We start from the raw sequence: 134,589 nt of genomic DNA, 5'->3' as shown, positions 1-134,589 counted from the left end.
TCACCCACTTGCATTTTTTATTTATTTATCTTTTTTAGATAAAGTCAAAAGAATAACTTGACTTGGGCCATGACTGTCGATATTATTAGTTTCTTACCTCTTTGAAAGGATTCAGTGCAGCAGTGTTCAAAATATGATAGGTATCTCTTGCAATTGTTCAAGGTTCATGGATGTAATTCAAGACTATAAAACAACTGCACAACTTTTTAGTGTACTACATTCATTGAATTATTCATATGAGAAATTTATAAGATTACGTCATCTTTATCTATCTTATGAAGTGAAAATGCCTCTACAATTCTTCAGAGTGGCAATTTAATTAGAAGATTTATTGGACAATAAAATTTAAATGTTTTTATTAATTTACATTTATACTTTAAATTTTAAATAATAAAATCATAATTTTTCAATTTGTCACAAATTGAAAAAGTTGATGTAATCTTTAAAGTTTAATATAAAAAAAATGTATAGTTCCTCAACTTAAATTTTATATTAAAAGTAAATATTTTATATTATCATATATAATAATAAATATTTACTATAAATGAATTCCTATTATATAAAATATAACACATAAATATTATGTATTAAAATATTTATATTTAATATTAGAAATTATGTGCAATTTTTTTATACATGAAAAAGTTTACTTTACTTCGTATTAATTTTTTTATGTTTTAAATTTCCACTGATATATGATATGTATGTAAAAATAGAAATGAGAGATAAAAATATTAAGATTAACATAAAAGAAGAATATTGACAAAATGAAAAAATATATTTTAAAGAATATTTTATTAGTCAAATAAAATTTTAGAGATTATTTTATAATTTACAGTGAATTTTTAAAATTTTATTTTGGCTGTAATCATTACAATTTTAAATTTTAAATATAAATATAAATTAATGCAAAATACTTGAAATTTTCATTATTTGAAAATTTTAATTAATGGCATCTTGAATCCTTGATGAAGAAGCAACCATATGAGTTGAATTTGTCCATTCCATGTCTAAGCTGATCCTCTCGTCTCCCCTCTCATGCGCTTGATTGACGACGATGTCATGACAATGCTTAGCTAAGTGCTTATACCATCGTTTGATCTTTTGGCTTCCATATCCATTAATAGCCAACGGAAATGCTTGGAAACTTATTTAATAAACTCGAAATTTCTAAAGGAAAACAGTGGTGAGGGCTAAATTTCTAACATTTCCATTATGGGAATACTTGAAGAATAGTGTTAAACCAAAGTATAGTCTTTTAGGACAAAAATTGAAGTTTGAACATTGAATTATAGGGTTCAAAATGTTTTCTTTTTAATTATTTTATATGCTATTAGAAAATAATTTTTTTAAAAATATTTATTATTAAATAAAAATAATTAATTTTATTTTTAATTTAATATCATTTTTAAAAACAGAAGGATAGTTGTAATAATAATATCTTAAATTTAAGTGTTTATTTATATTTATGTCATTAAATTTACATAAAATTTAACTCAATTTAAAAATTAATTCAAAAGGGAAAAGTGTTTGTGTTTGTAACCTATATAAAGTGCACATTGCCCCTTTTCATAATCGAGGTGAAATTCAATATACTTTCTCACATTCAAAAATTTAATGGTGCATAATATATTTACCACATCGATCATGAAAAAGAGATAAGTGCTATAGACCTTAATTAAATCTGATCCAAATTTACCGATTATATATTTAAAAACATGTTATTATATTTTTATTTAAATTAAAAATAAAATTTAATATTTTTACTCTATTGTATATTTCAAGAATAAATTTAATATTTTAGCTTTATATATATAATTTAAAGGGTAAAAGCTCATATTTAATTTAAATTTAATTATAATTTTAATTTAATTTAATTAGAATATATAATTGTTTTCCCATAAGAAAACCTTGATGAGGTTGAAAGCTTCCATTTTAGAAGAAAGCTTCCATTCTAAATGTTTTACTTGCATTGATTTAGGAATTTTTAAAAAAATATATTATTGTGATTGAAAATATTTCCACCGCTACTTTTTTTTTCCAAGTTGTTCTTTTATGGGAAGTCTTTGTTTTTCTCAAAATTATACAAATTTTTAATTTTTTTGAAAAAAAAATATGGAATTTTGTCAAAATTACACATTTGTCGCTGTCGTTTGAACTAACCGGCCACAGTTTTGAGTCGGATCTAAAGTTTGTTTGATTTTATTTTTCCGCTCAATATTAATTATTTTAATATTATTAACTTTTTTAATAATTAAATTTAATTAAAATTAAAATAATTTTATATTTATTTTATATAAATAATAATGTTATGAGATTTAGAGAAAATAGAATTTACAGAAAAAATTTACTCATAGAAAAGATTTTTTTCTTCTTTTTATTTTCTTCTCTTTGCTTGTTAGTGACGTCTCACGACCCTTTTGCTACAGTGACATTTCCATATAAGATAGATCCGTATGTATAGAAGTGTAAGTCTTTTCAGTTACGTCAGTCGGCCATTTAATTTTCTTCAGTGTACATACGAAAAGGGTTGTGAAAGAAATGGGTCAGTCTGTTTCTCATCATATCCCGTCATTGGACTGGTTTTCTTCTTTTCAGTTTTAGACTCACGTGCAGTCTGACCTGCCATGCACTCCTAAATCTGAGTTTGAATTATCGAGCAGGTCTACTTATAAACATTTTAAACTTTAAGACTGGTGGGCTCTAACTCAATAAAAAAGATAGTAATAAATTCTAACTGTTATCAAATAATATGAATTAATATTAAATAATTATATATCTAGTATATATAGTAATTATGAATTAAGATTGAATCTACATGTAAAATTAAAACAATATGTATAATTAAATTAATATGATTAGAAATTGGGGGTAATTGATTTGAGATGTCAGGAGTTTGAAATTTTCCTATAAAGAATGTATAATTTACACGACGTCGTTTTGCATTAATCAACTTTTTTAAATGCATGGAAAGTTTTCGTGCACGACGTTATTTTGAATTTATGAGCTGACAAGACAACACATTTTAGATTTAATGCTTATGAAAATTTTTAAAAATAATATTTTTGTGAGATTTATAAAAGTCGATTAGCATGTGCATGGAAAATAGAATATGAAATTGACACTTGTAACTCTTGATGGATTTTGAGAAAATTTTCAATTTGAAATTTATATAATACATATTATTTTATAAATAGTTGTAAAAAGACAGTAGAGTAAAAATATATTTTAAAAATAAATAAATATAATAGACTTGAAAGCTACAATTCATAAATGAAGTTACGTATGACCATCAATAGTGTGGCGGTGGAGAGAATCAAATCCCTCACCTTTGCCCATTTAGCCTTTATTGTTAGGTCTTCCAACCGATAATTAATTGCCTTTATGCGATACTTCCCCCATCTATTTAAGAATTATGCTTACGTTTTTTCTAATAAATAATTTGCACTTTTTGAATTTCTTTTAATTACTACTTATTAATTTAAAAATTATTAATATTATATTCATAATATCCAGTAATATAATACCTTTTTTTCTAATAATTACAATATTTAATCATACCTAATTTTAAGAAATGCAATCTAATTTTAATAAAATTTAATATATTTAAAAAATATATAATAAAAAATTATATTTCTATAAAAAAAATAAAATGTAAAAATTATAAAATAGAGGATATATACATAAAAATAATTATAAGCATTACGCGTCTCTCTCTATACATAAAATGCAGCCCGAACTTCCAGGTTGGCCTTTTATTTTTATTTTTACTTTATTTTCCGGAAACCAGGTTCATGTTTTCAGTACATAGTTGACTTTCATTTATTATTTAAAAAAAAAAAAGAAAAGAAAGAGAGAAAAGTTCATTAAGATACTTGTAAGAGTTGCCGACTGACAGCCAACCCCTTCCTTCCAGCGACACAAAATTAAAAAAATTTTATTTCAAAATTTTCACCTGCTAAGTAAAAGAAAATAAAAAGAGTAAAATAATAGTATTGTGATCATTTTATAAAATTAAAATTTCTTTTTTTTTATTACTAAAAACATATTTTTCCTTTTAATTTTTTCATGATATGTCATTTTTTGAAATTAAAATAATTTTATCAAAATTGAAGAAAAATTTAATAAATTAGGTTAAACCTAATTTATAATCAGCATGCCACCAAAAACGCCAAACTTATGAGAAAAATATGAAAGAATACAAGATATCATATAAAGAATTAGAAGCACTCCACATATCGTGAATAATTAGACTGAATTAAAATATAATTAGACTGAATTAAAATATAATTAGACTGAATTAAAATAAAAAATTAAAAGTTAAAAACTATCGTCTTAAAATTTTATTTATATTAATTAAAGTATTGACTAAAGTACCATCATTAATTTTGAATTAAACGATTGGTTGGTGATTGAAAAAGTGAATACCTTTAAGAGATGATGATCAACAAGAAGACTGACCACAAATATTAAGTGATGAGAGTATCAACCGATACCAATAAAAAACATAACTCAATAGGATAATAGAAATATTCACCGATCAAATTTTTTGCAAATTAGAAAAAGTGCGCATACCATTCTATTAAAAGTTTAAACGTTAGTAGAGACGCTATTTTAATCCTATATAGTCCAGTTTCCACGTTGGATGCCCACTTTGAGGCGGCACATTTGACACTTTTTGAAAGTATATTATAAATCTCTCCTCTCTCCAAGACTCGAACCCGTGATCTAGCTCTGATACCATAAGGGCGCATACCATTCTACTAAAAATTTAAACGGTTAGTGGCGCTACTTTCATTCTATACCGACTGAACCCGTTTTAGCCAAGGTTTTAGGTATCATAGGGTATAATAGGCAGTGACTGCAACATAATTCAATATCTTTGAAAATGAACCTTTTCTATGTAAATCAGCAAGCACAGTTAAATCAGATGAATTAATATTAGAGTCCTCAGAAATTAAAAAAGTAATAAATAAAAATGAATTAATATTAGAAGATTTTGTTAGAGCAATAGATGAATGGGAAATCCCTAAAGTAGATAAGGAACAGATTTATAAAATTCCAAAGTTAAATATTTTTAAAACAGATTATGTTATAAAAACAGAGAAAAGATATTTTCAGTTAAGTAAACCCTTTGAAAAAATAACTCTATTATCACCAAAAACATTAAATCATCATAGAAGTAAGAAGTATAAGTATATTCATATAGGATTGATACAAGTAGGAATAAAACCTCTAACTAGGCAAGGATTAAATACTAGTATATGCAAGATTTTTAAATTTCCAAGATTCCTTACTAGGATCCATAGAAACTAGTTTAAGTAAAAGATCAATATCTTTTGAAGTATATCCAGATATGACAATATCATTGAATGATCTAAATATTTTAGATAGTATAGTTTTAGAAGTTAAAACCCATAACTATAAAATGAAACAGGGATCTATTCCAATAGTATTAATACATAAAATCCATTATAAAGCTATGAATTCAGCTTTCGGAACCAAATATAAATTACAACCAAAGAGAGGGGAAATAAGGTTTTTACAAACAGATTTAACTAAAACAAATACAGTAATTCCTAAAACAATTCAATGGAATGATATAACCTTACCAGATGAATGGGTATTAGAAGGAATAGTACCCCCTCCAGAACAAGAAAAAATAAAGCTAAATATAAGTTTAAGTAAGATAGAACAGTTTGAAGATGGTAAAGTTTCATTAAAATTTAATAGAAGCGTAAGTAGTAGGTATACAGGATCATCATCCTCTGTAATAACAGAAGACATAGGAAGAGTGTCAAATATACCTTCAGTAATATATGCTACATATAAAGAAGACGAACCTAAACCTATAATTCAAACTATAATAAAACCTAGATTTTCTACATCTGATATTCCAGATAGGAACCTTAAAATGAAAGAAGTAGATTACAGTTATTCAGTTCTCCAAGCAGTATATAATCCCGTAGAAAACTATTTAAATCAACAAGTTGAAATAGCACATTCATCACCGGAGTCACCATCAGCATTTGCCATAACAGAAAATCTAAACAATATAAATAGAGAATTAAATGTTCTTAGTAAAGAAAAAATTGAGAAAAAATTTCTAAAAGAAATAACTAAGACAAAGAATTTAAGAAAATTAAATAAAATTGTTAAAGAAAATAATTTTGAAAAACTAAAAGAGGAATACCTTGAATATGTTAGTAAAATAGAAAAAATAAAATTTTTTGAGTGGTTTGAATTAAGAAAAATAAAAAGCATAAATTCGATAACTATAAGAGATAAAAGACTAGAATGGATAGTAAATGATAAAGTAATACAGAGTGATTTTTCACCTAAAACAATTAGTAAAATAATGCATGGAGAGAATGAAATAATTTGTGCACCATACAAGATAGCTAAAGAAAATGATTCAGATAAAAAGATCATAGAACAGAATAATTTTAGTAATGCAAGCCTAATATGTATAGGTACCCAGTTAAAAAAGATATAAAAAATTTTGAAGGAAAAAGATGTGGAGATAGAAGAGAAAAAATAAATAAAACCATATATTTTTAAACCATATCAGATATCTAGTTCAAGTCAAAAGGAATTAAAAACTAATAAAAATGAATTTTTACAAAGTCTAAAAGACCAGTTAAGTAAAATAGAAGCTTCAGAATCTAGTAAAAATATAATTCCAGAAACTCCTCAATCTAGGAATATAAATGTATTAGATGAAGAGTCAGAATCCGAAACTGAGCAAAGTCAGCCAGATTTAGAAGATATAAAGCAATTTGAAATAAACCCTATATCACATAGAGAAATAGTATAGGGCACCAGATCTAAGATTAATAGAGAAACCAAATACTACTTCTCAGTTTAAGTATAATGCTTCGACAGTCTATGAATGGAATATAGATGGATTGTCTGAGTATAATATTTTAAGTTTATTACAACAAATGACCATGGCGGCTAATGCATATAAAACCCAGTCTTTTGCTTCAGACAGAGCAATTGCTGAAATAATTATAGCAGGATTTACAGGACAATTAAAAGGATGGTGGGATTACCATCTGACAGATATACAACAATTAGAGATATTAAACTCAGTTCAAGTAGATAGTGATGGAGAACCCATATATAATGAATTAGGAGAAACTATCCAAGATGCAGTATCAACCTTAATTTTAACAATTTCATTACATTTTATAGGAGACCCTTCTCTCTTAAAAGATAAAAATGCATAACTATTAAGTAACCTAAAAATATAAAAAATTAAGTGATTTTTAGTTTTATAAAACTACGTTTTTAACTAGGTTAATGTTAAGGGAAGATTCAAACCAAGATTTTTGGAAAGAAAAATTCTTAGCAGGACTCCCTTATTTCCTAGGAGAAAAGGTCAGGAATAATATAAAACAACAATTTGGTAATCCAATACCGTATAAAAAATTGACATATGGTCAACTGGTAAGTATAATTCAGAAATAAGGATTATAAATATGCCAGGACCTAAAGTTGTAAGGAACTTTAAAATATGAAATGCATAGAACTAAGCAAGAATTAGGATCTTTTTGTAAATAGTTTGACTATGGAATAGCACAAGATAAAAATTGTAATGGACAGTGTTCTAAAACTAAACCACGAAAATATTATAAAAAAGATAGGTATTATAAAAAGAGACATATAGCAAAACCCAGTAAGGAGGAGTATTATAAAAAGAAACCTTATAAAAAATATAGAAAGAAAACTCTAGAAAATAGAAACCAAAATAAAAAATCATTTAAAGATTTAACATGTTATAATTGTGGATAAAAAGGTCATACATCTAAATTTTGCAAACTTAATAAGAAATTAAATGAATTAAAATTAGATGAAAAAATAATAAATAAAATTCAGGAATTATACATAAGTTCAGAAAATTCAGAATCAGATATAACTGAAAGTGAAGATCAAATAGATGAACTAAGAACTAGCTCATCAGAGCAGTCAATAAATGTCTTAACTAGAGAACAAGACTCATTATTAGAATTAATAAACAACATAGAAGACAATAGTACTAAAGAAAGAATTCTTAAAAAATTAATTAAGAGTTTTGATGAAACAGAAGAAGTAAAAAATAACATTTCTAAAATAGAAAAACAAACTTATGACTTAACTAAGATATTAAGTAAAAATAAAAAACCTAAAGAAAATGTAACTATAGGAGAACTGCAAAGGGAAATCAAGATAATAAAAATTGAGGTAAAAGAATTAAAGCAGCAAATTCAAGAAGATTCAAGAAGAATAAAAATATTAGAGAACCAATTAGTTTCAGAATCATCATCTGAAGAATCAGAAGAAGAAGAAGAGCCTAGTAAAATAAACCAATTAAAAGATGAAGAAATAGATAATAATTTTATATTATTATTACAAGAAATAACTTCCAGAAAATATTTAGTAAAATTAACGATCAAACTATCACAAAATTTTAAAGTAGATACTATAGCATTACTTGATACAGGAGCAGAGTTAAATTATATAAAATCAAGTTTAGTACCTAGGAGATTTTGGCAAGAGACTAAAGAGAAATTAAAAACAGCAAATAAAACTAGTTTAAATATTCTAGAAAAAATAGAGGCACTAATAATAAATCAGGATTTAGAAGTGAAGACTGTATCTCTATTATCACAGCAAATAAGTCATATGATAATATTAGGAATTCCATTTATAAACTTAATAACACCTTACACAGTAAGAGAAAATTGTATAGAAATTAAAATAAAAAGATTAAGTTAGACTTTACAGAAAATGCTAAAACAAAAAACTTAAATCTAATAAGAGCACATTCCATTAGGACAATGGAAATAAATTCAATAATAAAATCTAAAAAAGAGGATATAAAAGATTTAAAAAATAATGTACATTTAAATAGGATTAAAAACCATTTGAAAAATGAAATTATAAAAAATAAAATAGAAAATCTAAGAAACGGTATGGAAAAGGAATTATGTGCAGATCATCCTAATGCTTTTTGGGACAGAAAACAACATATAGTAGACCTGCCATATGAAGAAGGATTTGATGAAAAAACAATCTCAACCAAAGCCAGACCAATCCAAATGGCACCAGAATTATTAGAGCACTGTAAAAAAGAGATTAAAGAATTAGAAGATAAAAAATTAATTAGTAAATCAAGAAGCCCTTTGTCATGTGCAGCTTTTTATGTTAATAAAAGTGCAGAAATAGAAAGAGGTACCCCAAGATTAGTCATAAATTATAAACCATTAAACATAGCATTAAAGTAGATTAGGTACCCTATTCCTAATAAAAAAGACCTTTTAAATAGGTTATATAATGCGAATATCTTCAGTAAATTTGATATGAAGTCAGGATATTGGCAGATTCAAATTCACCCTAAAGATAGATATAAAACGGCATTCACAATTCCATTTGGACATTATGAGTGGAATGTAATGCCTTTTGGCTTAAAAAATGCACATTCAGAATTTCAGAGAATAATGAATGATATTTTTAATCCTTATTCAAAATTTGTATTGTTTATATCGATAATGTGTTAATTTTTAGTCAAAGTATTGAAAAACATTTTAAACATTTAAAAACGTTTTGTATGATAATAAGAAAGAATGGGTTAGCTCTAAGTAAAACTAAAATGAACCTATTCCAGACTAGAATTAGATTTTTAGGACATTATATAGAGCAAGGTATAATACAACCCATTGAAAGAACAATGATATTTGGAGAAAAATTTCCAGATGAGATAACTAATAAAGTCCAGTTACAAATATTTTTAAGATGCTTAAACTATGTTATAGACTTTTATCCAAATTTAAATAGAATGATAAAATCTCTCACAATAGATTAAAGAAAAATGCAAAGCCCTGGACAGAAGAATATACAAATATTATAAGACACATAAAAATACTAATAAAAGAGATTCCATGTTTATATCTTTCTAATCCAGAAGCTTTTAAAATAGTAGAAACTGATCGAACATAATTTAGCCACATTTTTACTATATTTATTATTGCTTATTTATACATTTTTTAGTTTAAATTATGGTTTTTATCTTGTTTTTATAGAAAAGGAAGAAAATGGAAAGTTGGAGAAAAAGTGAAGAAAAAGCTGGAAAAGTGATTGGGTCAAAGTGACTTGCCCAAGTCACTCGCAGGAATTGGCCAAATCATTCGCAGAGTCAGAGACAAAAACCGGACTGAATCGATTGGGGCAGATTGGGCAAGTGACTTGCCCAAGTCACTCGCAGAAACTGCCCAAGTCACTCTGACAGCAGAAAATACAGCAGAAGCGGGAAAAGTGCAGAAAGTCAGATTTTAAATTAGAGAAGTCCAAATCCATCTCAAACACTACCAGATCAGTCCCAAGAGCCACGCCCTTCACTTAGAGAGTTTCATTCTCAATCAAACACAAAATCCAAGGAGGAATCAAAGACTACAAAGAAGACCAAATCAACCTAGGATTTGATAACCCTAATCAAATTAGAATTGGGAAAACTCCAGCTATAAAAGAGCAGCATCCATCTCATCTAATCATCTCTTCTTCAGCAATTTCGGCAGAAAATTCAGCAACTTCTTTTCTTTTCTTTTCTTCTTTTCTTTTGTGATTTAGTCCACCATGAGTGGCTAAATTCCATCTTTTCTAGTTGAAGTTGGAAAATTCAGATTTGTGATGAATTGGGAGACTTAAATCTCCATTGTTAAACTTCTATTTATTTTCAATATTTATGCAATTTGATCTTTCTATAATTGTTGCTTTGCCTTTAGAATCAATTTAGGCCTATTGCTTTTAATTGCTTGAGTAACAATTGTTTGAATAATTTAGGTCCGTAATTGCTTAGATTATTTAAACACACATTTAATCAAGTTGCATAATCTAAACTTGACCACGCGGTTGGCAAGGTTAGAATTAGGTTTCTCTAAGTCTTAATGCAGTTAACAGTTGTTCGATGCTACAATGCCCCAAGGACGTTCCTTGGCAACTTGTTAACTAGTGTTTGATTAGCGAACGTTTCCTAATCAAACTAGAACTAAGGAGGAATTTGGATTGTGAGAAGCGTCTTCCACATCCTAAACTAATTTATTGAAATAAATAGGAGTGTTAAAGAATCAATGATCAATTCTAAACAATCTGAAATAGATCCATACTTCAACTAGAATCCTTCTCCCATTGAAATTCTTATCTTTTTAAACTATTGCTTTCTCTTGCTATTTAGTATTAATTCATTATCATCAAATCAAAACCCCCCATCTTTTTATTTATTTGTTATTTACTTGTCCAAAGTCATTATTAGGAAAATCCGTAGTGTCAAGTCTCTGTGGTTCGACCCTATTGCCACTATCTACAAGTTAATTGTTGATTGTCTAATAGGTTTATTTTTGACGGCTTCGACAACCGCTTATCAAAAATTGGCGCCGTTGCCGGGGATTTGATCTAACTAACGTATTTTCCTTTTATGATCAGGGCTGATCGTAAAGAAGCTCTTCTTTACGATCCTGAAATTGAACGCACTACCAAGACCTTACAAGCATGGCTACGGTAAGTATGTCTTTTCTTTCTTCTCAAATTTCTGAACTAACCTCTCTTGTGGATAGTTATGTCATAGGTCGAGCTCAACACTTTCAGCCACCAAGGCCATGTAAGATCTGTGGATATGTGGGACACCCAACTGATCAATGTCCCACACTTTATCAATATGACCAGCAAGTACATGCCTTTGGAGGATTCAATAGCCAACCAAGACATGATCCCTACCTTGATACCTACAATCCATGTTGGAGGGACCACCCGAATTATGACTATGCAAGGGCTAACTACTACCAAAACTATCAAGCCCAAGCAACACCTCAGAACTCCCTTATGGAACTTGAAGAACAGGTAAGGAAATTAGAAATTTCTGGGAAAATTCTCCAACAACAAGTGGATCAAGCGGTCAACTCAGTGGACGCACACATATTAAGAAAAGAGGAAGAGCTTCAAGATCTATGGGACGATGATGAAAGTTCCCAAGAAACAGAACAAGCCGCTGAACCTACTGTCCAAAAATCAGCAACTAATCCGGAGTCTACCATCCGATCTGCCACTGCACCATCAAACAGGACTGCTGTTGCACCTGCTGAATTTTCTGCACCAGCAGATTTTACTGCACCAGCAAATTTTTTTGCGCCAGCAGATCCACCCGCTGCCACGCCCACCACTGCAGAAATTGAACCAGAAACCCGAGTCCAGGTTACAGCAGAATTTTCTGCACCATCAGATTTTGCTGCTGCACCTGCTGCAAAATTTTCTGCACCAGCAAATTCACCCACTACCACGCCTGCTACTGCAGAAAATCCAACAAAGGCAGAACCCCCTGTTGCACATGAAGAAGCTGAAATTCAAGCTGGAAATCTGGCTGTCCAAGCTGCTGAAAACAGAGACAGCAATAGCTGTCCACATCCTGCATTCCCTGCTGCTGTCCAAAAATCACAGCCTGCTGAAACACACACTGCTGAACCAGAATTTGCTGTACCAAAATCTGCTGCACCAGAATCAGCAGAACCAGCCCTTGCAAATACAGCTGCAGAAATTGCCCAAACAGCCGATAGAATGGCAGAATACAATATGCAAGCTGTTGTAACCAAACCAGCCCAAAAACCAGAAATTTTTACCAAAAAAATTCCAGAACCAGCCCCCAAACAGGACCAGCAGCCAACTAAGGCAGGACGCGGCATGCCCACACCACTTCAGCAAGCAGGAAATAGGATGCCCAGACCAGTTGGGCAAACAGCTCCTGAACAGCCAGCAAAAAAGCAACAAGTGGGGCAAATGGCTTCATCCTTGAGCAAACTTGAGTCACAAGGAAAGCTACCTTCCCAAACTAAGATAAATCCAAGGAAAAAGGCCAGTGCCATCACATTGAGGAGTGAAAAAGAGTTGCAAGACAGCAAGGCTGAAAAATTGCAAAAACAGGCCATGGAAGAAAAACTGCCAGAAAGCGACTGGGGCAAATCAGACAGTCGATCTGCCCAAATCATCAGCGGTGATCTGCCCAAATCGCCAGGAAAGGCAGATGTTGATCTGCCCAAAACAACCATCCAGGCAGAATCCAGCTCCAAGCAGACCAAGGCAGACCAGCAACCAGTGGAGAAATTTAAGGTACCTCCTCCCTTTCCCAAGAGATTTGCAAGATCACAAAAAGAAAAAGAAGAGAAAGAAATACTTGCAACCTTTCACAAAGTAGAGATCAACATACCTTTGCTTGATGTTGTCAAACAAATACCAAGGGACACCAGCCAGGAAGATGAGGAAAACAGGAAAAATTTGAAAGAAACGGAAGAGACAGCATGCTGCACAGACTGGTCCAGAAGTGATTTGCCCAAATCACCCAGGCAATCTGCCCAAATCAACCAGCAGACAGAAATAACAGAAGGTGATTTGCCCAAATCACCCAAGCAATCTGCCCAAATCAACCAGCAGACAGAAATAACAGAAGGTGATTTGCCCAAATCACCCAGGCAATCCGCCCAAATCAACCAGCAGACAGGAATAACAGAAGGTGATCAGCCCAAATCATCAGTGCAAGCAGAGTTCAATTTGCCCAAATCACCAATGCAGACAGACACGATAGGCAGTCGATCTGCCCAAATCATCAGCGATGATCTGCCCAAATCAATCAGCAGACAGCAGGCAGAGTCCCAGATAGCAGCTGCACCAGATCTGAAGCCCTTGCCCAGCCACCTCAAATATGCCTACTTGGAAGTTGAAAATACACTTCCAGTAATTATTTCCAACCAACTCAGCAAGGAGGAAGAAGAAAAGCTCCTTGATATGTTAAGGAAACACAAGAAAGCAATTGGGTGGACCTTGGAGGACATAAAAGGCACCTCAAGACCATTCGGTGGAGGCTCAAGACAGGATGCAGCACATGGAAAGCATGTTGCAGCTGCTGGTTCAACACTTTCTGCCCAAAGACCATGACAGCCAGTGATTTGGCCGAGTGATTTGCCCAAATCACTTGCCCAAATCACCCACATCCCAGGCAGTCCCTTTCCTTCTCCTTAATAATTTTTTTTTTTCTTTCTTTCTCATATTTATGTTTAAACATTGAGGACAATGTTTGGGATAGGTGTGGGGGTATTTACCTTTAGGTTATTTTTGCATTGTTTACATAATCTTTTTTTGCTTTCTTTTTTGTTTCTTTTTGCATCTTTTTGCCCCATAAACACACACCAAAAAAAATTTTTCACACATTTTTCACTTTTTGTACACACACACACAGAATTTTGACTTAGCTTTTGCCCTACTCAACATAGATGACTAAGTTAAAAAAGCCTCTTATCTCATGACCCCATTGATTTACCACCCCTTTAAGCCTAAATTGAATCAATTATAGTATGCTACCTTCACTTTGGAAGTTCTTTTCTTGAATTGAATCCTTAAATTTGCTGTGGTCAAGGGAAATAAAAATATAAATACATGCAAATAAAAAGTTAGTGTAACTCCCTATAAGTTGATTTGCCCAAACTATCATGAAAATAAAAGAAAAAGAAAAAGAAAAACCAGCACAAAAGCACAAATCAAATCTGTTTCAATGGTCAAATAAGCTATGAACAGAGCTAGTAGCCACTTGAACAAGTGACTAACTGAGTAACCGGGGGTGGGTATCACCAATATGCACCTTCGCGTAAAAAGGTTAGTGACTTTTTCAGGCAAGAATAAAAAGTGCTGCTGAATAAAATAAAATAAAACACTCAAAGAAGGGCAAGTCACTCTTAGAGGTTGCATTGAGCTCATACAAAGAGAATAAGCATGATTGAACCAAAAACCTTTCTCTTGGCCATGGTAGGTGAAGGGAAACAAGGAAAAGGGAGAACAACTTGGGTGCATGTATTCTATACTGTGATACTTCAATTTGGGAGTCTAGGGGGGGCTGATTAAGTGGCACTTAGGCTCAAAAGAAAAAGGAGCTTGATTGACTAAGATGTTTGTTGCTTGAGGACAAGCAAAAAGCTAGGTGTGGGGGTATTTGATCGAACATAATTTAGCCACATTTTTACTATATTTATTATTGCTTATTTATACATTTTTTAGTTTAAATTATGGTTTTTATCTTGTTTTTATAGAAAAGGAAGAAAATGGAAAGTTGGAGAAAAAGTGAAGAAAAAGCTGGAAAAGTGATTGGGTCAAAGTGACTTGCCCAAGTCACTCGCAGGAATTGGCCAAATCATTCGCAGAGTCAGAGACAAAAACCGGACTGAATCGATTGGGGCAGATTGGGCAAGTGACTTGCCCAAGTCACTCGCAGAAACTGCCCAAGTCACTCTGACAGCAGAAAATACAGCAGAAGCGGGAAAAGTGCAGAAAGTCAGATTTTAAATTAGAGAAGTCCAAATCCATCTCAAACACTACCAGATCAGTCCCAAGAGCCACGCCCTTCACTTAGAGAGTTTCATTCTCAATCAAACACAAAATCCAAGGAGGAATCAAAGACTACAAAGAAGACCAAATCAACCTAGGATTTGATAACCCTAATCAAATTAGAATTGGGAAAACTCCAGCTATAAAAGAGCAGCATTGTAATACCCCGTCTGTTCAGGCACCGGAATTCCTACCGTTCGGTGGAATCTCAGATGCCGGACCTTTGTTGAGGGGTATAGTAAGGGTAAAGGAAGGTTTTCTAAAAGGTTTTATGGTTTTAAAAGAGTTGATGGTTTTAAGGGTTTAAAGGAAAGGAGTTGAGTTTTTAAAGAAAAAGGCCAAGGAGGGAAAACAGAGGTTCGGCCGCCGAAGGATAAGTTCGGCCGCCGAACATGGGAAGGTTTCGGGGAGCACTTGTGGCCTCCGAAAGCCAAGCTCAAGCAAACCAAGGTTCGGCCGCCGAAGGTAAAGTTCGGCCGCCGAACATGCATGAGTTTGGGAGGCTCATTCGGCTGCCGAAAGTGGTTGACCAAGCCTTCTATAAAAGCCCCCTAGGTCGGTTTAAAAGGTAGGTTTTCTTCCTCTTCCCACCCAAGGTGAGCTCCTGCCCTCCTTGAAATGATTTCATGGTTTTCCAAGTTCTTTCATGGATTTTTAATGAGTTTTAACTTGGTGTTAAGGTTTTGAGCAAAAGAGTGAGTTTTTGGAGACTTGGAGCTTGTGGTGCTTGAGTTCTCCATCCTTGCAAGCTAGGATCACACCAACCCTCGATCTTCAAGAGGTAAGGGCTGATCCTTATGTTTTAAAGAGTTTTAAGTAGGTTTTATGGAGGGAAAAAGGGTAGAAGTGCATGGTTGAGCATGGTAGGGTTTATGGACCCTTTATGCCTTTTGAGCCAAGTGAATGGCTTTTGGGGTTTTGAGCTTTCTCTAAGCCCCTAAGTGTTGAGAGGAGTGTTGTGAGGCTTGTATGAAAGGTTGGAGAGGAGTTGCATGGTTGAGATCCATGTTTGGGTTTAGTTGAGCTTTGAGGTGTTTATGTGCATATGCATGTTATGTGTTGAGCTTGCTATGTTTGTTGGGGTTTTAAGTTAGTTTTGGACCCCTTTGTGCATGTACTTGGTTATATGCTTGGTTATGAGAAGTGTGTTGCTTGTGGGAGAGTTTGGGGGGAAGTTTGCATGAAGCAGGACAAGTTTCTGTCCGCTGGGCAAAGTCAGGTTCGGCCGCCGAAAGGAGCTTCGGCCGCCGAACCCTGTGAGGAGGTGGCTTCGGCTGCCAAACCCTGCCCCCGAGAGTTTTGAGGTTCGGCTCTGTTTGGGGGATTCGGCCGCCGAAGGTGCCGCCGAAGGTTAGAGACTTTCGTCTCTGGAGTGAGTTTTGGCCCCCGAACCTTGCACCCGAAAGGGTTCGGCCGCCGAAGATGGAGTTTCGGCCGCCGAAGGTGGGTGAGTTTCGTCTCTGGAGAGGACTTTCGGCCGCCGAACCTGCCGCCGAAAGTGCCTGCCCAGCCTTTGCTTGGGTGTTTTTATGCATGCTTTTGTGATGCTTTAGAGGGGTTCTGGGGAGATGTTCTAGAGTTATATTAGAGTTGTTTGGCACCTCATCTGAGTCCATCTGTGTAGGATCGGATCTGAGGAACCAAGGTGTCCTGCAGTCAGTAGTTGCCCCAGAGTCAGGAGTGTCAGCCAGAGGTGAGTAGAACTAACTTTGCATGTTTTTAAAGTAAATGTATAAAGGGTAATGATAGTATGAGCATGAGACACGCATCACGATTGCCATGAGATATAATAGGATGTATAGCATTAGTTTCACGAAGATGATACATTGCATTATTTGATGTTATTGCTATGGATGGATGTTGAATGATCCGTTAGCCCTCATAGTGATATGATATGACAGTATGAGCTTTGATATGATATAGCATGCGCATGAGACTGGGTGTGGCAGTGTTGCCCCTGGTCAGATAGTTACTGGGTGTGGCAGTTTTGCCCCTGGTATAGTTGGACAAGTAAAAGTAGACTGGGTGTGGCAGTGTTGCCCCTGGTCCAGTTGGTCATAAGATATGATATTTTAAGAGGAGACCGGGTGTGGCAGTATTGCCCCTGGCACATTTGGACATACTAGAATAGGAAGCCCAGAAGAGCTCCTTGGAGAGCCGGGCTTAGGAATGAGGGCCTTCGGTGACAATATCATCCTTGTTGTGAAATGATTGTGTTGTGATGCATTTCATTAAAGCATGATTGAGTGAATGGTTTTTATATGGTTTCTACTCACTGGGCTCTAGTAGCTCACCCCTTTCCCTCACTCCCCAGCTTTGCAGGACCAGAGTTAGTCAGAGTAAAGGAAGTCAGAGCCAGCTATGGGAGGTCAGAGTGGCTATGGTTGATCATAGCTGTGTATAATAGATGTATAGTGTGGACATGATGTACATAAAGAATAGTTTTGTATGGTAATGTAATAATAGAGTTTATGTCATGAAATGAGTTAAAGGTTAGAGTTGTGCTTGGCCTTAGTGGTTGGTTAAATCCCTTGTTAATGTTTGAGTAATGGTTGTGATAAGTAAGCTTAATGAATGATGAGATGTTGGAGTAGCCTTTGAGGACTCCATTGTGCATGCACAGGTACAGTTACAGGTACCAGTAGAAAAGAAACAGTTCAGTGTTCTCAGGGTAAGCCTGGGAAGTTAAAAAGTTAGAAAGAAAAGAAAAAGTTTTCAGTTTTCATGAATGTTAATCATGTTTGGGATTTGACCAGGTAATAGAATGAGTGTTTGGCTTACTACGGGTCCCGGCGGCCTTAAGCCGATCTGGATCCTAGTGCCGGTGGCGGTTCGGAAAACCGGGCTGTTACAGTTGGTATCAGAGCATAGGGCCTCAAGAGTACGGTGTTTTGAGCGAAAGTGCTCAGATATCGGAAGGAGGTTGTGATAAATGGTATAGAAAGGCAAGCACATTAAGAAAGATCAAGGGTCTAATCATGTCCACTAGGATAGGATAAGGAGTCCTGTTTTGTTTAATGATGTGTAATGCCATGTTGTATGCATGTGCATTGATGTATGTTATGTATGGGTGGGTTCATGTGTTCTCACATGGATCGTTTGATGCTGTTGTTCGATGTGTTGCGTGTTGTTCTCAGGGAGCAGAATGCGAGGTGCTCGTCGATCAGTGAGATTGACTAGAGTCTCACCTGAGAATGAGGGCATGGATGCCCGTCCGCCTGCATTGCCAAGAGCAATGTCTGGAGAGATGAGCAGAGAGGGTGCATCGAGGGAGCCAAGTAGGGCTATGGATGCAAGTATAGAAAGAGTAGAAAGGGCAGTTCCGGATAGAATGTCAGTGGATGCGATGGAGGACCAGAGGAGGGTTAGTAATCTAGGCATGGATATGTCAGGAGAGGATGTGGGAGAGTCTCAAGGAGGCGTTCAGGCCTCGGGTTTTGCTTACCCACCCCAGTACCAGCCTCATCCACAGAGTTCAGGGTATCCGATGGGAGTTACGTCGGAGTACTCTGGTTTTCACCCATATCCTAGTTTCATGCCCTATCCACCTGTCTATCCACCATACCCACCTTATCCTATGTATCCACCCCCGCCTTTCTATCCAAATCCAGCAAACCCTATCCCGGGGAATGCTGTACCTCCTCCACCACCAGCAGAACCAGCTGTTCCAGAAAGTCAAGTGCCTAAACCTAGCTCAGTTGAGGGAAGCAAGGTAAAGATGACGGATTATCTCAAGTTGGATGCCCCTAAGTTTGAAACAAGAGATGACCCGTTTGAGTACCTCAAAATGGTAAAGATGATAACAGATGAGCTAGGAGCTGATGAGAGTAGAGCCATTCAGATGGCAGGGTTCACGTTGAGGTGTAAGAAAGCTCGGGAATGGTTTAACCATTATGTGGGACCGAGGTCAGACAAGATGTCATGGGAACAGTTTGCCAATGAGTTCGCAGGTTGGGCGTTTCCAGACAGCTCAAGGGAGCTGAAAGTAATAGAGTTCGAACAGTTAAGGCAGACGGAGGATATGAGTGTGGAAAAGTATACAGACCGGTTTTTAGATCTGCTGCAGTATGTTGGACAAGCATATGATACAGATCAAAAGAAAGCGAAGAGGTATACCATGAGGCTCCATCCCAGGTATTCCTCCCTGATCATAGCAGCAGAAAAGGAAAGCTTTCACACGATTGTGGACGCAGCACGGAAGATGGAGGCAAGTGCCATCATCGAAGGTTCAGTTAAGCTGCAGGTGGCACCGTCCTCGAGTCTTCGAATCTCAGGTTCAGAGGGTGTTGATCCCGTTTCTTTGAGTGAGGCCTTTGCAAAGAGCAAAAAGAAGTACAGAGGTCTCCGAAAACCGAAGAGGAGCAAGTTGTGGAATCAGATGCAGTCTGGTCTGGGAATAGGTGATGGTTCGGGCTCTGGTTCAGTTAGCTCCAGATGTGTTAGGTGCGGTAGGCTGCACAGAGGAGTTTGTCTGGTCGGGACAACCGCATGCTTTAGGTGCGGGCAGGAGGGGCACATGGCTCGTGAATGTCCCACTGCGACCTTGCTAGCGCAGTCCCAGCAGGCAGTTTCAGGCAGAGCAGCTCCACCAGCCGTTCCATCTATGAGGCAGGGCAGTGGTCGAGGTGGAGGAAGGGGGATAGCTCCTTCTTCAGTAGGTTCCCGAGGAGAAGGTCCATCAGCGCCAGCGCGGATCTTCGCCATGACCCAGCAGGAGGCTCACACATCAGACCCGAGGGGATCAGGTAATCTCACTCTGGTGCGTTATGATGTGTATGTTTTGTGACCCCTGATGTTTCTCTTTCCTTTGTTTTAGATGAGAGCCATAGTGTGTATGGGCTTGATAGCTTCTGGGTTAGAGTGTCCTCTTTGGGTTAGTGAACCCAAGTGTGATCCATCTGTGGTAGAGTCAGTCTGCCAGTCTAGTTCAGAGTTCAGAGGTTGTGGAGAACAGATACCTTCCACCCACTTTGAGGTCCTTGACTAGAGTGTCTGGACGCCAGATGAGGGATGGATATGGTTTTTCTCCTTGTGGTACTACCTTGCAGAGTAGAGCAGGTAGTTATATATAGAGAGTGGATGGATCAGAGGTAGTCTAGAGTAAAGTCAGTATCAGGGATACCTAGAGGTTTGTTATCAGCCCTATAGGCTCGTGTGTTGTTCTGGAAAGGTTGTCAGGGGGTTTCAGCTCGAGAGAGAGAGGGAGTGTGGTGCGGGTCAGGTTAGGGAATCAGCCTCAGAGCCCGTGTTTAGAAAAGGGTTTTATATGTTTCTCCAGACGCAGTTCCAGGTTGACCAGCTGTTAGGGAAATAAAGGTTTAAAGAAAAGGAAAGATTGGAAAAGGACCAACCTCTATTCCCCCACAGTATGGTATCAGCAAGGTAAAGCAAGCTAAGGTTTGAGTTGGTAGACAAGGATGGTAGCTGACCTAGTACCTCACCATGGAAATATCCAGTAATGTGATGGGAAAAGCAGGCTAGATCCTTGAGACCCTGTGTCGACTGCAGACAGTTGAACAGAGTCACTACCTAGAGCGAGTGTCTGTACCTCGAAATCGACGATCTATCTGGTCAACAGGCAGGAGCCGATTGGTTGTTAAGATAGATCTGAGATTAGGTATGACCAGTTGAAGAACCAGCAAAGAGAAGGCGCTATAGCCAGCGTTCAGAATCTGCCGTGAGTAGGCGGGTTCGCTGCGAAGCCGCCTGGGTTAGTCAACGCCCTTGTATCACATGAGGATTAGATGTAAGGAGCTGTGAGCCAGTTTTAGTACGCTCCAGGACGCAGAGAAGTATGCTCAGTAGCTGAGGCAGAATCGTTCAGTCAAAAAATGCGACGTGGACGCCTAGTTCGAAAGAAGAGTTCCAAGTTATGAAGCTAGTTCCAAGGAAAGCAAAAGGAAAAAAGAGAGTTAAAGATCGCTATCAGAATGTGCAGCGGAAGCTGTTATGGTTCAGAGAATAAGAAGTAGTAAAGATAAATGTTCAAAGAAAGGGCAATAGCTAAAAGATAATGTGTTAAGAGAAGGATATAAGGGAATTGCTAAGAGATGCGATGACCCTGAGTTATAAGGAGAGTGACCTCTCAACTCTGAGTATAGTCTTAGAGTAGAAAGAAGAAGTTTAGTAGGATAAAGCAGAAGGAAAGTAAAGGTTAGGCTAAGAGAGGGAAGAGAAGGATCCGAGTGCGCAGCAGAAGCTTGTGGAGTTTAAGAGAGGGTTGCGGGATGCTGAAGATGTTTTCAAGGAAAGGGTGATTCTTTATGGTAAGGCCCAACTGGATTTCTATGTTCCTGTGTTATGGACGTTTGTGTCAGATTCGAGGCAGGTTCTTGGGGAACCTGAGGTGGTGATTGCAGGAAATCTCACCCATATATAGTTAATGCGGATCATTGACACACAGGTCAAAGGGTGAAGGAACAAAAGAGGTTCAATGATAGTCCAGTAAAATCACCTCAGTGTGGAAAGTGTGTCTTGGACCGAGAGATCGAGCTTCAGCAGTCCCTGTATCTCTCTTTGGAGAGCGGTTTTAGGCTCCGCTTGTGTGCTGTTGTTTCTTTACATGTTCCTTTGGCATGTGTTTATATGTTCGTGCATGGTTACCCGAGGAACATTCGGGGACGAATGTTCTTAAGGGGGGGAGAATGTAATACCCCGTCTGTTCAGGCACCGGAATTCCTACCGTTCGGTGGAATCTCAGATGCCGGACCTTTGTTGAGGGGTATAGTAAGGGTAAAGGAAGGTTTTCTAAAAGGTTTTATGGTTTTAAAAGAGTTGATGGTTTTAAGGGTTTAAAGGAAAGGAGTTGAGTTTTTAAAGAAAAAGGCCAAGGAGGGAAAACAGAGGTTCGGCCGCCGAAGGATAAGTTCGGCCGCCGAACATGGGAAGGTTTCGGGGAGCACTTGTGGCCTCCGAAAGCCAAGCTCAAGCAAACCAAGGTTCGGCCGCCGAAGGTAAAGTTCGGCCGCCGAACATGCATGAGTTTGGGAGGCTCATTCGGCTGCCGAAAGTGGTTGACCAAGCCTTCTATAAAAGCCCCCTAGGTCGGTTTAAGAGGTAGGTTTTCTTCCTCTTCCCACCCAAGGTGAGCTCCTGCCCTCCTTGAAATGATTTCATGGTTTTCCAAGTTCTTTCATGGATTTTTAATGAGTTTTAACTTGGTGTTAAGGTTTTGAGCAAAAGAGTGAGTTTTTGGAGACTTGGAGCTTGTGGTGCTTGAGTTCTCCATCCTTGCAAGCTAGGATCACACCAACCCTCGATCTTCAAGAGGTAAGGGCTGATCCTTATGTTTTAAAGAGTTTTAAGTAGGTTTTATGGAGGGAAAAAGGGTAGAAGTGCATGGTTGAGCATGGTAGGGTTTATGGACCCTTTATGCCTTTTGAGCCAAGTGAATGGCTTTTGGGGTTTTGAGCTTTCTCTAAGCCCCTAAGTGTTGAGAGGAGTGTTGTGAGGCTTGTATGAAAGGTTGGAGAGGAGTTGCATGGTTGAGATCCATGTTTGGGTTTAGTTGAGCTTTGAGGTGTTTATGTGCATATGCATGTTATGTGTTGAGCTTGCTATGTTTGTTGGGGTTTTAAGTTAGTTTTGGACCCCTTTGTGCATGTACTTGGTTATATGCTTGGTTATGAGAAGTGTGTTGCTTGTGGGAGAGTTTGGGGGGAAGTTTGCATGAAGCAGGACAAGTTTCTGTCCGCTGGGCAAAGTCAGGTTCGGCCGCCGAAAGGAGCTTCGGCCGCCGAACCCTGTGAGGAGGTGGCTTCGGCTGCCAAACCCTGCCCCCGAGAGTTTTGAGGTTCGGCTCTGTTTGGGGGATTCGGCCGCCGAAGGTGCCGCCGAAGGTTAGAGACTTTCGTCTCTGGAGTGAGTTTTGGCCCCCGAACCTTGCACCCGAAAGGGTTCGGCCGCCGAAGATGGAGTTTCGGCCGCCGAAGGTGGGTGAGTTTCGTCTCTGGAGAGGACTTTCGGCCGCCGAACTTGCCGCCGAAAGTGCCTGCCCAGCCTTTGCTTGGGTGTTTTTATGCATGCTTTTGTGATGCTTTAGAGGGGTTCTGGGGAGATGTTCTAGAGTTATATTAGAGTTGTTTGGCACCTCATCTGAGTCCATCTGTGTAGGATCGGATCTGAGGAACCAAGGTGTCCTGCAGTCAGTAGTTGCCCCAGAGTCAGGAGTGTCAGCCAGAGGTGAGTAGAACTAACTTTGCATGTTTTTAAAGTAAATGTATAAAGGGTAATGATAGTATGAGCATGAGACACGCATCACGATTGCCATGAGATATAATAGGATGTATAGCATTAGTTTCACGAAGATGATACATTGCATTATTTGATGTTATTGCTATGGATGGATGTTGAATGATCCGTTAGCCCTCATAGTGATATGATATGACAGTATGAGCTTTGATATGATATAGCATGCGCATGAGACTGGGTGTGGCAGTGTTGCCCCTGGTCAGATAGTTACTGGGTGTGGCAGTTTTGCCCCTGGTATAGTTGGACAAGTAAAAGTAGACTGGGTGTGGCAGTGTTGCCCCTGGTCCAGTTGGTCATAAGATATGATATTTTAAGAGGAGACCGGGTGTGGCAGTATTGCCCCTGGCACATTTGGACATACTAGAATAGGAAGCCCAGAAGAGCTCCTTGGAGAGCCGGGCTTAGGAATGAGGGCCTTCGGTGACAATATCATCCTTGTTGTGAAATGATTGTGTTGTGATGCATTTCATTAAAGCATGATTGAGTGAATGGTTTTTATATGGTTTCTACTCACTGGGCTCTAGTAGCTCACCCCTTTCCCTCACTCCCCAGCTTTGCAGGACCAGAGTTAGTCAGAGTAAAGGAAGTCAGAGCCAGCTATGGGAGGTCAGAGTGGCTATGGTTGATCATAGCTGTGTATAATAGATGTATAGTGTGGACATGATGTACATAAAGAATAGTTTTGTATGGTAATGTAATAATAGAGTTTATGTCATGAAATGAGTTAAAGGTTAGAGTTGTGCTTGGCCTTAGTGGTTGGTTAAATCCCTTGTTAATGTTTGAGTAATGGTTGTGATAAGTAAGCTTAATGAATGATGAGATGTTGGAGTAGCCTTTGAGGACTCCATTGTGCATGCACAGGTACAGTTACAGGTACCAGTAGAAAAGAAACAGTTCAGTGTTCTCAGGGTAAGCCTGGGAAGTTAAAAAGTTAGAAAGAAAAGAAAAAGTTTTCAGTTTTCATGAATGTTAATCATGTTTGGGATTTGACCAGGTAATAGAATGAGTGTTTGGCTTACTACGGGTCCCGGCGGCCTTAAGCCGATCTGGATCCTAGTGCCGGTGGCGGTTCGGAAAACCGGGCTGTTACAAGCATCCATCTCATCTAATCATCTCTTCTTCAGCAATTTCGGCAGAAAATTCAGCAACTTCTTTTCTTTTCTTTTCTTCTTTTCTTTTGTGATTTAGTCCACCATGAGTGGCTAAATTCCATCTTTTCTAGTTGAAGTTGGAAAATTCAGATTTGTGATGAATTGGGAGACTTAAATCTCCATTGTTAAACTTCTATTTATTTTCAATATTTATGCAATTTGATCTTTCTATAATTGTTGCTTTGCCTTTAGAATCAATTTAGGCCTATTGCTTTTAATTGCTTGAGTAACAATTGTTTGAATAATTTAGGTCCGTAATTGCTTAGATTATTTAAACACACATTTAATCAAGTTGCATAATCTAAACTTGACCACGCGGTTGGCAAGGTTAGAATTAGGTTTCTCTAAGTCTTAATGCAGTTAACAGTTGTTCGATGCTACAATGCCCCAAGGACGTTCCTTGGCAACTTGTTAACTAGTGTTTGATTAGCGAACGTTTCCTAATCAAACTAGAACTAAGGAGGAATTTGGATTGTGAGAAGCGTCTTCCACATCCTAAACTAATTTATTGAAATAAATAGGAGTGTTAAAGAATCAATGATCAATTCTAAACAATCTGAAATAGATCCATACTTCAACTAGAATCCTTCTCCCATTGAAATTCTTATCTTTTTAAACTATTGCTTTCTCTTGCTATTTAGTATTAATTCATTATCATCAAATCAAAACCCCCCATCTTTTTATTTATTTGTTATTTACTTGTCCAAAGTCATTATTAGGAAAATCCGTAGTGTCAAGTCTCTGTGGTTCGACCCTATTGCCACTATCTACAAGTTAATTGTTGATTGTCTAATAGGTTTATTTTTGACGGCTTCGACAACCGCTTATCAAAAATTAAATTTTTGATATGCGGTTGTCGAAGCCGTCAAAAATAAACCTATTATCAATCAACAAATAAATTTGTAGATAGTGGCAATAGGGTCGAACCACAGGGACTTGACACTACGGATTTTCCTAATAATGACTTTGGACAAGTAAATAACAAATAAATAAAAAGATGGGGGGTTTTGATTTGATGATAATGAATTAATACTAAATAGCAAGAGAAAGCAATAGTTTAAAAAGATAAGAATTTCAATGGGAGAAGGATTCTAGTTGAAGTATGGATCTATTTCAGATTGTTTAGAATTGATCATTGATTCTTTAACACTCCTATTTATTTCAATAAATTAGTTTAGGATGTGGAAGACGCTTCTCACAATCCAAATTCCTCCTTAGTTCTAGTTTGATTAGGAAACGTTCGCTAATCAAACACTAGTTAACAAGTTGCCAAGGAACGTCCTTGGGGCATTGTAGCATCGAACAACTGTTAACTGCATTAAGACTTAGAGAAACCTAATTCTAACCTTGCCAACCGCGTGGTCAAGTTTAGATTATGCAACTTGATTAAATGTGTGTTTAAATAATCTAAGCAATTACGGACCTAAATTATTCAAACAATTGTTACTCAAGCAATTAAAAGCAATAGGCCTAAATTGATTCTAAAGGCAAAGCAACAATTATAGAAAGATCAAATTGCATAAATATTGAAAATAAATAGAAGTTTAACAATGGAGATTTAAGTCTCCCAATTCATCACAAATCTGAATTTTCCAACTTCAACTAGAAAAGATGGAATTTAGCCACTCATGGTGGACTAAATCACAAAAGAAAAGAAGAAAAGAAAAGAAGAGAAGTTGCTGAATTTTCTGCAGAAATTGCTGAAGAAGAGATGATCTTTGCTGGTTTGGAGGCTGCTCTTTTTATAGCTGAAGAATTCCATCCTTCTAGGGTTTTGAAATCCCTTTTTGATTTGGCTTGTGATTCCTCTTTTGATGTTGAATTTAATTGCAATTGGAATTCCTTAGGTGAGAAACTCTTTCTTGGCTCTTGGAATTGTGTTGGTAGTGATTGAGTTGGATTTGGACTTCTGAAAATACGAAATTCGGTTTCCTGCTGTTTTCCCGCCTCTGCTGTCAATTTCTGCTGTCAAGGTGATTTGGGCAGTTTCTGCGAGTGACTTGGGCAAGTCACTTGCCCAATCTGCCCCAATCGATTCAGTCCGGTTTTTGTCTCTGACTCTGCGAATGATTTGGCCAGTTCCTGCGAGTGACTTGGGCAAGTCACTTTGACCCAATCACTTTTCCAGCTTTTTCTTCACTTTTTCTCCAACTTTTCAATTTCTTCCTTTTCTGTAAGAACATAACAAAAACACAAATTAAGCTAAAAAAAAATGTGTAAATAAACAGTAATAAATATAATAAAAATGTGGCTAAATTATGCTTGATCAAATACCCCCACACCTAGCTTTTTGCTTGTCCTCAAGCAACAAATAACTTAGTAAATCAAGCCCCTTTTTCTTTTGAGCCTAAGTACCACTTAATCAGCCCTCCCTAGACTCCTAAATTGAAGTATCACAGTATAGAATACATGCACCCAAGTTGTTCTCCCTTTTCCTTGTTTCCCTTCACCTACCATGGCCAAGAGAAAGGTTTTTGGTTCAATCATGCTTATTCTCTTTGTATGAGCTCAATGCAACCTCTAAGAGTGATTTGCCCTTATTTGAGTATTTTATTTTATTTTATTCAGCAGCACTTTTCATTTTTTGCCTGAAAAAGTCACCAACCTTTTTACGCGAAGGTGCATATTGGTGATACCCACCCCCGGTTACTCAGTTAGTCACTTGTTCAAGTGGCTACTAGCTCTGTTCATAGTCTAGACCATTGAAACTTATTTCTGCCTGAAAAAGTCACTAACCTTTTTACGCGATTGTGTACATGGGTGATACACCCCCGGTTACTCAGTCAGTCACTTCTCCAAGTGGCTATTAGGCTCAATTCATAGTCTTAGACCAGTGGAACAGGTTTAATTTGTGCTTTTGTGCTGGTCTTTTTTCTTTTCTTTTCATGTCAGTTTGGGCAAATCAGTTTTTAGAGAGTTACACTAACTTTTTATTTGCATGTATTTATATTTTTATTTCCCTTGACCACAGCAAATTTAAGGATTCAATTCAAGAAAAGAACTTCCAAAGTGAAGGTAACACACTATAATTGATTCAATTTAGGCTTAAAGGGGTGGTAAATCAATGGGGTCATGAGATAGGAAGCTCTTTTAACTTAGTCATCTATGCTGAGTAGAGCAAAAGCTAAAACAAAATTCTGTGAGTGTGTGCTGAAAGTGAAAAAAATGTGTGCAAAAGAAAAATGTGTGAAAAGAAAAAAATTTTGGTGTGTGTCATAGGGCAAAAAGATGCAAAAAGAAACAAAAAGAAAGCAAAAGATAATGTAATCAATGCAAAAATAACCTAACAGTACCCCCACACCTATCCCAAACATTGTCCTCAATGTTTAAACATAAATATGAGAAAAAAAAAAAAAAATTATTAAGGAGAAGGAAAGGGACTGCCTGGGATGTGGGTGATTTGGGCAAGTGATTTGGGCAAATCACTCGGCCAAATCACTGGCTGTCATGGTCTTTGGGCAGAAAGTGTTGAACCAGCAGCTGCAACATGCTTTCCATGTGCTGCATCCTGTCTTGAGCCTCCACCGAATGGTCTTGAGGTGCCTTTTATGTCCTCCAAGGTCCACCCAATTGTTTCTTTGTGCTTCCTCAACACATCAAGGAGCTTTTCCTCTTCTTCTTGGCTGAGCTGGTTAGAAATAATTATTGGCAGTGTATTTTCAGCCCCCAAGGCATATTTGAGGTGATCTGGCAGGGGCTTCAGATCTGGTGCACTTTCTGTCTTTGTCTCAGCCTGCTGTCTGCTGGTTGATTGGGGCAGATTTCCTGTTGATTTGGGCAAATCATCCGGTGATCTGGGCAGATCTCCTTCTGTCATTTCTGTCTGCTCACTGATTTGGGCAGATTGCCTGGGTGATTTGGGCAAATCACCTTCTGTCATTTCTGTCTGCTGGTTGATTTGGGCAGATTGCCTGGGTGATTTGGGCAAGTCACCCGCAAAATCTGCCCACATCACTATCTGGTTTGTCTCTGAGCAGTTTCTGTCCATCTCTTCATATTTGCACAAATCAGCATGGAGTGTTTCCTCTAGATCAAAATCAAAGATTTCTTGGCTCAAGTCATCAATGACATCAAGGCCATAAACAGGAGAAACATCATTGGGGAATTTCATGGCATCATAAACATTGAATTTGATAATCTCCCCTTCAAACTCCATGGTTAATGTGCCATCATGCACATCAATTTTGGTTCTTGCTGTGCTCAAGAATGGCCTTCCAAGTAGGATGTCAGAGGTGGTATTGCTCTTGTCTTCCTCCATGTCAATGACGTAAAAATCAGCTGGGAAGACTAGTTGATCCACTTGCACCAACACATCTTCAAGTACTCCCTTGGGATAGACAACCGATCGGTCAGCCAATTGAATTACAATGCTGGTGCCTTTGAGTGTACCTGCATTCAATAGATTAAATATAGAGAGAGGCATGACATTGATTGAAGCTCCAAGGTCACACATGGCTTTCTTTATCCCCACGTTGCCTATCTTGCATGAAACAGCGAACATCCCTCTATCCTTGCATTTGACTGGAATTTTTGTTTGAATAACAGCTGAGACACACTCCCCCACACTCACCTTTTCACGTTCAGCAAGTTTTCTTCGGTTGGTGCATAGCTCTTTGAGGAACTTAGCATACCTTGGAATTTGCTTTATAGCATCAAGTAGGGGAATGTTGATTTCCACCTTGCGAAAGGTCTCAAGTATTTCTTTCTCCTCTTTTTCTTTTTGAGATCTTGCAAATCTTTTGGGGAAGGGAGGAGGTACCTTGAATTTCTCTGCTGGTTGCTGTTTCTGCCCTTGATTGGGTTCTGCCTGATCTGGTGATTTGGGCAAATCGTTTGGTGATTTGGGCAAATCACTTTCTGTCAAGTATGTCTTCTCTGGCGATTGGGGCAGATTACCGCAGATGACTTGGGCAGATCGATCGCAGAAACTGCCCTGATCACTTTCTGGCAGGTTTTCCTTCATAGCCTGTTTTTGCAAGTTTTCAGACCTACTGTCTTGTAACTCCTTTCCACTCCTCAGTGTGATGGCACTAGCGTTTTGCCTTGGGTTTATCTCAGTTTGGGAGGGTAGCTTCCCTTGTGATTCAATTTTGTTCAAGGATGAAGCCATTTGCCCCATTTGTTTCTCAAGATTCTGCACAGTATTTGCCAAATTTTTCACAATCTCTTCAAGAGATGCATTAGAATTCTGAGGTGTAGCTTGAGCTTGGTTTCTTTGTTGGTAGCTTGGATATTGCTGTCCCCTTGCATAACTGAAATTTGGATGGTCCCTCCAGCCTGGATTATAAGTATTTGCATAGGGATCATACCTTCTTTGCCCATTAAAACCTCCAACAGCATTGACTTGCTGGTCCTCCTCTTGAAGGGAAGGACATAGATCAGTTGGGTGGTTGTTGGCACATATTCCACATGTCTTGGGCTGCTGAATTTGCTGGACTTGTTGGGTTTGACCCACAACAAGGCTATGGACAGCATTGGTGAGATTAGAAATTTGAGATGCCAAATCAGATGTACTCACCTCATTCACTCTTCTTGATGGCTGCTCTTGATCTCCAAATTGCTGAGAAGCTGCAGCCATGGTAGAAATTAAGTCTCTCATTTCTCGAGCTGATTTTTTCTCAATTGATCCTCCACAGGCTGCGTCAATAAATTTTCTTTCTGAGGGTAGCAAACCTCCATAGAAGTAATGAATGAGAGATTTGTCAGAAATATCATGTTGAGGGCAGCTTGTGCACAGCCTTTTAAACCTTTCCCAGTATTCATACAAGTCTTCAGAGTGCTTTTGCCTTATGCCACTTATTTCTCGACGGATGCCTATGGCTTTTGAAGTTGGGAAGAATTTCCTCAAGAATGCTCTTACCATATCAGCCCATGATGTGATGGATCCGGGTGGCAAGTAGAATAGCCACTCTTTGGCATAGTCTTCAAGGGAAAAAGGGAAGGCTCTAAGTTTGATATCTTCTTCTGGAATACCTTGGGGTCTCAAGGTGGAGCACACAACATGGAATGCTTTCAAATGCTTGTGAGGGTCTTCATTTTCTAGGCCTCTGAATTTGGGAAGGAGATGGATCAGACCTGTCTTAAGCTCAAAAGGTGCTGTCAATGGGGGATACTCAATGCATAAAGGTGCTTGGTCTCCTTCTGGTTCATCTAGCTCTCCGAGGGTTCTCTCCCGTGGCTGAGGCACTTGGATAGGCAAGTTTCTGGCTTGATTTTCAGCTTCAACACGTGCAGCAGGTGGTGTCGCCATTGCTGGATTTTCTGCCATATCCAGAAGTTCAGTTTCTGGTGCAAATTCAATGGTAGCTGGTGCGGTGATGGAAGTTTCTGCTGGTGCAGAAATTTCTTCTACAGGAGCAGTAGGTGGTCTGTGAGGTGGAGTTGTTGATGAAGATGGTTTTGAGGCTTGGTTCCTCAAATTTGCTTGCTTCCTTAAGCTCTTGGCAGTTTTCTCAATCTCCGGATCGTAAAGAAGAGTGTCTTTACGGCCAGACCTGGTCATAAAGGGAAAATATGTTAGTTAGATCAAATCCCCGGCAACGGCGCCAATTTTTGATAGGCGGTTGTCGAAGCCGTCAAAAATAAACCTATTATCAATCAACAAATAAATTTGTAGATAGTGGCAATAGGGTCGAACCACAGGGACTTGACACTACGGATTTTCCTAATAATGACTTTGGACAAGTAAATAACAAATAAATAAAAAGATGGGGGGTTTTGATTTGATGATAATGAATTAATACTAAATAGCAAGAGAAAGCAATAGTTTAAAAAGATAAGAATTTCAATGGGAGAAGGATTCTAGTTGAAGTATGGATCTATTTCAGATTGTTTAGAATTGATCATTGATTCTTTAACACTCCTATTTATTTCAATAAATTAGTTTAGGATATGGAAGACGCTTCTCACAATCCAAATTCCTCCTTAGTTCTAGTTTGATTAGGAAACGTTCGCTAATCAAACACTAGTTAACAAGTTGCCAAGGAACGTCCTTGGGGCATTGTAGCATCGAACAACTGTTAACTGCATTAAGACTTAGAGAAACCTAATTCTAACCTTGCCAACCGCGTGGTCAAGTTTAGATTATGCAACTTGATTAAATGTGTGTTTAAATAATCTAAGCAATTACGGACCTAAATTATTCAAACAATTGTTACTCAAGCAATTAAAAGCAATAGGCCTAAATTGATTCTAAAGGCAAAGCAACAATTATAGAAAGATCAAATTGCATAAATATTGAAAATAAATAGAAGTTTAACAATGGAGATTTAAGTCTCCCAATTCATCACAAATCTGAATTTTCCAACTTCAACTAGAAAAGATGGAATTTAGCCACTCATGGTGGACTAAATCACAAAAGAAAAGAAGAAAAGAAAGGAAGAAAGTTTCTGCTGTGTTGCTGGAGAATTTCCGAGGATGGCAGATGCTGAAAAGAGATGATCTTTGCTGGTTTGGAGGAATTTTAAAACAAAAAATAGATGGTAAAGAAAGAATAATTCAGTTTACTTCAGGACACTGGACCCCTACCCAGATAAATTATTCTACTATTAAAAAAGAAATTTTAAGTATTGTGATTTGCATAAATAAATTTCAATATGATCTTTTAAATCAAAAATTCTTACTCAGAATAGATTATAAATCTGCAAAGGATATTTTAAAGAAAGATGTTAAAAACCTTGCTTCCAAACAGATTTTTGCTAGATGGCAAGCAATTTTAAGTATTTTTGATTTTGATGTTGAATATATTAAAGGTAGTAAAAATAATATTCCAGATTTTCTAACAAGAGAATTTTTACAGCAAAATGGTTCGAAAGAAAAGCAAAAATAGAGATAAGAAGAGAAGCCCAAGCCCAACTCCTAAAGCTCTATCCGAACATTCAGATGAAATCGGTAAAACCCAAATAAAACCCCAAGACCAAAGCCAAACAGATTTAAAAAACTGGATTGAGCAATTAAGCCAATCCCCATAAGTCCTTAAGCCCTACAGGGAATGACATTCTCTTCAGGAGCCTCAGGTATGAATCTGAACTCTAAAGCGATTGTACCCGCTCATGGTACAACTAGTCTGTCTCAAACGGTAGACACTAAAGACTTATCAAATCCGTTAATGGCTGTGAGTTTGCCAAAAATCCAATCATCTTTCTATGGAGGAACTCATAAATGGTTTTCAAAAACAAATTCAGAATTTGAAATAGAACTAGAATAAGGTTTTGAAAATGTAAATCCATGGGAGATAATTCATAAAAATTATCCTGAAAACTGGTATTTCAAGCCAGTAGATATTTTAAAAACCCAAGAATACTATCAGAATATCTTAGAACAATCTGATTCAGTTCAAGTAAAATATACTTTTGATAGAAATAATAAAAATGTGATTCTATATTCTTCTTTAAAAATAAAAAGGGTTATTCATCCTACAGATTGGCCGACAAAAAGCTTGAGTACACCAGTTGCATTAAAAATTTTAAATAGGTTTTACCCATCATATAATTATTTTGATTATATTGATGCATGGAAAAACGTTTTAAATATTCAGAATCCAACATGTACTCATTTCTGGCTAATTTATTTTAATAACAAGACTATTAAAACCACCACAAGATTTCCAAATTATTTTTTCAAATGGTGGACTTTCAAAAGTATAACTGATGATATTCTGTCCTCAGAGGTATCTCAACTATATCAGTATTTTAAACAAAACTTTAAACCACATCAGAGTGAGAAGTATATACCTCCTCTAATGTATTTTTGTATGAATTTCTTTATTCATTGGGTATATCAGTGGTTCTTTGATTTTTCCTATATCACTGAACTAAATATACCTATTATAGCTAAAAAACATAAAATAAAATTGTGGGGATCATTCAAAAATTCTACTACAGAAGCCCATGTTAAAGCCCTCATTATAAAACAAGCTCAATTTCCTGCTATTTCTTATAGTAGTAAACTGACTCTACAAGAGCAACCCAGTTTTGGAGCCCAGAGGCCCAATACCAAGCCCTGCTTGCAGCAGCTAAAACCCTAGAAGAGTACAAGCTCATTTGCGAAAGCATGTGTAAACAGCTTGATTCTGAAGGATCAGTAAAATCTGTAAAACAGGAATTGGCTAAAACAGACAGTTCCAGCTCAAGCATAAAATCTTCAAGAAAACCATCTGCTAAAACCTCCAAGAAAAAAGCTAAAGGGAAGAAAAAGAAGTCAAGCTCAGATTCAGAGTCGACAACATCAGAAACGTCATCCTCTGATAAAAATCTGATTTCTTCAGGCAGCAACAACAATGAAAATGACTGTTACGGGATCCTACCAGCAATTAAAATCAAAAGTAAAACTACAAAGGTAAAGAAAAAGAAGGATAAAATAAAGAATGATAAAAAGAAAAAGAAGCAGGACATTTCATCATCTTCATCATCAGACTCAAAGTAAAACAAGATTGGTGGCAGACAAAAACAGTAAAAGACGTGGCAGACCAACTATTCATCAACAGTAAAAGGAGCAGACAAATTACTATTCATGAACACTGTCAGCCGCGTGAAGCAACAGTAAAACCCATAAGTTTTTCTATAAATAGGGAGCCTCTCCTCTTGTGAATGCACACTTGTAATCTCTCTCTCTCTATTTTTTCTATCTTCATTTCCTCTGTAAAATATTTCTCTATTTTCAGAATTCTGTATTCGTTTTTAGTTTTTAAAAGATAGTAAGTTTCTTATTTTTCTTATATTATATTGTTACTTTATAAGCCCGTGTTGACGACATTCTTCTTCTTCTCTCTCCACACTCTGACTTAACTCTGGGGATCCCAGGTTAAGGTTGCAGGAACCCTTGCCTTAAAACAATTTTAATTTATTTAAGTATGCTCTGTAGTTGCGGCTTAGGCTGATTTTCCACATCAGAAATCTGTTTAATAAATTTATGTACTCTAGTGATATATAGACTGGAAAATCAGATCTTTTCGATCCGACAAATTGTTATACCGTAGAAGTAACCTGAGTCACAACGTCACGTACCACTGAAAGCTTAAAATCTGAATACCTTAAAATCTGAATCATTTTGTAAACGGTCCTATACATATATATATATATAATTTTGACCCATGGATCGATACACAAGAAAAATATCCTTTTAAAAATTTGCAGACCACTAAATTCTATTAAAAAATAAAATTAAAATATTATAAGAGATTTTTCAGATATTATTTGAATGTTAAAAAAGAAAGAAAATATTCATATAAAATTTGCATTCTAAATATTTATAATACATGGAGATTGATGTATTTTTTAAAAGATTACTTATTTTTTATAGAAAAAATCATTATTTAAATTTATGAATAAACTCTAATTGATTTTTAATTTTAAAAAATATATTAAAATATTTTTAACATTTTAAAAAATTTATTAATTAAATTTTTTATTAATTTTAGCTGTACAAAAAATTTTAAAATAACCCTAATATAAAAATATTAATTCATAAACTTTTTAAAAATTTAAGAGATTAACTAAAAAATTTTTTAAAAATTATAAAAATTAAATAGTAAAATATTTAATGATAAAATTAATGAAAGAATTAATTATTAAATGTTTTAAAATATTTTTAATGTGTATTTTAAAATTAATAAATTAATTTTAATAGTAATTCTTATTTAAAAATTATTTAAAATATTTTAATTAAAATTATTTATTTTAATAGTATTAAAATTTAAAATTATTTTTTAAAAATTTAAATTATTAAATAAAGTTTAATTTGATGATAGGTGAATTGAAATGAATTTAATAGATTTTAAATTTAATATTCTTCCATTCATTATTTTTGAGAATTTAAAAAGTTATAATAAATAACTATAAATGTTAAAGAATTGAATACAAAATATTAGAACAAAATTTTAGATATTATTTAAACATCACAAAATTAAGTTCACATGATCATCATGAATATTGACAATTTTAGATGATAACACCTTTTTTTTTTAATTACGTCATCTCGTGGTTACCATTTGCCAATTTGTCGGACAGGCATAAAATATCAAAAAAACAAAAGCAGATGACGATAAAATAATGCAGAAATATCCGTATAAAAAAGCAGAAACATCATCTAAGGCTCAGGATTTGACACGTGTAAACAGATTAAGCGGCATCGCACATGATAATTGTGAACTGCCAAATACTGTAATGAAATGGAAAATTCTCACTTATAAATCAATTTGTAAGCTCAAAAGTTTTACTATATTTTAAATATTTTTTTTAATATTAAATAATATGTTACTTCTAAACCAAGTAACTGTCAAAATTTCCGTTATTGAATTTGTTAATAACGCTTGGCATTCCTTGATTTTGACATTTCGCAACTGACTAGGTAAATCATAGAAATTAAAGTAAATTTATTTTATATTTTAGAGAATTGCATGATAATAAAATACTCTCAAATTAATTAATTTACTTTGCAGCCAAAGAATCCGAAACTCATATATTATTTTTTAATGAATTTTATTTATTATTTTTAGCTTAGAACCTTCCATGATTGAGAATTATAATGTAAAAGACATAATATAAGAATAAGCCGTGTGATATATAATATAAAATGAAAGTGGAAACCAACAACAGGCTGTTTCCTATGGTCCATCGGCCTGTCCTTACTGGATCAGTAGCCCTTGGTTTCCAGAACTCTATTATTAACAAAAACTCGTTCTCATCTTCAATAACGGCAAGTCAGCAACTTTTCTCTATATAAACAAAACCCCTCAAATCTCTGCCTTCCATAAACCCTTCTTTAAACCAATCTCCAGCTTCTCTTCTTCTTCTTCTTCTTCTCTGTTCTCATGGAGCTGATTCCTGGTCTCCCTGATGATGTCGCTCGTGAATGTCTTGTTCGTCTCATGTACAGGCAGTTCTCCACCGTCTTATCTGTTTCTAAAGGCTGGAGGACTCAGCTCGAGTCGCCGGAATTTTACCGGCGCAGGAAAGATACGTCTACTAGTCAGAAGCTTGTCGTTATGGCTCAAGCTCGAGTTGACCCAAATGAAATTTTCAAGGTTGTAAAATATCCGCTTATCCCGGTTCACCGCCTCACTCTTCTTGAGGCGAATACGGGTGATCGGTGTGAATTGCCTCCGATTCCTGAGTTTTCCGATGGCTTGCCGTTGTTTTGCCAGGTTGTGAGTGTTGGGTCGGATATTGTGGTTTTGGGTGGGCTGGATCCAGCGACTTGGGAAGTGTCCGGTTCAGTTTTTGTTTTCGATTTTGTTTCCGCTACTTGGCGTCGTGGGTCTGATATGCCAGGTGTTCGGCGATCTTTTTTTGGATGCGCATCTGATTCTGATCGGATGGTGTATGTCGCTGGTGGACATGACAGTGACAAAAATGCACTAAGATCTGCAATGGCGTATGACGTGGCAAAAGATGACTGGATTCAATTGCCTGACATGGCAAGAGAACGCGACGAGTGCAAGGCGATTTTCCACGGTGGCAAGCTCCACGTCATTGGAGGATACTCTACTGAAATGCAAGGTAGATTTGAGAGAGATGCTGAGGTGTTAGATCTCGCGACGTGGACGTGGAATCATATACAACAGTTTCTAGAATCTACCACGTGTCCTAAAACATGTACTAGTGGCGATGATGGAATATACATGTGTCAGGGAGAGTATGTGGTGGCACTGAAAGGCACGACGTGGCAAGTAGTTTACATGCTTCCTTGTGACGTGGACAACGTTGCTTACCTGGCAAAATGGCAAGACAAGTTATTGGTGATCGGCTCAGCAGGATTTGGTGAACCCCACGTGGCATATGTATTGGATTTAAACAAGTACAGGTGGACAAAAATGGAGACACCTAGGCAGTATTCTGGGCATGTTCAATCAGGTTGCTACCTGGAGATCTAATGTTTTACTAGATTAAGAGTTTTCAGAGTGCAAAAGTGTGTAGATCAATGTGAATGGAATAGAGTTTACATGAGTTAATTTAACTATTAAATATATATATTTCATTATTATTATATTACAATTTTCATTATTTCCATTTGCTTTGAGTTGATTGGATGTTGAGATCACTTAATTTTTCTCCATTGGCACCATCCGCTACTCACTACCATCTCAGTGTAAACTTTTTGCTTTGGTTCTTGTAAATTTGTGGTTCATGGGAGGGTTTTTATTTAATTTAGTGTGTTTGGATTAATTGATCAATCTTGGCTGTGGAAAGATCCTCGGTTTATGGAGAATCTTGGAGTTTTTCCTGCCGTCTTCCCTTTGTCGATCACCCTCATTTGCTTCCTCTTCCACAGCTAGGCAAGGCTTTGGTCCTTAATGTTTTTTGGCTTCTGTGGCTCTAAGGAGTTTGGTCATTGGTGGGCTTTGGTTTGTGAAACTGGTGCGCCATATATGATTTGTCCCAATTGGCGAGTGGCCTAAGTTCTTCCTACGTTTTGCAAATTCAGGCTTCATTGAATTAGGTTGGGCTTGTTTTTCTTTTGGACCTAGAAGCCTCGTTTGTGGCCTGCGTGCGTATTTATTAAACTAACGAGTCTGTTTTTAATATACCTTGATCTTTGATAAAAAAAATCCAAACAGTGACAACATCCATCCTTTAGGCCTAAGCAAAATTGACTTGAAATATCAGGTACCATTTAAAATATTCAAACCTCATTCCTGATAAGGAATTCAGATCAAATTTTGTTATAAAGGAGCTCCAACAATTTAAATTACAAATCCGAGCTCTATGCAAAAGAAGACTTAATAGCACGCGTAGAAGATTAACAAATGCCCATCACTGAAGATTCGAATGGGAAGTTCCACTATGAAAAATAGGTGGGAAAACCCAAGCATACAACTATTTGGAGTCTTCGGTTGCCGATGAGCTTCCGCTAATCCAACTTTGGCCACGAGTCAGTAAATTTGTTGGATTCATTCTTCAACCGGTTGCTTGATGGAATTAACAGCAAGTTAGTACCGTTGATCAGTATAATAAAATGAAAAGATTATTGAAGTAAGATTCTCATTCTTACATTGATCGTTACAAAGACTTGGAAATTCCTGTGAAAATTTTGATGTCATTTTTTAGTAAAGAAGTCTTTTGTCTACTAAAAAGGTCCAAATCTCTCACCTCATTGTTGCAGAACCCTGGAGATTGAAGCTCAGCTTATGTTACTTCACAAATTTTGGAGTGAAAACTTTCCTCAGTTGGGGATCGTCCCAGTTCAGTCCATTCCACCAGGACTCTTCACCTCGTATTTCCTTCAAACAGTTTCTAGCACTGCTGGAATCAAATGGAAGATTGCGTAGTTTTGGGCAGTCATATACTTCAATGGTTGTGAGATGTGGAAAGGGCAGGACTCGACTACATATTGTCTGTAGCATCGGTAGATATCTCAGACTTAAATGTTTGAGATTTGAGAATATGGGCTGCGTTTCTTCAATTTCTGTCAAATCGAATCTATCAGCTATTACTCCAGCAATTGAATGACAATCATCTAATTCCAGCGTTTGAAGTCTTCGAGCATAAATAAGCCATGTCACACTCTTTACGGGACAATCTTGAAAAGCTACATGACTGAGGTTGCTGAAGCAGTCCTGCATTGTTAATGTTGATTGGTCTGGGAAAATTTTTATCTCCTCCAAAGAATGACATGCCCTTAACTCAAGTGTCTCTAGATATTGCATTGCAGATATGTTAAGCAAGGGCAAATCATGGCATTCCGTGACTGTTAAGTTGAAGATGAGGCGTTGTAACTCGGGGCTATTCAGCAAATAGTTGATGGAATTCATGGTACGTAAGGTGATACCCAAGCAAATTAGCTTTTCCAAACGATTCAACTCCTCCAGCAAGGCGGCTTCTTTAAAGAAAGGGGATTTAACCTTACTGAAAACTTGTAATGATAAGAGATGCGGGATCACATCCGGTGGTAGAAGCTCAAGTTTCTTTGTATCATTCATCAGCAAAATCTTTAGATTACTCAAGAACTTGACCTCAATTGGCAGCTCCTTTATATCAGTATACGAAATATCGAGATGTTGCAAGCGAATCAAGTTCTTGATTTCCACAGGTAACTCGGTCAAGTTTTGATTATGTGACAAATCCAAGACCTGCAAGGCGTTAAAGAAGAACCCTCTTGGTAACTTCCTCAACTTAGTTTCCCGAACAATTAAAGTTTGACAGCGAGAAAATTCTGTTTCAGTTTGGAGATCCTTGAAATAGGGACCCCATAATGATATCGCCAATGCCTTTCTCCATTTCGCAAGACCTTGAGCTCTAATCCACTCAGGATCTCGTTGCATCAAAACTTTTTGCTGATTTTCCCCTTCATCACAAATTAGCCATGAGGCCATGTCGCGAAGTACATCATGCATCTTGATGTGATCCTTTGACTCACAACTCTCTAATAAACAGGCAAGTTTTAGATTTTCAATAATGTCTACTCCATGATATCGCGCTTGATGAATGTTGCCAAAATCCTTTATGAACCCTTCGCCTATCCAAAGGTTAATTAGTTGCCGTTTATTGATCTCGTAGTCCTCCGGGAACAGAGAACAATACAAGAAACATTTTTTATGAACATCATCACTCAGATTATCGTAGCTGAATCTTAACTTAGGAAAGACATCCAGCCTCATACCTGGAAATTGAGTTGGATAACCCCGCAATTGAGTTACCGCATGCTGCCATGCCTCCGAATCCCTCTTACTGGCCATGGCTCTTCCGATAGTGATGAGAGCAAGAGGCAAACCTTTGCACTCTTCCACAACATCCTTAGCATGCTTTGCCACTTCTTCATCGGCAAAGATGTCGTCATCAAAGTTCATTGCAAACAACTGCAGGGAATCTTCTGATGTCAAGCATTCTACTTTAATCCTTTTCATGGTCTTTGTTCTGCCACATACATCCTTCACTTTGCCAATAACATCTTCTGATCGTGTGGTAAATACTACCTTGGAACCAGCCACAGTGTTGTCTAGAAGAGGAACCCCTGCTTTTAACAGCTCCAACTGATTGCGCTGATCGTCTAATAGCAGAAGAAACTTTTTCGTTTCCAAGATACGCCGTATATAAGCAGCTCTGCTGTCTTCATTCTTTCCTTCCCATAGTTCATTAACTATGTTTAATTTGCTACGAATAGCTTCCTGAACTTTTCCCAAGCCTTCATTCTCGGACACCACCACCCAGATCACTGCATCGAAACCATGGTGAGCATCCAGGAACTTGTTATTAATTTTCTTCAGAAGAGTCGTCTTGCCGACACCTCCCATTCCGTATATCGCAATCATTCCCACACTTGGGTCTTCAATATACTCCCACACCTTCTCAAAGGTCGAATCTGAGCCCACAGTTGGCTTCACATCTAACTTATCCACTAAAGCATTCGGTGGCAGGACAAAGTCAAGTTGAAAATTCCGTCGGTCGGCGATTACTCGTTTGACTTCGTCTATCTCTTCAGGCACCGTTACTCCAAGCTTGTACTTGAAGAAGCAGTGACAGAGCTTGGAGCAATAACCTTGTTTCTTCTTCAGCAATAGATCGCCTTTTTCCAGAATTTTTTCCGCCTTTTTTCCTCTGTCTTGCGCTCGTTGTTGCCATGCTTTCACTTCGTTTTTATTCTTCAACTGCAGCCCACCACCTATTTTAATTGCTTCCCCCACATCTTCATTTTTCCCCTTGAGATCATATACTAAGTATCTCAACGATTCAAGATTCTTTTCAAGATCACGGATATAGTCTATGTTGCTTGTCGTGCAACCCCAGAAGCAAGTGGCGACGTCCTTAATTGGGGTCCAAAGATCCGTGACACTCATCGATCTTAAACGCCCCAATTCAAGCTGCAGAAGCTAACAGAAGGGAGAGAAATATGAACGGCGTAGACTAATGACTGCAGAATGATATTGGCTGAGAGTAATTAATTTCCGGTGAGACTTGAGGGAAATGGAGCACACTGCACAGATCCATAATGTTTCAAAAAGGAATTTATTATTTAGTCCCTAACTTTGTCACTAATAAAAATTGAGTCTCCATATGTTAAAAATTAAACTTATTTACTCCCTAACTTTTATAATTAATAACAATTACAAATTAAATTATTCGTTATATTTGATATGACCCATGAAGAGATGAAGAGTCAAGTTTATACAGTTAATAAATATTTTATCAAAAAAAATATAGTTAATAAACATGTTTGGAATACTTGTAAGAATGAATGATATAAATTAAATCCGTAAAATATAATAAAAATATTATTTTATTAACTATAATATTTAAAAATATTTTTATTAATAATATTATTTATTAAGAGTATAAATTTCGCCTTTGACTTTGATTCTGAAGCTCCGAGTCTCACCGAGATGAAAGCATTTCGACGATTTTATATATTCCCTCGTCACCGTTTCTTTCTCAATGCACCAACTTCTCCTCATTCCATTTCCAATTTTGAGCTGAAATGAAATCCAATTAGAAAGTTTCAAAACGCTTTTTCATTGCTTGCCCTTAGGTTTCCCACAAAACTATATATTTCCCTCCTTGATTTTCCTCATCGATTCAACATTGAGATCTTCCCAATACCCGCCATTGAATTTCACAGAATTCCCACTCTAGCAAGACTTATTGTCACAAGAATTAATGAAATTTGGCATTCATTTGTGAAATTAGGTTTGCCACTCTTGATGGGTTGATGGAGAAGAAAAACAGAGTCATGGAAAACTCTATAAGGCCATAGTAATTCTGAGGAAGACTGCCAAGAAGAAGTGTGTCTTGATAAAATTTACTTGGATTATTAGTTTCACTATTTTTAAATAAATGGATATAATTCTGTACTTTTATTTAATGGTTAAATAAATTTAATAAAATGGTTAAATAAATTTAATATAAATTTATGGGTCAATTAAATATATATGCTATCACTTAAATATTAAATACGTCATTTTTTAATATAATATTATTTTTTTAATAATAAAATATTATTTAAAATTTAATGTTAATTAAAATACTAAATTTTTAATATTTTATAATTAAAAAAATAATATTATATTATATTAAAATTTATTTAACTTTTAATAAAATAAATGAATATAATTATTCTAAAATTTTAAATTGACCTTATTTAAAAAAATTTAATTAAATTTATTTCCATTGTTAAATCCAATCCAAAGTTCTGCTGCCCATACTTATTATAAGAGAGAAAATGAATTTTAAAATTTGGAGGATCCAAAAGAAACCAGAATATGGAGGAAATCCTTTTCTGAATTGAACTCAAAAGTTGAAGAATGAGTTGGGATTAGAGGCAACTTGCAGACCCAATTTTAAAAATGGAAAATTATAATTATAGTGTTTGAGTTTTAATATTCAACGAATTGATTTTTATATTTTTAAAACTGATTACTTAAATTTTTTAATAATTAATCTATCTTTAAATAGATAAATTATCTTTAATTTTTAAGTTTTTAATATAATTAATAAATTACTTTTAATATTTTTAAAAATAAATATTTAAATTTATTTTAAATTTATTTATCTTTTTCTATAATTAAAAGCGTAAAAATATTTTTATTATTTTTTTAAAATTAAAAATATTAAGTAGTTAGCCTTTCATTCATTTTTCTCTTCTGTTAAAATTTTAACATTTTAATCCTTTATTTTTTATTTTAACAACCATTTAAATTTCATTAACTTTTGTTTGATTTATCTCATTCAACCAATTTTTAACATTTTTAATTTTTTAATTTTATAATTTTCATAAAATATTTATAATTTCAATTATTTTTAAATAATATCAAATCATTTTAAATAGGTTGTAAACTTTTATTAAAAAAATTGTACTTTTATAAATTTAACTACTCACTAACTTTAAAACAGAATCAATGAAAAAAATTATAATTTTTTACAGATTAAATATAAAGATATTTAAAAATTTAATTTTAAAATTACAAACACTTATAAGGATTTAAGTGTTTAGTCTATATTTTAGATATTTAAAATATTTTTTTATTTTTTTATTAATTAATTAATAAAATTTGAACATATATTCATTATAGAAAAATTTAAATATTTTATTTAAAAAATATAGAAATCAATATAATCACTCAAAATAACAAATTTTCACCATAATCACTCAAACTTATTTTTTTTTTTTCAATATTGTCACTCAATTATTTTTTTTCATAAAGCTCCCTTAATTTTAATATTATTAAAACCATTCTAACCGAATATTGTAGAAACATGGATCAATCTTTACTAATAATCGCTCGAAATGGTTCTTCAATACCATCAAGCCAACTTTAATTTTTTCATAAAACTTCATCCATTTCAATTTAAGTAAAAACTAAAATATATATTATATGTAATTATAAGTTTACAAATAATATTTTTTTTATTCACATTTTTCCTAATTTCACTCTTTTTAATTAAAATTAATAAATTTAAAATATTTATATTGATAAAAATATATTTACACAAAGTAATACTCTAAAATTTTAACTATGTATAATTTATTATTTTAATATTTTAATAAATTATTGATGTGACTGAAATGGAGTTGATGACCGCTGGATTCCTTCACCTCGGACCAGGGGCTTGACCACAGCCCAAGGCCCATAACGAAGAGGTCCACGCACCTGATATATATAACTGGGCTGGTTCATCCCACCTTCAAGGCCGGGCTCGATCCATTTTCCTCACTCAGACCGGCCCAACTCTCAGCCCAGCCCAGGGTCCAGAATAATATTCACCCGACAGCCTGGCAGATCCGCTCGAATGTACGCACAAGGAGAATCAGAGGCCGTTACGCATGGAGCAGGCAGCTGATACCCTAGTACCTCCGAATCTGCATGGCAGAGACGCGTGGCCCAATCCTCGAGAGACCTCCATACGTCACTAGCAAGCAAGACAATGTATAAAAGAGGAGTCCCCTCCTCAGAAATGTTAAGCTTTTCTCTTCAATACAAAACCCTTGTAAAACCCTATTCCATTGGATCTCAGATCATCAATTGGCGCCGTCTGTGGGAAACGAAGGAGATCTTTTCATCACCGGAGTTTTCACTTTCAAAACCCACTGAGATCCACGATGGCAAACCACCAAGAAAGTAACCTTAATATTCCAAATGACCTGAGCTCTGCCCAAGAGGGGCAGCAGTTCTCCTTTTCTAGCCCTACAACGTTGAATAACCAAACACCTATTTCTCTTAATCCTTCGCCAAGCTTGGCAGGGAATACTCCCACCATGACCCTGTCTAACCAAGACATTCAAACCATGGCTCTCCAGCTGCAAACCACGGCTCACTGGTTGGGGCAGATAATGCAACAAAGGGGACTTAGCACCCCAGTAAGCGCGCTCCCGGTAGTGGAGGAACCCAGAACCGATGAACCCCGACCTACCTCTGCCCACCTCCAAACTAACAACCACGAGGCCGGAGAAGAGGAAGAACCGGAGGCCCGAATCCATGGGAGAAGGGCAAGAGAGTTGATAGAAAATGAAGAAGTGGACGACTATTCTGCTGAAACAACCAGGGAAACGGGAACTGAAACAGAGGAGGAAGAAGGCAATTTGGGCAAAAGATCCAGCCCGAAAGACGAGAAAATGAACCAAAAGCTGAAAAGGTTGAAGGAGCAGCTCCTAGCTGAGCTAGGTAAGAAAGATCAGAGTCAAAACTCTTTGCCTACTTCCTCTCCCTTCTCAAAGTTAATGCAGCAGGAGACTGTTCCCAAAAAGTTCATGATGCCGCCGATGGCGGCCTATAATGGGGCTGGTAACCCGAGAGAACATGTCATGAACTATAAGACCTTCATGGAGTTGCAAACTCTGTCGGATGCTCTGATGTGCAAGGTGTTCCCAACAACGCTCTCGGGACCAGCGAGGGCATGGTTCAACAGCTTGGAGGCCGGAAGCATTAAAAGTTTCGGAGATCTTGCCACCCGCTTCATCAGCCGGTTCGTAGCCGGAGTGCCAGCAGATAGGAAGACGAGCTACCTGGAAACAGTGAGACAAAAAGCTGGTGAATCCCTCAGAGAATATGTTGCTCGTTTTAACACGGAAGCCCTGCAGATTCCCGATCTCGATGAGGGGAGGGCGGTCGAAGCCATGCAGAAGGGAACAACCTCTGCTGAGTTCTTTGGTTCTTTGAGTAGGAAACCTCCGACCTCACTGGCCGAGTTGATGAAGAGGGCGGAGAAATATATAAGGCAGGATGACGCCTTAGTAACGAGTAGATTTGCCAAAGGGATGGCAGGAAAAGAGAAAGCCCCGGAAGAAAAGAGGCCGGAGAGGCACGAGAAGAAACATGGGAAGAGGCCGGAGCCGTACAAACAGGCCTGGGAGAGAAGGGATCAAAGGCCTCCCCCTCCTCCTCGGGTCCTTGAACCAAGAGTGCTCCCTCCTTGGGTTCCTGAGAAGCCAACTCCTCTCAATGCCTCCAGAGCCGAAGTGCTCATGGCAGTCCAGAACAAGGAATTTCTCCAGTGGCCAAGACCCCTGAAGTCGGAGTCAGATCAAAGGAATCCTGACAAGTATTGCCAGTACCACCGGACGCATGGCCACGATACGAACAACTGCTTCCAGTTGATCGCGGAGATTGAAAGATTAATAAAGAGGGGGCATCTCAAAAATTTTGTGAAGAAACCGGAAGGACAGAGGCCTCAGCCCGGCCTGACAGCCCAGACGCCCAGGAGGACGGGAACTGGACCAGTGAATGATGGATCCAGTGGGACCATCAACATGATTGTTGGAGGAACTGGAGGGCGAATGAGCCGTAGAGGAAAGAAGAGAAACAGAGAAGGGGAGACCAGCCACGGTGAAGTCATGCAGATCGTTGAACACTCTCCCATGACTATCGCTTTCTCTCCAGAGGATGCCCAGGGCGTTCAGATGCCCCACGATGATGCGCTTGTTGTTGAGGCTGTCATTAATAATTTTAAGGTGAAGAAGGTTCTGGTGGATGATGGGAGTAAGGTCAATTTATTGCCGTATCGGGTTTTCCAGCATATGGGAATCTCAGAAGAACAGCTGGTTCGGGACCAGTCACCAATCAAGGGGATCGGGGGAACGCCAGTAGTTGTAGAAGGGAAGGTAAAATTGGCTCTCACCTTGGGTGAAGCACCCAGAGCTCGCACTCACCACGAGGTATTTTTGGTGGTCAAACTTCCGTTAATCTACAACGCGATTTTGGGGAGGCCTGCGTTATTTAACTTCGAAGCTGTCACTAGCATCAGATATTTGGCACTTAAATTCCCAACGGAAGAAGGAGTGGGAATAGTCCGGGGCAGCCAGGAAGAGGCGAGAGCGGTATACTTAGCCACGGTAGCAGAACCGAGCTCCACCCAAGAAGCACTCGACTCGGAAGTTCTGGAGGTCAGGGATGAAGCGAAAGAAGCCCGAACAGAACCAGTTGGAGAGTTGGAAGCTTTCTCCCTATCAGAAGCAGAAGCAATAGCTACAATCACAGCCAGAAAAATGATAGATTTTGTATGGGGACATATCATCTGCAGGTTCAGCGTACCCAGAGTGCTCATTTCAGATAATGGTAGACAGTTTGATTGCAGCACCTTCAGAGCTTTCACAACGAACATGGGTATCTGGCATAAATTCTCCTCTGTGGCTCATCCTCAGACCAACGGCCAAACAGAAGTCACTAACAGAGCCATCCTTCAAGGGTTAAAGAAACGGCTAGATGGCGCGAGGGGGAATTGGGCGGAAGAACTCAATAGCATCCTATGGGCACTCCGAACCACTCCCAGAGCGCCTACTCAAGAAACACCGTTTTCACTTGCTTATGGCACAGAGGCTGTAGTCCCAGTTGAGTTGCAGATCCCCACTCACCGAGTTCAGTTCGTTAATGAGAACACTAATGGGGATAAATTAAGGAGCAACCTAGATGCTCTCGAAGAAGTTAGGGAAGAAGCCCGAGTCCGAACTGCTGCTTACCAACAACGAGCGGCAAGATATTACAATCAAAAAGTCAGAGAAAGAAGCTTAAAGGTAGGAGACCTGACTTTAAGTAATCTGGAGGCTACAGGAAAAAGAGCAGCCGCAGGCAAGCTAGCACCGACCTGGGAAGGTCCATTCAAGGTGACAAAGGTGGTTAAGCCCGGGGTATACCGAATTAAAGATATGCAAGGAAACCCCGAGCCCCACGCTTGGATCATCCAGCACTTAAAAAGGTATTTCCCCTGAAATATTTGTAAAGAAAAACATCGAATTCTGACAAATATGAATAAAATTGTTTATACGATGTGATTATCTTTTGTGAAAAGCATTTTTTCATGAAAAAGAACAGGGCTCAGAAAGATCCCTTGAAAAAACAGGACCTCAGTTAGGCATGAAACAAGCTGAGATGACGAAGCGACAGTAAGGCCAATAAGCCTGAACCTTGTGCAAAAACCTCAAAGAAGGTACCAAAAAGCAACCGGCGGGGCCCCGAGGTCACCCCGGACAAAAAAGACCAGGATCCCGTAAGAACCTCCTGGCACAAAAAGCAACCGGCGGGGCCCCGAGGTCACCCCGGACAAAAAAGACCAGGATCCCGTAAGAACCTCCTGGCACAAAAAGCAACCGGCGGGGCCCCGAGGTCACCCCGGACAAAAAAGACCAGGATCCCGTAAGAACCTCCTGGCACAAAAAGCAACCGGCGGGGCCCCGAGGTCACCCCGGACAAAAAAGACCAGGATCCCGTAAGAACCTCCTGGCACAAAAAGCAACCGGCGGGGCCCCGAGGTCACCCCGGACAAAAAAGACCAGGATCCCGTAAGAACCTCCTGGCATAAAAAGCAACCGGCGGGGCCCCGAGGTCACCCCGGACAAAAAAGACCAGGATCCCGTAAGAACCTCCTGGCACAAAAAGCAACCGGCGGGGCCCCGAGGTCACCCCGGACGAAAAGACCAGGATCCCGTAAGAACCTCCTGGCACAAAAAGCAACCGGCGGGGCCCCGAGGTCACCCCGAACAAAAAAGACCAGGATCCCGTAAGAACCTCCTAGCACAAAAAGCAACCGGCGGGGCCCCGAGGTCACCCCGGACAAAAAAGACCAGGATCCCGTAAGAACCTCCTGGCACAAAAAGCAACCGGCGGGGCCCCGAGGTCACCCCGGACGAAAAGACCAGGATCCCGTAAGAACCTCCTGGCACAAAAGACAAACCGGCGGGTCCCCGAGATCACCCCGGACAAAAACGGACGACGAGGATCTTAAAAGACCTCCCAAAGGGGTTCCGACCTCATAAAGAAGTTTTGGACATAATCGCCAAAACACTTTCAAACAAAAATCAAAAGCCGACCTCCTGAAGAGGTCCTGACCCCCTAAAAAGTAAATTCGGGGCACGATAGCCAAAAACATGGACTTCGAAAAAACACATCAACGCTAAAAGTTCGACTGAAAAGCAAAAGGCCGAGCTCCCGGCTCGGATAAAGATTTATATCCTCAAAGACCTGGGACCAAGCTCCCAGCTCGGATAGACTTATGTTCTCAAAGGCCTGGGTATAAAGGCTAATAAAAAAGGCCGAGCTCCCTCTTCTCAAAATATCAGCTAAGAACTGAGTTCACAACTGGAGGATAATTCAGAACTTATAAAATATGTACTTTTACATCACAAATACGAAAGAAAAATTCCAAGAAATATGAAAAAACTGATATTTCATTAAATGGCTGTTACAATTTATCTCCCCGGCGAGGCAGGAGGGTAAATAGTCCTTAACGGACTTACACCAGTAAGAACACCCTCGCCTGCATTCTCTCTGTTTACAGGAAGCTCGGTGTCTCTTGGGCCAGAGCTCTCAACATTAGTAGGGGCAACTTCTAACTCAGGGTGGAGGCCTTCTTTCTCAGAATCAAGATCATCCTCCTCTGACCCTAGCTCAGATTCCCCTGAAGAAGACTCAGCTGACCGGTCTATGTTCCTCCGGGAATCTCCTCGGGGCAAAGGGAAATCATCCTCCCCGTATAGCACTGACTCGCCATCTGAGTCCACTTCATGCCTACGAAGTTGGGCCAAAGGAATATCAGGAGCCTGTCTAGCTTCTCTTAAACCGCGATTGTAGCCAGTCGCATACATGCGGTAGGCCTTCATAACGAGTGCCTGTTTCATTTCACCAGAAGCTTTATACTTATTAAGATGCTCTTCGCAAGCCTCGGCTACAAATTCCTTAAACTCAGAAGAGTCTTTGTAGTCCTGAAGATAAGCTTCACAGGCCTGTTCAATTTTAACCTTCAGCTCATCAGACTCCTGATACTCCGCTATACACTGCTCACGCTTTAGTTGAGCTTTCCCTTCGGCATACTTTATCACCTCGAGCAGGGCTAAACATTTGCGTTCCAAAGCCCTGACTTCATCTTTTAACTGTTGTTGGCGAAGGTTGAACTCTTCAGCCGATGAAGACAGAGCTTTGATACGCTCAGAACTTGTGCCTAATTCCTGCTCAAGAACCTCTACCCGGGCTAGGGCACTATCCCTCTGAACGCTCGCCTCGTTCAGATGAGCTCGAAGTCCCTCGGAATCAGCCTTTAAGGCTTCATATTGGTGCAAGACCTCATTCTTCTGGCTCAAGGCCTCGTCCTTTTCCCGAAGAACCTCCGTCATAGAGGACAGCTGCCTTAAAACCTTGTTACAACGAACTTCCACTGCAGCCGCCCTCTCGTCCGACTCTTGGAGAACCCTGCGAGTACGAGATAACTCCACTTCCAGGGACTGGGCGTGCTCCTTCGCCTCAGTTGCCCTACCCTCAGCAGTTTCTAGGGCCTCCAACGCGGAATGCAATTCAGCCTGGAGGGATTGGGTATGCTCACGGGCAGCTAAAAGATTGCCTCGGGCGTCGCTAGTAGCAGATATGTTCTCCTCCAAGCGTGCTTCCTCAATCCGGCGATTCACAGACTCCCGGAGAGAATGATCTCGGGCATCTACCTCCATGAAAAGGCCCGTCACCTAACACGAAAAAGACAACCGATAAAAGAAAGGAATAAAAAGGATCAAAAGAGAAATAAAGAGACGAATTACCATCAGAAGCATCTCCCTGATTGTGTTCCCGAGCTCCTCTCGAGATCGAGATCGGAACGACGCTTGCTCCCTAGTAGAACTGGCTAATAGACCCGTGAGAGCAAGCAGGCGCTGATCCGAAGCCTCAGTAACCCCACCAAACATCCGTTCTCTGAGGATCTCCGCAACTACACTGGCAGGAGATTGATGGGTGATGTCCTCCGCATTCAAAATATCGTTGTCAGGAGCAGACAACAGAGGTACAACAGAAACGGCTTTTTCCTTCCCAACAGGAGGAAGGGCCGAAGAGGAGACTGCAGAAACCCTGGTCCTCTTCTGAGCAGGAGGTGGGATGGATACCTCAGGAGAAGCGGGACGCTTGTCCCCGGCTTTCATAACGACGCCTCCAACCCCAGAACTAGTCTTCATAGGAGCAGGGGCATCTCTGGTAAGAACCTCCGGGCTACCGTCATCCACAATAATGATCTCCGTTCCTTTCCCAAGGCCCTCTTCTTCAAGAGCGGGAGACTTAGACTCCCCCCCTGACACCCCTTCAGGAGAAGGGGCAAGACCCAACTCCACTTGTTCAGCGCCTTGGGTCTGCTCTACAATAGCTAGGGAGGTTCCCCTCACATCCTCCGAGGAAGCTGGAGTAGACTCGGACCCTTCAGCGGGCTTAAGAGACGAGCTCGACCCCCCGCGGCTAGATGTCCGAGCAGACTTGGTGCTGCGAGAGCTCGGCTTGGAAGCTCGAGAAGAAGCTTTGACGGGAGGTCGGCTGGCCTTCTTAGAGGAAGCAGTTTGAGCTAGCTCCGCAGCAATCTCAGTTACCGAACGCCCATCCCCAAAGGCATCAAAGATCGCATGCATACTCTCCCGAGACAGGTTAAAGTTCTTGGGAAAATTGATGCCGTCCATTCTAACCTCAGAAGCTGCAGAAAACAAGAAGTTATAAAGAGTCAGCATACTATCTGATATTATGAGCAAAGAAGAAACAAAATAGCCGGACAAAGCACTGTACCCGTGTCCCGGATATCCCTAAGGTTGGACGCAAACATACACTTCTCGACATCATACTTCCTCTCAACGGAAGTCAGTCGGAGCAGCCCGACCTGCTCGATAAGGCTCAATTGGGGCAAATCGTTAGAGCCCGGGAAAATCTCTCCCCACGATAGATCTACTTCCCATGATCGGCAGGACCCTAATTTCAGTTCCGCCACCAGGAAATTCTCTACCCAGCCCTTTATAGAATCCTTGTAGCCCGTAAGAATAGATAGCCCGTTACGGGGGGAAAAGTAATAGAAGTTGTGCTTTGCCCTAACCAGGCGGAAAAAAGTGACAAACAGACAGGCCGTGGGTGTAAAGCCCCAACCCAAACAGATAGACTCGAAGCAGGACATGAATAAAATAGAATTTGGGGATAACATTCGAGGAGTTACCCCAAAGTACTCAAAGACCTCAACAAAGAAAGGGGTAAAAGGAAGCGGTAGACCAAAGTCTCTCTGCTTCAGGAAAAACACTATGCTACGAACCTCTTGGGGATCCACCAAACCAGGAGGGGGAGGGTAAGGAAGAACAATCCTCTCATTCGGAAGAGGTGCTCGAATGAGATACAACGGAGTATCTAAAAACCTCCGGGAAATATGCTTAGTTATGTTGGAAGGTGTAATATGTGACTCAAGGTTAAAAACATCAGGAAGCTTTGAACTTGCCATGGAAGAACAAGGAGGCGTACCTGAGAATACGATAAGATGAGAAACACGCAGAAGGAGTCGCAGGAAAACAGAGAGCAGAAGAAAGCTAACTTCTTCGGAAGATGGAAAGAATTCGAAATGAAAGGCAATGATGAGACGAAGCGTTGGTCTGAACAGTTTTGTCTTGGAGCGGCGCGATCATTAATTGCTCTCGAAGTTTACCCTCTCAACGGTTAAGTAATAACCGGAGAGAGGGTAAAGGGGCAAAAGGATGATCGCTGGGCTTGTCTACATCTGTCAAGGGCCAGGTATGGCCCATCACTTAAAAGCCCGAACAGGCCCAACTTGTTCGGACCTGATTTACAGCCAAGACAACTTAACCCACAAGATTCACCACGACACCAAGGAAACAAGAGGGGCAGACTATGAAAAGACTTAAAAATACAGGGGGCATAAGGAAAGTCAGACATACGCATCACCTAAAAAGTTAAGATTGACTCTTGGTCATCAAACAAAGGCTGCGAGATCGGAAAAAGGCAATAAGGGCACCCTGGAGTCAATACAGAACGAAGAAACTCGAAGTGCAAAAAAGTAAAGACCGAGCTGAGGTCGGTTAGTCCAGCTCGGACAACATGACTTGAAAAGTTCGGCCAGCTAAAGGAGACAGTTCAAATCGCTAATCAAAGACAGAACTCTCAAAAACGGTTAGTCTAGCTCGGAAAGCATGACCTAAAAGCTCGGCCAGATGAAGAAAGCTCAAAGCCTAGTCCATCAACTAAATACCAAGTTCACAGGTCGGTTATTCCAGCTCGACAAGGTAAATCGACCGCTCGGTTGACCAAGTAGACCTGAAGCTCGGCTTATCGACTACAAGCAAGAATCCGCGAAATATGGTCAGGTCAGCTCAGAAAAAACAAAACAAAGTTTCAAATCGGCTACGAAGAAAAGCAATATCAGTACGTCATCCATGACAGAAAAAGAAAAGCTCAAGCATAAATGAAAAACAAGTACTTTATTAAAAGAAAAGTACATTACAGCACGTTACAAAGGCCTACACTACGGAATGAAAGACTATCCTTAAAGGATTTACATAGCCACATACATCATCATCTACGATTATATCGTTATCGCCTATCCTACTACTCTGGTCTTCAGCCCGGAGGAATCCGCACAGCTCGGAAAATAAGTTTAACAGAAAGGCCGAGATCTGTCTCGCTATTATGGGGGAACTGAACAAGTTGATTCCCATAAGCATTTCTCACTGTTCCCCCATAAGTCGGCACCTTGATTGCCCAAGTGTGATTCCCGGTAAATCCAAACAGGATATAATATCCCAGCTTGTTCGAATGTACCGTGAAAGCACGGGCTCCCTAGATACGGTGCCGAAGAGATCCCGAAGCATACACTCAGAAAAGTCGACGGAGACTTGACTCAGTGCAGCCGATCTCAGTACCACATAATACTGGTACTTCACACCAAAGGGAATAATAATACTGGTACTCCACACCAAAGGAAACTGCAAACCGAGCACTTGCGCCACTTCCATTTATATCAAAAGAGGAGAACAGGGGCATCACGGAAATTTCCTTTTCTTCAGCAGAAAAAGGCAAAGTTAAAGCGAACTCCCCAACAGCCCAGAACCTCTTTGGAGCTCGGATAACAAGCAGAGGGGGAGGCCGACCAGACAACCTAAGTAAAGCAGTTGCAGCAGCCTGCCGAATGGTCCCGTCCTTCGGCTGCCGCACCAGGAGGATCTCCAATGCACCATTCAGACGCCTTAAAGGTAACATCAAATTTTCAAGAATTTTGAACTGATCCATTTTTATCTCAGGAACTGCAAAAAGTTTCAAAACAGGGACAAGTCAGAAACAGTTCTCCCTTAAGATGATAAGAGCAAAATTAAAGCGAACCTCTGGGGCACAAAGCAATCTGTTCAAGGGAGGTGCCAAATAGACCTGCCATAGATAAAACAAGAATTTCTCGCTTCAACAGAAAGCTCAAAAATGAAGAAAAGCTGGCGCTGATATATACTCGGAGTCTGAGGACTTAGCACGGAGCAGAGCTACACTAGACTCTAAGCTAGTGGTGTCAGATTTTTTAAAGATATTCACGGAGAAGGAAAGAAAGGAGATATCCGGATAATGATGACAGAAAAGCAAAGGCGGCAGAGGACAAGAAGAATAAAGAAAAGACTGAAAGAGGAAAAAGCAGATAGAATTCAGAAACTGCGCAACGACTGAAAGATGAAAGGATGTTATTAAGGCACCTGAACCCGAACAGACGCGGCCATAATGATTTTTGATATTCACCCCCTCGGCAGTTGGGGCAATAACTACCGAGAAGGTGAAGGGGCAATTGATGACCGCTGGATTCCTTCACCTCGGACCAGGGGCTTGACCACAGCCCAAGGCCCATGACGAAGAGGTCCACGCACCTGATATATATAACTGGGCTGGTTCATCCCACCTTCAAGGCCGGGCTCGACCCATTTTCCTCACTCAGACCGGCCCAACTCTCAGCCCAGCCCAGGGTCCAGAATAATATTCACCCGACAGCCTGGCAGATCCGCTCAAATGTACGCACAAGGAGAATCAGAGGCCGTTACGCATGGAGCAGGCAGCTGATACCCTAGTACCTCCGAATCTGCATGGCAGAGACGCGTGGCCCAATCCTGGAGAGACCTCCATACGTCACTAGCAAGCAAGACAATGTATAAAAGAGGAGTCCCCTCCTCAGAAATGTTAAGCTTTTCTCTTCAATACAAAACCCTTGTAAAATCCTATTCCATTGGATCTCAGATCATCAGGAGTCATTCCAATACTCAAATCATTAAGTTGAAGAGAAAAATACGTGTAATTAAATGATAATTATGTAAAAATTATGTATAAAAATCCTCATCTTTATAAACATTTAATAAAATTCCCTTAAATCATTTTCATTCATTTATCACGTAAAATTGATATATTTTCTTTTGAATTAAGTAAAATTAGTATAAAATAAATTTAAAAACATATGTGAGGAGAGATTATTAATTTTTCATGTGACAATTTTGATTTTCTTTTAATTTAGTGTTTATTTTTTAATTTTTTTTAAAATTATTATCAGAATAATTACTAATTATTAAGATTCTCTCCGATGATAACTTTTAAAGTAGTATATTAGTGTTTTGACAAATAAAATATTATTATTAATATTAATTAAATAAATTTAATTTAGGACCTATAGATTTATTAATATTAATTAACAAAATCAAATGAAAAATACTTTTATACTAGTAAATTGATAAAATCATTTTATAAAATTAAAAAAAAAATTCAATGGTTATAAAATTCATGACTATCATTTTCTATAATATATTATAGATTTATATAAATGAGATATTTGAATAATTTTTAGATAGTTTTTCTAAGTTGAATATCAATTCACCTCTTTAAATTTGAAATTTTTATTTTTTTTTATTTATATATGAGTAATCCAATCAAATACCACCACCTGTTTAATTTGTCATATCACACTTCAATATATCTAATCTTTACACGATTGGTTATCCTTTGCCCTCTTTTCAACAGCAGGTACTTTTCTTAAACAGACTTTTTTTTCTTTTTTTTTCAAATACTCAAGCATTTAACGAGACTCTAAAGGTCTATTTATAAGAGGATTAAAGGAAATTTAAAGGTCCAACACACAAATTAAAAAAAATCAAAATAAGTTAAAATCAATTCAACCACACAACAAGACAAAATTCACGAACTGCACTGATTGCTCCACCGAAAAAAGAGATAATGAGATAATGACAAAATTCACCAATTTAAAACTTTATTAAATGCTATTTGTAAAGCATTCATAAAAAAATAAATCACATAACACATTTTTTAAATTTTTATTAGAAAAAAAAAAAAACATTTTTTTTTTCGATTGTAATATTCTCCAAAGGATGTTGAGGTTCGCTGTCCTGTCAAAAATTACTTATTGACCTCTTAAATGAATTTTAGAAGAAAATAATTTTTAAAGAAAAAGTAAATGATTTTGAAGTAGAAATGATTTAAGGGAAAAGTAGGAATTTCATATCTTCCCTGTAAATTTTATCGATTGTTATTATTATTATTTTCATACCATATTATTTTCATACCATATCGTGTCAAGATAAGAATCTCTTTCTTATCCTTTCTTTCTTTTGACATGTGTCAAAATAAGAATCTCTTTTTTTCTTATCCTTTCTTTCTTTTGACATGTGTCAAGATAAGAATCTCTTTTTTTTTATCCTTTCTTTCTTTTGACATGTGTCAAGATAAGAATCTCTTTTTAACATCAAGATAAGAATCTCATTAAAGAGTAAAGACGAAACACTATTATTTTGGGCTTTTGAATTGTTTTGCTTTATTAATAATTTATATTCTGTCTTTGTCTTGACAAGGCGTCCATGACAAGATTTCTTTTCTTTTCTTTTCTTTAACTCGTGATCCTTTTCCATAAACCACAATTCGCAAATCCTTCCGGTTCCACAATAATTTTTAAGGGTAATTTATATCCATATAATCCTTCAACTTTTAAGTTTATTATATTTTAATCCCTTACTTTTAATTTATTATTATGAAATCTCTTATTTTTTAAAATATTACATAAAAACCCATCTTTAAAAACATTACTTAAGAAAAGCTTTATAAACATTTCATAAAACACTCTCAAACCATTTTTTATTCATATATTAAATAAAATTGATGCACAAAAATTAAAAATAAAAAATAAAAGAGGAGAAATAATATTATTAATATTTTATATAGTACCTTTTTAATTTTTACATTGTAACACTGCATATATTATTCTGGTAGATAAATAAAAAAAAGATTTTAGGGATTTTCATGTAATATTTTTAAAGATGATGGACTTTGTTGTAACAAATTAAGAATAAGAAATTAAAGTGCAATAATTTTAGAGTAGTGTTTAATATTTAGTTAAATACATCTAAAAAATGTGAGAATAAATTATAAAAAATAATTTTTTTTTTATCATTTTTCATATACTTTTTTTTATTTTCACAATAAATAACTTCTAACTAAATAAACTTTTATCATTTCCCATATACTACAAATTTACTTTATTTTTTTATTTTTTTATAATAAAATTATTTAGTCTAGAATTACATAATATCTGAATATTATTTTTTTAAATAATCACAATTATTTTTAATTTAATTTATTTTTAATTTTATCAAATTATATTTTATTAATATATATAATCTAATTAATGATTATATATGTATAGAATAATAACAGCAATATTACATATATATATATATATATGTAACTATTAATAACAATTATAAATATATGTAAATATATATATCGATTTTATATATAATTATTTTAACAATTTATATTCTATCAGTATAATTATATTAATATTCAAGTAGTATATATACATAATTTTAAAATAAATTTTAATTAACTAATAAAATTATTTAAATTATATTATTATAAATATTTAGACCAATAACTAAAAGATATAATAATTTTATTATTATTATATATATCGATAATAATATAATTATAAATATATATAATTATTTTAATAATTTATATTCTAACATTATAATTGTAATAGTATATATAAATATATATAATTTATTTAAATAAAAAAAATTATAATTAATTAATTAGATAAATAAAATGATAAAATATTTAATAATTAAACAATATAATAATTATATGTGTAATTTTATTGAAATTATATGATATATAAAATATATGATATATAAAATATATGATATATATATAAATTAATTTTTCAGTATAATTTCAGTTTGATTTTTAGATTTAGAATCAGAACTAAAATTAAATATTTAAATAAATTTGATTCGATTATGGGTTCTGTTAAATATAGTTCTTTAATTAGATTTGTGATTCTCTAAAATCATGCACATTCTAAGGGAGAGGAAAAGAGCCATACCTGTCTAGACAGACAGAGAAGTCGCAACATTGATATTAGAAAAAACCATTTATTTCAGAAGACCTAGCACAGCGGAGAGAAAACTCTCAGAGAGAGATTGTACTTAACTTAAATTTAGGAGCTATAAAATTATTAATATAGATTAATTGAAATAATTTTATAATAGTCAACTGAAAAAATCATTTTATAACAAAATAAAATTAAAAAATCAATGGTTATAATAATAAAAGAAAACAATATAAATATATGTAACAAAGTAAATTGTTACGATTAAATAAAATTACTATTAAATTTAAAAAAAAATGATTATACAATATTATTAATTATTGAGAACTTAGAATATATTGATAGTATAAAATTAAAATGTTTATTCAATCTATTTTTTTAAAATCATACAGTAATAATTTAATTAAAATTTTAAATTAAATAAAATAAATGACATGGTTTTAACTTGTACTTTTTTAAATAAAAATATAAAGATGTTAAAAGCTATGTCGTTTTATTGATTGTAGTTGTTATCTTATATTGTTTATCTAAACTGTGTCGTTTTGTTTAGATTGAGTTGTTTGTATGCACATGCTGTGCGTGTGACTCAGTTTGGTATAAACAGGAAGCGATGCTTCCAGAACCAAACATAACGTCATTTTTCTGATTTTAAATAAAAGTTCTCATTTTCTTCATCTCTCTCTTCTGTTTCTGCACATGGTATCAGAGCAAGGTTCCTAACTCACGCCGGTGCGTCGCCGGTTGCATAGGAGAGATCCTTGGTTCTTTCGATAGATCTGGTCATGGCGAGCAATAGCAAGGAACAGAAAGGGACTGGAGCTCCAGAAAAATTGCAGACCGCGAATGCGGGGATGGGAGACCCACTGAGCCTTCAAACATCCGACCATCCAGGTATGAGTCTCGTTTCCGCACCTCTTGTAGGAACTAATTTCAGATCTTGGAGTAGGGCCATTAGAATAGCCTTAGGAGCCAAGATGAAATTAGATTTTGTCGAAGGCACTACTTCGGCACCTAGCAAAGACAGTGAAGGTTATGAACAATGGAAAAGATGTGACTTCATGGTCACATCTTGGATTCTCAACTCCATATCTAAGGAGTTAGTCAATGGTTTCATATACACCGCCTCTGCCAGAGATCTCTGGCAAGAGATCTGTGAGAGATTTGGAGAGTGCAATGGTCCTATGATCTATGAGTTACACAGGAAAATGTCTCTCATCTCCCAAGAAAACCAGTCTGTATCTGTCTACTTCACTAAGCTGAAGAGGTTGTGGGATGAGCTTGGGTCAGTCGAACCTCTTCCAACCTGCACCTGTGGAGCCTCTAGGGACATAGCTGAAATAACAAACAGGAATAGGCTCATGCAATTCCTAATGGGCTTGAATGAGGCCTTTGGGTCTGTGAGAGACCAGGTATTGGGGATGGACCCTTTACCTACAGTAAACAAGGCATACTCCATGGTTGTAAAATTTGAGTCTCAAAGGGAGATTCTGGGGGCAATGAATGACAACTCAGAATCTCTTGCCTTATTAAATAAGGCTCAAGCTCAGAATCTGTCCAGACCAAGGAGGTCTGAGGTCAAGAAGGGCCACTGCACCTTCTGCAACATGGATGGTCACACTCGAGAAGGGTGTTTTAAGCTGATTGGATACCCTGATTGGTTCAAGGGAAAGAACAAGGCAGGAACCCAATCTTTCAAAGGAAATAGAAGCACCAGAATTATGGCTGCTTTTGAGGGCAACAAGTCAGAAGAGGATAATCCTCTGGAATACCTGGACACACCAGGTAAAATACATGAATTGACATCCATGTTGAGCTCTTTAAAACAAGAAGTCTCCCAGCTTGTAAAAGGGAAGGGAACTCTTGCCCCAAGCACATCTCATGGATCTGAGGCACATTTCATGGACTTTGCAGGTAAGTCTACTGTCTATAACACTTGCAATGCACATATGCAAAATGTATCTAATTGGATCCTAGACACTGGAGCCACAAATCACATGTGTTCAGACAGCAATCTGTTCACCACCTTACAACCACTACACAAGCACATCTGTGTGTGCTTTCCAGATGGGAAAACAACTCAAGTTACTCAATCTGGAAAGCTAAATCTCTTTGGAAAATTGATTTTAGATGATGTTCTTTACATTCCACACTTTCAATATAACTTGATTTCTGTTGGTCAATTAATGAATAGCCATGGCTACTGTATAGTAATGTGGAAGGATTATTGCCTTATACAGGACCCACTGAATAAGAAGGTGGTGGCCATAGGCAAGAAACAAAGAGGCCTCTTCAGGCTGAACCAAATGAGCTTTTCTCATTCTGATGTAAGGAATTGTTTGTTTGAAATCATGAACTCTAATGCTGATCTTCACAGCTTTGTAAATAGCACTTTCTCCCAAATGGATTTGAATAAAGAACATTCCATGCAACTTGAGCAGACACATAAGCATGTAGTGACCATGAATGACATGCATGATAGATTAGGGCATGCATCAGTAGGTAAGCTCAAACATGTTAAAGGCATGAACATCAGTAATGAGGCTATGAGATGCTGTCCTGTTTGCCCCTTAGCTAAACAAGCCAGATTACCTTTTTCCAGAAGCCACACCTTAGCCTCAAAACCTTTTGAATTGGTCCATATTGACATATGGGGGCCATATAAGACTAGCTCTATCACTGGAGCTAAGTTTTTCCTCACCATTGTTGATGACTATAGTAGGGCTGTATGGACCTTCATGATGCACTTAAAAAGTCAGGCCTTTAGCTTGACTAGAAACTTTATACACATGGTAGAAAATCAGTTTAATACTACCATTAAAGTCATTAGAAGTGACAATGGAGGGGAGTTTCTAAGCCATAATTATAGTTCTCTGCTTATGAGCAAGGGAATTAAACACCAAAGATCCTGCCCCTACACTCCACAACAGAATGGAGTTGTAGAGAGGAAACACAGACACATACTTGACACTGCTAGAGCTTTGAAAATACAATCACAAGCCCCAATTCATTTTTGGTCAGAATGCATTTTAACTGCCACTTACCTCATTAACAGAATGCCTATGGAGCATTTTGGTTGGTCCACGCCTTATGAGAGGCTCTATGGGACCCCACCTGACTATTCTCACTTGAGAAAGTTTGGTTGCTTGTGTTTTGCTACTTCTGTGGGAATTCAGAAGGATAAATTTCAAGAAAGAGCCATTAAAGCTGTGATGATAGGGTATGCCAGCACACACAAAGCCTATAAGCTTTATAACATCAATGATAAAACCTTCTTTATTAGTAGGGATGTTATCTTTCATGAAAATATTTTTCCCTTCCAAGATAGCAGTCGGATTGAAAATCATGTGCTTCCTATTCCTGTGACTGAGAATGATTGTCCTGTTGTTGAAACCTGTCCATCTGGTCACACCAGTAATGACCTACAGAAACATCCTTCAGTTAGAAGGACACAAAGGCATAGACAAGCCCCTATCTGGATGCAAGACTATGTTGATTCCCAGCAAATATCCTTTATGACCTTCCATCCTCTACATCAATCTTACATTTGTAATGTCAACAAGGCTTCTGAACCTTGTACTTACACTCAAGCATCTAAGGATGCACATTGGGTTGAAGCCATGAAGCAAGAGTTTCAGGCCCTGGAAAATAACAGCACTTGGGTGCTCACTAATTTACCTAAGGGTAAGAAAGCAATAGGCTGTAAATGGGTTTATAAAGTGAAATTTAAGTCAAATGGGGATATAGAGAGATATAAGGCCCGGCTGGTGGCCAAGGGTTACAACCAGATTGAGGGGTTGGATTATAAGGATAGATTTTCCCCTGTGGCCAAACTTACAACTGTAAGAGTTTTGATTGCTCTTGCTACCTCCAAACAGTGGCCTATATTTCAATTGGATATAAATAATGCCTTTTTACATGGTAATCTTGATGAAGAGGTGTACATGACACCTCCCCAAGGCTATCACAAAGCTCAGCCAGGGCAAGTTTGCTTGCTTAAACGGTCCTTATATGGACTTAAACAAGCCTCCAGACAGTGGAACATTGAATTTACCACTTTTCTGAAGGGTTTAGGCTTTGTGCAGTCCCCCCATGATCATTGTCTCTTTACACAGCACACTGATGTTTTAACTTTGATATTGCTTATATATGTTGATGATGTTATTTTGACTGGAAACTCCATTGATGCCATTACTGAATGCAAACTCGCTTTAGATTCAAAATTTACTATCAAAGATTTGGGACCCCTGAAATATTTTTTGGGACTGGAGGTTGCTAGATCCTCTCAAGCAACTTTACTCAGTCAAACTAAGTATATTTCGGACATATTGAAAGATGCAGGCATGTTTCATTGTAAACCTGCCTCTTGTCCTTTACCTCAAGGATTGCATTTATCTCCTGATTCAGGAGAGGTTTTTGATAAACCTGATTTATATAGGAGACTGATTGGGAGGCTCCTTTATGTTAATCTCACAAGGCCTGATATATGTTATGCTGTGCAACACTTGAGTCAATTTATGAGCATGCCCCGAAAGCCTCATTGGGAGGCTGCTTTACATGTGCTTCGCTATCTTAAGGGCTCTTTACATCAGGGGCTTTATTTTCCTGTAAGTACTGATTTATCTCTAAATGCCTACTGTGACTTTGATTGGGCAGCTTGCACTTATTCCAGAAAGTCACTATCCGGATATTGCATATACTTGGGCTCTTGCCTTGTCTCTTGGAAAACAAAGAAACAGCCTACTGTTTCTAAGTCCTCAGCTGAGGCTGAGTATCGTGCAATGGCTAACACTGTGTGTGAACTCCTCTGGATTAGCTATATTTTGCAGGATTTGCAGGTTCACACCCAATTGCCCATTCCATTGCACTGTGATAACAAAGCTGCCATCCACATTGCTGCCAATCCGGTTTTCCATGAGCGCACGAAGCATATCGAGATAGATTGCCACCTGGTGAGAGATCAACTTCAACGGGGATTTATTTTACCTCACCATGTCACTACTGAAGAACAGCTGGCTGACTTATTCACCAAGGCCCTATCAGCCTCACGCCATAGCACATTAACCAGCAAGTTGAATCTTCTGCCTCTCCCAGCTTCAACTTGAGGAGGGGGTGTTAAAAGCTATGTCGTTTTATTGATTGTAGTTGTTATCTTATATTGTTTATCTAAACTGTGTTGTTTTGTTTAGATTGAGTTGTTTGTATGCACATGCTGTGCGTGTGACTCAGTTTAGTATAAACAGGAAGCGATGCTTCCAGAACCAAACATAACGTCATTTTTCTGATTTTAAATAAAAGTTCTCATTTTCTTCATCTCTCTCTTCTGTTTCTGCACAAAAGAAACCTTAGCAAGAAAGGTTCTCGTAGGATTCTTCGATTTTAATTTTGATATGATTTTTGCTAAGAGTAAAAATTGAAATTAAAATTTTAATTCTTTTATTTTTAATAATTATAATCAAAATTAAATTTGATAGATTTTCATTACGATTCTAAACAATTTTACTATGATTTCAGTTGAATTCTGATTTTTATTTTTTTTAACTTTAATTTTAATTAAAATTTTGATTTTTATGAATTAAATTATAAAATTATTATATTTATTTTAAAATAATAAATAATTAATATTAAAATAATAATAATAATAATAGTATTAATATTTAAATAATAATAATATCGATATTAATATATATTTTATATAATCTCAATAAAAATAATATTTTATTTTTTATATAATTATTAATTATATATTTTTAATATAAAAATACATAAATAATTAATATATAAAGATATATTATATTATTAATATATAATTCACTTATATAATATAATTAAAAGCTTCATTTTATATATTTATAATTAAATAATATATATATATATATATATAATCTATTTATATAAAATAAACTATGATTAACTAATTAAATTATTTAAATCATATTATTAAAATTTTTAATAACTAATTAGATTATATAATTATTTTATAATATTCTTAATAACTATTTAATAATTAAGAGAGTGTCCCAGTTCAGAAAAAATAATTAAGAGAGAGTGACATATTTAAATTATATAAATAATTTAATTTATAAAAATAGTTAGGTAATATTAAATAAAAAATAATAAAAAAAAGTATATAAACGTACATAAAAAAACTATAACTTTCAAATAACTATTTTATTTATACCTTAATTAAAATTTAAATTTATTAAATAAAATTTTATAATTTAATAATATAAATTATAAAATTATATTAAAAATATATAAAATATAAAATATAAAATATATTACTGAAATTACATAATATAACTATAATATTATTAAAATTTATAATATTTTTATTTTTTATTTTCTAAATTTACATAAAAATATAAATTTGTAAAGTATTTTTTTAATACAAAATTATTACATTACAAAAACTAATGACCACTTAAAAAATTTATATAAGATAACAACATAATCTTTAAATAATAAAATAAGATATTACTTTTAATTAATAGTTATGTTATTAATTTAATATAATTTTCTTATATTAATTTATAAAAAATATATTTATAAATTTGAAAAATCAATTGACATTAATTTAATATATTTTCTATAAAATAATTATTTTAATAAAATAAATACCATTTTACATAAAATCATAATAAATAATATGTAATTTCCGTAAATTTAATTTATTTTTAGCAAAATAAACTCCTCTAGATAGTATATATAATTGAAATTTTAGAAATTAAAGTACATAAACATTTAAAATAATTTTATAGAAATATAAAAGTGTTTAAAACTATAAGAAAATAAAAATATAATTATAATTTTTGTATTAATAAATAATTGATAATTTTATTATTAATATTTTAAAGAATTAAAATTTTATTTTAACAATATTTTTTTAATAATGTATTCGATAGATTCATTTTTTTTTATTTTTTTATAATAATTTAATCATATAAATGTATTTCAATTAATCAAAGTAAGCTCTGTTCCTTTTGCATAAAATGATTTCTAATAAAATGTTTTTACATTTTCAAATGTTTGATATAATCAGAGAAATCGTTGCCTGAACATTTTCTTTTGTCAAAAAATTATGTCAATTTTATGAAAAAGAAAAGAGAGTCATTTTACTATATATTTTGAAAATTTAATTAACATCACTATATACAAATTTATTAATATTTTTCATTTTTTAAATAAGATAATAAAAATAAATTATTTTATTATAAAATATTTTTTATAAAAAATATTTTAAATACAAATTGTTTTTGGCAAATATATGAAGGCCAAATTAAATTTAAATTGAAGTAAAAGCTTAATTATTTAAAATATAATGCAGAAGTTTGATAGTAATTCGAATTAAAAAAAGATTGGAAGATTTATTATTTAGTTTTCAAGTATTTTTATTATTAATAAATTAATTTTTATATTTTTAAAAATTTATTAAAATATTTTTATTTTTTTATCAATAAAATAATTTTTTTTAAAATAAATAAAAAATGAGAGAAAAAAATTTTAAAATTTAATTTTACCATTAAATAAAATTTTTTATTTAATGTCTAAATATTATTATTATTAATAAATTAATTTTTATATTTTTAGAAATTTATTAAATTATTATTTTTTTTAAATTTATTAGAATTTTTTTTTCTTTTTTCGTCATTAAAATAATTTAAAAAAAAAAAAAGAAAACGTGTAGAAAAAAATTAAAAATAAAAAATATAATTAAAAAAAATTAAAAATAAAAAGAAGAAAAATAATTTGATATTTTATTATATTTTTAATTATATAAATAATAAAAATTATTTTATTGATGTTAAAAAAAAAAAAAATATTTTATAAATTTTAAAAGATATAGGAATTGAATTATTATAATAATCGCAAACTAAATAGTAAATCTCGAAGAAGAAAGAGGGGGGTACGTCGGTCTGCTCCCAGTCAACGCGTTTGAAAGCTCCGTCCATATTTTTCGCCAAACTCAATCTTGCCATCACCATGTTCTCCGGTTTTTCTCTCTGACAACTTTCGTCGTTGATTAATTTTATCCGATTCCGTTTGCTGTTATTGTCATTCCTTGCTTTTAATCGTCATCACGAAATGGGTCTCGAGTACATTGTTAGTAGTGTTTCCGCTGTTGTGGAGTACACAGTCGTCCCAATCAAAAGGCGCATAGGTTACGTCCTCAATTACAAGAGCAAGGTTGAAGATCTCGAGTTGCATTATGAGAAACTGCGATATTCAATGGAGAGGGTGCATCATTCCATTGATGAAGCTACATGGAATGGGGAAGATATCCTAATGGGTGTCATAAAGTGGATGACTTCTGCAAAAGAAACCGCTTTAGAGACAGAAAAATTTATTGCCGATGAAAATCAAGCAAAGAGGTGTTTCATTGGTCTGTGTCCAAATTTGATGAAGCGCTACCAGTTTAACAAGAGAGCAGAGAAGAAGATCTTTGCTATTGTTAAGCTGCTTGATGAAGGACAATTTGAGAAAATTTCGTACCGTGCTCCTCTGCAATTATCACTTGCTACATCTTCGGATGGTAGCAACTCCTTACCTTCAAGAAAGATAATTTTGGAAGGAGTCATGGGTTCACTTGCAGACCCTAACATTAACTTGATTGGGGTTTATGGAATGGGAGGGGTGGGTAAGACCACCCTAGCGAAGGAGGTCTGCAGACAAGCTTTGGAATGCGGCCAATTTGATGTTGCAGTTATGGCTGTTGTGTCTCCAGAAGCAGACTACCGAAGAATCCAAGCTCAGATTGCTGACGGGCTCGGCCTGAAATTTGATGAGATGACTCTATTAGGTAGAGCAGCCCGACTAAGCTTGCGCATAAAGAGGGAGACGAAGATCCTTTTAGTTTTGGATGATATTTGGCAGCCAATTAACTTTGAGGAGCTAGGAATTCCTAATCACAAGGGATGCAAGATATTACTGACTACAAGAAATCGAGATGTACTCCGTAGAATGGGTGCAGATATAAACTTCGCGCTTGAAGTCCTACCGGAAGAAGAGGCAATGCGTTTATTCGAGACGATGGTGGGTGATGTAAATAAAGATTTGGAATTGCAACCTATAGCAACTGAAGTGGTAAAAAGGTGTGCAGGTTTGCCCCTTTTAATTGTCGCAATTGCAAGATCTTTGAGAGATAAAGATTTGTATGCTTGGAAGGATGCTGCAGAGAAGCTGTCTAGAGTTGAGGAACCAGAAATTTATCATTCTGTATACCGTGCTGTGGAGTTGAGTTATCATTGTTTGGATGGAGATGAAGTGAAGTCAGTTTTCTTGCTCTGCAGTCTGCTTAGACAGAAAAATATTTGGATCCCAGACTTGTTGAAGTACAGTATTGGTCTGGGTTTGTTAAAAAACACACATACAATTGATGCTGCAAGAAACAGATTGCACAAATTGATCAGTGACCTCAAAGCAAGTTGCTTGTTGCTAGACGGGACAACGAATGGGTTCGTGACAATGCAGGACGTTCTTCAAGATGTCGCTGCCTCGATTGCATCCAAAAACGGGCAGGTGTTCATGGTCAGGAGTGAGAGTCGACCGGTGGAATGGCCAGAAGATACTCTCAAAAGCTGCACAGGAATTTCTCTGCGTTCCTGTGATAGGCTTGAACTTCCTGAAAAGTTAGAATGTCCGAAGCTTGAGTTTCTTTTGCTTCACGCAAAAGATCTTTCTTTGAGTATCCCTGATTTTTTCTTCGAAAGAATTCAAAAACTACGGGTGTTGGATTTCTCTGGAATTAGTTTCTCGCACCTACCTGCATCGCTTGTTTTCTTAACAAACCTTCGAACCTTGCGTTTGGATCATTGCATTTTGCTTGATGTATGCATCATTGGAGAGTTGAAGAATCTAGAAATTCTTACCTTTGTGGGTTCTGATATTGTTGAGTTGCCACGAGAAATGGCGCAACTGAATAGGCTAAAGTTGCTAGACTTAAGCCATTGTTCCAAACTCAAAGTGATTCCAGCAAACGTCATATCATGGATGGTTAGATTGGAAGAATTATATGTGGGCAATAGCTTTAATGGGTGGGAGATTGAAGGGCTCAGCGATCGAGGAAATGCAAGTCTTGCAGAGGTGAAGTCGTTGCCTCACCTAACAGCTTTGGAAATACATATCCAAGATGCCAATACAATACCAAAAGACTTGTTCTCTGAGAGGCTGGAAAGGTTTAGGATATTAATAGGAGGTGAATGGGACTGGGATATTGGAAACTATGAAGTCTTAAGACTGCTGAAGCTTAAGCTCAATACGAGCATTCATTTGGAGCATGGGCTTAAAATGTTGCTGAATAGAACGGAAGATCTATATTTAGATGAAATCAAGGGGATTAAGTCCCTATTGTATGATCTAAACATAGAAGGATTTCCACAATTAAAGCATCTCCATGTCCAGAATAATTCTGAAGTTAAACACGTCGTTGATTCAGTAAAGTGGGTCTCGTATGCTGCCTTTCCCATCCTGCAGTCTTTGTCCGTCGAAAATTTGGTGAACCTGAAGAAAATCTGTCATGGCGAGCTTGCAGCAAGTTCTTTTAGCAAACTAAGAAGTTTAAAAATCAAGAGCTGCCATAAATTGAAGAATCTTTTCGCATTTAATATTATTAGAGGCCTTTTACAACTTCAGGAAATGGAAGTAACTAATTGCAAAAACATGGAGGAGATTGTTGCTGACGAAGATGCACACAGCAGCAATGTAGAATATGAAGCAGTTGAGTTCAGTCAATTTCGCTCCTTGGCACTAAAAGGTCTACCAACTCTCAGAAGCTTTTGCTCCATAGCGAAGGTGCCTTCAACAGTTCATTCAGGGTTCAAGGATATTGTCGAGGAGGATGAACTTAGTATTCCACCTCCGCTATTCACTTTTATGGTATGTTCATGCACTGAACTCTTTCATATAAATTGTATTTCAGTATTTATTTGTAATAATTAAATGAAGCATTTTATGGACAGGTTCCCAACTTAGAGGAGTTGAAAGTATCCTCGATTCCCTGTGAAAGAATATGGCACAGCCACAGCCAGTTTCCCACAGCATCTTCACACTTGACAAGCTTGATTGTGCACGGTTGCCACAACTTGAAGTACGTTTTCACATTTTCAATGGCTAAATGTGCTCCACGACTGAAAAAACTTGAGATAAGTGATTGTGAGCTCATGAACGAAATAATAGCAACAGACGAATTTGCAGAAGAACCAGGGAAGACTAGATTGCTCTTCACAGATCTGGAAGTCCTGAAGCTCAAGAATCTCCCAAATGTCTCCAGTTTCTGCAATGCTTGTGACTTAATTGAATGCCCTTCTCTGAGAAACCTGTTGATAAAGAAGTGCCCTGCCATGGAAACACTCATCTCTAATTCAAGTGCAAACAACAAAGCCACCGACGAAGCAAAACTAGAGGAGAGCCACCGCTCCAAAACTCGATCATTCTTTAATGAAAAGGTGAATTTTCTGATTCATCGCATCTGATGTTTCTTTCCTTCATTTTCTTCCTCTCTTCTTCAGATTTTCCTTTCAGCTTCCCCCACTCAACTTCCCACTTAATGTTTTATATTTACCAGGAAATGGCTTATTTTTATTGGCATTGCAGGTTGTGTTCCCCAACTTGGAAGAGATGGAACTCTCCCACATCAGTCACGTGGAGAACATATGGCCCAGCCAACTTGCTCCAGACTCGTTTCCAAAACTAAAAAGCGTACGAATTAAATATTGTGAAAATCTACGGATTCTTTTCCCATTCAATGCCTTGTTAGCATTCCGTAGTTTAGAGAAGCTTGGCGTAATTGATTGTTGTTGTCTAGAAGAGATATACCAACTCCAGCAGTTCAATGGTGAAGGAATAAATGAGGAAGCAGAGTTTCAATTGACAGAGTTGTATCTAAGTGGGCTACACAATTTAAGGACTATCTGGAGCAATGACCCGCGAGGAATTTTCAATTTCGATAATATTCATTTGATACATGTTTCACACTGTCAAGTTCTGAAACATCTCTTTCCAGCCAGCATAGCTAGGCGTCTCCCCTTGCTGAAAGAGCTTGCAATACGCTCTTGTGGGGTGGAAGAGATTGTTGCAGAGGAAGGAGACATGGGAGAAATCCCTCGTTTTGTGTTCCCTCGATTAACCTCCTCAGAACTTCAAAATCTACCAAATTTGAGGAGTTTCTATGGAGGGATGCATACTCTGGAGTGGCCAGTGCTTAAATACCTGAAGTTTTTTGGTTGTGACAAGGTGATGAAGTTCAGCTTAGAAGATGCGAGTTCCCAAGAAGACATCCCAATTCAGCAATCTCTTTTTGTGGCTGCTAAGGTATACTCTTCCCCTTTATCCATAGTTTAAAACAATTACATCATCTAAATTATAATAAAATATTTCTTAATTTGATTAAATTACAAATTAAGATATATTTGAGATGAAGTGCAATGAGCTTATGCTTGATTATTTTCCAGGTTTTCCCAAATTTGGAGGAATTGAGTATTGATGGAAAGGACATGATGATGATATTGGAATGGCAATTACCGAAGAAGTTCTTTTACATGCTAAAACTTCTTGAGCTTAGGTCGTTTGAGGAAGAATTACCTGTTTCTCTGTTTGGTTTCCTTGGAAGATTACAAAATCTTGAGAAAATTGTGTTGAGCGATTCTTCGGTTAAAGAGCTGTTCCTGTGTGAAGGAATCGATGTGGCTGCCGAGGAACTCCCGCGGGTAAGATACTTGGAGTTAAATAGGCTATTTGATCTGAAGAATATATGGAAGCAAGACTCTCAATTGCTTCAAAACGTTGAAATTCTGAGAGTTCAGTTTTGTGAAAATTTAGTTAATTTGGTATCATCCTCCGCTTCTTTTCACAATCTAACGTATCTAGAAGTATGTCACTGCAACGAATTAAGGAAATTGGTAACATCGTCAGTGGCCAAAACCATGGTGAACCTTGAAAAGTTGCGGGTTGAGGAATGTGCCATGTTGACGGAGATAGTAGCAGAAGAACAAGAGGAGACATGTGATGAGATTGTTTTCAGCAAATTGAAAACTGTGGCGCTTGTTGGTTTACGGAACCTCACAAGCTTCTGTTCAGCTGGCCACACTTTCAACTTCCCATCTTTGAAAAAAGTGATTCTGGCAAGATGCCCAAAGCTGAGAATTTTCTCCCATGGAATTTTGTGCACACCAAATCTGGAGAGGGTACTGACAGAATTTCCTGGTGATAAGAGAAGGCGTGTGGAGAGCAGCCTCAATGCCACCATAGAGCAGATGTATGCGGAAATGGTGAGTATTGGTTAAATTTTCTTCCTTCTTGCATATAAATTAAACTTTTTAATTAGTGAAATCTAATGGTTCTATTCTCTATCATTTGGCTGGTCATTGCATTTTTTCATGGTCAATATATGGGTGTCTGAAATTGCAGAATGCCTGAGATCACCAGCCTTCTGGGAGATGTCGTCAATTGATATTTATCTGATTGAAGTTTCTTTTTTCTCTCTCTTTTTTTTTTTTTTTCCATCTTCATCTTGTTGAAGTACTAATATGTTCATATGATCGTGTGTTATGCTCTATTTTCTAAGCATATTAGCTTTCAGAAGACTTTTGGACCATAAATAGCTGAATTTGTGTGCAAGTTGTTCTGTAACGAATTTCTCATGTATTTGACATTAAAATTTCATTTTTATTTGTAGCTTTATTGTTCTTCATGATCTGACAGATTAGATATGCAGATTTATAGACCCATATGAATTTGCCATAGTAGTAATTTTGTAATTGCAATTTGAAGCAATGAAATCTTGATCTAGTCAAGATATCAGATGAGATGGTTATATATCTAAATTATTGGTTTGTCTTTTATATGCATTTTATTACTATATAAAATAAGAAAATAATTATATATGAGAATTAAAATTTTAACTAATATGTATAATTTTTAATTTTAGAGTAAAAAATTTAAAAATTTCAAAGGTTAATAAGTACAATATCATGCATTAATAAATTTAATTGTATAAAAAAATTAAAAATTTTAGTATTTATTATAATATATTATTAATATTCAATAACATATTTCATTCAAAAAATTATATTTTTAGAAATTTAAAATTTATTAAATTTGAATAATGGTGGATAGCCGTAGCATGATAAGATTCCCTGAGTAAGAGCCGTTCGTTGTATCATTAAATATAATGAATAAAATTCAAAGAAAAAGAAAGGTTTATTTTTTGATTAAACATAAATTAAAAGTTTAAAAGAAGAAATTCTGTTCTCTAAAGTGCGGTAAATTTTTGCATCTAGAATTTGGGGAAAGTTTATAGTGATGATTTTGATATTTATGAGTAAATCACTTGAATAAAAAATCTCTAATATTTGAATAATTTTCATCCAATTTCAGATGATTTAATTGACTAATAAGAATTGCACAGCAACGCATCCCATGATACAAAGAGAATGATAAAGAAAATTTTAAAATATGAACTAATTAAAAATAAAAGAAATAAAAGAAATTATGGTCGTACGTTTTATATAAAAATTACATTTTTATAAAAAATAAAAAGATTAAAATTATTATAATTATTAATATAATAAATTATAATAATTTAGATTTAATAACTTAATTATTCAAAGTTTGTAACACTAGATTTAAGGTATTATAGACACTATTTTAACTTTTATTATACTTTAATTATTATATTTATTTATTTTTTTATAAATTATTTGAATTAATAAAATTTTTAATATTATATTTATTATTAAAATAAAAAAATATAATATTTTTTAACAATAAAATATAATAAAATTTTTATTATAATATTAATAACATATTATATTAAAAATATCTAATAAATTATATTTATTATATTAAAAAATCAAAAATAAAAAATTATATTAATCATGATAATAAAAACTAATAAATTATATTTAATATATATATTAATTATGATTTTATATAAAAATAAAATTATAAATATAAAAAAATTATAAATTTATATTATATGACATAATTATATAGGATTAATTATACACTTAGTAATCTCTCATATATTTGTTATTATTCACATAAGAGATTGAAAACAAGTAGTATCAATTAATTAATAATATTAATTATAATTTTTTTATAAACTTATTATTAAAAATAAAAATAAAATATATATGTTAAAATTTTTATTTTATTATACTTAATATATTATTATAAAAATTATAAGAAATTAAAAAGTCACATATTAATAATAATAATAATAGAAAATTAAAAAATTTTGTGATAATAAATATAATAAATTTTATTTAAATAAAAATATTAATTAAAAATATTATTAAATAAGTTAATGAGAAAAATCTGTATTTTTAATTTTATTATAATTATATTTTATATATTTTTTATCAATTAAAACTTATATTTTTAAAATTATTTTAATATTATTATTTATATCCTTAAAAAATTAAAAAAATTATCATATTATGAAGGCTACGTTAGCACGTCGTATTAATAAAATTTAGAATTAGTAGTTAAATAAATTTTATATTTTTATTTTTTTATTAATTAAATTATATTCTTTTTAATATTTAATTAAATGTTTATCGATATTAATTAATCATTAAAAAATTCTGCATTTTATTTTCATTGTAAATTTCACTTTATATTTTTTATTAATTAAATTATATTTTTTAAATATTTGGCTAAATACACTTATTTATATAGTTAAAAATTTATGAAATTATTATTATTATTTAATTTTTTAATTTTTATCAATAATTTTATAATAATAATAATAATAATCTATCTTAATTTTATTTTGAGTATTTTATTAAATCTGTGTAATATGTTTACTATTTAATATTATTTTTAAAATTATCGTTAAAAAAATAATTTTATTAAATATATTAGTTATGAAGTATTAAAAAATAAATTAAAATAATATTTAACATGACTCAATTTAAAAATATTAAAAATAATAAAATATTCTTTTTAAATATTTTTTAAAATTATTTTTTAATTTTAAAGTATAATACTAATTTATCAATTTTTTTAAATTATATTAATATTTAAAATAAATTTTAAAAAATTAATAAAATAAATAATTATCAAAAAAATTCTATACTTTTAATTTTACTATAATTCTATCTTAAACTTTTAAATTATTATCTATTTTATCCTGATATAACATATTGACATGATATTAATACAGTGAGTGACGTGATAATTATGTTAATTTTTAAAGTACAAACAACAATAGAATATAATTAAAATAATTTTTAAACGATAAACAAAATAAAGAATAACTTGACTTGGGCCATGACTGTCGATATTATTAGTTTCTTACCTCTTTGAAAGGATTCAGTGCAGCAGTGTTCAAAATATGATAGGTATCTCTTGCAATTGTTCAAGGTTCATGGATGTAATTCAAGACTATAAAACAACTGCACAACTTTTTAGTGTACTACATTCATTGAATTATTCATATGAGAAATTTATAAGATTACGTCATCTTTATCTATCTTATGAAGTGAAAATGCCTCTACAATTCTTCAGAGTGGCAATTTAATTAGAAGATTTATTGGACAATAAAATTTAAATGTTTTTATTAATTTACATTTATACTTTAAATTTTAAATAATAAAATCATAATTTTTCAATTTGTCACAAATTGAAAAAGTTGATGTAATCTTTAAAGTTTAATATAAAAAAAATGTATAGTTCCTCAACTTAAATTTTATATTAAAAGTAAATATTTTATATTATCATATATAATAATAAATATTTACTATAAATGAATTCCTATTATATAAAATATAACACATAAATATTATGTATTAAAATATTTATATTTAATATTAGAAATTATGTGCAATTTTTTTATACATGAAAAAGTTTACTTTACTTCGTATTAATTTTTTTATGTTTTAAATTTCCACTGATATATGATATGTATGTAAAAATAGAAATGAGAGATAAAAATATTAAGATTAACATAAAAGAAGAATATTGACAAAATGAAAAAATATATTTTAAAGAATATTTTATTAGTCAAATAAAATTTTAGAGATTATTTTATAATTTACAGTGAATTTTTAAAATTTTATTTTGGCTGTAATCATTACAATTTTAAATTTTAAATATAAATATAAATTAATGCAAAATACTTGAAATTTTCATTATTTGAAAATTTTAATTAATGGCATCTTGAATCCTTGATGAAGAAGCAACCATATGAGTTGAATTTGTCCATTCCATGTCTAAGCTGATCCTCTCGTCTCCCCTCTCATGCGCTTGATTGACGACGATGTCATGACAATGCTTAGCTAAGTGCTTATACCATCGTTTGATCTTTTGGCTTCCATATCCATTAATAGCCAACGGAAATGCTTGGAAACTTATTTAATAAACTCGAAATTTCTAAAGGAAAACAGTGGTGAGGGCTAAATTTCTAACATTTCCATTATGGGAATACTTGAAGAATAGTGTTAAACCAAAGTATAGTCTTTTAGGACAAAAATTGAAGTTTGAACATTGAATTATAGGGTTCAAAATGTTTTCTTTTTAATTATTTTATATGCTATTAGAAAATAATTTTTTTAAAAATATTTATTATTAAATAAAAATAATTAATTTTATTTTTAATTTAATATCATTTTTAAAAACAGAATGATAGTTCTAATAATAATACTTTAAATTTAAGTGTCTACTTATGTTTCTGTGAGCAAACACATTTAAAGATGTGTTATTATATCTTTATTTAAATTAAAAATAAAATTTAATATTTTTACTCTATTGTATATTTCAAGAATAAATTTAATATTTTAACTTTATATATATATATATTTTAAAGGGTAAAAGCTCATATTTAATTCAAATTTAATTATAATTTTAATTTAATTTAATTCGAATGTATAATTGTTTTCCCAGAAGAAAACCTTGATGAGGTTGAAAGCTTCCATTTTAGAAGAAAGCTTCCATTCTAAATGTTTTACTTGCATTGATTTAGGAATTTTTTTAAAAATATATTATTGTGATTGAAAATATTTCCACCGCTACTTTTTTTTTCCAAGTTGTTCTTTTATGGGAAGTCTTTGTTTTTGTCAAAATTATACAAATTTTTAATTTTTTTGAAAAAAAATATATGGAATTTTATCAAAATTACACATTTGGCGCTGTCGTTTGAACCAACCGGCCACAGTTTTGAGTCAGATCTAAAGATTGTTTGATTTTATTTTTCCGCTCAATTTTAATTATTTTAATATTATTAACTATTTTGATAAATAAATTTAATTAAAATTAAAATAATTTTATATTTATTTTATATAAATAATAATGTTCAAAAATTTAAAAATAATAAAATTTACAATAATTAAAAAAAAATTAATCCTTAGAAAGACCTCTCTCTTTTATTTCCTTTTCTTTACTTGCTATTAACGTCTCACAGTTCTTCTGCTGCTACAGTGGCATTTATTTATGTCAGATAAATCCGTAGTAGAAATATCAATTTTTTCACTTAAGTCAAGCGGTCATTTTATTTTTTTTGGTGCACATGCAAAAAAAATTACGAAAGAAATGAATCGATCTGTTTCTCATCATATACTGTCATTTGACTGGTTTCCTTTTTTCAGTTTTGGACTCACGTGCAGTCCGACCTACCATGTTCTCCTGGATCTGAATTTGAATTGTCATGCAGTCCGACCTACCACGTTATCCTGAATTCGCGTTATCCTGAATTCGAATTTGAATTATCGAGCAGCTATACGATGTCGTTTTCCATTAATCAACTTTTTCAAATGCATGGAACGTTTTATTGCACGACGTTATTTTGAATTTATGAGCTGACAAGACAACATTTTAAATTTAATGCTTATAAAAAATTTTTAAAAATAATATTTTTGTGAGATTTATAAAAGTGGATTAGCATGTGCATGGAAAATATTATTAAATTGACACTTGTAACTCTTGATGGATTTTGAGAAAATTTTCAATTTGAAATTTATATAATACATATTATTTTATAAAAAGACCGTAGAGTAAAAATATATTTTAAAAATAAATAAATATAATAACTTCATTAACTTGAAAGCTACAATTCATAAATGAAGCTACGTATGACCATCAATAGTGTGGCGGTGGAGAGAATCAAATCCCTCACCTTTGCCCATTTGGCCTTTATTGTTAGGTCTTCCAACCCATAATTAATTGCCTTTATGCGATACTTCCCCATCTATTTAAGAATTATGCTTACGTTTTTTCTAATAAATAATTTGCACTTTTTGAATTTCTTTTAATTACTACTTATTAATTTAAAAATTATTAATATTATATTCATAATATCCAGTAATATAATACCTTTTTTTCTAATAATTACAATATTTAATCATACCTAATTTTAAGAAATGCAATCTAATTATAATAAAATTTAATATATTTAAAATAAATATAATTAAAAAATTATATTTCTAAAAAAAATAAAATGTAAAAATTATAAAATAGAGGATATATACATAAAAATAATTATAAGCATTACGCGTCTCCCTCTATACATATAATGCAGCCCGAACTTCCAGGTTCATGTTCATGTTTGCCTTTTCTTTTTATTTTTACTTTATTTTCCGGAAACCAGGTTCATGTTTTCAGTACATAGTTGACTTCCATTTATTTATTTTAAAAAAAAAAAAAAAGAAAGAGAGAAAAGTTCATTAAGATACTTGTAAAAGTTGCCGACTCCTTCCAGCGACACAAAATTATAAAAATTTTATTTCAAAATTTTCACCTGCTAAGTAAAAGAAAATAAAAAGAGTAAAATACTAGTATTGTGATCATTTTATAAAATTAAAATTCCTTATTTTTTATGTCATTAATTTGTTTATTACCTTTTAATTTTTTCATGATATGTGATTTTTTGAAAATAAAATAATTTTATCCAAATTGAAGAAAAATTTAATAAATTAGGTTAAACCTAATTTATAATCAGCATGCCACCAAAAACGCCAAACTTATGACAAAAACATGAAAGAATACAAGATATCATATAAAGAATTAGAAGCACTAAACATATCATGAATAATTAAAGTAGCTTAAATTAACTTCTCTCTGAAATCACGTGATACACCAATCATATCTTAATTTTACAGCTCTGTCATCAGATTCATGATATGTCTTAAATTAAGATGCATTGACAATTTTAGATGATAACACCTTTTTTTTTTTTTTAATTATGTCATCTCGCGGTTGCCATTTGCCAATTTATCGGAAGGCATAAAATATCAAATTAAAAAAAAAAAGCACATAACGATAAAATAATGCAGAAATATCCGTATAAAAAGAAAAAAGCAGAGACATTATCTAAGGCTCAGGATTTGACACGTGTAAACAGATTAAGCGGCATTGCACATGATAATTATGAACCGCCAAATACTGTAATGAAATGGAAAATTCTTTCACTTATAAATCTATTTGTAAGGTCAATTAATTAAAGATTAAAATATTATATTAATTTTACTATATTTCAAATAATATATATATATATATATATTTTTTAATTTTAAATAATATTTTAATTCTGCATCCACATTTAATCTAATAACAAATATATTTAAATAAATTTAAAAAATCTAAAATTCTACTCCTTCCATCATAAATTTTCAATTCTCAATTAAAAAAAAAATAATATCAATTAAAAAAAATAATATTTTAATTCTAAACCAAGTAACTATCAAAAATTTCCGTTATTGAATTTGTTAATAACGCTTGGCATTCCTTGATTTTGACATTTCGCACCTGACTAGGTAAATCATAGAAATTAAAATAAATTTAATTTATATTTTAGTGAATTGCATGATAATAAAATACTCTCAAATTAATTTGCAGCCAAAGAATCCGAAACTCATATATTATTTTTTAATGAATTTTATTTATTATTTTTATCTTAGAACCTTCCATGATTGAGAATTATAATGTAAAAGACATAATATAAAAATAAGCCGTGTGATATATAATATAAAATGCAAGTGGAAACCAACAACAGGCTGTTTCCTATGGTCCATAGGCCTGTCCTTACTGGATCAGTAGCCCTTGGTTTCCAGAACTCTATTATTAACAAAAACTCGTTCTCATCTTCAATAACGGCAAGGCAGCAACTTTTCTCTATATAAACAAAACCCCTCAAATCTCTGCCTTCCATAAATCCTTCTCTTCTTCTTCTTCTCTGTTCTCATGGAGCTGATTCCTGGTCTCCCTGATGATGTCGCTCGTGAATGTCTTGTTCGTCTCATGTACAGGCAGTTCTCCACCGTCTTATCTGTCTCTAAAGGCTGGAGGACTCAGCTCGAGTCGCCGGAATTTTACCGGCGCAGGAAAGATACGTCTACTAGTCAGAAGCTTGTCGTTATGGCTCAAGCTCGAGTTGACCCAAATGAAGTTTTCAAGTTTGTAAAATATCCGCTTATCCCGGTTCACCGCCTCACTCTTCTTGAGGTGGATACTGGTGATCGGTGTGAATTGCCTCCGATTCCTGAGTTTTCCGATGGCTTGCCGTTGTTTTGCCAGGTTGTGAGTGTTGGGTCGGATATTGTGGTTTTGGGTGGGCTGGATCCAGCGACTTGGGAAGTGTCCGGTTCAGTTTTTGTTTTCGATTTTGTTTCCGCTACTTGGCGTCGTGGGTCTGATATGCCAGGTGTTCGGCGATCTTTTTTCGGATGCGCATCTGATTCTGATCGGATGGTGTATGTCGCTGGTGGACATGATAGTGACAAAAATGCACTAAGATCTGCAATGGCGTATGACGTGGCAAAAGATGAATGGATTCAATTGCCTGACATGGCAAGAGAACGCGACGAATGCAAGGCGATTTTCCATGGTGGCAAGCTCCACGTCATTGGAGGATACTCTACTGAAAAGCAAGGTAGATTTGAGAGAGATGCTGAGGTGTTAGATCTCGCGACGTGGACGTGGAATCATATACAACAGTTTCTAGAATCTACCACGTGTCCTAAAACATGTACTAGTGGCGATGATGGAATATACATGTGTCAGGGAGATTATGTGGTGGCACTGAAAGGCACGACGTGGCAAGTAGTTTACATGCTTCCTTGCGACGTGGACAACGTTGCTTACCTGGCAAAATGGCAAGACAAGTTATTGGTGATTGGCTCAGCAGGATTTGGTGAACCCCACGTGGCATATGTATTGGATTTAAACAAGTACAGGTGGACAAAAATGGAGACACCTAGGCAGTATTCTGGGCATGTTCAATCAGGTTGCTACCTGGAGATCTAATGTTTTACTAGATTAAGAGTTTTCAGAATGCAAAAGTGTGTAGATCAATGTGAATGGAATAGAGTTTACATAAGAATGAGTTAATTTAACTATTAAATATTTATATTTCATTATTATTATATTACAATTTTCATTATTTCCATTTGCTTTGAGTTGATTGGATGTTGAAATCACTTAATTATTTTCCATTGGCACTATCCGCTACTCACTACCATCTGAGTGTAAACTTTTTGTTTTGTTTCTTGTAAATTTGTGGTTCATGGGAGGGTTTTTCTTTAATTTAGTGTGTTTGGATTGATTGATCAATCTTGGCTGTGGAAAGATCCTCGGTTTATGGAGAATCCTGGAGTTTTTCCTGCCGTCTTCCCTTTGTCGATCACTCTCATTTGCTTCCTCTTCCACAGCTAGGCAAGGCTTTGGTCCTTAATGTTTTTCGGCTTCTGTGGCTCTAAGGAGTTTGGTGGGCTTTGGTTTGTAAAACTGGTGCACCGTATATGATTTGTCCCAATTGGCGAGTGGCCTAAGTTCTTCCTACCTTTTGCAAACTCAGGCTTCATTGGATTAGGTTGGGCTTAAGAATTTTTGTGGGCTTAGGTTGTATTGGTTTTACTTGTGTAGCCTGTTTTTCTTTTAGACCTAGAAGCCTCGTTTATGTCTTGTGTGCCTATTTTTAAGCTAACGAATCTGTTTTTAATAAGGAGATTTATTATTTAACTTTTAAATATTATAGTTTCTGTATTTTTAAAAATTTATTAAAATATTTTTATTTTTTTTATTAATAAAATAATATTTTCATTTATTTTTACTGTTAAAAATATAATAAAAAATTAAATTATCTGAAAAAATATAATTATTTTAAAAAAAAAAAAAATAATATTTTAATAAATTTTTAAAATAATAATAAAATTTTAATAAATTTTTAAAAATATAAAAATTGACTCGTTAATAATGATAATATTTAAAAATTAAATAAAATATTTTATTTAAAAATAAAATAAAATTTAAAATTTTTTTTTTATTTTTCATTTATTTTTAACAAAAAAAATAAAATCAACATGAAAAAAAAAAATCTAAAAAGATAAAAATCGACTTGTTAATTATGAAAATACTTAAGAAATAAATAGTAAATCTGCCTTTTTAATACACCTTTGATCTTTGATAAAAAAAAATTCAAACAGTTACAACATCCTTTAGGCCTAAGCAAAATTGACTTGCAATATCAGGTACCATTTAAAATATTCAAACCTCATTCCTGATAAGGAATTCAGATCAAATTTTGTTATAAAGGAGCTCCAACAATTTAAATTACAAATCCGAGCTCTATGCAACAGAAGACTTAATAGCACGCGTAGAAGATTAACAAATGCCCATCACTGAAGATTCGAATGGGAAGTTCCACTATGAAAAATAGGTGGGAAAACCCAAGCATACAACTATTTGGAGTCTTCGGTTGCCGATGAGCTTCCGCTAATCCAACTTTGGCCACGAGTCAGTAAATTTGTTGGATTCATTCTTCAACCGGTTGCTTGATGGAATTAACAGCAAGTTAGTACCGTTGATCAGTATAATAAAATGAAAAGATTATTGAAGTAAGATTCTCATTCTTACATTGATCGTTACAAAGACTTGGAAATTCCTGTGAAAATTTTGATGTCATTTTTTAGTAAAGAAGTCTTTTGTCTACTAAAAAGGTCCAAATCTCTCACCTCATTGTTGCAGAACCCTGGAGATTGAAGCTCAGCTTATGTTACTTCACAAATTTTGGAGTGAAAACTTTCCTCAGTTGGGGATCGTCCCAGTTCAGTCCATTCCACCAGGACTCTTCACCTCGTATTTCCTTCAAACAGTTTCTAGCACTGCTGGAATCAAATGGAAGTTTGCGTAGATTTGGGCAGTCATATACTTCAATGGTTGTGAGATGTGGAAAGGGCAGGACTCGACTACATATTGTCTGTAGCATCGGTAGATATCTCAGACTTAAATGTTTGAGATTTGAGAATATGGGCTGCGTTTCGTCAATTTCTGTCAAATCGAATCTGTCACCTATTACTCCAGCAATTGAATGACAATCATCTAATTCCAGCGTTTGAAGTCTTCGAGCATATATAAGCCATGTCACATTCTTTACGGGACAATCTTGAAAAGCTACATGACTGAGGTTGCTGAAGCAGTCCTGCATTGTTAATGTTAATTGGTCGGGGAAAATTTTTATCTCCTCCAAAGAATGACATGCCCTTATCTCAAGTGTCTCTAGATGTTGCATTGCAGATATGTTAAGCAAGGGCAAACCATGGCATTCCGTGACTGTTAAGTAGAAGATGAGGCGTTGTAACTCGGGGCTATTCAGCAAATAGTTGATGGAATTCATGGTACGTAAGGTGATACCCAAGCAAATTAGCTTTTCCAAACGATTCAACTCCTCCAGCAAGGCGGCTTCTTTAAAGAAAGGGGATTTAACCTTACTGAAAACTTGTAATGATGAGAGATGCGGGATCACATCCGGTGGTAGAAGCTCAAGTTTCTTTGTATCATTCATCAGCAAAATCTTTAGATTGCTCAAGAACTTGACCTCAATTGGCAGCTCCTTTATATCAGTATACGAAATATCGAGATGTTGCAATCGAATCAAGTTCTTGATTTCCACAGGTAACTCGGTCAAGTTTTGATTATGTGACAAATCCAAGACCTGCAAGGCGTTAAAGAAGAACCCTCTTGGTAACTTCCTCAACTTAGTTTCCCGAACAATTAAAGTTTGACAGCGAGAAAATTCTGTTTCAGTTTGGAGATCCTTGAAATAGGGACCCCATAATGATATCGCCAATGCCTTTCTCCATTTCGCAAGACCTTGAGCTCTAATCCACTCAGGATCTCGTTGCATCAAAACTTTTTGCTGATTTTCCCCTTCATCACAAATTAGCCATGAGGCCATGTCGCGAAGTACATCATGCATCTTGATGTGATCCTTTGACTCACAACTCTCTAATAAACAGGCAAGTTTTAGATTTTCAATAATGTCTACTCCATGATTTCGCGCTTGATGAATGTTGCCAAAATCCTTTATGAACCCTTCGCCTATCCAAAGGTTAATTAGTTGCCGTTTATTGATCTCGTAGTCCTCCGGGAACAGAGAACAATACAAGAAACATTTGTTATGAACATCATCACTCAGATTATCGTAGCTGAATCTTAACTTAGGAAAGACATCCAGCCTCATACCTGGAAATTGAGTTGGATAACCCCGCAATTGAGTTACCGCATGCTGCCATGCCTCCGAATCCCTCTTACTGGCCATGGCTCTTCCGATAGTAATGAGAGCAAGCGGCAAACCTTTGCACTCTTCCACAACATCCTTAGCATGCTTTGCCACTTCTTCATCGGCAAAGATGTCGTAATCAAAGTTCATTGCAAACAACTGCAGGGAATCTTCTGATGTCAAGCATTCTACTTTAATCCTTTTCATGGTCTTTGTTCTGCCACATACATCCTTCACTTTGCCAATAACATCTTCTGATCGTGTGGTAAATACTACCTTGGAACCAGCCACAGTGTTGTCTAGAAGAGGAACCCCTGCTTTTAACAGCTCCAACTGATTGCGCTGATCATCTAATAGCAGAAGAAACTTTTTCGTCTCCAAGATACGCCGTATATAAGCAGCTCTGCTGTCTTCATTCTTTCCTTCCCATAGTTCATTAACTATGTTTAATTTGCTACGAACAGCTTCCTGAACTTTTCCCAAGCCTTCATTCTCGGACACCACCACCCAGATCACTGCATCGAAACCATGGTGAGCATCCAGGAACTTGTTATTAATTTTCTTGAGAAGAGTCGTCTTGCCGACACCTCCCATTCCGTATATCGCAATCATTCCCACACTTGGGTCTTCAATATACTCCCACACCTTCTCAAAGGTCGAATCTGAGCCCACAGTTGGCTTCACATCTAACTTATCCACTAAAGCATTCGGTGGCAGGACAAAGTCAAGTTGAAAATTCCGTCGGTCGTCGATTACTCCTTTGACTTCGTCTATCTCTTCAGACACCGTTACTCCAAGCTTGTATTTGAAGAAGCAGTGACAGAGCTTGGAGCAACAACCTTGTTTCTTCTTCAGCAATAGATCGCCTTTTTCCAGAATTTTTTCCGCCTTTTTTCCTCTGTCTTGCGCTCGTTGTTGCCATGCTTTCACTTCGTTTTTATTCTTCAACTGCAGCCCACCCCCTATTTTAATTGCTTCCCCCACATCTTCATTTTTCCCGTTGAGATCATATACTAAGTATCTCAATGATTCAAGATTCTTTTCAAGATCACGGATATACTCTATGTTGCTTGTCGTGCAACCCCAGAAGCAAGTGGCGACGTCCTTAATTGGGGTCCAAAGATCCGTGACACTCATCGATCTTAAACGCCCCAATTCAAGCTGCAGAAGCTGACAGAAGGGAGAGAATATGAACGGCGTAGACTAATGACTGCAGAATGATATTGGCTGAGAGTAATTAATTTCCGGTGAGACTTGAGAGAAATGGAGCTCACTGCAGCTGCGCTCACAGATCCATAATGTTTAAAAATGAAATTTATTATTCAGTCCCTACCTTTGTTACTAATAAAAATTTAGTCTCCATATGTTAAAAATTAAACTTATTTACTCCCTAACTTTTATAATTAATAACAATTACAAACTAAATTATTCGTTATATTTGATATTACCCATGAAAAAGATGAAGAGTCAAGTTTATACAGTTAATAAATATTTTGTCAAAAAAAATATAGTTAATAAACATGTTTGGAATACTTGTACCAATGAATGATATAAATTAAATTCATAAAATATAATAAAAATATTTTTTTATTAACTATAATATTTAAAAATATTTTTATTAATAATATATTTATTAAGAATATAAATTTCACCTTTGGCTTGGATTCTGAAGCTTCAAGTCTCACCGAGATCAAAGCATTTCGACGATTCTTTAGATTTCCCTCGTCACCGTTTCTTTCTCAATGCACCAACTTCTCCTCATTCCATTTCCAAATTTGAGCTGAAATGAAATCCATTTAGAAAGTTTCAAAACGCTTTTTCATTGCTTGCCCTTAGGTTTCCAATAAAACGATATATTTCCCTCCTTGATTTTCCTCATCGATTCAACATTGAGATCTTCCCAATACCCGCCATAGAATTTCACAGAATTCCCACTCTAGCATGACTTATTGTCACAAGAATTAATGAAATTTGGCATTCATTTATGAAATTAGGTTTGCCACTCTTGATGGGTTGATGGAGAAGAAAAACAGAGTCATGGAAAACTCTATAAGGCCATAGTAATTCTGAGGAAGACTGCCAAGAAGATGTGTGTCTTGATAAAATTTACTTGGATTATTAGTTTCACTATTTTTAAATAAATGGATATAAGTCTGTACTTTTATTTAATGGTTAAATAAATTTAATAAAATGGAAATAAATTTAATATAAAATTATGGGTCAATTAAATACATATGCTATCACTTAAATCTTAAAGAAGTCATTTTTTAATATAATAATATTTTTTAATAATAAAATATTATTTAAAATTTAATGTTAATTAAAATATTAAATTTTTAATATTTTATGATTAAAAAATAATATTATATTATATTAAAATTTATTTAATTTTTAATAAAATAAATGAATATAATTATTTTAAAATTTTAAATTGAACTTATTTAAAAAAACTTAATTAAATTTATTTCCATTTTTAAATCCAATCCAAAGTTCTGCTGCCCATACTTATTATAAGAGAGAAAATGAATTTTAAAATTTGGAGGATCCAAAGGAAACCAGAATATGGAGGAAATCCTTTTCTGAATTGAACTCAAAAGTTGAAGAATGAGTTGGGATTAGAGGCAACTTTCAGACCCAATTTTAAAAAAGGAAAAATATACTTGAGTTTCTAAATTTAACTCAAAAGTTGAAGAATGAGTTGGGATTATAGACAACTTTCGTCCAATTTTTAAAATGGAAAATTATACTTTAGTTTTTTAGTTTTTTGAATTTTAACATACTTTAAAATTGAACACTTAAATCTTTTTATAACTGCCAGACTTTTCATATCTGAGGTGAAGCTAGACTCTGAAGAAAAATATAGGCCCAAAGCTCATTAGACCACTTTAAAGCAGGCCGACCCAACATCGTAGGCTCCAGCCTAGTACGTGACGCAGGTCAGACTAACCACACGCGCAGGTCCACCAGAAAATAACCTAGTATGGTGATATGACAAGAAGTAGGAGAGCAAGTCCAGTCACCTCGCAGCCCTATCAGCATGTGGGTCAGGGAGAATTAAATAGTCACCTGACAGATAGGGGTACGCTGCCATGTCCATACGTACGGGCATGAGCGACAGAGACAGGTGGCACTATAGCAGGGTGACAGTTATGCGTCACTAGAGGACAAAAGGAGAAGGAATAAAGGGGGAGAGACGTGATCTTCCCTGGCCAAACTCACTCATATGTTGTAAACCCTATTTTCTAGATCTCAGAACATCAATTGGCGCCGTCTGTGGGAACAAATGAGATCTTCTCATCACCGGAGTTCCTTTTTCATAATACCCACTAAGATCCACATGGCAAATCACAACGAAAACTATACCAGTAACACCCCGAACGACTTGAGCTCTGCTCAAGAAGGTCAGTGTAACGACCCGGAAACCGGACCGCTACCGGCGGTAGGATCCAGATCGGCTTAAGGCCGCCGGGACCCGTAGCAAGCCAAACATACATCCTGTATACCTGTTTAATCCCATACATGATCAACAATTACATAAAAATTTAAAACTCTCTCATTTATTCATTCATTCGTTCATTCATTCATTCACCAAGCTTAACCTGTGTATGCACAAATCATAACATAAAACCTCTTATTGGAGTCCTCATCAAATACTCCAATGGGGTATCATAACATACATTAAGCTTAGTTTACATAATCATCATTAAACATTTAAGATCATGTACTAAAAAGGGATGAACAACATACTATGGTCAAGCACAACTCTAAACTTCTATAAGCATCATTACATTACATTTCAATACTATACTTTTACATTACATCATATTCATGTCCACATCTAGCTATTACATAAAATAAGACTCTACTCCTGCTGACCTCCTGGTCTATCCTGTACCTGCAAACCTGGGGGTTAAGGGAGAGGGGTGAGCTATAAAGCCCAGTGAGCAGAATAAACGAACATTCAATTTAATTTTCATGCTTCCATGAAATGCAACACATCACAAACAAATCACATCAAGGATGGACTTGTCACCAATAGTCCTCTACATAGTCCAATCATGCCAGGGGCGTAGAATGGGTCTCACTGGTCTTTCTCTTAACATAACATAACATAGCATAACATTTCATAGTGCCAGGGGCGTAGAATGGGCCTCACTGGCTATCCGTACCGTATCATCATCATACCATAACATACGAGGACTAAAGGATCATTCAACATCCATCCACATCATCATCAAGTTATGCAATGCAACATATTCGTAAATTCTAATGCAAACAACCTAGTATATCTCATAGCATACGTGATGCATGTATCATGCTCAAAATTTATTTATTTACTTTGAAACGTAATAAGGTATTCCACTCACCTCTAGCTGAAGCTCTAATGAATCTGAAGCAGCTATCTCACTGCTGAGGTCCTCGGTTCCTCGGGTCCGAACCTACACAGGTGGACTCAAATGAGGGATCAAACATCCATGAACATGACTCTAAAATACTCTCCAAAAAACCCCCTAAAACACCATAAAACAATCACATAAATCATACAAAAGAAGGCTGAACAGGGCACTTTCGGCGGCAGGTTCGGCGGCCGAAAGTCCCTCCAGAGCCAAAAGTCATGCATCTTCGGCGGCACTTTCGGCGGCCGAAGGTTCCCTCCAGAGACGAAACTCATGCATGTTCGGCGGCACCTTCGACGGCCGAAACTCCCTTCCAGAGCCGAAAGTCCACTTTCGGGGGCAGGGTTCGGCAGCCAAAAGTTGGCCTCCACAGGCAGGTTCGGCGGCCGAAAGTCCCTTCGGCTGCCGAACCTGAGTTCTTCCAAAGGGCAGAACTCAGCCTCATTCATGCACAAAAGTCTCCCAATCCCTTCCATCATGCATTTACCTAGTCTAGAACATGCAAACTCAAGCCAACAAGCACATAGGGGTCTCAAACTAACTTAAACCCCAATCAAAACACATCAAACAACCCACATTGCTCATAAACATAACATAAACCCATAAACTCAACAATAACCTAAACATACATTTCTACCCCATAGATCTTCATCAAACTTGTTTAAAACATACAAGGAAGGTTGGATCTAAGCTTACCTCTTGAAGATTGAGAGGAAAGACGATCCTAGCTTGGAGATGGGGAGAAATCACCTTTTAGGTCTCCAAGCTTCAAAACTTGTTCTTTTGCTCAAATATCTTCAAACCAAGTGAAAACTCATAAGAAAATCATGAAGATTCGAAGGAAGAAGCTCAAAATCGATGAAGGACGGCGGGGAACTCACCTTGGCCGAAAATGGGGAGAAAAGCTCACCCGTTCGGACATGGGGACCCCTTTATAGGTGGCTAGCCAGGCCACTTTCGGGGGCCTAACGTGCCTCCGCATGCATGCCATGTTCGGCGGCCGAACCTGGACTTCCCTCACTTATGCCTTCGGGGGCCTAAAGCACTCCTGAAGCGCATGCATGTTCGGCAGCCGAACTTGAGGTTCGGCGGCCGAACCTGGGTCTTCCTCCAAGGTTATTTTCATACAAAACACATTTCCTTTCTTGCTTAAAACCATAAAATACATTAAAATATTTTATGAAAACATGATTTTACCCTTCTAGAGGTTTCTGACATCCGAGATTCCACCGGACAGTAGGAATTCCGATACTGAAGTCTAGCCGGGTATTACAGTCAGCAATTCTCATTTTCAAGCCCCACAACCCCTTCAAACCAACCACCCGTGTTGTTTAATCCTGCGTCTAGCTCGGTAGGGAATGTACCTAGGACCACCTTGTCCAACCAAGAACTCCAGACTATGGCTCTTCAGTTACAGAACACTGCTCACTGGCTGGGGTAGATGCTGCAACAGAGGGGCCTTAATATCCCATTAAGCGTACCCCTTATAGCTGAAGGGTTCAACTGCACTGAGCTCCAACCCACCTTCAACTACCAAATCCCCTAACAAAGCAGTCAAAGAACCAGAGAGAGAAGTGGGGGAGCCGCCAGGGAGGATGAGCCAACAGTTAGAGCCAGAGGTCGAAGGGTCATTCAAAATGATGAAGCAGAGAGCTACTCTACAAGGACAACAAGGAGGATGGAGAGTGAAGAATGGGATGAGGGATATCGCCTGGAGAAAAGGCTAAGGCAAGAGGAGACATATGTAAACCGGAAGCTGCGAAAGATGAAGGAGTAGCTCCTGGCTGAACCAGGGGCAAATGATAATAGTCAGACCCTCTTGCCCACGTCTTCACCCTTACCATCCCGAAGAAGTTTATGATGCCACAAATGGCAGCTTATGATGGAGCACGAAACTCCTGGGAGCACATCCTAAACTATAAGACGTTCATAGAGCTCCAAAAACTCTCGGACGCCCTAATGTGTAAGGTCTTCCCCATGACCCTCACGGGACCAGTGAGGGCATGGTTCAACAACCTGGAGGCGGCAAGCATTAAAAGATTCGGGGATTTAGCCAACATATTCATCAGCCGGTTCATTGCAGGGGTCCCGGTTGAGAGGAAGACCAGCTACTTAAAAACGGTCCGATAGAGGAAGAATGAATTCTTGAGGGAGTATGTGGCCCATGTAACGACCCGAAAATCGGACCGCTACCAGCGCTAGGATCCAGATCGACTTAAGGTCACCGGGACCCGTAGCAAGCTAGCATACATCCTGTATACCTGTTAAATCCCATACATGATCATACATATACATGAAAACTGGAAACTTTTCTTTCATTTACTAAGCTTAACCTGTGCATACACATACTCATAAATATAAACTCCACACTGGAGCCCTCATCAAATACTCCAATGGGATAACATAACATACATTAAGCTTGGTCTACATAAAACATCATTAACACATTACATAGATCATGTATATAAAAAGGGATTAACCATACATACTAGGGTCAAGCACAACTCTAAACCTCAATAAACATCATTACATTACATGACTGTTCAATACTTTACATTACATTATTCTCATGTCCACAACTAACTACTACGTACATAATTCCTTCCTACTCTAGCTGACTTCCCGGACTGTCTCGTACCTGCAAACCTGGGGGTTAAGGGGATGGGGTGAGCTAAAAAGCCTAGTGAGCAGAACCATAAAACATTATCATAAATCATGCTTTCATGGAATGCATCACAACACATACAATTCACATTAAGGATGGACTTGTCACCAATACCCTCTCAATCCAATGTGCCTGGCCCTCGACGGAGCTCCGCAGGACTTCTATAATCATCACATAATGCCAAGACGCATGGACATGGGCAGCCCTGGACTTTCATTAATCATCATACATAAATAAATGCCAGGACGTGTGGACATGGGTAGCCTTGGACTTTCATTAAACATCAGACATATTGAGGGCTAATGGTTCATCCAAAATCCATCCACATCAACAGCAATTTATGCAATGCATCATATTCGTGAATTCTAATGCAACACAACCTAATATATACATAGCGTTCATGATGCATGAAACATGCTAAAAACTTTCATTATTTTAAGCATAGTTCAGTTCTACTCACCTCTGGCCGACTCTGAAGCAGCTAGCTCACTGCTGGGGTCCTCGGTGCCTCGGGCCCGAACCTACACAGATGGACTCGTATGAGGTACCAAACATAGACTAACATGAATCTAAACAACTGAAATGTTTTCATGTATTTCATGTTTTTAAGTAAGAAATTAAATGAGTTTTTGCATGAATGTAGCTTGAAGGAAAACCCAGGTTCGGCCGCCGAACTTGACTTTCGGCCGCCGAACATTGCATGGATACGGAGGCACATTCGGCCCCCGAACGTGGCCTGGCCAGCCACATATAAAAGGGTCCCTTTGGTCCGCACGGGTGAGCTTTTTCTCTCCCATTGTCGGCCAAGGTGAGTCTCCGCCGCTCCTCCCTCAATCTTGAATGTTTTCCCTAGATCTTTCATGGTTTTCACGAGTTTTAACTTCCTTTTTGAAGATCTGTGAGCTAAGAGCAAGTTTTGGGTACTTGGAGGTTCAAAGAGCTCAATCTCTCCATCTCCAAGCTAGGATCGCCTTTCCTCTCGTTTCTTCAAGAGGTAAGCTTCGATCTATGCTTCTCTTATGCTTTATGAAAGTTTTATGCAAGTTGATGGGGTAGAATGCATGTTTAGGCTTGTTGTTAGGGTTATGAGCTTATGGGTTGTGATGCTTTGATGAACAATGTATGTTGATGTTTGTGTGTTTGAAGTGTTGTAGTTGGGGTATATTATAGTTTGAGACCCCTAGGTGTGTTGTATGATGTGTATGCATGTTTAGAAACAAGTTTATGCATGTTTTGAGGCGTTTTGGAGGCTGTGGACACAAGGGAACCAAGTTTCTGCCCTTCGGCAGAAACTCAGGTTCGGCCGCCGAAGTGACTTTCGGTCGCCGAACCCCCTTGTGGAGGCAGTTTCGGCTGCCGAAGCCTGCCCCCGAAACTCAAGGTTCGTCTCTGTCTGGGAGGTTCGGCCGCCGAAAGTGCCGCCGAACCTGCATGACTTTCGGCTGCACAGGGACTTTCGGCCGCCGAACCTGCCGCCGAAAGTGCCCTGTTCAGCCATTTCTTGCATGTTTTCATGTGATGTTTTCAGGATGTTTTAGGGGGTTTTTGGGGAGTATTTTAGAGTCATGTTCATGTATGTTTGGTCCCTCATTTGAGTCCACCTGTGTAGGTTCGGACCTGAGGAACCGAGACCCCCAGCAGTGAGCCAGCTGCTTCAGAGTCTCTTCAGAGCTAGCCAGAGGTGAGTGGAATGAACTTTAAGTTTTAAAGCAAATTAATGAAATGTTTTAGCATGATTCACGCATCATGAATGCCATGAGATATATTAGGTTGATTGCATTAGAATTCACGAATATGTTGCATTGCATACCTTGTTGTTGATGTGGATGAATGTTGAATGATCCATTAGCCCTTTTACGTTATGATAGCCTATGTGAGTCCAGGTGTGCCTGCTACGGCTCTACGCCCCTGGCACTATGATTGATTATGGTAGTCCGGGTGTGCCTGCTACGGCTCTACGCCCCCGGCATGTATAAGTAAGAAAGATAGGGGCTAAATGGTGACAAGTTCATCCTTGATGTGAAATGTTTGTGTTATGGCGCATACATGAAAGCATGATTTAAATTGATGTTTTATTATTCTGCTCACTGGGCTCTAGTAGCTCACCCCACTCCCTTTATCCCCAGAGTTGCAGGTACAGGATAGATCGGGAAGTCGGCTAGAGTGAAGTAAAGTCATGTATGATGTAATAGATAGTAGTGGACATGAATATGATGTAATGAGTAGTTATGACTATGTTAATGTAATGAAAGAGTAATGTATAGTTATGTAATGATGAGGATGATTGAGGACTAGTATGTGCTTGACCCTATGTTATGGTTATCCCCTTGACACATGATCTATAGAAATGTTTTTATGATGTATTTGATAATCCAAGCTTATCGAATGATGAGATACCCCATTGGAGTATTTGATGAGGACTCCAGTGGTGGTTATGTTATTAGATGTGCACATGTTCAGGTTAAGCTTGGAAAAAGAAAGAAAAAGTTTACAGTTTTATGTATGTTGTTGATCATGTATGGGATATTACAGGTTACAGGAGGTATGTTTGGCTTGCTACGGGTCCCGGCGGTCTTAAGCCGATCTGGATCCTAGCGCCGGTAACGGGTCGGATTTCCGGGTCGTTACAACAACTCCCCAACAACCCCCTAAAACACCTCAAAACATTCATGTAAAACAGGCAAAGGAAAGCTGGATAGGGCACCTTCGGCCGCCGAACCCTCCTCCAGATTTGAAAGTCATGCACCTTCGGCGGCCGAAAGTTCCCTCCAGATTTGAAACTCATGCATGTTCGGTGGCAAGTTCGATTTCCGGGTCGTTACAGCCCATTTCAACACGGAGGCTTTGCAGATCCCTGAGTTGGATAAGGGCCGAGTAGTGGAAGTCATGCAGAAGGGGGGCCACATCCCCTGAGTTCTTTAGATCGCTATGTAGGAAGCCACCCACCATCCTGGAAAAGCTAATGAAGAGAGCGGAGAAATATATAAGGCAAGATGATGCCATAACTACCAGTAGGTTCGTGTAACGACCCGAAAACCGGACTGCTACCGGCGCTAGGATCCAGATCAACTTAAGATCGTCGGGACCCGTAGCAAGCCTGCTATACTCTCTGTGTACCTGTAAAATCCCATACATGATCATACATTTTCTATAAAAACATAAAACTTTGCTATGTACCAAGGCTCAACCTGTGCATGCACTATCTCTGTACTACAAAACCCCTTACTAGAGCTCTCATCAATGCTCTAGACGGGTTAAACTCTGAATATGTTAAGTCTGGTTTTATACTCATCAATAAAACATTTACATAAACAGATCATGTATACAAAAGAGATTTACAAAACTAATGGGTCAAGCACAATACTAAAACATCTCTTTTACAATATTACATGTCCACACTATGCTATTACAAAACTCTTTACTCTTTCTGTACCCTGCTGAACTCCCCCTGAACTCTAAACATGCAAGACTAGGGTTAAGGGAGAGGGATGAGCTCCTATAGCCCAGTGAGCAGAACAATAAAATAATTTAAATACCATATGCTTCCATGAAATGCATCACATCACAAACAAATCACATCAAGGATGGACTTATCACCAATGACCCTCTACCATATCCACTATGCCAGGGGCATAGAATGGGCCTCGACCTGGACTTTCTCTTACTCTGTGCCAGGGGCGTAGAATGGGCCTCGACCTAGACTTCCATACCATATCATATCATATCATATCATGTCAAGGGCCAATGGATCATCCAACATCCATCCACATCAACATCATAGTATGCAATGCGTCATATTCGTGAACACTAATGCAATGCAATACACCCTAATATCACATGGCATTTATGATGCATGAATCATGCTAAAAGCTTTCATTAATTTAAACCAACATAGTTCAATTCCACTCACCTCAGGCTGACTCTGAACTGAACTGACTTTGAAGCAGTGCTCACTGCTGATCTCTTTGGTTTCTCTGGTCCGTTCCTACACAGATGGACTCAAGTGAGGGACCAAACTAACTCAAGAACATCTCTATAAAACTCTCCAAAACCCCCCTAAAACATCCTAAAACAATCAAGGAAAACATGCAAAAGAAGGCTGGACAGGGCACTTTCGGCGGCAGGTTCGGCGGCTGAAAGTCCTCTCCAGAGCCAAAACTCAGCTACTTTCGGCGGCACCTTCGGCTGCCGAAAGTCCTTCTAGAGACGAAACTCATACAGGTTCGGCGGCCGAAACCCCCTCCAGAGCCGAAAGTCCAAACTTTCGGGAGCGAGCTTAGGCAGCTGAAACCATCTCCTTAGCATGTTCGGCGGCCGAACCTTCCTTCGGCGGCCGAAACTGGGTTCTCCAGTAAGGCAGAACCCTGCTCTGCTTCATGCAAAACTCTCCCCACTTCACTCAAACATACAACTAACAACTCAACAACCTGCATATACTCAAGTATAGGCACAAAGGGGTCCAAAACTACCTTAAAACCCCAACAAACAACACAACACAACACATAAGCATGTTATCACCAACTAGCATACAAAAACACCACTTCAGCTAATCATGCATTTATACCCATAAACTTCCATAAAACCTTCATAAAATATCAAAAAAGCTAATGATCTACACTTACCTCTTAAAGATCGAGAGGATAGGTGATCCTAACGTGGAGATGTGGAGAAACTCACTCTCAAACTCTTCAAGATTCAAAACTTTGGTTTTTTTAGCTCAAAAGCTTCAAAATAACATAAAAACTCATCAAAACTTTGAAAGATTTGGAGAAAATATGAAGATCACCCAAGGAAGCATGGTCTCACCTCTGTCCGTGAAAATGGAAGGAAATCCTTATCCATTCACCGACCTATGGCCTTTTATAGGTGGCTGGCCAGACCACCTTCGGCGGCCATACGTGAAGCCAAAAGCCATGCATGTTCGGCGGCCGAACATTACCTTCGACGGCTGAACCTGACTTTTCTTCCTTGGTACTTTTCTTTCAAAAAAACTCATTTCCTTTACACTTAAAACATTAAAACATATCAAAACACTTTAGAAAAACATATCTAGTACCCTTCTAGAGGGTTCCGACATCCGAGATTCTACCAGACTGTAGAATTCCGATGCCAGACTCTAGCCGGGTATTACAGTTCGCCAGGGAGGCTGGAGATAGGGGTAAAGCAATGGAGGAGAGAAGGCCTGAGAAGCAAGAGAGGCGGCAGAATAAGGGACTTGAGATGTACAGGCAACCCTAGGACAAGAGAGAACAGAGGGCATATCAGTCCCGGATCCTCGAGGCAGTCACTCCCTTGAATGCATCTAGAGTCGAAGTGCTCATGGCGGTACAGGACAAGGATTTCATCCAATGGCCTAAGGCCATAAAAGCCGATACTAGCCGGAGGGATCCAGACAAGTATTACCAGTACCACCTGACCCACGGCCATGATACCAACAGCTGCTACTGACTGATCAATGAGATAGAGAGGTTGATCAAAAGGGGGCATCTCCGTAACTTCGTGAAAAAACCAGAATGAGAGAGGCCCCAACAGAATGCCATAGTGGAGAGGCCCTGTAGACAGGGAGCAGGGCCAGTGAATGACGACTCTAGTGGAACCATCAATATGATCGTAAGAGGAACTAGAGATCGAATGAGCAGAAGAGGGAGAAAGAGAAGCCGAAGTGGGGAAGGGAGTAGCAACGAAGTCCTACAGATAGTAGAGCACTCCCCCATGACCATCTCCTTCTCCCCTGAAGACGCTCATGGGATTTAGATGCCTCACGACGACGCTCTAGTAATAGAGACCGTCATTCACAACTACAGGGTCCGCAAGATCCTAGTAGACAACGAAAGTAAGGTGAACTTGCTGCCTTTCAGGGTCTTTTAGCATATGAAAATACCAGAGCAGCAGCTGGTAAGGGATCAGGCCCCCGTCAAGGGGATAGGGGAAACCCTAGTGGCTATGGAAGGGAAAGTGAAGGTGGCGCTAATATTGGGAGAACCGCCCTTGTCTCGCATTTACTATACAGTCTTTTTAGTGGTGAAGCTCCCATTAAGCTACAACGCAATTCTGGGAAGGCCGATGCTATACGATTTTGAAGCAATAACCAGCATCAGGTACTTGACCATGAAGTTTCCAACGAAGGCAGGGGTAAGAGTAGTCTGGGGATGACAAGAGGAAGCTCTAGCAGTGTATCTGGCCATGGTGGCAGAACCAAATGCAGCAGCTGAGGAGGTAAATCTGGAGGTCATGGAGGTTTGGGATCAAAAGAAGGAGGCCAGGACGGAGCCCATTGACGAGCTGGAGACATTCCCATTATCCGAAGAAGAAGCTGAAAAAGTCTTCAGCCTCAACACGAGCTTAGACAAAGACCAAAAAGCGACAGTAATGGCCCTTATCAGCGGACATGCCTCAAGTTTCGCATGGAAGTCTTCTGACATGGCGGGAATAAACCATGAGGTGATGACCCACAAGCTCAATGTCCTCCCCGGAGCTAAACCAATAAAGTAGAAGAAGAGGATGTTTGGGAAGGAGAAGCAATACGCTACTAGAGAAGAGGCTCAGAAGTTAGAGGAGGCAGGGTTCATTAGGGAAGTTATGTACCCACAGTGGTTAGCAAACCCTGTGTTAGTCAAAAAAGCCAATGGCAAATACAGAATGTGTATAGACTTTACCAACCTAAACCGGGCCTACCTAAAAGATTGTTATCCCCTTCCTGACATTAATAAAATGGTCGATTCCACAGCCAATTATGATTGTATGTTGTCCCTTGATGCAATGTCTGGCTATCATCAAATTCCAATGGATAGGTTGGATGAAGAGAAGACCTCTTTCATAACTAAAGATGGGACTTATTGCTATAAGGCCATGCCCTTGAGGCTGAAAAATGCAGAGGCAACATACCAAAGACCGATGAATAAAATCTTCAGGAGCCAGATAAAGAGAAATATAGAAGTATATGTAGATGACATGGTGGTGAAAAAGCCAGACCTTCCAGCAGCACTTGACCGACCTAAAAGAAGTATTTGGGGTGCTGGAACTGTACAGGATGAGGCTGAAACCAGCAAAGTGCACTTTTTTCATCAAATGAGTGAACTTTTTAGGCTACATGGTTAGCGGAAAGGGCATTGAGCCAAGCCCAGAAAAGGTGGAAGCCATAATGAAGATGCTAGAACCGACCTGTGTGAGAGATGTGCAGAAACTCACAGGGAGGATGGTAGCACTCAACCGATTTATGTCAAAATCTGCAGAATGGTGCCTACCATTCTGCAAGAAGCTGAGAAAAGTCCTGAACTTCGAATGGACAGAAGATTGCCAACAGGCCTTCAAAAGCCTCAAGCAGTACCTCAGTTCACCACATGTGCTCAACAACCCACTAGCCCGGGAAGAGCTCTTGATATACCTAGCAGCCTCAGAACAAACCATAAGTGTTGTGCTGGTAAGGGAAGAAGGGGGAGAGCAAAAGCCAATCTTTTATGTCAGTAAGGTGCTCAAAGACGCCGAGGTCAGGTACATGAACATAGAGAAGTTGGCGTTCTCCTTACTATTGGCAGTGAGGAAGTTTAGAGTGTACCTCGAAAGCCACTAAGGAGTTGTGATGACAGATCAGCCCTTAAAAAAAATTCTTCACAGACCCGAAACATCAGGTCAGATGTTGGCCTGGTCTGTTGAAATCAGTCCATACTACCTTGAATACCGACCTCGGACAGCCATTAAAACCCAGGCCCTCCCTGACTTCATAGCTGAATGCTCCTTCAATGAGGAACAACAATAGCAAAGTAGAGAGTCGCCAAGCTCAGCTAAAGGAAGGGATGGAGATCAGCCACCACGAGAGTTTAGCTGGAATTTGTTTGTGGATAGGGCATCCAACACTGGGGGCAGTGGAACTGAAATGCTGTTGAAAGGCCCAGAAGGATTCAAGGTCTGCTATGCCCTGTGCCTGGAGTTTATAGCCTCTAATAACATGACAGAGTATGAAATCCTCATAAACAGGATGCTGATAGTGTCGGAAGTAGGGGACAACCAATCTCAAAATAAGCAGCGACTCCGAGCTGGTGATCAATCAAATAATAGGGGCATACCAAGCAAGGGACCCCATCATGCAGAAATACTTGGCCAAGGTGCGAGTTGTAGAAGATGAGCTCAGCGAGCAGGGAATTGTTGTGCAATATCAGAGGATACCTAGAGAGAAAAATGAATAACCAGACCTATTTTGTAACGATCCGAAAACCGGACCGCTACCGACGCTAGGATTCAGATCGACTTAAAGTCGCTGAAACCCGTAGCAAGCCTACCATACATCCTGTAAACCTGTTAAAATCCCATACATGATCAAACATAAACATAAAAACTTTAAAACATTCCATATATCAAGCTCAACTTGTACATGCACTATAACTGTAAACATAAAACCCACACTAGAGGCCTTATCAAATGCTCTAGTATGGTAAACATCTTATGCCTCGAGCTTGGTTCAAACATAACTCATCATAAAAGAAAACTTTGACATAAGATCATGTTAACAGGGATTTTAACAACCAATAGGGCAAAGCACAATTCTAATAACCATACGAATATTACATGTCCACACTAAGCTATTACAACAACACAAACATTACCCTTGCCGACTTCCTGTGCTATCTGTAACAGCCCGGCCCTTTTCGCACGGCACTGTTACCGCTCACAGCCCGTGACCTTCCTCTGGGCCCAGCCACTGTGAGCAGCTCTTAACATCCCTTCACCCTCACGGGTTCCAGGCAGGATTTGTCCCTCGGGGGAGCCATTACGGCCCGCCCTAGCCCGAGTGGATTTGGCCCAATTCCTTCCTCTGGGAATTAGGTCGCCTCCCCCACTGCTCGAACCCTTGACCTCCCACTTTAAGGGAATAGTCTGGTGAGAGTGAGTACCAATTGTTCCAATGGAACAACTGGTACTCACTCTCACCAGACTATTCCCTTAAAGTGGGAGGTCAAGGGTTCGAGCAGTGGGGGAGGCGACCTAATTTCCTAAGGGAAATTTGGGCCAAATCCACTTGGGGAAGGATGCGTTTGACGAGAACCCAAGGGGACAAATCCTGCCTGGAACCCGTGAGGGTGAAGGGATGTTAAGAGCTGCTCACAGTGGCTGGGCCCAGAGGTAGGTCACGGGCTGTGAGCGGTAACAGTGCCGTGCGAAAAGGGCCGGGCTGTTACACTATCTCTGACCTGCAAACCTGGGGGTTAGGGAAGAGGGGTAAGCTACAAGAGCCTAGTGAGCAGAACAATAAAAACAATTTAATAATCATATGCTTTCATGAAATGCATCACAGCACAAACAATTCACATCACGGATGGACATGACCCAAAAATCCCTCTACTCTATGCCCGGCCCTCGATGGAGCTCCTCAGGACTTCTTTACATACATAAGCTGTGTGCCAGGGGTGTAGAATGGGCACCCTGGTCATCCATTACACATCATAACATCTAAAGGGCTAATGGGTCTTCCTCTAGTCCATCTACACCTTCAACAAATTATGCTGTAATACCCGGCTAGAATCCGGCACCGGAATTCCTGTCGTCCGGTGGAATCCGGGGTATCGGACTTCTAGAGGAAGGTAGGAGTTATGTTTTACTATGTGTTATGATGTGTGTGTTAATGTGTTAAAGGCAAATGGAATTACGTTTTGAGCTGAAAGGACCCAAGGCAGCTGAGCCAAGTTCGGCCGCCGAAGGTAAGTTCGGCCGCCGAAAGTGCTCAAGGTTCGGCTACCGAAGTGCAAGTTCGGCCCCCGAATGTTGCATGGTTTTGCATGCGATTCGGCAGCCGAAGCTGAGTTGCTCAGCCAGCTCTTGTGCGATCCTTAGTCAGCATTGTGGACAGGTGTTATCACCAGATCATGTCCAGAAGTTGGTCACGTCTCCCATGCTTTATTTGCTCAGTTTGAGCAGCTCATGCACGAGTTAGCTTGTGTTCAAAAGAGTTTGAAAGTTTTGAAGCAAAAAGCTAAGTTTGTGAGAGTTTGAGAGTTTGAGGAAAGTTGGTCCGTTTTCCTTAGTTCAGAGTGTTCATCTTCTTGTTACAGGAGGTAAGTAATACTCTTGAACCTGTTTATGTGTTTTCTGAAGGTTTTATGGAAGTTAAGGGAGAGAGATGCATGTGTAAGTGAGAAGTAGTGGTTTTGTTGATTTATGCATGTATCTATGTTTATGTGTTATGTTTGCTTTGTTGTTTGGGGTTATTAGATAGTTTTGGACCCCTGTGACCATATACTTGCGTATATGTGTGTGGAATCGTTGACGTATGCATGTTTGGAGATGTTAAAGGGAAGGAGGAGCTTGGTTTGCCGTCGGGCTGAGTTCTGGATGAACTCAGGTTCGGCAGCCGAAGGTTCATTCGGCCGCCGAACCTCTTGCATGGTGGCTTAGGCTGCCACAGCTTGCCCCCGCGAGTTTTGCATGTTCGGCTCTGTTTGGAGACTTCGGCCGCCGAAGGTGCCGCCGAAGGTGCTTGAGTTTCGTCTCTGGAGAAGACATTCGGCCGCCGAACCTGCCGCCGAAAGTGTTCTGTCCAGCCTTCCTTTGCATGCTTTGCATGAGGTTGAGAGTGAGTTTAAGGGGAGTCTGGGGAAGTTTCATAGAGTTGGTCATAAGCTAGTTTGGTCCCTCATTTGAGTTTATCTGTATCTGTACAGACCAGAGGAACCAGAGAGAGCAGCAGTGAGTACTGCTCCAGAGTTTTCAGAGCCTGCTCAGTCAGTCAGTCCAGTTAGCCAGAGGTGAGTGGAACTAAACTTAACTCTTTTAATTGACTAATGGAATGTTTTAGCATATCTCATGCATCATGATTATGCCATAGGTTGATTGCATTAGTATCCACGAATATGTTGCATTGCATAGTTAGTTGTTGATGTGGGTAAATGCTGAATGATCCAATAGTCACAGACAGGAAGTCCAGGAGCCTTTGACTACGCCCTGGCAAGTATAGAGAAGTCCAGGAGCCTTTGACTACGCCCTGGCAGGTTTATAGTAAAGACCAGGAGCCTTTGACTACGCCCTGGCAATGGTAAGTACAGAGGTGTTATATACACATATACATATATGACAGGAAGACCAGGTGCTCGATTCTACGCCCTGGCACAGAGTTACTGGGACTATGTGGTGACAGGTTTACTCTTGATGTGATTTGTCTGTGTTATGACGCATTCCATGAGATCATGTTTTACGGAGATGTTTTACTGTTCTACTCACTGGGCTATAGAGCTCATCCCACTCCCTTAACCCCAGTTTTGCAGGTTCAGTGTTCAGTGTACAGGGATAGTTCAGCAGCGTACAGAAAGAGTAAAAGAGCTTGTAATAGTATAGAGTGGACATGTAAATTTTAAAGAGATGTTATAGTTGTGTATAACGTTAGAGTTGTGCTTGCCTTAGTTTTGTTGTGTTGTAAAGCTTTTGTTACATACATGATCTGTATATGTATATATGTTTTATCACCAGGCTTAACAGGTATGAATTAACCCATCTAGAGCAAGCTCTAGTCAGGGGTACAGAGTACAGAGTACAGAGTACAGAGTACAGAGTACAGAGTACAGAGATAGTGCATGCACAGGTTAAGCCTTGGTTCAGCAAAGAGTTTTTATTTTCACAGAAAATGTATCATGTATGAGTTTTACAGGTACACAGAGAGTATTGCAGGCTTGCTACGGGTTCTGGCGGCCTTAAGCCGACCTGAATCCTAGCGCCGGTGACGGTCCATTTTGGGGTCGTTACAGATTGGTATCAGAGCCCTAGGTTCACATGATCGGACCTATAGAGACAGTGTCGGGCTCATAGAGGTTAAAAGTGGTCAAGCACAATAGGAAATCATGTCCACTAGGATAGGGTGTTGTGTCCTATCTGTGCTATGCCATGAGGTATGCATGTGCTTTATTGCTATGTGTTGTTTATGTGCTAAAGTGCTATGTTATGTGTTGTGTTTCCAGAGAGTAAAGATGCGAGGAACTCGTTGATCAGCTCGATTGACTGGAGTCCCACCAGAGAATGAGAGACCAGCTGCTCGTCCTCCTGCATTGCCAAGGGCAAGGTCTCAGAGATCTAGCAGGGAAGGTACGTCTATAGACCCGAGAAGGTCTGTAGACGAGAGCAGAAGAGGTACAGTGAGGGGAGGAAGATCAGAGGAGAGGATGGAAGCTATGGAGATTGATCAGTCTAGAGATGATAGCATGGGTATAGGCAGTTTTGAGGAAGGTATGGGAGAGTCACAGGGAGGTGCTCAGACCTCAGGTTTTGGCTATCCAGAGTATCCGATGGGAGGTATGTCGGAGTACTCTAGTTTTGTGCCATCTCCTTCTTACATGCCATATATGCCTTATCCTCCGTACTATCCACCATATCCTATGTATCCATCTTCCCCTACCCATCCAAGTGCAGCACACCCAGAAAGAAATGAACCAGTACCACCACCAGAACCAGTAGCCCCTGTTGTTGACAGACATCAACCTAGCTCATCTAGAGGTAAAGTGCAAATGACGGAGTACTTGAAATTGGATGCTCCTAAATATAACACGGGAGATGATCCATTTGAATACCTCAGATCAGTTAGGATGATAACTAGTGAGTTGGGAGCTGATGATAGTAGAGCCATTGAGATGGCAGGTTTCACATTAAAATGCAAGAAAGCCAGAGAATGGTTTAAGAACTATGTGGAACCCAGAATGGACAGCATGTCATGGGGAGAGTTCGCCAATGCGTTTGCAGGGTGGGCTTTTCCTGACAGTTCCAGAGAGATGAAAGTAATAGAATTCGAACAGTTGCGACAGACAGATGAAATGAGTGTTGATGAATTCACAGACAAGTTCCTAGATTTGCTTCAGTATGTGGGTCAAGCCTATGATACTGATCAGAAGAAGGCAAGGAGATATACTATGCGATTGCATCCCAGGTATGCTTCCTTGATTCTTCCAGCAGAAAAGGAGAGTTTCCACACCATAGTGGACGCAGCCAGGAAAATGGAAGCTAGTGCCAATATTCAGAAACAATCAAAGGCACAGGCTTCAGGTTCTAAGGCCCCCAGTGCAGGCACGTCAGGCAGCAAGAGATGGGATAGAGCAAAAGGAACAAAGAGTAAGTTCTGGAATAAAGTGAAGTCAGGTCTGGGAATAGGTAGTGGCTCAAGCTCTGGCACAGCTTCAGTTTGCAGAAGATGCGGAAGACCACATGGAGGGACTTGTCGGTTGGGATCTACAGCTTGTTTTCGATGTGGACAGGAAGGGCATATTGCTCGGGATTGTCCGTAGGTGACTTTTGCACCATCCCAGCAGATGAGTTCAGGCAGTGTGGTACAGCCAGTTGTACGGCCAGCAGCTCCAGTCATGCCTCAGAGTAGTGGCAGAGGTAGAGGGAGAGGGGCAGCCTCTACTTCAGCAGCAGGTTCCCGAGGTGGAAATCCGGTAGCCCCAGCACGGATTTTCACAGTGACACAGGAGGAGGCTAACATGTCGAACACAGTGGTGTCAGGTAATCTCATCATTGGGTGTTCAGATGTGTATGCTTTGATGGACCCCGGTGCTTCTCATTCCTTTATTGCTTCGAGAGCCATAGAGAGATTGGGTTTGATCAGTTCTGAGTTAGAGTATCCTCTCTGGGTCAGTGGACCTAAATGTGACCCATCAGTGGCAGTGTCAGTCTGTCGTTTCAGTCCAGTGTTTATAGAGGGTAGATACCTTCCAGCTGACCTTGTGGTTCTAGATTTGACGGATTTTGATGTCATTCTAGGGATGGATTGGTTATCTACATATAGTGCTACTGTGGACTGTAGAGAAAAGATAGTGAGTCTCAGAGATCAGGATGGGTCAGAGTGTGTCTTCAGAGGAGACAGGAGAGGTACACCCAGAGGTATGATTTCAGCCCTTCAGGCTCGTCGTTTGCTTAGGAGGGGTTGTTAGGGGTTTCTAGCTCATGTGAGAGAGCTAGACAGTCAGGTGAGGGAACCAGCCACAGTCCCAGTAGTCCGAGAGTTTCTCGATGTGTTCCCAGACGAGTTACCAGGACTCCCACCTGATAGGGAGATAGGGTTTGAAATTGAATTGTTGCCAGGTACCAGACCTATCTCTATTCCTCCCTACAGGATGGCACCAGCAGAGTTAAAAGAGTTGAAAGAACAGTTGCAGGACTTGGTAGATAAGGGTTTCATCCGCCCTAGTACCTCACCTTGGGGTGCTCCAGTGCTCTTTGTCAGAAAGAAGGATGGATCCCTCAGACTTTGTATCGACTACAGACAGTTGAACAAGGTCACTATCAAGAATAGATATCCGCTACCTAGGATTGATGATCTATTTGACCAGCTAGCTGGAGCAGGTTGTTTTTCGAAAATAGATCTGAGATCCGGGTATCATCAGTTGAGAGTGAGAGAGGCAGATGTGCCTACGACAGCTTTCAGGACCAGATATGGGCATTATGAGTTCTTAGTGATGCCGTTCGGGTTAACTAACGCCCCTGCAGCATTCATGGATCTCATGAACAGAGTTTTCAGTGAGTTTCTGGATCACTTTGTCATTGTTTTCATCGATGATATTTTAGTGTATTCCAGAGATGCAGAGGAGCATGCCCAGCATCTGAGGATAGTTTTGCAGACACTGAGAGAGCATGGGTTATATGCCAAGTTCTCGAAGTGTGAGTTTTGGTTGAGGAGCATTTCCTTCTTGGGACATGTAGTATCAGCAGAGGGTATTGAGGTAGACCCCAAGAAGATAGAAGCTGTAGCTAACTGGCCCAGACCCACGACAGTGACTGAGATTAAAAGTTTTCTGGGACTGGCAGGTTACTACAGAAGATTCGTTCAGAACTTCTCAAAGATAGCAGCTCCGATGACCAAATTGACTCAGAAGAACCAGAAGTTTGTCTGGTCAGACCAATGTGAAGAGAGCTTTGAAGAGCTCAAAAAGAGATTGACAACAGCACCAGTGCTAGCTCTGCCTGTCAGTAATGAGGATTTCACAGTATTCTGTGATGCATCTTGTAATACCCGGCTAATTCAGACATCGGAATTCCTACCGTCCGGTGGAATTCGGGGATGTCAGAGACTTCTAGTAAGGTATTAGAAAGAGTTGCTAAATGTTTTTAAGACTTTGTAAGGTTTGGCATAGAATAGGATTGAGTGTTGAAAAGAAAAGGCTTTGGGGACAAAGGCCAGGTTCGGCCGCCGAAGGTAAGTTCGGCCGCCGAAAGTGCCCAATGTTCGGCCCCCGAAGTTTAAGTTCGGCCCCCGAATGTTGCATGGTTTTGCATGCGATTCGGCAGCCGAAGCTGAGCTGGTCAGCCAGCTATTGTGCACTCCTCAGCCAGTGATTTGGACAGGTGTTGCCTCCAGATCATTGCCAGAGGTTAGGCCACGTCTCCCATGACTCATCTGCAAACTTTGATTAGCTTATGCAGAGGGTTGGTTGTGTCTAAGTGGTTTGAAAGGTTTTGAGAGAAAAGAAGAGTGTTGGAGGTGTGGTGAAGGTGAAGTCGTGGTGGCCATAGTGCAGTGTTTAGGTTGTCCCAGCATCTGGTTTCAAGAGGTAAGGGAAGCTTTTAACTTGTTTTCATGGTTTATGAACAGCTTGTAAGGAGGTTAAGGGTAGAGTTGTTGATATAGGTGGTAGGTATAGTTTTGATGTTTTAATGGTGTAAGCATGTTATGTGTATTGTTTTGTTGGCGTTTAAGTTGTTTGATGCTCCTTTATGCTTGTTAAAGTGTTTATGCATGTTTTAGAGGGGTTAACTGCAGGTATTGAGGGCTGAGCAGGTGATGGAGGGACTGGCAGGCGTCCTTGTGCACGAAACTGAGTTCTGGATGAACTCAGGTTCGGCCGCCGAAAGTCCAAGTTAGGCCGCCGAACATGCCTGACTTTCGTCTCTGGAGGAGACATTCGGCCGCCGAAGGTGCCGCCGAAGGTGCCCTGTCCAGCCTTCCTTTGCTTGTTTTGCATGCATATTTTGAGGTAGTCTAGAGGGGTTTTGGGGAGTTGTTTCTCAGTTGTATAGAGTATGTTTGGTGCCTCATTTGCGTCCTCCATTGTAGGATTGGACCCGAGGAACCGAGGTGTTTAGCAGTCGTCGTAGCTGTTTCAGAGTTAGAGGTAGCCCAGAGTTAGCCAAGCAGTGGCTACAGGTGAGTGGAACTAAACTGAATATTGATCTTAAGAAATGACATGATTCTAGCATGATCCATACATCATAAACTGCCATGTTATATATTAGGTTGTGTGCATTAGACTTCACGAAGATGATGCATTGCATATGTTGTTGTTCCTGTGGATGAATGTTGGATGATCCTTAGCCCTTGACAGAGAGCAGATACAGAGTTATGGCATGAGATAGCCATACCAGGTCGCCCCTGGATAGTCCAGGTCGCTCCTGGTACTATGAGTGAGACAGCTGGGCTGTCAGATCAGAGTTAAGTGTAGACCAGGTGAGACCTCGTCTCCTTGGCACAGTTAGTCATGTTATGATATCAGAGAGATAAGTGTAGACCAGGTGATGACATCGTCTCCTTGGCACAGTTGGTATTCTAACATGTAGTTGAGGGCTACTGGTGACAAGTTCATCTTTGAGCTGATATGATTGTGATGTGATGCATTTCATGAGAACATGTAATTAATAAATTGTTTTATTGTTCCTCCTCACTGGGCTCTAGAGCTCATCCCACTCCCTTAACCCCAGTTTTGCAGGTCCTGAGATAGCTATGGGAAATCAAAGTCAGCAAGAGGACAGAGGAAAGTTGTGCTTGAATGTATGCTGTAATAGTGTAGTGGACATGATGTAATTAAAAGAGTAACGGTCATGTAATGTATAGATCTGTACTGTCATATACGGATAGACTTGTGCTTTCCCTAGTGTTTTTGCTGTTGTGTGATGTTTGCTTAATCCCCTGTACATGAATCCTGTTTTACGTTTCTTGATGAGAAATGTGTGAGTTAGGCTTAATGTATGACTTCGATGAGATACCAGTGGAATGTGTTACAGATTAACAGGGTTTCATTCCCATGACCCACAGCAGATAGTAGTCCCTGGTATAGGCCCGGAGGGCCATTTCAGATTGACATATCTGAGTAGCAGTAGTTAAGCCTACAGAGTTTTACAGGATTGTTGAGTCTCTTTGTATCATGTCTGGGATTTATCAGGTACACAGAGAGTATAGTCGGCTTGCTACGGGTCCCGGCGGCCTTAAGCCGATCTGGATCCTAGTGCCAGTGATGGTTCGGACCGTTACTGAGGGGTACCGGTTTCCGGGTCGTTACAGATTGGTATCAGAGCATAGGGCCTCAAGAGTACGGTGTGTTGAGATATCCCACATCGGAAAGAGGTGTTGTTTTGTATAGGAAGGAAAGCACAATAAGTTAAACTCATGTCCACTAGGATAGGATGTGGAGTCCTGTCTTGCATGCTGATGTGAAATGCCATGATGAGTTGCATGTATGTTCTTTATATGTGTTGTGGATTCATGTATTCTCACATGGATCATTTACTGATATGTTTGTGTGATGTTGTGCTTTTCAGAGGCAGGATGAGAGGAACTCGTCGATCTGTTAGATTGACAGGAGCTCCGCCGGAGGATGAGGACATGGATGCTCATCTCCCCGTTCTGCAAAGGGCAACATCAGATAGTATAAGCAGAGAAGGTACATCAAGGGACCCTAGAAGGTCTGTTGATGAGAGTAGAAGGGGAGTCGTTCAGAGTGGTATGTCAGGGTGTATGAGAGGAATAGAGGAGGATGAGCAGAGTAGAGATGGTAGCTTTGGCAGGAGTAGGTTGGGAGGAGATATGGGTGAGTCCCAAGGAGGCACTCAGGCCTCGAGGTTTGTTCCACCTCAGTATCCACCCTACCAGTGGGGGGCAGAGTACCCGATGAGAGGTACATCAGAGTTTCCTAGGTATAACCCATATCCCACCTTTATGCCCTATCCTTCCTTTTACCCGTTATATCTACAGTATCCCATGTTCCCACCCGTCTTTGGTTACCCAGGGTCAGTAACCCCTAACCCGGGGCATGTTACACCTCCTCCACCACCAGTAGAACCAGTAGCCCCAATTGTCCAAACACCCAAGCCGAGTTCACCTGGGGACAGTATGGTGCAGATGACAGCTTATTTGAGGTTGGATGTTCCCAAATTTGAGACTGGTGATGACCCTTTGGAGTATCTTAGAATGGTCAAGATGATAACAGATGAGTTAGGCGTCAGTGAGAGTAGAGCCATTCAGATGGCAGGGGTCACAGTGAAATGTGAGAAGGCAAGGAAATGGTTCACCCAGTATGTGGACCCGAGGGTAGAAAGCTTATCCTGGGAGCAGTTTGCTACAGAGTTTGCAGGATGGGCTTGTCCAAATAGGTCAAGGGAGTGTAAAGAGAGTGAATGTGAGCAGCCAGGGCAGACAGAAAATATGAGTGTAGAAACGGACCCAGAGAACAGTGATCGTTTCCCTTTGGGTGAGGCTGCTGCAAAGAATAAAAAGAAAGTGAGAGGCCTGAAAGGGTCAAAGAAAAGAGAGTTCTGGACTAGGGTAAAGTTTGGCATGGGTTTTTGCGAGGGTTCTAGTTCTGGTTGGGATAGTTCTAGATGTGCGACGTGTGGTAGAAGGCACAAAGGAGTCTGTCGGGCTGGGACAACAGCATGTTTCAGGTGCGGACAGGAGGGGCACATGGCACGAGAGTGTCCCACTAGAATCGTGTCAGCACAATTCCCACAGACATCCTCAGACCATATCATTCCACCAGAAGCTCCAACCAGAGATAGCGAAAGGGGAGTAGTCCCTTCTTCAGGAGGTTCCTTAAGTGGAAGTCCGTTAGTTCCGGCTTGGATTTTCACCCAGGTTCAGCCAGAGACTGACACACCGAACATAGTGGTGCCAGGTAAGCTCACTTTTGAGTGTTCTGTTGTGTGTATGGTTTTCTGGACACTAGTAGAAGATCAGTTGATGTGAAAATAGGAAAGTGTAATAGAGTTAGATGGTCAGAGATAAAGAGTTCAAGGTTAGTAAGCCAGGAAAGAGCTTGATAGCTATAGCCGTGGATTTTATCAATCCAGCTAGAAAGAGTGATCTCTCATCTCTGAGTAGAGACCTTACGTGTATGAATAAGCAAGAAAGAGTAAGACCTAGAAGAGTAAGAAACAAGAAGAAAAGTAAGTAAGAGAAAAGTAAGCAAAAAGAAGAGTAAATGAGGTAGACCCAAGTAGAGAAAGAACAGAGTAGAATAACGTAAAGTAAGAAAGGTCAGATAGAGATTTCAGTTAGTCTGGGATTAGATGGCGATTGAGCTTTAGTTCAGATAGTTCTGGATACGTGAGGCGTGGAGTGTACACAAAAGTAGTCTGTTGATATGGGACTACGGCATGCATAGATGCGAGCAGGAAGGACTCATTTTATGTGAGTATCCTACTGCGGCCCTGATTGGCACAGTCCCAGCAGATGACTGCTAGTAGTGTAACTCAGCCTGTAGCTCTAGCCATGTCACAGGACAGTGGTTGAGGCAGGAGGAGAGAGTTCTCCTTTTCTTTGGTCGGTTCCCAAGGAAAGAGCTTTAGCTTGGATCTTTATCCTGACTCAGTAGGAGGCTAACACATCGAACACGGTGACGTCAGATACGTGCACTTGAGGGTGTTCAGATGTGTAGGTTATCGTGGAACCTGATGTTTCTTTCCCTATTGTTTTGAGAGCCGTTGATAGAGGGGGGTTTGATAACTTCTGGGCTTAGAGTGCTCTCTTTGGGTTGGTAGACCCGAGTGTGATCCATTTGTGGTAGAGTCAGTCAGTCAGTGCAGTTCATAGTTCGTTATGAGTAGATGCGATCCAGCTGACCTTATGGTTCTAGAGTTGACTGTGTGATGTCATTCTAGGGCGGATTGGCTAGCTACTCATAGTATTACCTGTGGCTGTAGAGACAAGGAAAGAAAGTATAGAAGGTAAGATGGATCAGAGGCAGTCCTTAGGAGGGGACAGTATAGTATTCCCAGAGGTGTGATATCAGCCCTACAGGCTCGTGACTTCATTGGGAAGGTAGTCAGGGGTTTTCTTCCTCTTGTGTGAACGCATAACAGTCAGGTCAGGGAACCAGCCTCAGTACTCATAGACAGAAAAAGAGAAAGAGAGTGATATATTCCAGCCACGTTAGCAGGATTACCAATAGAGTCGGGAAGTCAAGTGAGGATGAAGCCTAGACTTATCTTCATCTCTTCCTGTGAAATGGTACCTGTAGCATGTAAGAATTGATTGTAAGAGTTAGAAAGAAACATAATGGCAGGAGTGAGAGAGATCGTAAAGCAGTGTGCACTTGGTAGCAAAGGATTCTATCCGACTTAGTACCATACACCCTGGAATGTTCCAGTATCATTGTGAGAACCGAAGGATGAAACCTTGAGATTTTGTCACAACTGTGAACAGTTGCACAAGGTCACTACCAAGGATAGGTGTTCCCACGCAGATCGGTGGAGACCGCTAGTTGGAACTGATTAGCCTCCACGATAGATCTAAGAGGTGGGTGGGAACTAGATGTTGCGAATAAGAGAGAAAAGTCAGTGTAATAGATGAGTAAACCAGAGGTAAGGGGTAACACTGCTCAGCGACTCTGCGTATACAAGATAGTATTTACTGGGAAAGGCAGATGAGATGTTAGCTGCCCTCAGTTAAAAGTCGCTTATCAGTTTATCCTAGAGAGACGAGCTAAAGAGCTAAAGAACTAGAGATAGGCCAGTGTAGTTCGAAGGATCAAAAGAGAAAAAGTCAGGATAGAAAAGAAGAAGAAAGGCGGGCAAGGATTAGAGTGGCGCAGCAAAAGTGTAGACTAGAATAGAGAAGCATGCCCCTTATCTACTAAGTGGTGTAGATAAGAGAACACGGCATAGAGGCCAAGTTCTGTAATCTGAGTTCGGTTTTGCGGCATGTCTGTGTGACTCGTGATGTGTCACCATAGAGAAAGCTATAATCACGTCATCTAGCCTTTCCTGAGAGCTGTTGCTCCTCTGATCGGGTGAGTACAGAGAAGCAAAGGTGAGTGTAACCAGAGTAGTGTGCATAGAACGGAGAAAAGGTAAAGAGAAAGGGAAGTCAGTAGGTAGCAAAGAGAGTCAAAGTGGACTATGTACAGACATGAGTGATCAGTAATCCAGGTAGAGTGTGGACACAGATTAAGCAGTTAAGGGTTAGCAGAGTCAGAACGTATAGCCAACCCGGGAGTTTTACTCCAGGGGTATCTGTGTCTCTTCGTAGAAAAAGGTGTTAGGCTTTCCGTACTTGCTTATTTGCATCTATGTTATTGGTAGTGTAAACATTCGAGGACGAATGTTTTTAAAGGGGGGAAGAATGTAATACCCGGCTAATTCAGACATCGGAATTCCTACCGTCCGGTGGAATTCGGGGATGTCAGAGACTTCTAGTAAGGTATTAGAAAGAGTTGCTAAATGTTTTTAAGACTTTGTAAGGTTTGGCATAGAATAGGATTGAGTGTTGAAAAGAAAAGGCTTTGGGGACAAAGGCCAGGTTCGGCCGCCGAAGGTAAGTTCGGCCGCCGAAAGTGCCCAATGTTCGGCCCCCGAAGTTCAAGTTCGGCCCCCGAATGTTGCATGGTTTTGCATGCGATTCGGCAGCCGAAGCTGAGCTGGTCAGCCAGCTATTGTGCACTCCTCAGCCAGTGATTTGGACAGGTGTTGCCTCCAGATCATTGCCAGAGGTTAGGCCACGTCTCCCATGACTCATCTGCAAACTTTGATTAGCTTATGCAGAGGGTTGGTTGTGTCTAAGTGGTTTGAAAGGTTTTGAGAGAAAAGAAGAGTGTTGGAGGTGTGGTGAAGGTGAAGTCGTGGTGGCCATAGTGCAGTGTTTAGGTTGTCCCAGCATCTGGTTTCAAGAGGTAAGGGAAGCTTTTAACTTGTTTTCATGGTTTATGAACAGCTTGTAAGGAGGTTAAGGGTAGAGTTGTTGATATAGGTGGTAGGTATAGTTTTGATGTTTTAATGGTGTAAGCATGTTATGTGTATTGTTTTGTTGGCATTTAAGTTGTTTGATGCTCCTTTATGCTTGTTAAAGTGTTTATGCATGTTTTAGAGGGGTTAACTGCAGGTATTGAGGGCTGAGCAGGTGATGGAGGGACTGGCAGGCGTCCTTGTGCACGAAACTGAGTTCTGGATGAACTCAGGTTCGGCCGCCGAAAGTCCAAGTTAGGCCGCCGAACATGCCTGACTTTCGTCTCTGGAGGAGACATTCGGCCGCCGAAGGTGCCGCCGAAGGTGCCCTGTCCAGCCTTCCTTTGCTTGTTTTGCATGCATATTTTGAGGTAGTCTAGAGGGGTTTTGGGGAGTTGTTTCTCAATTGTATAGAGTATGTTTGGTGCCTCATTTGCGTCCTCCATTGTAGGATTGGACCCGAGGAACCGAGGTGTTTAGCAGTCGTCGTAGCTGTTTCAGAGTTAGAGGTAGCCCAGAGTTAGCCAAGCAGTGGCTACAGGTGAGTGGAACTAAACTGAATATTGATCTTAAGAAATGACATGATTCTAGCATGATCCATACATCATAAACTGCCATGTTATATATTAGGTTGTGTGCATTAGACTTCACGAAGATGATGCATTGCATATGTTGTTGTTCCTGTGGATGAATGTTGGATGATCCTTAGCCCTTGACAGAGAGCAGATACAGAGTTATGGCATGAGATAGCCATACCAGGTCGCCCCTGGATAGTCCAGGTCGCTCCTGGTACTATGAGTGAGACAGCTGGGCTGTCAGATCAGAGTTAAGTGTAGACCAGGTGAGACCTCGTCTCCTTGGCACAGTTAGTCATGTTATGATATCAGAGAGATAAGTGTAGACCAGGTGATGACATCGTCTCCTTGGCACAGTTGGTATTCTAACATGTAGTTGAGGGCTACTGGTGACAAGTTCATCTTTGAGCTGATATGATTGTGATGTGATGCATTTCATGAGAACATGTAATTAATAAATTGTTTTATTGTTCCTCCTCACTGGGCTCTAGAGCTCATCCCACTCCCTTAACCCCAGTTTTGCAGGTCCTGAGATAGCTATGGGAAATCAAAGTCAGCAAGAGGACAGAGGAAAGTTGTGCTTGAATGTATGCTGTAATAGTGTAGTGGACATGATGTAATTAAAAGAGTAACGGTCATGTAATGTATAGATCTGTACTGTCATATACGGATAGACTTGTGCTTTCCCTAGTGTTTTTGCTGTTGTGTGATGTTTGCTTAATCCCCTGTACATGAATCCTGTTTTACGTTTCTTGATGAGAAATGTGTGAGTTAGGCTTAATGTATGACTTCGATGAGATACCAGTGGAATGTGTTACAGATTAACAGGGTTTCATTCCCATGACCCACAGCAGATAGTAGTCCCTGGTATAGGCCCGGAGGGCCATTTCAGATTGACATATCTGAGTAGCAGTAGTTAAGCCTACAGAGTTTTACAGGATTGTTGAGTCTCTTTGTATCATGTCTGGGATTTATCAGGTACACAGAGAGTATAGTCGGCTTGCTACGGGTCCCGGCGGCCTTAAGCCGATCTGGATCCTAGTGCCAGTGATGGTTCGGACCGTTACTGAGGGGTACCGGTTTCCGGGTCGTTACACATCTCGAGTGGGATTGGGTTGTGTATTGATGCAGAGCGAGAGGGTGATAGCTTATGCTTCAAGACAGTTGAAGAAGCACGAGTTGACTTACCCCACCCATGACCTAGAGATGGCAGCAGTTATCTTTGCACTTAAGATGTGGCGGCATTACCTCTACGGGGTGAAATGCGAGATCTTCACTGATCATAAGAGTTTACAGTACATCTTGAGTCAGCGAGAGCTGAATTTGAGGCAGAGGAGATGGGTAGAATTGCTCAGTGATTATGATTGTAAGATTCAGTATCATCCGGGTAAGGCGAATGTTGTGGCAGACGCCCTAAGCCGGAAGTCACTAGGCAGTTTATCCCATATAGCAGCAGAGCGGAGACCAATAGTGATGGAGCTTTATAAGCTCTTCGATGATGGATTACAGTTAGAGTTGTCTGGTACAGGTGCGTTGATAGCACAGATGAGAGTGACACCTGTGTTTCTGGAGCAGATAGCTCAGAGACAGCATGAGGACCCTGAGTTGATGAAAATTGCCAGGACTGTTCAGTCAGGCAACAGTGCAGAATTTAGATTTGACAGCAAAGGGATCCTTCGCTATGAGAGTCGACTTTGTGTACCAGATAGGGGCAGTGTGAAGGCAGACATTATGAGGGAAGCTCATAATGCGAGGTATAGTATTCACCCAGGAGCCACCAAGATGTACCAGGATCTCAAAAGGATCTATTGGTGGCCAGCCATGAAGAAAGAAGTGGCGCAGTTTGTGACAGCCTGTGAGGTTTGCCAGAGGGTGAAACTAGAGCATCAGAAACCAGCTGGAATGCTTAACCCATTGCCGATTCCAGAGTAGAAATGGGAGAACATAGCCATGGATTTTGTAGTGGGTTTACCAACAGCGTCCAACAGGATAGACTCTATATGGGTGATTGTGGACAGACTTACGAAATCTGCTCATTTTCTTCCAGTTCGGAGTAACTATTCTGTGGATAAGTTGGCACAGGTCTATCTGGATGACATAGTAAGATTACATGGTGTTCCAGTGTCGATAGTGTCAGATAGAGGACCTCAGTTTACCTCTAGATTTTGGCGAAGTCTGCAGAGTGCGATGGGCACGAGATTAGAGTTTAGCACTGCTTTCCACCCACAGACTGATGGACAGTCAGAGAGGACCATCCAGACCATCGAGGATATGCTTCGACTGTGTGTGTTAGACTTTGGCGGTTCTTGGAGGCAGCATCTACCTTTGGTGGAGTTTGCCTACAATAACAGCCATCATGCTAGCATTGGGATGGCTCCTTATGAAGCTTTGTATGGGAGGAAGTGCAGATCCCCTGTTTGTTGGGAAGAGATAGGAGAGAAGGCTCTTGCAGGGCCAGAGGTAGTAGAGATTCCTAGTCGAGTAGTGCCCGTGATCAGAGCTAGAATCAGGACAGCGCAGAGTAGACAGAAAAGTTATGCAGACGTTCGCAGAAAGCAGTTAGAGTTTCAGGAGGGTACTATGGTATTGCTGAAAGTGTCTCCAATGAAAGGAGTGGTTCGGTTTGGGAAGAAAGGTAAATTAGCTCCACGGTACATTGGACCCTTTGAGATTTTGCAGAGGATCGGAAATGTGTCGTATAAGCTAGATTTGCCTGCTTCTATGGAGAGGATTCACCCGGTATTTCATGTTTCTATGCTACGGCAGTTTGTGTCAGATCCGAATCAGGTTCTGAGTGAGCCTGAGGTGGAGATTCATACAGATCTCACCTATATAGAGCAGCCAGTGCGGATTCTGGACACGCAGATCAGACAGCTAAGGAACAAAGAGATTCCGATGGTGAAAGTTCTATGGAACCACCATAACCTAGACGAGTGCACCTGGGAGACGCGGGAGTCGATGCTTCAGCAGTATCCATATTTGTTTTGAGATGAGTTTCCTCCGGTTTTTTGTTTTCGATTCATTCGAGGACGAATGGTTTTAAGGGGGGGAGAATGTAATACCCGGCTAGAATCCGGCACCGGAATTCCTGTCGTCCGGTGGAATCCGGGGTATCGGACTTCTAGAGGAAGGTAGGAGTTATGTTTTACTATGTGTTATGATGTGTGTGTTAATGTGTTAAAGGCAAATGGAATTACGTTTTGAGCTGAAAGGACCCAAGGCAGCTGAGCCAAGTTCGGCCGCCGAAGGTAAGTTCGGCCGCCGAAAGTGCTCAAGGTTCGGCTACCGAAGTGCAAGTTCGGCCCCCGAATGTTGCATGGTTTTGCATGCGATTCGGCAGCCGAAGCTGAGTTGCTCAGCCAGCTCTTGTGCGATCCTTAGTCAGCATTGTGGACAGGTGTTATCACCAGATCATGTCCAGAAGTTGGTCACGTCTCCCATGCTTTATTTGCTCAGTTTGAGCAGCTCATGCACGAGTTAGCTTGTGTTCAAAAGAGTTTGAAAGTTTTGAAGCAAAAAGCTAAGTTTGTGAGAGTTTGAGAGTTTGAGGAAAGTTGGTCCGTTTTCCTTAGTTCAGAGTGTTCATCTTCTTGTTACAGGAGGTAAGTAATACTCTTGAACCTGTTTATGTGTTTTCTGAAGGTTTTATGGAAGTTAAGGGAGAGAGATGCATGTGTAAGTGAGAAGTAGTGGTTTTGTTGATTTATGCATGTATCTATGTTTATGTGTTATGTTTGCTTTGTTGTTTGGGGTTATTAGATAGTTTTGGACCCCTGTGACCATATACTTGCGTATATGTGTGTGGAATCGTTGACGTATGCATGTTTGGAGATGTTAAAGGGAAGGAGGAGCTTGGTTTGCCGTCGGGCTGAGTTCTGGATGAACTCAGGTTCGGCAGCCGAAGGTTCATTCGGCCGCCGAACCTCTTGCATGGTGGCTTAGGCTGCCACAGCTTGCCCCCGCGAGTTTTGCATGTTCGGCTCTGTTTGGAGACTTCGGCCGCCGAAGGTGCCGCCGAAGGTGCTTGAGTTTCGTCTCTGGAGAAGACATTCGGCCGCCGAACCTGCCGCCGAAAGTGTTCTGTCCAGCCTTCCTTTGCATGCTTTGCATGAGGTTGAGAGTGAGTTTAAGGGGAGTCTGGGGAAGTTTCATAGAGTTTGTAATACCCGGCTAGACTCCGGTATCGGAATCCCTACCGTCTGGTGGGACCTCGGATGTCGGAAACCTCTAGAAGGGTAAAAACTATGATTTTATGAAATGTTTTCATGTATTTCATGTTTTTAAGTAAGAAATTAAATGAATTTTTACATGAAAAACCTTTGGAGACAAACCCAGGTTCGACCGCCGAAAGTCAAGTTCGGCCGCCGAACATGCATGTGTTTTGGAGGCATGTTAGGCCCCCGAAAGCTTATGTGAGGGAAGTCCAAGTTCGGCCGCCGAACCTCATGTTCGGCCGCCGAACCTTGCATGCATGCGGAGGCACTTTCGGCCCCCGAACGTGGTCTGGCCAGCCACTATAAAAGGGTCCCTTAGCCGAAAACGGGCGAGTTTTTCCCCATTTTCGGCCAAGGTGAGCTTTCCGCCGCCCCTCACCCATTTTTGATGTTCTTCCTCTAAATCTTTCAAGATTTTCACTTGTTTTCCCTTGGTTTTGAAGATTTAAGCTTTTGAAACAAGTTTTGGAGCTTGGAAGTCTTGGAGCTAAATCCCTCCATTTTTCCGAGCTAGGGTCGTTCTTCCTCTCGATCTTCAAGAGGTGAGCTTCGATCTATGCTTCTTTTATGTTTTATGAAAGTTTTATGCAAGTTGATGGGGTAGAATGCATGTTTAGGCTTGTTGTTAGGTTTATGGGTTTATGTTGTGATTTGAACAATGTATGTTGGAAATGTGTTGTTTGAAGTGTTGTAGTTGGGGTATATTATAGTTTGAGACCCCTAGGTGTGTTGTATGATGTGTTTGCATGTGTAGAAACAAGTTTATGCATGTTCTGAGGCGTTTTGGAGGCTGTGGACACAAGGGAACCAAGTTTCTGCCCTTCGGCAGAAACTCAGGTTCGGCCGCCGAAGTGACTTTCGGCCGCCGAACCCCCTTGTGGAGGCAGTTTCGGCTGCCGAAGCCTGCCCCCGAAACTCAAGTTTTGTCTCTGTCTGGGAGGTTCGGCCGCCGAAGGTGCCGCCGAACCTGCATGACCTTCGGCTGTAGAGGGACTTTCGGCCGCCGAACCTGCCGCCGAAAGTGCCCTGTTCAGCCATTTCTTGCATGTTTTCATGTGATGTTTTCAGGATGTTTTAGGGGGTTTTTGGGGAGTATTTTAGAGTCATGTTCATGTATGTTTGGTCCCTCATTTGAGTCCACCTGTGTAGGTTCGGACCTGAGGAACCGAGACCCCCAGCAGTGAGCCAGCTGCTTCAGAGTCTCTTCAGAGCTAGCCAGAGGTGAGTGGAATAAACTTTAAGTTTTAAAGCAAATTAATGAAATATTTTAGCATGATTCACGCATCATGAATGCCATGAGATATATCAGGTTGATTGCATTAGAATTCACGAATATGTTGCATTGCATACCTTGTTGTTGATGTGGATGAATGTTGAGTGATCCATTAGCCCTTTTATGTTATGATAGCCTATGTGAGTCCAGGTGTGCCTGCTATGGCTCTACGCCCCTGGCACTATGATTGATTATGGTAGTCCGGGTGTGCCTGCTACGGCTCTACGCCCCCGGCATGTATAAGTAAGTAAGATAGGGGCTAAATGGTGACAAGTTCATCCTTGTTGTGAAATGCTTGTGTTATGGCGCATACATGAAAGCATGATTTAAATTGATGTTTTATTATTCTGCTCACTGGGCTCTAGTAGCTCACCCCACTCCCTTTATCCCCAGAGTTGCAGGTACAGGATAGATCGGGAAGTCGGCTAGAGTGAAGTTAAGTCATGCATGTTGTAATAGATAGTAGTGGACATGAACATGATGTAACAAGAATTTATGACCATGTAATGTAATGTAATGAATGATTTGATGATGTATTGAGGATTATAGTAGTGCTTGACCTAGAGGTGTGTGAATCCCCATTATGTACAGAGTGTTTATTGAGTAATGATGCTAATGACCATGATTATCCAAGCTGATATGTATGATGATGATGCCCCATTGGAGTATTTGATGAGGACTCCAGTGTGGGGTTTATGTATGATTTTGTGCATGCACAGGTTTTGCTTGGATAAGAGAAAAGAAAATTTTTTACAGATTATGTATATGTTGTTATGTATGGGATTCCACAGGTTTACAGGAGGTAGGTAGGCTTGCTACGGGTCCCGGCGGCCTTAAGCCGATCTGGATCCTAGCGCCGGTAACGGGTCGGATTTCCGGGTCGTTACAGAGTGGTATCAGAGCCCTAGGTTCATATGGTCGGACCTAGAGTGTCGGGCTCATAGATGTTCTAGAAGGTCAAGCACACTAGGAAAATCATGTCCACTAGGATAGGATGTAGAGTCCTGTCTATATGATGATATGATATGCCATGATGATATGCATGTGCATAAATGCTATGATGTGATGCTATGTATGTGATGAGGGTTCATGTGTTTCCACATGAACCATATGATGCTAATGATTGTTTATGCTATGTGCTGTTTTTCAGAAAATAGAATGAGAGGAACTCGTCGATCTGCACGATTGACTGGAGTGCCACCTCAGGACGAGGGCGCTGATGCCCGTCCTTCAGCTTTGCCTAGGGCAATGTCCAGTAGGTCCAATAGAGACAGAGTGGCTAGAGACCCAAGAAGGTCTTTGGATCTGGGTAGAAGCAGATCAGTAAGGGGAACAGTGCAGGGAGGAATGTCTGAGGATATGGAGGTAGATCAGAGAAGGGATGGCAATCTTGGTGTGAGTATGCCGGAAGAGGGCATGGGAGAATCAGAAGGAGGCACTCAGGCCTCGAGTTATGTCCAGCCACATCACTACCCACCCTATTCACACCATCCAGGGTATTCGATGGGAGGTACATCGGATAACCCCAGTTTTAGCCCTTATCCTCCACATATGCCATACCCACCTTACTACCCACCATACTCTCAGTATCCCATGTACCCACCTCCACCTCCCTATACCAGTACAGCAAACCCTACCCCAGGGGATGTTGCACCTCCACCACCACCAGTACCTACCGTCCCGGAAACACAAGTACCCAAACCTACCTCATCTGGAGGGAGCAAGGTCAAGATGACCGATTACATGAAGTTGGGTGCTCCTCAGTACAGAGCAGGTGATGACCCATTTGAGTATCTGAGCAGGGTCAAGACTATTACAGATGAGATAGGGGCTGATGACAGTAGAGCCATTCAGATGGCTGGGTTCACACTGGAGTGCAAGAAGGCACGTGGTTGGTTTAAGAACTATGTGAACCCGAGAGCGGACAGTATGTCCTGGGAGGAGTTCGCAAGTGAGTTTGCAGGATGGGCTTTCCCTGAGAGCTCCAGAGAGCAGAAGATAATAGAATTCGAGCAGTTGAGGCAGACTGACCAGATGAGTGTGGAGGAGTACACAGACAGGTTCCTGGAGTTGTTGCCATATGCTGGGCAGAATTTGGACACGGATCAAAAGAAGTCAAGTAGATATATTATGAGGCTGCACTCCAGGTATTCCTCTTTGATACAGTCAGCAGAGAGGGAGAGTTTCCATGCCATAGTAGATATGGCTAGGAGAATGGAGGCTTGTGCCATCGTTCAGGGGAAGGTAAAACAGTCAGTGGCACAGTCTTCTGGTTCCAAGACCCCAGGTGGGGAAAGGTTAGACTCTTCTTCTCTGAGTGCAGCAGTTGCAAGCAGTAAGAAGTGGGACAGAGGCCACAGAAAATCTAAGAAGAATAAGTTCTGGAACAAGATCAAGTCAGGTCTGGGTTTAGGCAGTGGCTCAAGCTCTGGCGCAGAGGTTACAGCATGTATGAGATGTGGGAGACCACACAAGGGAGTATGTCTGGCAGGGACAAACACATGTTTCAGATGCGGACAGGCGGGTCATTTGGCTCGAGACTGTCCTAGAGCAGCCTTCGCAGCGCCGTCTCAGCAGACAGCCTCCGGCAGTGTGGTGCAGCCAGTAGCTCCAGCCGCAACACAGGCCAGTGGCAGAGGCAGAGGGAGAGGGTCAGCCTCTTCATCAGCAGGATACAGAGGTGAAGGTCCATCAGCTCCGGCACGGATCTTCACTATGACTCAGCAGGAGGCCAATACATCCAACACCGTGGTGGCAGGTAATCTCATCATTGGTTGTTCTGATGTGTATGCCTTAATGGACCCGGGTGCATCTCATTCTTTTGTTGCTCCGAGAGTCGTGGAGAGGGTAGGATTGATGGTCTCTGGGTTAGAGTGTCCCCTATGGGTCAGTGGACCCAAGTGTGACCCGTCAGTGGCAGAGGCAGTCTGCCAATGTAGTCCAGTTTTCATAGAGGGAAGATGCCTTTCCGCCGACCTCGTGGTTCTAGACTTGACAGATTTTGACGTCATTCTAGGGATGGATTGGTTATCGACCCATGGTGCTACCTTGGACTGTAGAGACAAGGTAGTCAGATTCAGAGATCAGGATGGGTCAGAGGTCGTCTTCAGAGGAGACAAGAGGGGTACACCTAGAGGTCTGATCTCAGCTCTTCAGGCTCGTAGGTTGCTTAGGAGGGGATGTCAGGGGTTTCTAGCTCATGTGAGGGAGTTAGATAGTCATGTCAGAGAGCCCGCCTCAGTGCCTGTGGTGAGTGAGTTCTTAGATGTTTTCCCAGACGAGCTGCCAGGGTTACCACCTGCTAGGGAGATAGAGTTCGAGATTGAGTTAATGCCTGGTACCAGACCGATCTCTATCCCTCCCTACAGGATGGCACCCGCTGAATTGAAAGAACTGAAGGAACAGTTGCAAGAGCTGGTAGATAAGGGTTTCATCCGACCGAGTACTTCACCTTGGGGTGCTCCGGTTTTGTTTGTGAGGAAGAAGGATGGATCCCTCAGACTTTGTATCGACTACAGACAGTTGAACAAGGTCACTGCCAAGAACAAGTACCCTTTGCCGAGGATCGACGATCTATTCGACCAGCTATCAGGAGCAGGTTGTTTCTCCAAAATAGATCTGAGATCAGGGTACCATCAGTTGAGGATAAGGAATGAAGATGTACCAAAGACAGCTTTCAGGACCAGGTATGGGCACTATGAGTTCCTTGTAATGCCGTTTGGGTTGACCAACGCCCCTGCAGCATTCATGGACCTCATGAACAGAGTATTCAGTCAGTATCTGGATCACTTCGTTATTGTCTTTATAGATGATATCTTAGTGTATTCCAGAAATGCAGAGGAGCATGCCCATCACCTGAGGACAGTTTTGCAGACCTTGAGAGAGCATGGCTTGTATGCCAAGTTCTCCAAGTGTGAGTTTTGGCTTAGGAGCATATCATTCTTGGGGCACATTGTGTCAGAACAGGGTATTGAAGTAGACCCCAAGAAGGTAGAGGCTGTAGCTAACTGGCCTAGACCCACCTCAGTGACCGAGATCAAGAGTTTTCTGGGTTTAGCAGGTTACTACAGGAGGTTCGTTCAGGACTTCTCAAAGATTGCTGCTCCTATGACCAAATTGACAAAGAAGAATCAGAAGTTCATATGGACCGATCAGTGCGAGGAAAGCTTTGAGGAGCTTAAGAGGAGGTTGACTTCAGCACCGGTGTTAGCTCTGCCAAAAAGTGATGATGACTTCTCAGTATATTGTGATGCGTCCCGTGTGGGACTGGGTTGTGTGCTAATGCAAAATGAGAGGGTGATCGCTTATGCTTCTAGGCAACTGAAGAAGCATGAGCTGAATTACCCCACACATGACCTAGAGATGGCAGCAGTAATCTTTGCACTCAAGATGTGGAGGCACTACCTCTATGGGGTAAAATGTGAGATCTTCACAGATCATAAGAGCCTGCAGTACATCCTGAGTCAGAGAGAACTGAACATGAGGCAGAGGAGATGGGTAGAGCTGTTGAGTGACTATGATTGCAAGATTCAGTACCATCCGGGTAAGGCGAATGTTGTGGCAGACGCCTTAAGCCGGAAATCACTCGGCAGTCTATCCCACATTTCAGCAGAGAGGAGGCCGGTGGTGAAGGAGTTCCACAGACTTATGAGTGAGGGATTACAGTTGGAGTTGTCTGGCACAGGTGCCTTAGTGGCTCAGATGAGAGTGACACCCGTGTTTCTGGAGCAGGTAGCTCAGAAACAGCATGAGGACCCAGAGTTGGTCAGGATAGCCAGAACGGTTCAGTCAGGCCAGAGTAATGAGTTCAGATTTGATGATAAGGGGATCCTCCGCTACGGGAACAGATTATGTGTGCCAGATGACATTGGTCTGAAGGGAGATATTATGGGGGAAGCCCATAATACCAGGTATAGTGTTCACCCTGGAGCCACCAAGATGTATCAGGATCTGAAGAGAGTGTACTGGTGGCCAGCTATGAAGAAGGACGTGGCACTGTTCGTGTCAGCCTGCGATGTGTGTCAGAGGGTGAAACTAGAGCATCAGAAGCCGGCTGGAATGTTGAATCCACTACCGATTCCAGAATGGAAATGGGAGAACATAGCTATGGACTTTGTAGTGGGGTTACCGGCGACGTCCAACAGATTAGACTCCATATGGGTGATTGTGGACAGACTCACCAAATCTGCTCACTTCATCCCTGTCAGGAGTGGCTACTCTGTGGATAAGTTGGCGCAAGTGTATGTAGATGAGATTGTCAGACTGCATGGGGTCCCGGTATCTATAGTGTCAGATAGAGGGCCCCAGTTCACCTCCAGGTTTTGGCGGAGTCTGCAGAACGCTATGGGTACCAGATTAGACTTCAGTACTGCATTCCACCCACAGACGGACGGACAGTCAGAGAGGACCATCCAGACAATAGAGGATATGCTCAGGATGTGTGTGCTAGATTTTGGCGGTTCTTGGAGGCAGCATCTACCTTTGGTGGAGTTTGCCTACAATAACAGCTATCATGCTAGCATAGGGATGGCTCCATATGAAGCTTTGTACGGGAGGAAGTGCAGATCACCAATCTGCTGGGAGGAGGTAGGAGAGAGGACTCTTGCGGGTCCGGAGTTAGTAGAGCTTACCAGCAGGGTGGTACCCATAATCAGAGAGAGGATCAAGACTGCTGCTAGTCGGCAGAAGAGTTATGCAGATATCCGCAGAAGACAGCTAGAGTTTCAGGAGGGGGATTTGGTTTTGCTCAAGGTGTCTCCTATGAAAGGAGTGGTTCGGTTCGGGAAAAAGGGTAAGTTAGCTCCACGGTACATCGGTCCTTTTGAGGTGCTTCAGAGGGTCGGTAATGTGTCGTACAAGCTAGACTTGCCTGCTTCGATGGAGAGAATCCATCCGGTTTTCCATGTTTCTCTGTTACGGAAGTACGTGTCAGATCCGAGCAAGGTTCTTAGTGAGCCTGATGTAGAGATCCAAGAGGATCTCACCTATGTAGAGCAGCCAGTGCGGATTCTTGACACTCAGATCAGAAAGCTGAGGAACAAGGAAATCCCGATGGTGAAAGTCCTTTGGAACCACCACAATATTGAAGAATGCACCTGGGAGACACGGGAGTCCATGCTCCAGCAATACCCCCATCTGTTTTGAGGTGAGTGTCAGTTGTGCTATGTGTTGCATGTATGATATATTGTATGCTATGTTCTATGTTATGATTGATGCCATGCTTTGTATGTTAGTTGAGGAACATTCGGGGACGAATGTTCTTAAGGGGGGGAGAATGTAATACCCGGCTAGACTCCGGTATCGGAATCCCTACCGTCTGGTGGGACCTCGGATGTCGGAAACCTCTAGAAGGGTAAAAACTATGATTTTATGAAATGTTTTCATGTATTTCATGTTTTTAAGTAAGAAATTAAATGAATTTTTACATGAAAAACCTTTGGAGACAAACCCAGGTTCGGCCGCCGAAAGTCAAGTTCGGCCGCCGAACATGCATGTGTTTTGGAGGCATGTTAGGCCCCCGAAAGCTTATGTGAGGGAAGTCCAAGTTCGGCCGCCGAACCTCATGTTCGGCCGCCGAACCTTGCATGCATGCGGAGGCACTTTCGGCCCCCGAACGTGGTCTGGCCAGCCACTATAAAAGGGTCCCTTAGCCGAAAACGGGCGAGTTTTTCCCCATTTTCGGCCAAGGTGAGCTTTCCGCCGCCCCTCACCCATTTTTGATGTTCTTCCTCTAAATCTTTCAAGATTTTCACTTGTTTTCCCTTGGTTTTGAAGATTTAAGCTTTTGAAACAAGTTTTGGAGCTTGGAAGTCTTGGAGCTAAATCCCTCCATTTTTCCGAGCTAGGGTCGTTCTTCCTCTCGATCTTCAAGAGGTGAGCTTCGATCTATGCTTCTTTTATGTTTTATGAAAGTTTTATGCAAGTTGATGGGGTAGAATGCATGTTTAGGCTTGTTGTTAGGTTTATGGGTTTATGTTGTGATTTGAACAATGTATGTTGGAAATGTGTTGTTTGAAGTGTTGTAGTTGGGGTATATTATAGTTTGAGACCCCTAGGTGTGTTGTATGATGTGTTTGCATGTGTAGAAACAAGTTTATGCATGTTCTGAGGCGTTTTGGAGGCTGTGGACACAAGGGAACCAAGTTTCTGCCCTTCGGCAGAAACTCAGGTTCGGCCGCCGAAGTGACTTTCGGCCGCCGAACCCCCTTGTGGAGGCAGTTTCGGCTGCCGAAGCCTGCCCCCGAAACTCAAGTTTCGTCTCTGTCTGGGAGGTTCGGCCGCCGAAGGTGCCGCCGAACCTGCATGACCTTCGGCTGCAGAGGGACTTTCGGCCGCCGAACCTGCCGCCGAAAGTGCCCTGTTCAGCCATTTCTTGCATGTTTTCATGTGATGTTTTCAGGATGTTTTAGGGGGTTTTTGGGGAGTATTTTAGAGTCATGTTCATGTATGTTTGGTCCCTCATTTGAGTCCACCTGTGTAGGTTCGGACCTGAGGAACCGAGACCCCCAGCAGTGAGCCAGCTGCTTCAGAGTCTCTTCAGAGCTAGCCAGAGGTGAGTGGAATAAACTTTAAGTTTTAAAGCAAATTAATGAAATATTTTAGCATGATTCACGCATCATGAATGCCATGAGATATATCAGGTTGATTGCATTAGAATTCACGAATATGTTGCATTGCATACCTTGTTGTTGATGTGGATGAATGTTGAGTGATCCATTAGCCCTTTTATGTTATGATAGCCTATGTGAGTCCAGGTGTGCCTGCTACGGCTCTACGCCCCTGGCACTATGATTGATTATGGTAGTCCGGGTGTGCCTGCTACGGCTCTACGCCCCCGGCATGTATAAGTAAGTAAGATAGGGGCTAAATGGTGACAAGTTCATCCTTGTTGTGAAATGCTTGTGTTATGGCGCATACATGAAAGCATGATTTAAATTGATGTTTTATTATTCTGCTCACTGGGCTCTAGTAGCTCACCCCACTCCCTTTATCCCCAGAGTTGCAGGTACAGGATAGATCGGGAAGTCGGCTAGAGTGAAGTTAAGTCATGCATGTTGTAATAGATAGTAGTGGACATGAACATGATGTAACAAGAATTTATGACCATGTAATGTAATGTAATGAATGATTTGATGATGTATTGAGGATTATAGTAGTGCTTGACCTAGAGGTGTGTGAATCCCCATTATGTACAGAGTGTTTATTGAGTAATGATGCTAATGACCATGATTATCCAAGCTGATATGTATGATGATGATGCCCCATTGGAGTATTTGATGAGGACTCCAGTGTGGGGTTTATGTATGATTTTGTGCATGCACAGGTTTTGCTTGGATAAGAGAAAAGAAAAATTTTTACAGATTATGTATATGTTGTTATGTATGGGATTCCACAGGTTTACAGGAGGTAGGTAGGCTTGCTACGGGTCCCGGCGGCCTTAAGCCGATCTGGATCCTAGCGCCGGTAACGGGTCGGATTTCCGGGTCGTTACAGAGTTGGTCATAAGCTAGTTTGGTCCCTCATTTGAGTTTATCTGTATCTGTACAGACCAGAGGAACCAGAGAGAGCAGCAGTGAGTACTGCTCCAGAGTTTTCAGAGCCTGCTCAGTCAGTCAGTCCAGTTAGCCAGAGGTGAGTGGAACTAAACTTAACTCTTTTAATTGACTAATGGAATGTTTTAGCATATCTCATGCATCATGATTATGCCATAGGTTGATTGCATTAGTATCCACGAATATGTTGCATTGCATAGTTAGTTGTTGATGTGGGTAAATGCTGAATGATCCAATAGTCACAGACAGGAAGTCCAGGAGCCTTTGACTACGCCCTGGCAAGTATAGAGAAGTCCAGGAGCCTTTGACTACGCCCTGGCAGGTTTATAGTAAAGACCAGGAGCCTTTGACTACGCCCTGGCAATGGTAAGTACAGAGGTGTTATATACACATATACATATATGACAGGAAGACCAGGTGCTCGATTCTACGCCCTGGCACAGAGTTACTGGGACTATGTGGTGACAGGTTTACTCTTGATGTGATTTGTCTGTGTTATGACGCATTCCATGAGATCATGTTTTACGGAGATGTTTTACTGTTCTACTCACTGGGCTATAGAGCTCATCCCACTCCCTTAACCCCAGTTTTGCAGGTTCAGTGTTCAGTGTACAGGGACAGTTCAGCAGCGTACAGAAAGAGTAAAAGAGCTTGTAATAGTATAGAGTGGACATGTAAATTTTAAAGAGATGTTATAGTTGTGTATAACGTTAGAGTTGTGCTTGCCTTAGTTTTGTTGTGTTGTAAAGCTTTTGTTACATACATGATCTGTATATGTATATATGTTTTATCACCAGGCTTAACAGGTATGAATTAACCCATCTAGAGCAAGCTCTAGTCAGGGGTACAGAGTACAGAGTACAGAGTACAGAGTACAGAGTACAGAGATAGTGCATGCACAGGTTAAGCCTTGGTTCAGCAAAGAGTTTTTATTTTCACAGAAAATGTATCATGTATGAGTTTTACAGGTACACAGAGAGTATTGCAGGCTTGCTACGGGTTCTGGCGGCCTTAAGCCGACCTGAATCCTAGCGCCGGTGACGGTCCATTTTGGGGTCGTTACATATGCAATGCAGCATATTCGTGAAATCTAATGCAAACAGCCTAATACATATACATGATGTGTGAACATACTTAAAACATTTGATTTCTTGAAATAAAATATTAGTTTAGTTCTACTCACCTCTGGCGGGTACTCAACTGACTCTGAAGCAGCTGACTCACTGCTGACCTCTTCGGTTCCTCGGGTCCGATCCTACACAGGTGGACTCAAATGAGGGACCAAGCAACTCTAACATAACACTAAACATCTCTCCAAAAACCTCTTAAAACCTCACAAAACATGCATATAAAACAACTAAGGAAGGGCTGGACAGGGGACTTTCGGCGGCAGGTTCGGTGGCCGAAGGTCCCTTCCAGATCCGAAAGTCAGGCACTTTCGAAAGCAGGTTCGGCGGCCGAAGGTTCTCCTCAGATCCGAAAGTTAGGCACCTTCGGGGGAAGGTTCAGCAGCCGAAACCCCTTCCTTCGGGGGCATGTTAGGCGGCCAAAAGGCTGCCTCCCATGCAGGTTCGGCAGCCGAACCTGGTTCCCTCCTAACGGCAGGTCCGAATTTGTCACAAGCATCCAGCCTCCAAAACAACCCAAAACCTCACATGCTCTCCCCCAAACATGCATACTCACTCCCACATGCATAAGGGGCCTGAAAACTAGTCTAAACCCCCAACAAACATCAACACAAACATCAAAAGAGCATGCATCTATTAAAAAGCTAACATAAACCCTAAAACATAGATCTACCTATATAAGCATTTAAAATCTTAAAAATATCATTAAAACATGAAAGAAGACAAGGATCTACACTTACCTCTTGAAGATTGTGAGGAGATGCGATCCGAACTCAGAGATGAGGAGAAAAGGGTCTCCAGAGGTCTCTGAACTCTAAAACTTCGATTTAAGCTTTAAAACTTCAAAACCAAAAGGAAACTCATGAAAACTTGAAGGATCTGAAGAAAGAACATAAAATCAAACAAAGGAGGGCATGAGCTCACCTTAGCCTGAGAATGGAGAGAAAACTCGCCCATTTTCGGACTGGGGGCCTTTTATAGGTAGCTGACCAGAACACCTTTGGAGGCCTAAAGTGCTCCCGAAACAGCCCTATGTTCGGCGGCCGAACCTGGGTTCTTCCCTCAAAGAAGACTTTTCTTCTCTTTTAACATTTTAGCTCAAAACCAACCATAAAATCATGAAAAAACATTTTGAAAAAATATATTTTTCCCTTCTAGAGACTCTGGTATCTGAGAAATCTCGGATTCCAACGGAGATTCCATCGGAAGGTTGGAATTCCGACGCCGGAGTCTAGCCGGGTATTACATGTTTAGCCGGTTATATGAGGAAGAACTGGAACAGCTCCCGGATGAAGTGTACATACAACACATCAGCACTCCCACTTTTGAAAAACCCACCACAGTAATGCAAATCGAAGAAGGGCATAATTAGATGACCCCATACCTAGAGTACTTAGAGAGCGGAAGGCTGCCTGAGGATAAAGCTGAAGCAAGAAAAATTGTAGCCCAGGCTGCCAACTATCAGGCGGTAAGGGGGACCCTATACCGAAGAGGGAAGTCCAGTCTGTGGCTTCGATGTGTGGGTCTAGAAGAAGCGGCCAGGGTGATTGAGGAGATACATCAGGGAGTCTATGGAGCGCATAAAGGAGCAGGCACGTTGGCAAACAAAACTTTCAAGTAAGGCTACTACTGGCCCAAAGTTAAAAAAGAAACAGAGGAATTCGTCAGAAGATGCAACGTCTGCCAAAGGTTTGCCAACACCATCGACATCCCAGCTACACCACAGTCCAGCATATCAAGCCCTTGGCCATTTTTACAGTGGGGCATAGACATCCTGGGCCCTTTCCCTAAGACCACCGGACAAAAGAAGTTCGTGATAGTAGCAGTGGAGTACTTCTCCAAGTGGCCGGAAACTGAGGCCGTGCCCACCATCACAACGCGCAAAGTAATATACTTCATTTGAGGCAACATCATTTGCAGATTTGGCATACCGAGGACACTCATATTAGAAAATGGCAAGTAGTTTAACTGCAAATCCTTCAAGGATTTCACGAGAAACATGGACATCTGGCACAAGTTTTCCTCGGTAGCCCATCCTCAAATAAATGGCCAGACAGAAGTCATGAATCGAGCCATCCTTCAGGGACTAAAAAAGCGGCTGGATGGAGCAAAAAAGAATTGGGCGGCCAAACTCAACAGCATCCTATAGGCATTCAAAACTACCCCTCGAACGCCAACGAAGGAAACACCATTTGCATTGGCATTCGGCACTGTAATACCCGGCTAGACTCCGGCATTGGAATTCCTACAGTCCGGTGGAATCTCGAATGTCGAAAACCTCTAGAAGGGTAAAATATGTCTTTTTATAAATGTTTTTACATGTTTTTATGGTTTTAAGGAAGAAAAAAATTGAGTTTTGAAAGAAAATGTTTTGGAGGAGAAACCCAGGTTCGGCCTCCGAACCTCATGTTCAGCCGCCGAACATGGTGGAGTTGCAGAGTCACTTTTGGCCCCCGAAGGTGGTCTGGCCAGCCACCTATAAAAGGCCCCCTGTCCGAAAATGGACAAGTTTTCTCTCTCTATTTTCGGGCAAGGTGAGTCTTCGCCACCCCTTTGATGATCTAGTGTTTTCTCCTCAAATCTTACAAGTTTTTAACAAGTTTTAGCTTGGTTTTGAAGTTTTTGAGCTAAAGATCAAAGTTTTGGAGTTTGGAGACCCCAGAGCTTGATTTCTCCCATCTCCGAGTTTGGATCGCCTCTCCTCTCGATCTTCAAGAGGTAAGCATAGATCCTACCCTTCTTTTATGTTTTTATGAAAGTTTTGAGGGGTTTTAAGAAGGTTAATGCATGTTTTAGAGTAGATGCATAAGGTTAGGGTTTATGTTGATTTTATGAGTAATGTATGGTTAAAGGCATTTTTAATGCGATGTTTGTTGGGGTTTAGGCTAGTTTGAGACCACTACAACATTATTCATATCTTGTTACAAAATAAATTGTAGCTAAAAATAGAATTTTGGTGGCTAGATGCTTTTGCCACAACATATTTTTCCCGTGACATGCCGTAGCTAGAAGTGGCGTAACTAAAGTTTAGTTATAAGATTTACCTGTGTTGTGGCTAAAATAAATATTTATAGTCACACTTTTTATTTAAATGAAGCAAAAATATTGCCATTAAAAATAAATATTGTGGCTAGTTATTAGCCACGGGAATGGAATATTTGTAACCACATTTTCTTTTTGCCACAACAACTTTTTTTGTAAGTGATTTTGCTATTATTATGTTACAAAAATAATAATGTGGCAATTTAAACTTATGCATAGTTACAAATTTAATTTTATGGCTAACATATCTAAATTTAGCCATAAACTTAATTGTATGACAAAAAATATTTACTATTAGCCACATTTAAATAATTATAAGGCAAGAATAAAATTTATAGTCACAAAAATAAGAAAGTGACAAGTTCTAGTATAATTGTTACACTTAATTTTATTTTATAACTATTGAATAAAGCCACAAAATTATTAAATTAGAAGCTATTCTAAATATAGTACTAAGGCTACTATTAATTATTTGTAGTTAAAATGTAATATTTATTTAATTTATTATTATTTAATGGGATTATATTATAATTTACTATTACATATGTTATTTATCTATTAATAATTTTGGTAAAATTTATAATAGAATATAAAATTTATATAAAAAATTTAGCTAAAATTTAAATTTATAAAATAATTATATATTAATATTAAGACTAAATCAGAATGACAATTATAAAATAACAATAAATTTAATCCAAAATAACTAATATCCAAAACAAACTAATTTAAGTTATAAATCAATCACACTAAAAATACTTGAAATTATAATACTATACTAACACTAAATTTTCTAAAAGTAGTATTATAAGGCTGCTGGCGGCTTCAAAATCCAAAACTTCAAATATACTGCAAATCATCCTCCAATTTCATCATCTTGGGAATCCTCCTGTATAAAATTTTATTTGAAAATATTAATAACAAAATTATATAAAATAGATAAGGTTCATACTAGTTATATAGCTTATAAAAATTCTTATATTAGAAAAAAAAATGAGACTTAGTTTTTAATCACTTACTGATGCAATATTATTATTTTTCTCCAAAAGCATCTTGAATTTCTGCTCCCATATTCTATTCATCTCTGCAAGTTTCTCATCCATTTGCTTCTTAACATCATTTACTTGTTCACTTGCTTCTTTTTGAATTTGTTGGACACGTTCGTTTGCTTCTCTTCTTGAAGTATCAAGTTGTCTAAGTAGTTCTATCTTTGTAGGTCTAGCACCAAAATATTCCGTGATATTTTTTCCAAGACCATAAGCACGTACATAACCATTTTTTTCTGGCCCAAGTACATCAACAAACATAGCATCATCATCCAGTGAAATTTGTCCTTCTTCTCGTTGTTTCTTTAGTTGCTGAAACTTTTCCTATAGAGATATTTATATTTATTGATATTAAAAAAAAACAAAATATAGCATAAAATACATAACAAATAAATAAAACATATGTAAAAAGTATTACAATGGCTTCTTGTGATATTGGATCAATTTCTTTCTGGATTCAAGAAAAAGCTCTAAACGAGAAGGTGTTTTTCCATTTTTTTTCTTCTGTTCAAATAAATATAACAATTAGTATTAGTTTATCATAGATCTATATCAATAAAAATTTAAGTTCAAGCAAAATCAAACTTTTCGTAAAAAAGTCAATTGACTTAACTACAAATATGCTACAGATAAACAAAACTTGTATAAAAGAGCTAACATTTTTACAGCTAATGATATCAATTCAAGCGTTAAAATTAATAATACTGTTGATTATTATTTAATCTACAAGTTTGGATGCTCATAGGGTTGACCAATCATAATTCATTTCTATATTTAGAATATTAAACATGGTCAAATTCCACCATTAAATGAGTGAGTTATTAATGGTGTTTGCTGTCTAATCTAATACTACTAAAAAATTGTCATGTTTAACTTTAATGAGCATAAAGAAAAAGGGGATTTGTTTTTATGTGGGAAATGAAGGTTAATAACGGCAGTCTGAGTCTAATTAGGCATTTATAGAAAAAATAGTAAATGGCATATCAAAAAGTTCTAACAATCACATGAACTTCAAAAGGCATTATTATTATTATTTTTTGATAAAAATAGCTTTTATTAGAACTTTGAGAGTTATAGCAGAATACAAAGAATAACAACAAGCAGCTAGCTTATACCATTACAGGTTGACCAGTTCTTGATTGTTGAGCTACTAAAAAGAATTTGGATTAAGGAATAAGGAAAGCTAGGCACATCTTAAACCAAACAAAAGATCCATAAAAGATCAAATCATAAACTTTCTCAAGCTCTAAACTAGAATTATCAAATACTATTTTGTTTCTTTTTAGCCATAGTCCACAAAACGACAACAGTAAAAAGGGATTATTTATGTATCATTTAATTAATAAAAAACACTATAATACTAATAAAATAAAAACAAACTCATACCATATGATCTCTCAGCCGAGCAAAGCTTTTTGTCCCCGTGTATGGCGGCATAGAACGCTTGCATCTATTTGTCTTATTTTTATTGCTTCTCTCCTAAAGAAAAACAATGAAAAATTTTCAGAATTTATGTTAGCTAATAGAAACTGAATTCATATAAAATAAATTATTAAATTTTATACGAATTTTTAATACCTGAAATGCATTTTCTGTCCAAAGATTAACCAAATACTTCCAATCTTTTACATCCATATCCTTAGGCTTGTTTCGGAGACGAAGTGAATAAGTTGCTTTTGAATCAAAGTACTTCTTCTTCAACTTATGCCTATAATACCTATATAATGCATTCATATGACCGAAAATTGCTCCCTTTCTTACATCAGAATACTCAAAAGTGAACTTTTCCTTTTAGCAAAGAAGTAAGAAACAAAGATTATGATACTTAATAGAACTAAAAAAATTATAATCATTTTATAATGGATGTAATTTAATATAAATTTTTGTACCAATATGGTAGATCACATGTGGTCGAGCTTATCATCGGTAATCTTATTCCATTGTTTCACTTG

General features: G+C 38.6%; 5 protein-coding genes across 14 annotated transcripts; 3 read left to right on the top strand and 2 right to left on the bottom strand.

Moving 5' to 3' along the window:
* The first annotated feature begins 36,393 nt into the window (after nucleotides 1-36,393).
* On the top strand, nucleotides 36,394-37,798 carry LOC110603336 (F-box/kelch-repeat protein At1g15670). The gene has a single exon (XM_021741034.2). It carries the CDS (start codon nucleotides 36,607-36,609, stop codon nucleotides 37,666-37,668), a length of 1,062 nt encoding a protein of 353 aa, XP_021596726.1. The 5' UTR covers nucleotides 36,394-36,606; the 3' UTR covers nucleotides 37,669-37,798.
* Nucleotides 37,799-38,402: 604 nt separating this feature from the next.
* LOC110603219 (probable disease resistance protein At1g61300) lies at nucleotides 38,403-41,704 on the bottom strand. 5 transcript variants are annotated; one of them, XR_006352597.1, is made up of 3 exons: nucleotides 38,885-41,704; nucleotides 38,787-38,814; nucleotides 38,403-38,703 (listed from the first exon to the last, which is right to left on the bottom strand). XR_006352597.1 is itself a non-coding variant. In XM_043962007.1 (2 exons), exon 1 carries the CDS (start codon nucleotides 41,566-41,568, stop codon nucleotides 38,926-38,928), a length of 2,643 nt encoding a protein of 880 aa, XP_043817942.1. In that variant the 5' UTR covers nucleotides 41,569-41,704; the 3' UTR covers nucleotides 38,403-38,729; nucleotides 38,884-38,925. The 5 variants fall into 5 exon arrangements, 3 of the variants coding, with proteins under 3 accessions (XP_043817942.1, XP_043817943.1, XP_043817941.1); XR_006352596.1 differs by having other exon boundaries at nucleotides 38,787-41,704; XM_043962007.1 differs by lacking the exon at nucleotides 38,787-38,814 and having other exon boundaries at nucleotides 38,403-38,729; nucleotides 38,884-41,704.
* A 24,741-nt stretch (nucleotides 41,705-66,445) lies between these two features.
* Nucleotides 66,446-71,773, top strand: LOC110603361 (disease resistance protein At4g27190-like). The gene is made up of 5 exons (XM_021741067.2): nucleotides 66,446-69,235; nucleotides 69,319-69,804; nucleotides 69,953-70,669; nucleotides 70,810-71,625; nucleotides 71,765-71,773. The coding sequence occupies exons 1-5, from the start codon at nucleotides 66,446-66,448 to the stop codon at nucleotides 71,771-71,773; spliced, it is 4,818 nt and encodes a 1,605-aa protein (XP_021596759.2).
* Nucleotides 71,774-79,511: 7,738 nt separating this feature from the next.
* Nucleotides 79,512-80,738, top strand: LOC110603193 (F-box/kelch-repeat protein At1g15670). Its single transcript, XM_021740894.2, has one exon. The coding sequence runs from the start codon at nucleotides 79,535-79,537 to the stop codon at nucleotides 80,594-80,596; it is 1,062 nt and encodes a 353-aa protein (XP_021596586.1). The 5' UTR covers nucleotides 79,512-79,534; the 3' UTR covers nucleotides 80,597-80,738.
* A 1,082-nt stretch (nucleotides 80,739-81,820) lies between these two features.
* LOC110603691 (probable disease resistance protein At1g61300) lies at nucleotides 81,821-85,153 on the bottom strand. Of its 6 annotated transcripts, XR_002486167.2 has the most exons (3): nucleotides 82,303-85,153; nucleotides 82,205-82,232; nucleotides 81,821-82,121 (listed from the first exon to the last, which is right to left on the bottom strand). XR_002486167.2 is itself a non-coding variant. In XM_021741528.2 (2 exons), the coding sequence occupies exon 1, from the start codon at nucleotides 84,984-84,986 to the stop codon at nucleotides 82,344-82,346; it is 2,643 nt and encodes an 880-aa protein (XP_021597220.1). In that variant the 5' UTR covers nucleotides 84,987-85,153; the 3' UTR covers nucleotides 81,821-82,147; nucleotides 82,302-82,343. The 6 variants fall into 6 exon arrangements, 4 of the variants coding, with proteins under 4 accessions (XP_021597220.1, XP_021597219.1, XP_021597221.1 ...); XR_002486166.2 differs by having other exon boundaries at nucleotides 82,205-85,153; XM_021741528.2 differs by lacking the exon at nucleotides 82,205-82,232 and having other exon boundaries at nucleotides 81,821-82,147; nucleotides 82,302-85,153.
* Nucleotides 85,154-134,589: the final 49,436 nt, after the last annotated feature.

Source organism: Manihot esculenta, chromosome 11 (assembly GCF_001659605.2).
Source record: "Manihot esculenta cultivar AM560-2 chromosome 11, M.esculenta_v8, whole genome shotgun sequence".
Taxonomy (NCBI): domain Eukaryota; kingdom Viridiplantae; phylum Streptophyta; class Magnoliopsida; order Malpighiales; family Euphorbiaceae; genus Manihot; species Manihot esculenta.
This window is presented reverse-complemented; position numbering and strand designations above follow the sequence as displayed.

Coding starts and splice junctions, on each gene's coding strand:
- LOC110603336 (XM_021741034.2), top strand. CDS start 36,607: ATGGAGCTGATTCCTGGTCTCCCTGATGATGTCGCTCGTGAATGTCTT.
- LOC110603361 (XM_021741067.2), top strand. CDS start 66,446: ATGGGTCTCGAGTACATTGTTAGTAGTGTTTCCGCTGTTGTGGAGTAC. Junction 69,236..69,318: donor CTCCGCTATTCACTTTTATG/GTATGTTCATGC, acceptor TTTTATGGACAG/GTTCCCAACTTAGAGGAGTT. Junction 69,805..69,952: donor GATCATTCTTTAATGAAAAG/GTGAATTTTCTG, acceptor TTGGCATTGCAG/GTTGTGTTCCCCAACTTGGA.
- LOC110603193 (XM_021740894.2), top strand. CDS start 79,535: ATGGAGCTGATTCCTGGTCTCCCTGATGATGTCGCTCGTGAATGTCTT.
- LOC110603219 (XM_043962007.1), bottom strand. CDS start 41,568: ATGAGTGTCACGGATCTTTGGACCCCAATTAAGGACGTCGCCACTTGC.
- LOC110603691 (XM_021741528.2), bottom strand. CDS start 84,986: ATGAGTGTCACGGATCTTTGGACCCCAATTAAGGACGTCGCCACTTGC.